The sequence below is a fragment of the Eumetopias jubatus genome, unplaced genomic scaffold (genome assembly GCF_037043125.1).
Source record: "Eumetopias jubatus isolate StellerSeaLion01/CBP00866 unplaced genomic scaffold, mEumJub1_p1.0 scaffold_10, whole genome shotgun sequence".
NCBI lineage: Eukaryota > Metazoa > Chordata > Mammalia > Carnivora > Otariidae > Eumetopias > Eumetopias jubatus.
Window position 1 is genome coordinate 120,523,424 of NW_028274816.1, and position 141,159 is coordinate 120,664,582.

General features: G+C 54.9%; 1 protein-coding gene across 1 annotated transcript; it reads right to left on the bottom strand.

Annotated features, from left to right (window-relative positions):
* Positions 1-25,067: 25,067 nt before the first annotated feature.
* Positions 25,068-76,982, bottom strand: TMEM132E (transmembrane protein 132E). The gene is made up of 11 exons (XM_028109205.2): positions 76,690-76,982; positions 76,382-76,553; positions 41,041-41,125; positions 35,835-36,765; positions 34,265-34,411; positions 33,804-33,996; positions 32,776-32,919; positions 30,265-30,470; positions 28,123-28,411; positions 26,985-27,176; positions 25,068-26,123 (listed from the first exon to the last, which is right to left on the bottom strand). Exons 1-11 carry the CDS (start codon positions 76,980-76,982, stop codon positions 25,068-25,070), a joined length of 3,708 nt encoding a protein of 1,235 aa, XP_027965006.2.
* Positions 76,983-141,159: the final 64,177 nt, after the last annotated feature.

Consider the following 141,159-nt stretch of genomic DNA (forward strand, 5'->3'; position numbering starts at 1 on the left):
GCAGCCAGGGGCCTCCCACATGTGCCCGGCATCCTACCCCCGGCACGGTGAATGTGTTGGGTGAACAGCAAAGGGGAAATAAGGTTGCAGATGGAATCGTTTGTTAACCGGCTAAGCTTATGAAGAGGCAGAACGTGACCCGTTATGCACGTGGGCCCAGAGTAATCACAAGGGTCTTTCGATACAGAAGGGGAGGGCAGAAGAGTCGGGGGGGGGTGTGATGGCAAAGGCAGGAGTGAAATGATTCAACGGGAGGGTTCCGCAGGCCCTCACCACCCAAGCTGGGGATCTCCGGGGGGCTTCTAGAAGCTGGGAAAGGCAAGGAAGCAGATTCATTCTCAGAGCCTCCAGAAGGAACCCAGACCTGCTGACACCCCGATTTCCACCCAGTGAGACCCGTTTCAGACTTCTGACCTCCAGAACTGTAGGATATTAAATCTGTATTGGTTAATACACATCATGTCCAGAAGGTGCCCGGTCTAAGGGGGCGCAGGAGCCTGAGCAGAGGAGGTGGCTGGGCCTGGGGACAGCACAGGGCACAGGCCCTCAGTGAACCCGAGCCCCTCAGGACTGGGGGGTGGCCCCCCCGGGGAAAGGGGCAGCCCTGTGGGCTGGGGGGAGGCAGTCAGGAGGAGGACTCAAGCCTGTACCCTTGGCCTGGTGGCTGTGGTGGGGCTGGGGTGGAGAGGTTTTTCCAGAGCACCGTGGAGCCATGCCCCGGACCCACAGTCCCTCAGTCATTGCAGGGCGCTCTGTCCGGATCCCGTGTTTGCCTTTGGCTCGCCATTACGCACACACATACCCCAGTGGGTGCCACGCGCGGTGGACCTCAGCCCCTGGCCTGAGTGAGGCTGGGGGAGGGTTGGAAAGACAGGCCAGCCAGGCAGGGAGGCGGGGAGCAGCAAGGACAAACTGCGTCACTCCCCGGTCTGGGGCAGACATTAAAACCTGTCCCAGGCTGCTCCTCAGAGGCTGACAGGATAGAAGGGAAATCCTGACCTGAAGGCACCGGGTAAGAGGCACAAGGCCTAATCACATACTGACACACGGCCCAGTGTGCAGGGGCCAGGGAAGGGCTCAGGCCCCGGATGTGGCCAGGCCGGAACCCCACGTGTGGCCCTGCTCACACTCACCCGGTGTCCCTGGGCACGTTTGTTGCCGGAGCCCTCTTGGCTTCTGGCTTCAGTTGCCACATCCATAAAATGGGGGACAGTGACTCAGGTCCACATTCCTTACCTGGCATTCAGGAAGCCAACAATCCCTGAAAACTGAGCTGGTTTTCGAAACTCATCTGGTGACGGACTTGATTTGAATTGACATGAGGCTGTAAACACGGAGTTTACTTACTTTGCTTGATGTGAAGAGTCACATGTCTCACTGCAGATACGTTAATGTATTTGATGATGGGATGCACCCCCGGAGGCTTTATCAAATAAACATTTTATGCACTGAATTACTTTTAAAACATCTGGTTCCCAGGGTTTTTGAAGACGATTTGGATCCATTGCATCCACCCTATGGGGCTGAAAGGAAGCAGTCTTCTTGGGGCCCCTGGGACGCTGTGGACACTCAACAGATGCTCAGATGACCCCTGTAAGGAGGAGGTAGTGTTCTCATTCTACACATCAGAAAACAGAGCCTCAGAGAGGTTAAATAACTTTCCCAGGGGCATCTAAGAAGCAGAGCTGCAAGCAAACACAAAATTCCTGGGCTTAGTCACTCTACAAGTCCCTGAATTAGAATGTCCACCATCAGGTGACTCGTTCTTCCGAGAGTCAATCCAGGCTGAATTCTATCCCATGACTTCTGCCCTGTGCACCCCCACCTTGGTCCTACTGGACACAGGACTTAGAGAAAGGCTGGCTGGAGTTCCCGGCTCTTCCTTTCTCACCAGGTAGAGGTTGGGAACCCATAACTTCCACATTCCCGGATGACCTGTGTGCAGAGAGCTCTTGAATGCCAGTCCTGGGAAAGTGCTCTGTCATCCATGACCCTTCCCTCCTGGCTGCTTTTACCAAGGTCTCTGGGCGTTGGAGGTGCAGGCTCTTGCTTACTCATGGCTGTAGCTGGGAGTAGGGGTGGGGTGCGGGGGTGGCATTGAGGCCCCTCTTTGCTATCTGAAGTCTGTGTGACTTCTAAGTTCATAGAGTCAGGGAACTGTGGGGTGCTTGGGGGTCAGGGAGGGCTGGCTGGAGGTGCCTTGGCACCAATGGACCACCTGGGGCCACGCGGGGGCATGTCTCGTGAGGCCAGGGTCCCCAGCGAGGCTCTCCGGCGTGTCTAGGCAACAACATGCAGTATGAATGGAAGGCCTGACGGCAGTGGGCGGTTCAGGGAGCCAGAACAGCCCACGTATGGATCACCCCCCAGAGAGTCAGGGGAGATACGGGTGCCTTGTGCCCGACAACACCCAGAGTGTCCCCAGCGATGCTCAGGAGCCCAGCCGCCAGAGGTGGAATAGAGGCCAGAGAATAAAATGGATGGTAGAATCAGAGTCCATGAGAATCTCGGTTGATTGGAGCAAACACCAGAACTGGACAAGATGAAGCTTAACAGGGGCCAAGGGGACATCCTGCTGTGGGTGTCCCAAGAGCCAAGGCAGGGCCCAGTAGCAGGAGGGACGATGACCTGGGGGCTTTAGCAAATAGTCAGACAGCAGACCCCAGGCAGCAATGATTCTTTTGCGGGGGGAGGTATGGATGCGCAGGCAGGAGATGTTCTCCTGGGCTCTGTTCACACAAGAGCTGCAGCCAAAATAAGGGGCGAGATGGTTCTTCTGGGGCCAAGTCCAGTTCCTAGTATAAGATTCAGGAAGGGTATTGACAAAGTGGGACGTCCACATCCAGGGGTGGCCCCGGGGGTCTGGAGCCTGACTCTATACATCAGGGTTTAGAGTTAGGGATAAGAAAATTCCTAAGGGGCACCTGGGTGGCTCAGTAGGTGGAGCGTCTGCCTTCAGCTCAGGTCATGATCCCAGGGTCCTGGGATCGAGTCCCTCATTGGTGTGGTGGGGGGGGGGGTCCCTGCTCAGCGGGGAGCCTGCTTCTCTCTCTGCCTCCCCCCACCCCAGCCTCCCCTGGCTTGTGCTCTCTCTCTAGCTTACTCTCTATCTCTCAAATATATAAATAAAATCTTACAAAAAAGAAAAGAAACTCCCTATCTGAGAGGCCCTGTCCCCCGTCCGGTTTTAGACAGCTGTGACCAAGAAAGCCTCAGGTCTAAAGGCTGTAGGGCATCATGGAAAAACAGGAGGGACAGGGCCAGAGACAAAGCACTTTGTGAACCGTTAGGAATGCCAGGCTCAGTCAGGCGTCTGTTGGGACGAAGATGCGCTCTGTGGGTGGGCGGGCGGACTCAGGGCAGGGCAATGGCCCAGGTGCCCACGGGGTGTCCCTCCCAGTCCCTCAGCATGGCTGTGAGCCACCCCGGAGCCAGGAAGAGAGGAGCAGGGTGGGGAGTGGGGCCCCGGGGACCCGCTCTGTCTGAGACCGACTGGCAGCCTTAGCTAGCTCCGAGGCCCTGGGAGGGAAGGAGGCGGGCAGGGGCCTGGCGCAGCGCACTCTCCCTTTTAATTACCCCCTCGGCCTAATTGGGCTCCCAGCCTCCCCTCCTGCTGTGAGGAAGAGGCCTTTGTTTGCCGCCTGCATGTTTACCAAGCAAATGGTTTTTAAAAGCTTCCATAGACACAGAGAACCCATTTAGGAGGCTCTGCAGATGAAATTATTTATAGAGATGAATGGTTATCATTCCCATGCCTTTAGGAAATCAGGAGCCATATGCCCAGGCGGGGCGGGGTGGGGGGGGGGCGCGCCTCTGCTCGGCTCCCCGCCTCCCCTGCGCTCCTGGACAGTCCCTGGTCCCGGTCCTTTCTGTGTCCTCCGCGTCTTGTCTGTTTCCCCTTCGGAGTTCCCTGTAGCTTCCTGCGCCTCTGCTCTCCCCCGGCCCACCGTCCTGCTCTTCCCTGGTCCTCTAGCCCCTGCTTCTCTTGGCAGGCTTCCTCAGCTCTCCGTTTGCTTTTGTCCAGGTGTCTCTGCCCCGCTCTGTGTTCTCCGTCTCCCTGAACCTCTGGCCCTCCTTTCTCTGCTTCTGTCTTTGTAAGCCTGTGGCGCTATCTCTCTCTCTCTGTCCTCCATCTTTGTGTGTGTCTCTCTCTCTCCCCCATCTCTGTCTCTCTCTCTCCTCTATCTCTGTCTCTCTCTATCTCTCCAACCTTTCTGTCTCTATCTCTCCTCCATCTCTCTGTCTCTGTCTCTCCGACATCTCTGTCTCTCTCCTCTATCTCTCTGTCCCCCCTCCATCTCTCTGTCCATTTTGCTCTGTCTCTCTGTCATTTCTCTCTCCTCCATGTCTTGGTCTCGGCCCCTCTTTTTCCCTCTCTCTCTCCCTCTCTCTGGCTGTACCTGTGTGTTTTGTCTGGCCCACCACACTGGGCTACAGGCAGTGGGGGTGAGTCCCTCTCTCCAAGGGTCTCCTAGGCCATTGTGAAGCCCTGTGAGTGGCTGGTGGGGGGGTGGGTTCCTGAATGATCTGGGCCTGGCTGCCTCGGCTGGGGTGAGTACATCATGGCTCCATGTGTGCGGGGTCTTGAGGGTGGGGCCCTCTGCTTCCCCTGCAGAAACAAGGCCGAGGAGGGGAGCAGAGAGAGACGAAGCTGGGAGCCAGAGCACCCCTCAAGCCCTTGCTTGTCCTCAGGCTCAGACTCCGCGGGATAGGGGGGAAGTCCTAAGAGGGTATGGGAGGCTCCAGGGGTCAAGGATTCCAGGAGAGCTCTTGGGAACTGGGCAGCCTTTGTGAAATTTCTCTGAGATCGGGTCCACTGAGGCCTGCCCCAAACAGTGCCTGCTGTCCACCAACTAAGCCTACCAAATGCACCCTAGTCCTTCCCTCCATTCTGATGGGGACCCTCAGGGATGGGAAACCCTACTGTAAGCCCGCTAGTCTGCCTTCAGACAGCTGTGCCTGAGGAAGCATCAGCTCTACACTGAGACACTCCCAGCTGGGGACTCTGTGTCTGGAAATAGAGGGTCAAGCAAGCCCCTGCCTTTGGGAGGGCCTGGTCCAATGCGGAAGACGTCCACCTGTGTGGCCGTACTGTGGTATCCCAGAAAACAGTGGTGCTTGGAGAGTGGGGAGAGGCTGGGCTCCAGTGCTGATTAACATGTCACTAGCCCTGTGCCCTGGACTAGTCACTTGGCCCTTGAAAGCCTGGTTTCTTCCTCTAGAATATGATTTGGTGATAATACATCTCAGGGTTGATGGCAATATGACATGGTGATTAAAGCCCAAACTCAGGGTGGGCGATCACTAAAAACCCAGGTCCTAAGTCATATTCCCCCTCTTCTGAGCTGTGTGGTGTTAGGCAAGTTACTTAAGCTCTCTGAGCCACGGTTTCTTTCTCTATAAAATGGTGATAAAAATAGTCCTTTTCACCATAGAGCTGTTGTGAGCACAGTTCAATAGGATCGTGCATGCACAGTCTTGGCTTGGACAAGTTACTTAACCTCTTGGTGCCTCAGTTTCCTAGTGTGTGCAATGGGGATAATAATGGGACTCACCTCCCATGGTGGTGAGGGGGCTAAGTGAAATAGCACATGGAAAGCACTACTGCTTGGTAAGGAGTAGGCACCGCCTGAGGCTCACCTGTTGTTACCAGCACAATGCCTGGCCTGCAGTAGGATGTGGTCCCATCCACACCCCACCCCCCACGGACACTAACCCGCTTCCTCGGACGCAGGGAGCTCCCCTTTATCCCTGCCCTGTCCACTCTGACTGGAAAGAGGGGAAGCAGGGGGCTGTGGTCTCCTGGGAAGATCTCTGTCCACATTCCTGCTCATCCATCCATCCACCTGCAGACTTGCAGCTGGAGCCTCCAAAAAGCTCTTTAATAAGCCCCCATGGGGGCTTTCAGATCACCTGCTTCCCAGGAGGCCCACGTGTTGTTCCCAGTGGGCTCGTGCAGCCCAGAGGAGGTGGGGAGGGAATGGGGTAGAGCATCCTGAGCGGACGCCCCTAGGTGGAGGAACCTCTTGCCCCCCACGCTTCCCGGCAGGGGTACCTGGCGTTCCAAGCCAGCATCGGGAGCGGTGTGCTACCCGCGTGGTTCCTTCACTATACGGGGGTGGACACACCAAACTGGGCACGGGACTCCTGAGATTTGGGTGGCTGGGCCTCTCTGGTCATCCTTATTGTCCTGCCTGATCTGCTCATTAGATGGTCCTGCCCTTCTCCCTCCCTGGGCAATCGATGAGGGGAATACAAATCGGGGCTGTGGGGGGCCCGCGATTCTGGTTTTCTGACTTTGTACTTGAACTTACGTTGAGACATTTTGAATCTCCTCATCATCTGGACCTCAATTTGCCGGTTTATAGGATGGAATTAACAACTCTGACCCCACTTAGCCTTTTATGGGGGGGTGGATTAATAATTAATAACCATACTGATGCCAGCCAGCGTTTATTCAGAGTTTAGTGCGTGCTGGGCATCGTGCTAAGGTCTTTTTGCATGGTCCTATTTACTGCTCGCAACCTTCTGGGGTAGGGGCCATTAGGGTCCCCGTCCTCCATGTGTGAAAGCAGACAGGTGAAGCCCTTGGCCCAAGGTCACACAGCGAGTAATTTGTGGAGGAGCTGGGGCTCCAGCCTCGCTCTATCTGATGCACTTTCCACTGAACCACACTGGGGGTTCTAAAGACCCAGGAACTTTGGTGGGGAAGGGTGATCATTCCCAATCTGGGGAAGGAGGCCCCAGTGTAAGGAGGTCTTCCCAGGGGACGCTGTGGCATGGAGGCAGGCCAGCTGCCCTGGAGTCTGGAGAGCCCTGCTGGGGCCTCTCTTCGGGAGGGAGCCGTGACGTCTTTCCATGTTTCTGTTAGCAACCACGTGGTGCAACAGCCATTGGGAGAGCTCACTAGAAGTCCCCCGCTGCCTTGGTCATGCCCCATGAGCGGTACTGGGACTCGTCAGACAAGTGGGGTGCACCGTGCCCCTAACCCCTGCCATCCCAGTTTCCAGATGAGAAACTGCCAACCATCTTGGGAGTATTAAAGGATAATTTATTTTGAAATAGTACCATCATGATTCCCATAAAAAAATAAAGTGAACATGTGCCAAGATTGTACTTAACTCATTAATTAGTGAGGGACCCCAAGAGATGTCACAACCTGTTCAAAGGAGAATTCAAAGTACCTCTCATATATAGTCAAATAAGGTGTGCTGGAATGAATTTATGAATAGATGCAAAAACTGGCAAATCTAGTCTGTACCCACACAACAGCAAACAATTGCATGCCTCCGAAAGCAATTTGCATTTCTATGGGCAAGAATTATTTGCGTTATCATCACTTGGGATGTGAATGACAGCAGGGCAGGGGTCCAGGGAAGGAGATCAGAAGGGCCCCACGTTTTCGCATTTGCCTCCCTGCACTTGGCTGGCCCGCTCCAGGTGGGCGGGCATCACCTGCAGGTGCTGTGCATGGCGCACCTGTGCACAACCTGGAAGCAGGCTGAGCTGAGCAGCCCCTCCGAGACCTGCGTTTTTACCTGCTGGTGAGCAGCTTGTGACCTTAGCGCTCCACCCAGAATAGTCAAAGGGTGCCTGTGACCCCCAGCCCTGGAGGTGCCCTCTGCATTATGGACAAGAGGCCATGGGGGGCAGATCTAGGAGGAGGTGGAGAAAGGAGGAGGAGCCCTGGCTGGGATGGCAGGTTGGGGAGGGAAAGTTTGCAGGGAGAGAGGGCGAAAAGCTGAGAGGTGGTTTGATAAGGAAACAGAAGTGGCAGCCCAGAAATCTGGGGCTGAGGTCCCACACTCAGCCCTGGCTGCCTGGCCTTGGTGGGTGGAGCCTTGGTTGAGGGGGTGACCTAAGATCTGCAGGGCCCCATTAATTCTGACTTCTCTGTGGGTCTGGCGGTACCCAGGAGGGCGCTGTTTCCCAGACCTGCCACTCCCTTCCACGCCTCTGAGCCTTTGTCCATGCTGTTCCCTTTGCTTGGAATGCTTCTCTTCCTTGTCCGCCTGACAGAGTCCTATTCCCTGGCAAGGCCCGTCCTTGTCAGAAAGGCATCTTTCTTTACCGTTCCAGACTCTTCCACGCACCATCAGCTCCTCGTCCCTCGGCTGTGCTGGGTTATGAGGTGGTAGGTAAAGAACAAGGGACTTGAGATCGGACAGACTGGGTCTCAACTCTGGCTCTGCCACTTACACGTGCTACCTCGAGCGAGGCTAGACTCTCTGAGCCTCAGTGTTCCTGGGTCTGAAAACGGGACCATTTCATTCCAGTAATGGCACCCACCTCCAAGTGTGGTGATGTTTCCGGGGATCATGCTTCGTAATCCCCCCGCCCTGTCCCTGGAGCCCGTGAGATGTTAACACACACCTGTAAGATGGCGCATGGCTCTCCGGTCACCGCGGTCAGTTGTGACCATACGCCCCACCGAGCCGGGCTGTGTCTCATTTACTTGTGTGCCCCCATGCTGTGTCCAGTGCCTGGACCTTCTCAGGCTCACAGTGAATCCCAGTAGGATGCAGTGATTTTGGAAATAAACGGCAGAAGCGGAGCAACGGGGAAGGACTGATAGGAGGAGAGGCCCAGGGGGCAAGGTGTGGAGGTCTGAGCTGCCAAGAGGAGCTGCCGGGGACAGCGTTAATTAGCTTGGGAGGGAGGGGACGGGCCCAGCCAAGACAGGCTGCTGGTAGGAGAGCTGGCATCTGGTTAGGGACTTATCTCTCAGGGCAGGAGCCCTCTGGATTTTCTCTAGGACACGGGAACTCCCTTCTGGACATTCCCAAGGATGATGTAGACGGGGGTGTGTGTGAGACTCAATCCTTGGCTTTCTTGAAGGGAAAGAAAAGAAAACTTGATGCTCATTCCAGGCGGCTCCAGCTAGGAAATGCTCTCACCCTTCTCCCTGAGATGGGGACCAGGGCAGGAAGGAGCGACGCACTTACTAGCTTCTTTCCTAGGGCTGCCTCAGAGAAAGGCAGCTACTTGCTTAAAGTCACACAGCAAGTCGATCCATTCGACTTGCATGAGCTCATTTTACAACCACAGAGTTGCAGGAGGTAGGGAGGACAGAGCAGGTTCTTTGCATTTGACAGATGAGAAAATGGGCGCTTGGAGGAGGCAGGCACAAGCCCAGGACCAAGAATGAGTCAGCAGCGGAGCAGTGAGCTCGAGCTCGGGATCTCTGTCTCCTGTGTGGAGCCGGAGGCTGTCCCTGGGCCTGGGCGGGGTTGTTCCAGAACAGCTTATAATCAAGCTTGGTGACGGGAGCCGTCCTGTCAGGGCTCATGCAGGGTTAGCTCACCCCACTGGCAACTAGCGTGGCAGAGTCCCAGGCTCCCAGGCTGCTCTGGAAATGGAGGGGCCAGGGGCTGCCAGGTTTGTTGGCAATGTGGCAGCCCCACCCTGGGAATGGGGAGAAGATGGCATTTGGGAAGCGGCGTTGGGCAGGCCTCCGGCATCCTGAGCCCGCTCCTGGCAGTGCCCTCTTGGGTCCCAGCTGCTCTGGGCCTGTCCTGCTGCCACACAGGGTCCATCCTGGCAGCTGATCCCAAGCCTGGATGCTGTTTAGAGGAGCCACCTCTTCCCTACCCTTCGCTACATTACAGCGAGGAACCAATTCACCCCATCCCTCAGGGGGCGGGGCAGGGAACCCAGGGGCCCTGAGCTTCCAGCCTGCCTCTGCCCCGCTCACTCCCTGTTCTAGCTGCCCGTCTGCTAGGCCAGGCTATGCAGAGGCTCTAAGGGCAGGTGAGGGGGGTCAACTCCCCTCCCGCGGGGGTCCTGGATCTCCCAAGCAAAGGTGGGAGGATGGGGGGCAGATGAACACTAACATTTACTCAGAGTCTGTATGTGCCTGTAGACATCATTAATCCTCCAGAAGACCCTATGAAGTAACTGTCCTTGTTCCCATTGTACAGACCGGGAAATAGGCGCAGAGACACTAATTCACCTGGACAAAGTCATAGCTTGTAGGCGGTGGAACCAGGACTCAAATGCAGCCCTCAAGCTCATCCCTCCCCCATCTCCTGGCCCCCAACAGAGAACTCTCAGTGGGGGGAGGTATAGATGCAGTGACCAATGACCCATCTAACCTGATGCAGAAGATAACAGAAGGGAGAGTAAGGTGCCCCGGGAGCTCAGGGGAAGGGGCCCAAACTTCAGATGGGGCCAGCAGGGAAGCTTTCTCACAGGGCAGGCCTTTGGAGCTGGGCCTGGCTGAACAGGTAGGGACATCTTCAGGCAGAAGAAAGAGCCAGAAGGCTCTGCTCTGGCAGAGAAGGCAGCAGCAAGAGGGCTTGAATGTCCACCTAGAAAGTTTGGGCTGGATCCTGTAGGCTTTATCCCTTATGGATGTGACTATTTGATTAAGATCTGTCTCTCTTCCCAGTTTGTAAGCTCCCTGAGTGTAGAGGGCATGTCTTTTATTTATATCTCCTTCCCAAACTTGGCACACGGTGGGCGCACAATAGATGCTCAGTACATCTTTGTCAGTCGAATGAGAAGGGCCTGTTTGAGCTTAGAACTCAGGACCCCTCGCTCTGCCCCTCCCTTCACTTCTATCCCACCCACCCTGAGCTTTCCAGCCCTTCCTCCTTTGTAAGGGATTTCTCCTCTGGGGCTGAGTCACACCACCCAGCTGGGCTCCTGAGCTACGGGGTAGAGGCTCATGCTTCGGCCCCTCTTCTCTCCCTCCTCGGCCCACCCATGCCTGCCATCTGTGGAGCCCTGGGCAACAGTGCAAAGGGAGGCCCACATACCACACGTCTAAATACCTAAATGTCATCGAGACAGCCATCCAACTGGCAAACAGACCTTCGTAATGACAAAACTGCAAAGAATGTATGAGGCTACGGTGGTAAAATATCAAACAATTTAATGATGACTATGCATGTCCCGGAGTCCTGTTGGTGGGTTGCTGTCTGGATGAGTAATAAAATAAAAACATATAGAAGAAGCTGGACACCAAAAAGTAGATGATACAGGATTCTGTTCATGTGAGGTTCAAGAACAGTCAGAATGCACCTGTGGTGACGGAAATCAGAACATCAATTGCTTCTGGGAGGCGGGTTTCAGGGAGAAGGAATATGAGAGACCTGTCTGGGGTCTGGGGTTGTCTTCTATCTAGATGCGGGCGTTGGGAGAATGGGAATATACACCGACCCAAACTCATCCAACTGGACACTTAAAATGAGGGCGTGGCACCATAGGTCAATTATACCTCAAACACAGTAACAAAACCCAGTAACATCAGACTCATGAGAAAGTTAGAACAACTCAGGATTAAAAATCACACAAAAATAGCTGTGCACAATGCTTAAACTGTCACGTAGTTACTCCACAAAATTTATTTCTCCTGCCATCATGTCAGCAAATCACCAATTTTGCAATCAGGATTTTTATATAATTTGTGTTCTGTTTACAGGAATGGTCTAAGGCAAACTTTTCTGGTAGAAATAACATGAGTCAAAGATGCGAGTCACATTTATAATTTTCTAGCAGCCACATTTTAAAAAAAGAAAATAAACTGGTGAAATTCATTTTAATAATGTATGTTATTCAATCCAAGGAATCCAAAATGTTTATTTCAACAAGTAATCGATATAAAAACTTATTGACATAGTTTGTGTTCTTCTTTTTCTTACTGGTCTCTCTCCAGAATTTGGTGTGTATTTTACACTTAAAGTACATCTCAATTCAAACTGGTCACAGTTTAGGGGTGCCCGGGAGGCTCAGTGGGTTAAGTATCTGCCTTCCGGTCAGATTGTGATCTCCCAACCCTGGGACGCTCAGCAGGGAATCTTCCCTCTCTCCCTCTGCCCCTCCCCACCACTCATTCTCTTGCTCTCAAATAAATAAATAAAATCTTAAAAAAAAAAAACTGGCCACATTTCAAGTGTTCAGTTATTATATATGGAGTGGCTACTGTCTAGGACAGCTCAGCTAAAGGATGAAAAAAATAGCAATCTTACTCCAATCTTACTCAAATGTACAAAATTCGAATATATTTTCATTAAACTCTTAAGTTCAACTGATAGAAAAAAATTCAAAAATTAAATTTTTTCATGTTTTTTAAAAAGCATGCAAAATGATTGATTAAAACCAAAAGATGTAATTACCTATTGTAATTATATATTACAATTAATGAATATCAAAAATTTAAATAAAAATTACATAATAAGGAAATTTTATTTTAATTTTTTGGAAAAGATATTTATCATTCAATATTTTTGTAAAAAATTTTATAAGAAAATAGCATTAACTGTTCACTTTTTTGTTATTGTAATGAATCAGTATCATGCTTTTTACATCTCGACCTGCCTATAGACCGTATGATTAATGTGAATTGCTCAGCGTAACAAACTGTTCCTTAGTTGCTGTTCAACTGTAGCAAATACTACACGTAACAACTGTAGCAAATACTACAGGTAATAACTTGGTAATTGTGAGTACTTCCAGAACCATTGATTGGAGCAGTCAAATATAGCTAGAAAAGGACACTTGGCGTTACTTGGAAGCGATATTTGTTTTTCAAGAATCTATTGCATTCATGCCATCTAAGAGCAAGGATATTTGAAAAGCTAATGAATTCTTTTTCTTGGTTTCCTAAGGGCTTCCACGGCTCTATGCTTTTCCACGTTCCCCATTCCATCAAGTGGAGCATGATGTCAGCGGCAGCAGGTCCCAGAAAGCTTCTCAGATATCTGACTGTTGTTGTTTATTTTGCAAACCTGGAGCAAACGATGTGGGTGGGGAGATGCATGTTCCTGGGGCCCTCACTGGGCAATCACGAGGGCGGGTTTTAGGATTATGGGCCATCTGATGCCGGCACTGAGCATAATGTTCCTGAGTGACAAAAGGTGCCCTTGTGTTCTTTATGGGGGTGTGTATGTAGTGAGTTCCAGCAGCTAGCGGCCTGGTTTTATAAATAAAATTGTACCACAGTCACCCCAATTTGCTCAGGGATTGTCTGGGGCCGCTTTCTAGCTATAAGGGAGAGACCACACTGTGTGGCTTGCAGCCCTGAAATAGTTGCCATCTGGGGCTTTAAGATAATTTGTTGACCCAGGGCACGGTCTTGCCTGGGTCTGAGTGGTTCTTCTCCTTGGGGCTTCTTGAGCTGAGACCTCACATGCAGTCCAGATTCATACCAGCCTTCCGCTGTGATTGTGAGCCTCTTAAAGGAGGCGATCTAGGGGACCAGGGAGGTCACCCAAAGCAGGTCCTCCAAATTCAATTCTGAGGGCCTCAGGTCTTTTCTACAGTGAATTTGCTCCCTGCATGGCATTTGGGATCATATTCTCTCCTTAGTGAGGCCAAAGTAAGCAAGGGGTTGGGGCTGACCAAGATAATGGTTCTTTTCCTTCCCCGCTTCTGTCAGCCCCTCTCCATCCCTTATAAGAAGAGCCGTGATGGAATTTCCCACAATTCTCCACTCTCCTCTGAATGAGCCGAGCTGATACTAAGCTCTGTCTCCTGGCCCCAGTGTCCTGGACAAGGGATGCTGGTGAGCTGCACCCTTGCCTGCCTGGGGAAGCCCGATTCAGCTCCAGAGGATGTGCCAGTGTGGCCAGAGATGCGGGGTGAGTAGATAAATGGCAAAGTGTTGGAGTGGGGGCTGCTCACCCCTATTGCAGCAATGGTCACAGTAGCATTTTGTTTGATTCCATACCCATCTCCTCTAGTAGATGCATCGTTCTTGGTCAGCCCCGTTGGGCCCACACAGCACCCGGCACGTGGCGGGTCCCCAGTCAGTGCCCGCGGTCAGCCATCTTGGCATGTTGTTCAATGCCAGGCTTATAGGTATGGGTTACAAAGATGAATCCAATGGGGTTGTGCCCTCAAGTAGCTCACTGTCCAGTGGGGGAGACAGAGAGACTAGCAGCTTGGGTCCTCAGTTTGAGGGCAGAAGCCTCAAGGAAGAACTCGCTCTGAGAGCTCCAAGTAGGACGCCATAATTCAGCTTGCAGGGATGGGAAGCCTTGGGCAAAAGGTGACAAATTAGATGACTTTTTGAATGAATGCGTGAGCAAATGAGAGATGAGGGCCTAATGCTAGGTCTGTGAACTTCAAAAACGTGGGAGGGGATTGTTTCTGAAGTTTTTTAAGTTGAATCCGTTTAAAATGTTCCTGGGCTGAAAGAGGGGAAGGGAGGCGAGGCCTGGAGGGAGGGGCTGAACTGGGAGTGGCTGCCGGAAGCAGGACGACCAAGGCCAAGGGGATGGGCTCCTGGGCCTCCTGCCCAGACTCACCGGGCAATCCCCACAGAGCCGCCAGCCCAGGAAAGTTGTCGCTGCGGGTCGGGGAGAGAGATGAGCTGTCGCAGCGGCTGGAGAACAAATCTCTTTTAATTTTGTTCTTTGGAAGTAGGGGTGGGGTAAGGCCAGTGTCGGAGTGAGAGATTGGCTGCGTGAGTAATGGCCATGCCATCTCCACTAACACCCCTGCTGAGGGATGAGGAGAGAGAGAGGCCCCCTCCCCTCGCCTTTCCCGGGGCTTTCCACCAGGGCACAGGGAGGGACTTCTGTCCTCCTGGCCTCCACCTGGGCAGGCAGAGGCTGGCCATCTCAGAGAGCTGAAACTGGAAAGGTCCTTAGGAACCATTTTCCAAGAGCTTCTGAAGTGGCCTCCGTGGAGTTTTAAGGAGGAGTCCATGGGAGCGTCCTCTGGGGTCCTCCACTCCCACTGAGAAGCAGGTGAAATTTTGTATGTGTAGGAATTTGTTTTAGAAAAGTGGTGGGGGTACATTCGTAGTTTTCCTTGGCTTCTCTGAAGTGTTCATACTTCTCACCCCAAGTTAAGATTCTGCCCTCTTGCTTAGCAGATGGGGAAGGAGAGCGGCTTGTTCCGTGTCCCACGGCAGATGTGTGGATCCTGGGGGCTGGGGCTGTATTCATCTTCATCTCCCCATGATCTCTGCTAAAGGGAGGTACCGAATGAGAGAATCCCGGTCTCCCCATCTTCCCTTCACGGCCTTTCTCCTTGTGAACCACGGGGTGGAAGGGCTGGGGGGGTGAGAGGCAGGGGTGAGACCAGGGGGTGCTAGCAAAGCCTGTTAAGGTGTGGTGTGTGCATGAGCTGCCCCACCTGCTTCCGCAGAGGTTAAGAGGGGTGGCGAGGGGGCTTTGGTGCTCCAGGAGGCAGACTGAAAGCACCTGCAAGGACCCCTCAGCTGGGGCAGCCTATCTCTGTACCCCCCCAAAAGACACCTGTGTGGGGCAGGGGGAGGGGCGTAGGGCAGCCTCACTGAGGGGTGAGGCGACCACAGGTTGCGGTGGAGGCCAGGTAGGAGGATGTTGTAGAGGTCCTGGTGAGAAGTAGGAGGAGGGAGGACAGAGAGAAAGAGCAATGGAGTGGTCGCCGTCCCCGGGGGTGACAGAGGGGGGTAGGGGCGACTTCATGCTGGTGCTGGGAAATTTGAAAATGTGGAAAGGGATTGCTCCTGAGGGTTCAGACTATATCTAGCCCTAGTCCCTGCTTTGGCTTCTTGTCACTCTAGGCAAGACTGGTCTATGGGTTGGCCTCAGTTTTCTCGTCTGTCAAATGGGAAATAACCATAGTAGCCTCCCTTCTGAGCAAACAGGGCCAGAAGGCAGGCGGCGGGGCATGAAAGCACTTTGAGGCCTACGGAGAACAGATGTGGGGTTGTTGACAAGCCTTCCAGAAAGGCTGCGTGGGAAGAAGCGATAGGGCTGGGGGGGACGGGTCAGGGCAGGGCGGGCCAGAGGAGGAAGCACCCAGCTCCGCGCACGGTGTCTACTCTACCTGCCTCGCCCAGAGCACAGGCTACTTGACAAGAGCATCTGGCAGAGCCTGACAAGAGGCGGCCTTCGACCGGGGAGGGAAATGGTGAACTCTGATTTTCTGCATGTTCTAGCCCAGTCCCCGACTGCCCTGGAATACAGATAACTCACCACAGGGGAAGATGGGAGGAACGAAGTCCAGAAATAATAACGGCTGCGGGAAGCAGAAGCGGGATAAGAATTATTCCAATGTTGAAAGCCAAATTGCTCGTTAAGATCCATACTCAGAGCAGTGGGAGAAAGGGAAATAAAGCTGGGAGGATCTGGGAAGGCTCCCCGGAGGAAGTGGCTTGTGTGCTAGCTCTAGGTAGGATCCCGGGAGGGACAAGGGCAGAGGCACAGCCCAATGCAGGGGACCACACAGGCAAAAGCAGGGCATCAGGAACAAGGGGGGGGGGGGCCCAGCCGTTTTTTTTTTTTTTTTTCCTGGATCCATCTCGGAGGCGAGAGAGGTCACGAGGTGGGCTCATGGTTCAGCTGACTTCCTAACTTTTGCTTCTTGAGGGTGTGTGTGACTCCACCGAGGGTCCCACCCCGTGGGCGCCCACGACTGGGAAACGCATCCCAGTGCTTTCTGTCAGCCTACCAGCCCCTGCGGGAGGCCCGCTGAGCTGGGCTCCGCTCCAGGCTGTTCTCCGAGAAGCTCGCCTGTTTACCACTTCGCTGCAGAGCAGATGGATGACGCGGAGGCCACATTTTTCTCCCCGAGCAGCGGGGAAAATGAATCTCACCAAGTGCTGCCGACACCATCCTACCAGGTTCCACATCCATCTCGGACCGGGGCCGCTGACGGAGCACCGGCCTGTCCCCCAGCCGTGTTCTGGGGCCCAGGAGAGAGAGTAAGACAGAGGAACATTCCTCCCTGCGGCTCCTTCTCTCCCCACGCTGGGCCTCCGACCTGGATGGCCCTTGGAAGCAGACGCGGCTCCAGGACAGAGGGAAGACGGGCTGTGGTCGGGGGAGAGGAGATGGAAGGCTTTGCATTCAGGCCTGATAGCCTTACACAGTCTTAAAGCGTGACGCAGGGCTGTCAGTTCACTGAAACCCCAAAGGTTAAGGCCTCCGGGGATGAGGCAGCTGGCTAGATGGGACAGTGGTCTGCAGACCCCGATCTGAATCCCGGCCCCTTCCGTGAAGTTCTGGGACTTGGGGCAAACCACTCTACTGCTCTGGGTCTCGTTTTCTTCCCAGATTGGAAGGGATTCCTCCCAGTGTTTGTGAGTGATGACGCACTGGGGATTGAAAGATATGATACGGATTGTCCTACCATTTATCGAGCACTTACTGTGTGCTTTAGACTCTATGGAAAAAGAGGGCTGATCTTCACAGGAACCTTGGGTCGAGGCCAACTTCAGCCCCATTTTACACTTGGTGTAACTGAGATGCTGATTCGAAGTGACTTTCGAGAAGGAAACGGCAGCCCCAAGACTCAAACCCAGCCCTGTCATCTCCACAGTCTTTTCTTCTTACTCGATGTTGTGCCCATCCCAGGGCGCAGGGACTCTTGGGGGCCTGGAACTTGGGGAATCTCACGGAGAAATACATAATTGAAAGGAGGGATTTGAGAGTCTTGAGAGAGCCCTTGGGGAAAGCATTCCCATTCCGGGACTCAGGTAGCACCTCGCGTAGCTCTCTCTCTCAGTGGGCCCCAGGCCCCCGCCGCCCTCTTTCCAAGAGCTGATCTTCTGGGGCCACTCTCTCAGTCCCCATGGGTGCACACTGGCCCCAGGAGAGAGCCCACACTCCTAGTTCGGCCCCGCCTGCCTCCCCAGTTTGCCTGCTGAGTTCCGGGGTGGGGAGAAGCCTTATGCCGTCTCCCCAATCCCCGGGCCCTTCTCTTACTTCTCGGTCTCTCTGGAGTCGGGGTTTCCTTCCTTATGCTGTTTCTAGAAGAAAGTTTGACCTTCCTGGGGCCTTTTCTATTTGGCCATTGGACTTTGTTCGACCTCCTTCCCTAGCCCTCGGGAAACCCTCCAGGCAAAAAGGTAGAGCCTATTTTTACAGGAGACTGAGGCACAGGCAGGGGTGAGCCTGAGCACTCGAGGGTAAGGCTTCTTCCAGTCTGGTCTTTGAGCGCAGCTCTGGCCATGCCTGCCTAGGGCCTATGGGTTGTGGGTGGGCCAGGGAAGGCAGGCACCGCCCACCGTGTCACTGGGGACCGGCTGGGGCAGCCTCTCTGCCTGTGGGCCCTGGTGGGTGAGAAACAAGGTCGATGCACATTCATTGCCTTCCAGCAGAGGGGCCTGGAGGACAGAGTAGCCCAAATAGAATCACACACCCTATCCCGGTGCACAGTCTCATGGGGGGACCGAGCTTCAGGCCTCGGAAGGGGAGGGGAATGGGGAATGGAGTGGGGAGCCCTGGCGGCAGGCCCCCCAGCCTGTGAGCACAGTCCAGAGAAAGGCCAGTGTGAGATAAGCTCCCTGCCATTAGGCTGGGCCTTATCTCCAACCTGCAGATCTCTATCTCTGCCCGGCTGCATGCTTATGGCCCACAGTGGTCCTCTGAGCCCTGTACCAGGTTGAGGAGTGGGAGCAGGGTCTGTGTGGCCTGGCAGGCTGCTCCCTGGCCTGCCTTAGCTGAGGGCCTGCTTCTCCGAGCTGAGTGTCCCTGGCCTTGGTTCCAGGGGCCCGCTCTCTCCAAGCATTCCTATCCCTTATGATGTCACCTGGACCAAGATTAAGTCACTCCACCCCTCTCCTCCTTGCACACACAAAAGAGTCAGTTCAGACCTCCTAGTTTTAGAATAGCTCCAAGGAATATCAGTAAAGGGTCTGTCCTGAAGATGATTTTAAATGTAGGTATTATGACACCAGCCTGTATTCAGATCTCTTTTGGGTTGTCAGACCAATTGATTGAACCCTTCCTGCCCCCAGATTAGCAAAACATCAATATCTTTCTTTTAGGGACTCCAAGCTTCTCCTCCAAATTGTTGAAATACCCCAGAGAGGTGGCTCAGTCTAAGAGGGAAGTCCCACATCTAAACACCAAGCTGAAAAAAAAATGGGAGTATCATATGGAGAGTCAGATCATGTGTCATATCACTTTAGAAAATTCATCTTTCCCTGGAAAATGATAAAATAATAGCTAGCATTTACTAAGGTGAACCGCGGGCCGGACACTTTCTGTTCTTCACATGCAAGAACTCATTTCATCTTCTCCAGAACCCTGTGAGGTGAGTGCTGTCTTGTCCCCATTTCACAGACAGGGAACTGAGCTCAGGGAGGAATCGATTTTGCTGCTTTCCATGGCAAAGCCAGATTGGCTGGGGTAACCCCCAAGTCACTTGGGGTCCCTTCCTGTCCAGCCAGCCTCAGCGGGACTCCTTCCATCCACAGGAGAGGTCTTAATCTCTCCAAATCTCTGTCCCCTTTTCCCACAGGAGTCTTCATGACTTCTGTGCAAAGAATATCAGCCCAGAGAACCAGGGAGCACCCCACCCCCCATGAGGCTTCTGGTCCTAGGTTCTACCTCACTAGGCACCAGTCCAAAATAAATCATTTCATTAGAGTTAATAACATAGTCCCTTTAACTGCAAAGTGTTTCCAAATAGAGGGCCCTCCAGTCTGCTTTAATGAACAGATAAGAATCTTTGTAATTAACTCAGTGATGGCTTGCGTGTAAATGGGAATGCTTCTGAGTGCCAGGAGACTATTTACTCATTGTTTTAAGTATGGGGTAAATATGGCAGGGCAAAATATGCTCCTGACCAGCCCTCCCTCCAACAAGGTCCTATGCAGTCAACCAACACCACCTCCACCTCCCCACCCCCCCGCCAAGGTTATTTCTGCGGATGGGCAGCAACGCCTCTTTGCAGAGACCCCCTGGGTACACGAGAGCCCAGAGTGCTGCCTGTCTTCATTCCAGCCCCTCTTCATTAGGCCCACCGTCCTTCCCTCTGCAACTCTGGGCCTCCTTTTCCTCCCTGAGGGGCAGAAAGGGTTGGGGCCTCTCCCACGCCTGGACAGCGGCGCTTTCCCCAGCAGCCTGGGGCTTCTCCAGGGTCACCTGAGGGAGGGTCACTTCCTCCCCTCCTCACACCCGTTCCTCTTCGTTGGGTTCCCGTAGAGCTCCCTCCGTTCAGCCAGGAGAAATCCATCCCACCTCCCAAGCCCCTGAGCGCTGGGTCCTGACTTCCCAGCCATCTGGTAGAAACTACCTCATGCCTCCCCTCAGAGCCACCGACAACCCTGCTCCAGGCTGCCTCTCTGGATTCGTGCCTGCCTTCCACGTGTACTTCATTCCCTCTGCTCTGTGGGCTAAGTGCATGCATCAAGTACTTTGGGCTTACTTGCACCTGTTTGTATGTCTCTCTGAATACACGATGTCTTTTCTTCAGGGTGTGACCAGTCTCCCTCATCAGACGGGGTGTTTGTCAAGGGCAGGTGGCTTGTTCTCCCCCTCAGATTGGGAGCTGCTGTAGGACAGGGCGTGTTCCTCTTCTCTAAGACTGGGAGCTCCCATGGAACAGAATCTGGTCTCTCCCCTCAGACTGGGAGCTCCCTGAGGGCAGGGGACAATTCAAGCTCTGTCCTAGCCCCGCGACTCACTGCCCCTCTGGCACGCGCAGGATAGTCACCATTCCCACCCCCGCTTTGCTCCTCCACTATGCTCTTCCCACCCCAACACGGCAAATGCAAACCCATAGTGGCATCAGGTAGAGGATGGCAGAGCTGACAAAGCTTTGAGGATAGCCGAAGACCACGGAAGCCTGTGACCCTCCCTCCTTCCCCACAGTAGCTCTATCTCTATGGAGGGGGAGGTGTGACGTGGCAGGGCTGGGTGGTGCCCAGGGCTTCACACCTAAAGACACACAAACCATCAAGATTGAAGGCACTCGAGGGGCCATCTGGCCCCTGGATTTTAGCTGAGGGTCCTGGCTTATTCCACACATGGGGCTCAGTCCGTGGCTGAGGGAGAACCCGCACCAAACCCCTGGGCTCCCAGCCCGGTGTTCTTACCTCTGCATCGGAATGATCCTCTGAACTCCAGGTCCCCGAGAGGTGGGCATTGTGGGGCAGTGGGAAGATCTGGAACTTGGAGCCATGTAATCCGGGTTTGAATCCTGCCTGACGCTGTCTGCTATTTATGTGTTCGGTGCCATGAGACAGGTCGTATAATGCTCTCGGTAGGGGAGGGACTATTGTCCCGCTAACAGTGACAGCGAGGCCATGGTGCTCACAATGTTCTGTCTGTCCCCCCACACTACCCATGATCTATGCCTTCAGCAGTGGCCCCACAGGCTGCCCCCATCACTGAGCACATCGAATCTTTAGAGACCCCTCTTTAACCCCTCCCAACCTCCAAAGCTCTGCAACCTCATTCCCCTCCAACTGCCAATGTTGCCTAAAGATGTAGCAGAAAGAGCGTAGATTTGTGGGTGCCCGCCAGGTCACTTCTGAGCTGGAGGCCATCGGAAAGTCACTCGCCCCCTCTGTGTTCCTATCTCTTTAACATGGCAGTTATAATTCCTATCTATCTGGACTCTTGTTGGCGATATAGGTGTTGAAACCGTGGGGCCTCGTGAGGGAGGTCACTGGACACTGCCTAGCGGTAGTGATTTCCATGTTTGTCCAGTTGGGGAAACGAAGGCCCAGAACTGGCGACAGACTGGCTGAAGGTCACACAGCAAATGTGCTGTCAGACTCCGGGAGTCCTTGCCGACTTGTCGTAGGAAGTATCCTCCCTTCGAGTGAGGGTTTCCTTTCTCTGGCCCATTTATTGCATTTTCAGCGTTCTCAGTTTGGCTCCAAGACCTCTCCCTCTCCTCCCGAAGCCTTCTCTTAAGGGGAGCATCGTGCCTGGCACTTAGTAGGTGCCTGTGAAGATTTGTTGAAGACAGGCATGGAAGCACATGCAGGGCTGGGGTGGGCAGGGAGCTGGCAGGGGGGTGGGGGGTGGGCAGGGAGCTGAGCACTGGGGTGGGCACAGGCTGGAGGCCATTTTTCCATCCCTCCGGCTCTGCCTTTGCCGGGCCTGGCTGTCTGAGAAATCTCATTTTGCCAGCAAGCTGATTCATGGGCCTGGGGTCCCGGTGTTCCCTGAGCAGCTCTCTGTCAGTAACTATTCTTTACAAGGTCCCTCGATTCGTTTTTGGGGTTGCAGACAAATTTTTAAAGGGAAGTTCAGTGCCAGGGCCATTCCAGAGGGGCTGTTAACTTAATGTCCTGCCTTGTTCCCTCCAAGCCTGCTCCCTCTTGAACTACACGAGGGTCAAGACTTGCCATTTCTAGCAACTGCTTCTGAGTTCTCGCATTTGGACAGGGGGTGAGGAATGGAGAGGAAGGGGCACGGATTACAGGACAGGGAGGCAGGCAGGGCTCCGGCTCCATTATGAAGTTTGCTGGGTGACTCTGGGCCAACGGTCCCCTTCTGTGGGGTTCCCTGTGTGTGAAAGCGTGGGTGCTGACAGACACAATTACGGTAGCATCCACTTTGTCTCCCGGAGTGGCCTTGGTCTCCGAGGTTCATTTGGGCAGGAGGTCTCGGTGTCCAGCAGTGGCTCATATCCCCTCCCCCTGTTCCCCATGCGGGACAAGGCGGTGGGCAATTCCACAGCCGAATGCCACGGTGTCCACCCAGCTCTGTTCCCGCTGCCCTGGTTCTTGTCCCTTCTGCGGCAGCATCCTCCGAACTGGTTCCCCTGCCCCCCCAAATCTTCCTTCCATCACCAGGTCAGAGGGAAACAGTCTGAACCTCAAGTCTGAGCCTGACCCCCCAGTCCATGCTGAACCCACCACACTGCCTCTGGCCTCTGCAACTTTGCATGTGTGTTTCGTGTTTCTCCCACCACTGGGGACTCATATTCCGGAAATATGTGCATAGAGAAACAAAGGAAACATGCACAGAGATATGGCAGCAAAAAAAAAAAAAAAAAAAGCACGGGGCATGGGGTATGCGGCCTCCGGGCCTTCATGCCCACTGGCTTCCCCTCCTGGAATGCCCTTGGCTCCGTCCTCAGCAAACCCAGTATGAGAATGTCTCCTCCCTCCTTCTTTGTGTCCCACCAACCCACGGTGAAGCTATCACCCATGGCATCAATCATTCCAGATAACCGTGGCCAGCTGACACGTCCATCTTCCGAGCAGGGCTGGGGCTCCTAGGGGGGCAGACCCCTGGTTTTGCCTCCATGCTCCCCGGGAGGGCCCGGTGCACAGTAGGAGCTTAGTGTGCTGAGTAAACCAATGGATCCTGAACATTAAGGTCTGAGAAACTCCATTTGCTGAGAGCCTCTCCGAGCAGGGGCTGTGCTAGGAGCTTTGGTCCTCACAGCACTCCGAAGGCTGCCATGATCCGTTGAGCAGATGACTATGGACGGCAGGCTTCCTTCCATGGTGGGCAACAGCATGTTGGGGTGGGTGCCAATGCAGCCCTAGGCCTGTCCCTGGTCCCTTGTGGGACAGATGTTGGTGGCTGTAGCCCCCTGCCTGGGGCCCTGGAGGCTGGCCAGGCAGCCTGTCCCCACCTCCACTCCTCGGGCTACTGCCCGTTCTGGGGAGTGGCGACCCAGGGCCATGGGAGGCCCCATGCATACACACAGGCCAGATGTGCCCTGACAGGCTGTGGGCTAGCCCTTGGCCTGCTGAGAGGGAGAGGCCTACCCAACGGCCTTTGCTCTCTCTTGCCTGGCTCTCTGCCATAGAGACCCCCAGGCTTTCCTCCATGGAGACGGGAGGCCTCCCTGAGCAGTGACAGTGACAGTGAGCAGGAGGGACCTGCTCTGGAGGATGGGCTGAAGGTGGAGAAGGAGTCCAGCGTGAGCTCAGGTGTGCACACCAATCCCTTCCTGCCCCTCTCCTTATTCTTCTGTGCCCCTCACCCTGCCCAGCCTTTTCTCTGGAGGCCCTGAGCCTTGCCCCACCCTCCCAAGTCAATCAGGGCAACTCCTAGAGGAGTGCCTCTTTGTTTTTTTTTTTTTTAATTTTTTATTGTTATGTTAATCACCTTGAGGAGTGCCTCTTTGTAAGGGCACTTTCTGGGTCAGTGAATCCTTCATCTCCTGAGGCAGGCAGCCCCTAAGCCCCAGAGGGTCCAAAGGGACGTGGATGTTGGAGGAGCAGAAGGACTGTAGCCCGGTTCCGCTGCGTTTTGATCTCATGTCATTTAGCGTGTCCACCGTGTGCGGGTGCATGTGCGTGTGCACACACGCCCAAGGACGAGACACAGAGCCAGGCACTATGCACTTTCTGTTCTCCGGGAGCTATTGCTCTGGTCCAGTCTGGTCACCCCCATTTATTTAAGAAAATCTGACACAGTGGTGGGTAGAACCCAAGAGAGAAGGGGCGGTGGGCTGGGAGGGGTAGGGGAGATGCCCAGCTCCCTGCTGCCTTTGCCCGTCCCAAGGTCCTCCACAGCATCCCCTGGTACCCTCTCCCCCTCTCACCAGATTCCGCTTCCTGGGGGGATGGGTGGCTGCCCCTGCAGAGAGGAAGGAGTGGTCAGCAGAGCGGGAGGGGCAGGGCTAAGGCGCAGTGTTGACCTCGCTCTGGGCTCAGCAGGGGGACCCAGCCTCCCTGGGCCACCCAGACCACAGTGCTGGGGTGTGGCTTACTAGGGGCAGGCCCGGGGCTCCTCCCCATTTAGGACCCTGCCCACAGCTGGTGGGGACAGAGGAGGGAGTCCTGAGATCTCAGGAAGGTGCCCGGCTTGGCCCAAGACCCCTCTGTAGGGTCAGCTCCCAGGTCCTGGGAAGGGGCTGGGGAGCACCTGGAAGCCAACAGATGCTACAAGTGTCCCCCCATCCCCCCGATAGTTTGTCCACAGCAAGATCCTTGGCAGGGCAGGCAGCCGCCGCCTCCCCACCCTGCAGGACAGAAATCCCTGAATAGTGGTTTGAGAAAAGTCTTTGTGCAGCTTGTGACACAAGACCCCCCAAAGCCCCCCCCGGCACAGGGGGAAGACAGGGGACGTGGGGGGGGGCAGGGGCACAGTGTGGGCCCGCCTCACCCCAAGCTTGGCCTCCATGCCTCACTTTTGGGGCAGGGGGTTGTGTAAGATGGGAGGAGGTCTGGAAAGGGTAGAATGAGGGCTGGGATTGCTTTCCTCCTAGCAAGCTCCTGAGGAAGGAGCCCTCCACCTTCGGTGGCAGAATCGGGTACGGGGTGAGGTGGCGGGAAGGACCACGGGGGGTAGGCTGGCCGCCCAGCACAGAGCAAAGCTGCAGGGGCAGGGAGTACAAAATCCACTTCAGCCGGCCTGCATCGGTGTGAGCAGGGCTCCCGGCCGTGGCCCACGCAGAGCGCACCCCCTGGGCGGACGGCGCCTCTATGCCACCTCTTTGATTCTGCGCATGTAATTGTGCAGGTCTGGGGGCGCGGTGGGCCGCGTGGCGCCCGCCACGTCTGGGCAGCCCCAACCCAGGTCCTCTTCGTCGTCCTCCTCCCCCTCGCCGGCGGGCACTGAGTCATAGCCGAGCTCCTCCGTGGGCAGTGCGGTGAAGGTGGTGAACTTGACCCGCTTGCGCTTGGAGGTGGGCGAGCTGGCAGCGTCCTCGGCCTGGTCCCGGGCCGAGCCGCCCGAGGAGCCGTCGCCCCGCCCGTGCCCCTGGCTCTGCACGCTGCTCTGCGAGCTGCCGCTGCTGGGGTGGTCGCCGTGGCAGCAGGCGGGCACGGTCTCCAGCGGGTTGCCCGTGGGCGGGGACAGCTCCCCCTGCCCCCGCAGCGGCTGCCCGTTGCCCAGGAACACCCAGTGGTGAGAGTGGTCCATGCTGGTCTGGCCCTCGGGCGGGATGCGCTTGTGCCGGTAACGCAGCACGAAGACGATGCAGTTGATGAGGAAGACGAGGATGGCGAGGCAGAAGACGCCCAGCAGCGCGTACATGCCGATCTCCAGGTCCGTCAGCCCGCGCGGCATCTGCAGGAAGCCGGTGGGCAGCGGCAGGAAGTCTTCCGTGGGCGGCACGGCGGGGCTGGCGGTGCCCGGGCCCGGGGCCTCGGCTGCCGGCACCGCCGTGCCGGGTGGGCCGGCTCCCCGGGCCTCGTCCCCGCCCCCACCGGGGCCCGGCTGGCTGGGCCCCGGGTAGTCGTAAGTGGGGTCCTCCTCGTCCCGCCCAAAGTGCACCCGCAGACCCACGGGGGTCGTGGCCAGCACACTCTTGCGCTTGGTTTTCTGGCAGCTCTCCGCGATGGTGAGCTCGGCCCGCAGCAGTTCCCCTGCCCCCTCGGCCTCCGCCACCACCAGCGGGAAGGCCCGGTCCTGGGTCACCGTGGCCACCCGCTCGTCCAGGCTGCTCACCAGCAGCCCGTAGTCCCGGGGGCTGTAGAGGGAGAGGGGGGCGGTGGTGCCATCACTGTAGGAGAGCCAGAGGCTCAGGAGGGCTTCCTGGAGGAAGAGGAGGAGGAGGAGAAGGGGGCAGGAGTCAGAGAGCTAGTCCTGGCTGGCTTCACCGCTAGGTGCTGAGCAGATGCCGAGCTCTGTGAGGACAGGGACCGCAGTACTCTGGCTCCCGGCTGTATTCCCGGCACTGCAACTGTGCCTGGCAAGTGGCAGGGGCTCAGGAACAATTGTGGGAGCAGGAAGTCCTCCTCTGGAGGTTGTGGGCAGGGTAAGGGGTATGTTGTGGCCTCATACCGCCCGAAGAATTTCCCTGTCCACTCATCCTTCTCCCCCTGATGAGCTGAACATATGTTCTGCCTTGGGTCTACCTCAAGTCCCTTTTGCTGCAGGAGGAACCCCGTATCTCCATGCCTGACCTTAGGATCATCCCCATTAGACATGTGGAGATTGACAACACATACCCCACCCCAGCATTCTCCTCTGTTAAAACATCCTGAGAAATGCCTTCCCTACAGGTGAGGAAGCAGGGCTCTCAGAGAAGGGATTGGCCTGTGGTCATGGAGCAAGTTAGGGGCAGGGAGACTCTTGGGTCAGTGCTCAACACCTGCCTTCTTGCTCCCTGTGCTCCTGCCTGTCACCTTTCCACCTCTGTCTTGTGCCCCCGGGTGTGGGGCTGCAGCTGGGGCTCCAGAGATGGGTGGGGGTAATTCCTAGGGGTGGAGGCGGCCAGACTCCCTGTGCAGATGGCAGGGGAATGGGGTGGGCCAGGTGTGTTGGGCACCAAGGGTAGACAGACCTTCCATTAAAGCCTGAATTGGGGGGACTGATGGCACAAGGACAAACTGGAGTTTCCTTCTTCCTTCCATACCCCAAGCCCCCAGGTTGGCAGGCTGGGCATCCGGTTACCTGCTTGAGGAAGCTGAGGGTCTGCTGGGCGGCTGTGGTGGCCAGGATGGTGTGGCTGCTCCCTGGGCTGGGCCGCAGGGAGAGGGCGAGGCTGGCCACCACCTGGGCCTGCAGCTGTGTGATGCTGACCTTCTCCTCCGTCACTGTTAGCAGCGTCTCCCCAAGCACAGACTCTGTCAGTGGGGACACCACCTGAGGCAGAGTGGGGCAGGGGTGAGCGAAGGCCAGGAAAGCAGCACCCCCAGGATTCCCAGCCGCGGAGGAGTCCCAGCGCTGCTGGAAGAGAGGCCCGGAGCACAGGGTGGGGGGGTGGGGTGGCGGGGTGGCAGGGTGGGGGGGTGGCAGGCTGGGAGGCTGGACTCTTAGGCTCTGCCTTAGGGCTGCAGCTGGAAATCAGGGTCCAAGGGCTCACAGGAGCCAGGCAGGAACACAGATGAGAAGAGTTAGGCAGAATTTAAGGTAAACAATAGCCCCACACGGTGATGAATAGCAACTGGGGTTTGGCCTCAATGAGAGACAAAAGGGAGTGGTGGGGACTGTGGCAAATAGGAGGACTCGTGCTCATGTAGGGGGGGCACCAGTATTGACTCCAGCCAGTTACTGCCAGGTGGGAATGTAGGCCCAGGGTTGCCAGATTCATATTTTGTAAAACCGGAAGTCTAGATTTTTAAAAATGAGAGAGCTGCCAATTGTTTCAATGTTGGATCAGTTGCTTTACACATAAATACATCTGCAGGCAGATTCTAGCCAGTGGGTCACACTATTCACCATCTCTTAGAGGGATGATTTCTACCCAGGCACCCAGGTGTACAGGAGAAGGGTCAGCTTTGAGTTCCTAGGTCCCTGAATTCCCATTCCTGAGCCCCCCCCGCCTCACCCACACCTGCTCTCCGGGACCACACCGAGCCTTACAGGGTTGGTAAAGGTCGACAGGGCTTGCGGGGAGATCCTTTGCCAAGGGGAAGTGAAAGGAGCTTACCACTGATGGTGGGGTTTCAGGCAGGGGGGGTGGGGGCGGGCTGAGGGGCAGAGAGTGTGTTGTGGGGGCCTGCCGGGGTTGATCCCAGAGGCCGAGGCCCTAGAAACCCTGTCCCAGGGACATCTGTGTTCTCTGCCCACGCAGTGCCCCTGTGCCTACCTTGAAGGGGGTAGTGCCCGGCTCCAGGCCAGCCAGCGTGCTGCTGTCCACCATGCGTGCCACTCGGGGGTCCCCCACCCGCATGAAGTCGCTGACCAGGTCGGTGACCTCCACCAGCCAGTCTGGGCCCAGCATGGGGACCACCTGGTCGGCGCCCTCGGACGACGTCGTGTGGAACTGGGTGAAGACCTGCAGGGTGGCGTGCTGGTACTGCAGGGTGCAGCCTCGACTGGCGCTCTGCCGCCGCTCCTCCTCCTCCTCCTCCTCGTCCTCACTCTCCCGGGCCGACCTGGGGTGGGGAGGCCGGGGCTCAGGGCTCCTCCGCCTGCCTCCGACCTGCACAAGTCACCTCCCTCACCCGTGTGGGCTACGGGCTCCTCCCTGCCTCCCGTGGGTGGGCGCTGGGCACACGGCAAGCCTCCCCCCTCCCCCCAGTCCCATTCCTTCTGTCTCTGACCAGCTCGGAGCCAGGAGTCCCCAGCCTTTTCGCTCCTAGAAAGGTGCCTTCTTGCCCCCCACCCCCACCCCTTGGCCCTCTCGGCCTCTGCGGGGTTTCACCCATGCCTGACAATAGCCGGGGTTGGATCCTGACAAGCGCGGTCTCTTTTTCAGCGCTAAGCCGGCGCCTGGCCCTGTTCTCCGCTCTAAACTGGAGCAAAGGCATTCCTCATTCAGAGGGCCAGACCGCTTGGCTGGGGGGTGCCCTTACAGCTGGGGGCGAGCAGAACTTGGAAGCGATGCACTTGGATATTTGGCTGAGGCGATTTCCAGGCACTGCGTGGAATGTGTGGCCTGGTACCTCTTGCTGCTTATAGGAAAACCCAAGAGGAGAGAGGTAAACTGAGGAAAGCACCAGTAAGCAAAAGGGAGCCAGGACTGGATGATTCGGGAAATTCAGCCTATCCAGGTTGCCGAAGATGCTAAAACCAGGAGATCCACGGTCAGGAGAGCATGCTCTGGAGAGAGCGAGCCAAGGACACGGCTCATGGTTTGCTACTGCTGTGGATGAATCAAACAACCACAATACCCATTCACAGAGGGCTCTTTTACCTGGGTTAACCCATCCTCACAACCACGCTGAGGTAAGTGTCAACGTGCCCATTTGCAGATGAAGAAACGGGGCGCACGGAAAGGTTAAGTAGTCCAAGGTTGCCCAGCTAAGGAAACAGCAGTCAGGATTTAAACCCAGCCTGTCTCCCTTCAGAGTTCACCACGCCCTCATGACTCAAAGCTGGCCTGGGAGCTGGGCCCAGGGCAGAATCACAGGCCCCCTCCCAGACCCACGGGATCAGAATGTGCACTTTAATAGGCTCCTCGGGAGCTCATGTGCACGTTCAAGTTTGAGAGGCTCTGATCCACACGGTCTGGCTTTTCCTCATCTCTGCAGAATTGAACTGAGCCCAGCTCTCCCTTGGCCACAGGCTTCTCCCCCAGCCCAGCCCCTCTCCTGTCAGTTGCCCGCCCCTCTTCCTTCCTCTGCCCTGCCGGCTCCCCTCTCCAGCAGCAGAGTGAGGGGCGAGTGGAGCGCATGCCCCAGAGATGTGCACTCAGGTGCGTGAGGCGCCCCCGCCAAGGGAGCCTGGTGTGAGTCGCTGTATGCCTGGGCTGAGGCACTCACGAGTGTGCCCCTGCTGTGCACAGGCTGAGGTACATGTATGTAGGTGTATGTGCTTCTGTGTTGCGCGTCTGCTCCATTTTGTCTGTGGCCTGGCTACTCTCTCACCCTGTCTTCCCAGCCAACTCCCTTCCACTCATTCTTTAAGACTTAGCCAAGAGTCACCTCTTCCAGGAAGCCTGCCTCGACTTGTTCTAGAGGAACAGGCGGTTCTCTCCTTTGTGTCACTTGATTCCCCACACAGAGGGCTTCCTGTGTCTACTGTGTCCTGTGGCACATACAGGACAACCTCCCTGATAGACCCAGAGCTTGGCTGGATCAGGCACTGGCCACACTCACCCCATGTCTCAAGCACCCACCTGTGCTTGGCAACACAGTAGCTGCTCAATAAAAGTTTGTTGATTGCCTAACCGACCTGCAGCCTGTGTACACCTAGGGCCTTATACACATACGTGGATCAGACCCTGTGCCAGGGCTGTGTCCACCTGTGAGTCTGTCGAGTATCCACTGTGTGTGTAAGGCTGTACCTCCGGTCGGGGAGGATGGGTACCCTCCAGCCCTTCACTTGGCTGAGGCGTGCATCCGAGAGTTCAATGTGCAGGGGCAGCTTGGGGACCCAGACTGTCATTTCCAGGGGGGCATTGAGGATGTCATAGCGGAAGGTGACCCTGGCATTCATGGACCCGCGTGACTCCTTTCCACTCACAAACACGTAGTCGCAGCTGCTGGATACCTGGGGAAGGGAAAGGAGGTTGGTTGGCACGGCTTGCCCTACAGGGCCTCCTGTGGGCCGAAAGGGAGGACCGGGGGTGGGGGGAAGCACCAGATTTATTTCCCCTGGGAGGTGTCAGCTTCGGGTGTCCCTGCTCCCATTATTTCTTCACAGATCATCTCTCAGCGCTTCTATGGGAGGTGTTTGCTCCCTGGCAAGGAGCCAACATGCACCTGACTTTATAGGAGACTGTTTCTTATGGGGCAGACCACACCTCAGAGGAGCCTTCAGGCTGAGGGGCCCCTAGGCTGGTGCTCTGGCAGAGGTGTCTTTTGGTGGCATCCTCCACAGTACAGAGGGGCATGTCCTGAACCCATGATTCCTCCACGGCCCATGCGGCCCTGCGGCTGCAGGAAAATAAGCAGCTGGTTCATTTCAGGTGCGGGGACGGTTCTAGCCAGGGGTGGAGCTGGGGATGGGGAGAGGAAAAATTAGGACAGACAGGTGGATGGCTGCTACCAGCAGGTGCCGCTTTTACAAATGCATGGCCACCAGGACCGCAGCTCATATTCCTAGAGGTTCCTTGGATGAGCACGTGCCTGCTGAACACATCTCGGGGGACACCTGTGCCAGTACTCAGGACAGATGTAGGTGGGTTGTGTATATGTCAAGTGTGCCCAGTATGTACCTGGCACACTCTGGAGTGAATCTCATGTGCAGTGCATTGAGGTGTTCCTGCTGGTACACGCCCATGGGTGCACACCCTCGCATTTGGGGAGGGTCTAATCATGCGGCTGGTGGGGCTCGTGACATTCTGAAGGCTCTGGTGGGGGGCAGGGAGGGTGCTGGCACGGTGGCTCATCTCTGATGAGCCCCTGGCTATTCCCAAACTCCTGCTAGCTCCCTTAACCATCTCGGATGGGGGGTGGTAGGACGTGGGAGAGGAGCCCTGCCAGAAATGCTCATTTCCCACTTTAGAAGGCAGAGAATTCCATCTGAAGGCTGGTAAATTCCATTCCGAGTGTTTGCAAACTCCATAAAGAACCTGAGTGTATTTCACTGAGAGTGGAAACAAATTCCATTTAGAATCTTTGTGAATTCCCTTTGGTATCTAAGCAGTCAAGACTTTGTTCTGGTCCACTTTGTGGCCGGAGCAGGGGAGTGGGGGAGTCTGGGGGGCAGAAGCAGGTGCTGGATGAGGGCCTTTGAGAGCAGGTCCGTTGTTTTTTTTCCTGTCCCAGCCTGCCAGCCCTGGAAAGCCCCACGGGCCTGGGCAAGGCTTCTACTCTGCTCTGGCTCAATTGGGGGGCATTCTTCCTGGGTGGGGGAGGGATGAGGTGAGGCTCCAGCTCCCCAGACCTGAGGGATCTGGGGCGGAATGTGGAGAGAGAGAGTGCACACACCCCAGGCTAGCCCCAGTTAGCCTGAGGGAGAAGGACACCCACGGCCCACTCCTCCTGCTCTCCTTCAGACTGAGCTATTTACAGGCTCAGGGAACAGACTCCCTTGTCTGATCATCTGATTTGGGCACCTGCTGGAGGCTGGCCTGATAAACAGCTCACCCACCACACCGACACCAGGACTGCCACTCCCCTGCGTCACTGTCTGTCCCACTGCCTGAGATGGCTGTCTGAAGGGGCAAATCTGGAGGCCCTCCTGGGGAGGTGGCAAAGTAGGTCATTTGAGTCAGACGGCTGTCCCGTTTGTTGGGCCGTGGAGACCTGGGGCCCGGAGTGGGTCTCTGGGGAGGGAGCTCTGGGAGGGGCCCGCAGGAGTTGGGGGATTTGGGGTGTGTGTGCCCTGAGTGGGTTCTTCCTTACACAGCCTTCACTCCTGGCTTAACTTCTTATACAACCTTCACTCCATGCTTCCGGGGCTTCCACTCTGAGCTGAATCTCCTCCATTTGGGCACCAGCGCCTGGGTTCAGGGCGTCAGGGTGTGTCCTTGAGGCCCCCCCTCCCCCGCCCCGGTTGCCTTGCCCCGTGTCTGTCCAGGCAGGGGCTCCATCATCACTTGCTATACTGGGTTGAGCTCGGGCTGTCAACACTGCCTTCTCCCCTCTGCCTGACAAACGGTCTCTTTCATATTCCTGCAGGAAGCCCTCCAGGACCAGTAGTACCCGGGGCTTTTCCTCACCCCCACCAGGCACGGATGCCTGAAGCTATTCCCACTGGCACCTTCCCCCCACCCCCACCCCCGCGTTTCTCCTCCTTTTGCCTGCAACAGGAAGCTGCCTGGGATGCCAGTTCCTCTCTGGCTTGGAGTTCCACTCCCCCTGAAGGTCTGAGGCCTTCTTCCCAGGGTCCCCACCTCCAGGAAGCCCACCTTGATGATGTCCTCATTGTCAGATTTGCATTCCACCAAGGCAGAGACATCTAGGACAAGGCCAGTCACCTCGATGGCGATGACCTTGACCGGGATGGCCACTGTCCTGCCAGTCAGGATAGCCGTGTTGATGATCTCGGTGTCCTGCAGGGAGGGTGGGGCTCTGCTGAGTGGGGACACTTGTGGTCCTCCGCTCTCCTAGGACACGCCAGCCAAGGCCCAGGCGCCTGGCTGCCCCAGTCCTCAGATGCACAGCCTTCCCCTGGGGACACCTGCACACGTGCGGAGAGGTGCAGCCGCTCAGTCTCACGAGTCTTCTCAGACACTCTGCTCACTTGGCCTCCTGCAGTAGCCTTCTGGTCTACCTCAGCCCGCTGCCAGGAAACAGTCCTTCCCCAGTCCCCCATCATCTTCTATTGACGCCTTACATGCTCCTCCACATTCATGGAGTCACATCCAACACATCTGCCCAGCCATTCCAGGCACCCCTGGGCTGTTTGCAGACGATTCCTCCAGCCTTACCACCCCATGGCACCCTTCCCCAACCACCGCGCCTTAGAACAAACTACTCACATTCCCATCACCACACCTTTGTCCGCGTGATCCCCTGCCTAGAGCACCCTCCTCACCGTCTCTGGTTGTATGAGCCCTTCCTTCCACGTGTCCTTCAAAGCTCAACTGCACGGCCACCTCCTCCAGGAAGCCTCCCCTGAATGGCCTCTCCACGGGTGACTTCTTCCACCTCTGTCCCCCCGAGCATCTGCTGTCCTACTCCAGCACGAGGCACAGAGCACTGCCTGCCTCCAGTGAGTGTGTGTGCACACACACACACACACACACACACACACACACACACACCCCTATACTCACAGGCACACCTGGGTGCAGGAGGCAGTCACACACTCAGGCACAGGCCCACACGTACACACGCATTGATCCACACGTATGCTCAGCGGGGCACATGCTGGTCGTGCACATGCACCCGCAACAGACGCACGCATCCACTGGCCAGTCACCACCCTGCTCACCATGGCTAGGGGCAGGATTGCTTGGACATCCCGCTGGATGACTGTCAACTCAGTGACCGCCCGCTCCAGGTCAGGCCGGGCGCTGGGGCCGCGGTAGTCGATGTGCCACATGATCCTCCGCTTGACCGACTGGCTGGTGAAGTTCTCCATCTCAAAGTCCAGCTGCAGGATCTCCAGAGGCCCCTGGCCTTCCCTGCAGGGTCGGGGCAGGAAGCAGAGCCCAGGAGGAAGGGCTGGGAGCAGCCCAGGATCTCTGAAATCCCTGGTGGGGCCCCCAGCCCTCCTCGGCAGCCTGCCTGCTGGGGACTTCTGAGCCTTCTCCAGCCACCCGAGGTGCCCCAGCCTGGACCTCAGAGTCCCCACCACCTGAGCGCCTGCCCTTCTGCCAGCCTGGCTTCCTCCATCAAGAATGCCCCCACCCCTTCCAGGTGCTGTCCTGCAGAGAGGACAGAGGTGCTTACCAGGGGGGCAGTGGGGTGCCCTGGGCCCAGGCCACATCCACGGTGGCTGTTGAGTGCTTTGCCCCAGTCAGCAGCTCCGAGGTCACGTGCCACTGACCACTCCGTGACTTGGTGCCCAGAAGGGTTACACCCTTCTTGGCCTTCACCCTGGGACAAAGAGGGAAGAAAGAGAGGGAGACGGTCAGCCTAGGGCCCAGTGGCTGCCCACCTGGCCACTCCCCCCGCCCCCGGCTGGGTGAGTAAATTACCCCAGTAAATTATCTTGGACTCAACACTGGAGATGAACCTGGGGAGTCTGGTATCATGTAGCTGAAACCTCTGACCCTCCGTGGAGGCTACAGTTGCTTCTACCATATCTCTCTGCCAAGTTCTTACCAAATCTCTACTTGCATACCTCAGTGACAGAGTAGTCACTGCTGCACACATCTAATTCCATTCTCAGAAAGCCGCTAAGGACTAGAAATCCCTTTCCTATATTTAGCTGAAGTCTTAACAGTCATGGGTTCTGCTGGGGCAAGAGAGAACAACTCTCCTTCATCTCAACTGGAACAGTTCTTTGGACAGCAAGAGGGAAGCAAGTGTTCCCTGAGTCTTCTTTTCTCCAGGCCTAAAATCTCTAGTTCCTCCAATTACTGCTTTCTGCCATAGTTTCAAGTCAATCTTTGCAACTAGGGTTCAACCCTTGCAACCCTCTTCTGGACACTGAACACACAGGCGTTGAGGCCTATACTAAATACAACACTTCAGCTGTGCTCTGATTAATACTGACTAAAGCAGAACGGTGACCACCTCCTTGATTCTACATGCTCTACTCCTATTAATGCGGCCCAAAATCTGTGATGAGTGATTTAAGTCATATTCACATTCAGGTATTAATCATTGAATCAGGTCTATCCCTCCAGGAATATCTGAACTTTAAGGTGGTACACTCAGGAAAGAGGGCGATACGTCACTCAAAGAAGCTGGAGGTTAATGGTGATGTTTTGGGTCCTAAGCATAATGTCTGGGGTGGGGGGAATATTTTGGTGGGGCCTTGATACGACTTAAGGTATTTCTGAATTCGTAAACTGTAATCCCGTTCAGGGTGTAGAAAAGGCTGGGACTCCTGAAATGTTTTCTCCCATCTCCAGGATTGGGCAAATGGCCTGACACATGGACAGACTCCTGCTCATCTTCTGGCTCCCAGCCAATGGGCTGCTCTCTGGTCTCCATTTCTTCTCTTTGGCCTGGGTCTCCTCATCTGTAAAATGGGAGAGTTGCACCAGCTAACATCTAAGGGCCCTTCCAACTCCATTCTATCATTTTTGATACCTATGCTTGTGGGAACTGACATTTCTCCTCGACTATTTCTGTGAGCTACAGAGGTCGGGCAGAAAATTTTGTTGTCATCAAGCTGATGAGAATACAGGCTTAAGTAAATAAGGTGTCTTCCTGAGGTTTCTCAAGCGATAAATGGAAGAGGTAGGATTAGGGTGCTGGCCAGGCAGGCGTGGGCACACCCCTAAAGGGGGCGAGCTATGCATTTGACCTCGGAAGGGAAGGTAGACCCCTCTACCCACAAGCCCCCTACCTGAGTGTGAAATGCTCCACACTGGGGCTGGAGGGAGAGGAGGAGTTGGGGGCGAGGTAGAGGAGGATGCTGAGCACCTCCCCAGGCTTGAGGGGCCGATCTGGCAGGCGGATCATCAGGTTGCTGTCCAGCCTGTGCTCCTGCAGGGTCCTCCTGGGGGGCGGGCGGAACAGGCTGATGCTCCCGATGCGCAGCAGTGGGTGCTGGGTGGGGCTCTCGGCGCGGGCGCTCGGCCCCGGCCCCGCCCCCCGACGGGCGCCCCCGCAGCCCCCCGACGCGTCCGGGGGGTGGAGGGTGTAGTAGAGCTCAGCCTGCTGACTCTCCCCCGCGGCCTCGGGGTCCAGCCCGTCCGGAGACTTGCGGCGGGCGGCGGGCGGCGCGGCGGGGGCCGGGGGCCCGAACCAGGCCAAGGGCAGCTCGGCCCGCACCAGGCAGGTGGCCAGGCCCCCGCTGAGGCGGCAGGAGCTCTTGACCTCCCGGGCGTCCCGGAAGGCGTGCAGGCGGACACAGGGCAGCCGCTCGGTGACGCCGAAGTCGTCCCAGTCGCGGCCGGCCACGTAGAACAGCACCTGGGCCACGGGCTGCGAGGCGGGCACGCGGGCGCGGACGATGAAGGCCCGCACCTTCCAGTTGACGGTCAGGCGCTCGGGGATGTCCAGGGTGCTGGACGGCTGCAGCAGCTCCCGGGCCACCACCTGGCTGGTGCTGAAGGGCCCCAGGGAGACGTTGAGGACGGGCAGCTCCTTGGTCTGGAACACGACGAAGGGCTCGGAGCGCTGCAGGGAGCCGTTGGCGAATGCAGGAGGTGGGGGCCGCGCGTCCCGCAGGAAGAAGGCCAGCCGCGTCCGCGACAGGCGGTAGCTGACCGGCAGCACTGGGCTGGCCTGCGGCCCCGGGGGGCTGGGGCTGGCCGGGTGGGAGCGGCCGGAGGCTGGGGACAGACAGAGGCAAGAGCCCGGAGGGGTCAGCAGAGGCTGTGCTGGGGCCGCAGGGCACCCCAGCCTCCCACCCCGCAGAGGGCATCAGCTCCGAGCCCGCCCTGCCTGTGCTGGCAGGACAACCGTCCCCTCGCCATTGCCTCTTTTGCCCCAGCGTGGGGGTGGACCTAATACCAGTGCAAAGCACTGTGAGGCTTTAGAGAGGTTTTATTCCCCGGGCATCCTCGTCTGAAAAATGAAGATAAAATGGGTTTCTGCCTCGAAGTGCGGTTGTGAAGATTTACCAAGTAGTGTGCAGAAAGGGCGGAGGGCAGAGTGTGGCGTTGGGAAAGCGGGGACTCTTGCCGTTACAACCTGCTCAGCGCTCTGCAGGCATTAGTTTGCTTGATCCTCAGATGGATCCTCCCAGCTAGGTATTCTACCATCTCCCTGGATTCAATCCGTTTTCTATCAATAATTTCTCTTTTTTGAGAGCCTATTCTTGTATCTTATAGGTCAAGGTGAAGAGTGCTTAAGTAACTTACCCAAGTCACGTGAGGGACAGGGGCCAGAACTAAGATTCGAACCCTGGGGCCACCTGACTCTCAAAGCCAAGCCCGTTCCTGTACCAGCTGCCTCAGATGGTGCAGGGCCCCCGGAGATCCCTTATTTCCCCCTACTTCCTCCCCCGACGCCATTATACATGCAGGGAACTTAACCCCAGTCTCCCAAACCCAACATGGGCCTTGGATCTGATGTCTCTGGTCCCCTCCCCACATCCGTGCAGGACCCTGCCACATTCTAGCAATTCCACCTGTTGACTCTGTAGTGTGTCCCGAGCTACCCCCGTCCTCCATCCCCAGAACCCTGCTCCGGTTCTGGCCTGGATCCTGTTGCTCTGACAACGTAACATGGCACGACTGGGTCTCCCTTCTCCCCCTAACTGCCTCCTTGGCATCTCCTCCCCTCCACAGCAGCAGAGTGATGTGTTTGTCCTGGACACAAATGGGACCTTGCTGGCTCCTCACTGCCTGCTCAACTCCTGTTGGACACTGTCAAGGAATAGGAAGGAACAAGATGTGGGGGTTCGAGGTTTGAGAAGCAGTTCTGGATCTTTCCATGGACCCCTGAGTCACTTTCCTCACCTTTAAAAATCAGGGTAATAATAATGTGCTGATCTTGCAGGATGTGGTGCTGTCATTGTTCTGTTTTCGAGAATCAAGTAAGAAAGCACTCAATTGTGCAACACAATGCCAACGTCTGTAAGTATTATGAAAGAATCGCTCCCTTCTGCTTACAAAACAAAATCCAAACTCACCTTGAGCCTGAGTGTGGCCCTCAGGGTCCTCTACAGTGGGGTTTCAGGCTCCCCTTTCCCCAGGACTGCTCCCTCCAAGTCCCCGCTGCCAGCATAACTGGATAACTTTTGGCTTTAGCACTCGCTGATGCCACCTTATCTCCCCTCCTTTGCTCATGCTGTGCCCTCTGAGTCAAATCCTCTTCTTTCCTAACTGTACACATCCAGATGGGAATCCTTCTCCGAGGGCCAGCTCCAATGCCACCTCCTCCATGAAGCCCTCCAGGATATGACCTCAATTCCTGCGATTTTCCTTCTTGGAGGGAACCTCTCATCCTGTCTTGTATGGAAGCTAGTTATCTGTGCGTCTGTGCACTGAGCAAGCCTTCAACAAATCATGGCTGATTTACGCTGAGTGATTTGTGGGGACCTGTGTCCCAAGGAGGAGACTCCTAATCAACGCTATAGTGGTTACTTGCAGTTGATGCACATTTATCATTTTATCACCATCAATGAAACCTTGACAGTTCTACAAACCTTCACAGCCAATTCCTCATAAAGGCAATGAACTAAAAATTCCCAGCTCTGGAGACTCTGGTGGCTCTGGTGTCTATGTCCTTTTTTTTTTTTTTTTAAACCTGTGGTTTAATTTCCTCATTCAAAGAGGTATTTGGCTTGGGGCAGGGCATTGGCCCTTTGGGTCAGGTGATCTAAGAGGAGTGGCACCTGGTCTCATGTACCTACTTAGGGCTCTCTCTGAGCGGCCCTTAGGACCAGCTGGGGAGACCACCCATGGGGGCGCAGGCCATGCTCTGACCCCCAGACTGCTTCTTCCATTCCCGGGAGAACGCTGTTCCTGGGCCACCCTCCCCCCCTGGATGCTCTGCACCCTGCAAGGTACACCGGCTGCCAGTGGTGGCGTACAGGAGGGCAGCCAAGTTCAAGAGGAGGACAGGAAGATGTCTGGAGAGATGGGGAGAGCCTTCCAGGCTGGAATCCCCACCCCACAGTTACCCCAGGAGTCTCCGAGGTATCCCCTGCCATCGGGGTTGGGGGGGGAAGGCTGGCCCGAGTCACACATGTTGGGGTCCAGGGTAACAATCTGAGCCAGGGCACAAGGAGCCAGCCAACTGCTTTGGAAGCAGCAGGAAGCAGGCAAAGATTTCAAGACTCAAGTTCAAGGTTCTCCCTGTGACACTCGCTGGCAAGTTACTTCCCACGTTGGGCCTTGGTTCCCACATCAGAAACTGAGATGGTGACACTGGCCCCCTCACAGGGATGTTGGCTAAGAGGCCAAGGGGGAGGAGGGGGGCACTGGTCTGTGTGGGGGGATGGCCAGGGCTGAGATGGGGAGGGCCACCGTGCGTGTCCCGCTGGGCCTGGAGAAGGGCAGCTGCTGCAGCTGGAAGTGTTCACCACCCCCCAGGCTGGGGTGTGCAGGATGGGGCTGCCCAAATCATAACCACTGGCCCTGCCTTGCCTACCGTCCCCAGGACATCCCAGAGGCTGCTGAGTGGCGCTTAGTCCCCTCGGACTCTCTCGGTGGGCCAACCCCACGGTGGGCCATCTGGACCCCTGGGAGGCCCAGTGGGGGCAGGAACCACCAGGCGGGCAGCAGATCGGGGCACGGAGGAAGGGACTGGACACCACGTTGGCATGCACCCCTCTGCCCTCAGTAGATTTTTGTGGAATGAGTGGGGCTCTCGGAATGAGCTGCCCACCACTGACTGGGGTGCCGTGTGGGGTAGGAGTGCCTCCTCCTACAGCAGAGGAGATTGAGTGGCCGCTCAGGGGGAGGGGTCCTGGCGCAGGGTCGGTAGCCTCGCAGATAAGGAGTCTGAGTTTCTGAAAGGGGGAGCTACTTGTGTTAAGAAAACAGCTTGCTTTCAGAAAGGGGAGCCAGAAAAGACAGTATTGGGGTGCTACGGTTTTTGTATTTATGTCGTCGTGACACACGACACCCCCTCCAGTCACCACCATGAGTCATTCTCTCCTCCGGGGCCCTGAGGCCTCCTCTGTGGGGGAGGCGAGTGTTTCTGAGATTGCAGCACTAAAGCCCTGTTCTCCTGTGCTCACTTACTCTGGAGCCTGAGTAAGGAGTTGCTTGATCTCTCTGGGCCTCGGTTTCCCCAGGGACGTGGGAGAGGACCTGGAAGTGTTCTGGGGTGGTGGGGGCTGGAGGGGAGGAAGGTGAGACCTGCGGAGCTGTCGACAGACGGGTCAGGTTTTCAGGGACGCTCTGTGGGAAGGTGTGTGCACGCTTGTGTGTGTGTGCAAGCGTGCACACTAGCCTGCACCTTGGCATGGAGCAGGGCCCGGCCCGGGGAAGGAAGGACCACAGATGGGGGAGGGGAAGATCTACACAGATCCGAGGTTGGGCAGGTCCAGGGGTGGGGGAGAGGTGCTGTAGGGGTGTGACGTGGGGACGTGGTAGCCCGGACCCCCAACAGAGGGAGAGCTGCTAACCCGGGCTGGGGCACACCTGCCCCTCAGGCCGCACACCAGGCGGCCCACACGCAGCGGGTCTTCAGGCTTGGCTCTGAACCCCGGCCACGCTTGGGCCCTCACCCTGCTCCCCTTGTTCCGCAGCGCACTTGCCCTCCAGGCCCCCACCTCCCGCTCTCGTGTCCTGGGCCCCGCTCGCCCTGCACACCGGGCTTGGCACTGTGTTCCTGTCAGCGGCCTCGGCTCCCCCCCCCCCCCCGGAGCGGCTCCCCACAGAGGAGCAGCCAGGCTCCCCTCTGTGTACACAGCCTTGGGCCTCCTGAGGCGTTTGAGCCCAGCCCTGGGATCCTCTCCTTCTAGAAACGGCTTCTCTGCATCCTCTCGGGTGCGTGAGGGGTGTTACGAGTTGATTTGTGACCCCCACGCTGACTCATTCATGCAAGGCCTGACCCCCAGGACCTTGGAATGCGGCTGTGTTTGGAGACAGGGCCTGCAAAGAGGTGATTAGAGTAAAACGAGGTCCCTAGGGTGGGCCCCAATCCAATACGACTGGTGTCCTTGCAAGTAGAGGGGATCAACACTCGGACGCGCAGCGGGAAGGCCATGGGAAGACGCAGGGAGAAGGCGGCCATCTGCAGGGCAAGGAGAGAGGCCCAGAGCAACCCGGCCCGCTGACCCTCTCGCCTCGGACTTCCAGCCTCAGTGCTTCTAGCACTGAGAAGCAAGTGTCTCTTGTTTTAGCCCTCCAGCCTGTGGTGCTTTGGGAGGGCCGCCCAAGCAGACTCACGCAGGGGGTTGGCTATGTGTGCCCCCTCGCAGCCTCAGTTTCCCCAATGAGAGGAGACACCGTACCAGGGGAAAAAGATGGGCTGGGGTCGCGCGGGTCTTGCACACAGGGATAATGATGGTGGCCGAGGCACTCCCGGCCCCTTCCTGACACCATACCTCGCACGGGACCCTTCCCAGCTGATCCGAGCAAGTTCCTTCCCACAACCCCGGAAGGCACACCCAGCTCTTTACATGGTGGTAACCGAGAATGGGGTGTCTGTGCACTCCACAGGGTGGGAGGATGCACTCCCGTCCTCCTGGAATCCACCCCCCACGACCGCCCTGGGCCTGAATCTGCCCAGCCCCTTGGGGAGCACCAACCCAGGGCCGCTCCGGGGTTATGCTCAGCTGAGAGGCGGCAGCCTTCGTTCTCTCTTGTTCCAGAAAGAGATGGTGGCGTGAATAGAGGCTTCACTGGCCCTGTGTACAAGGGCATTGGACTGGACCCACGAGCACCCAAGAGAAGAAGACAGGAGATGGGGTGTGGGGTCCCCTCATCCTTCCATGCCTGGTCCTGGCACTGCCTCCCCCCACAGCCACCTGGGTGGTACTTTGCTACTCCTTGGCTCTGTCCAGCCCCGGCCCCGACTGACCTGGAGCGTGGCCCTGGTGTGAGTGTGACCTGCAAATGACCATCTAACTGTTTCCTCCGTCACTTCTGTGAATGCCCCCTGCAGGCAGGATGCCGGCCCACGCACCCCTTCCCCTGTGCAGAGACCTCTCAGGCCACCCCCAACACCAGAAGGCACCTACTTACTTACGCTTTTGCCTTTCCAGCTGGACTGGGATATGGGCAGACACTGGGTTCACGAATCTCCCTTCTACCCTCTTATAAGGCCTGGGGCACCTGTGCAGGGCAGAGGCCCTCCCTTCTCGTCTCAGGCCGGCTGTTGGTGTCTGGGAGCACAGCAGGGACCTCTGGCCACCCCCACAAAACCTTCCCACTTTCTCTCCAGGCACACAGGCCAGCCCCCGCACCCGCCCCCCAAACCAATTGAAAATATAAATTAATCTACATGGAGGCTAGAGCCAGGCAGCCTGGGAATGGGGGTGCCTCTGGCCATCTCCCTGCTTCTAATCAAGATCAGATACCTCCTGCTTCTACCTCTAATTGTCCCCAAATTAAAACTAATCGCTGGCAAATCAGAAAAAAAAAGATTGTCATTAGCTTTGGTGAGTTTGAGGCTGAGGGACACGGCAGGGTGTGCTAGTAGGTAGGGCCTGAGGGCGCTGGGCTGTGCTGGGAGCGGGCTTGGTTACTCCTGTGTGTGTGTGTGTGTGTGTGTGTGTGTGTGCGTGTGCGCGCGCGCACGCGCACGAGCAAGGGCCACACCAGATGTCAGTGTCGGGGGACCCTTCAGCTGAACTTGCCTGAATGTAAGATTCAGCAGGAGCAAACAAAACAAGAGCAAACTGACTCTAGGGCTGGACCCAGGCTTAACACAATCCGAATTGCCAGAGGAGAGACCTGACCGTCTGTATGTTTATCAAGCATCCCAGGCCTTGTTATCACAGGCTTTGGAAAACAACAGTGCTAAGCAGGAAGGGTTGGGAGACACTGAAGACTGTGACTTGTATGGCATAATTTGGTGCTGCTGACAGTGGATGATGAAGGACCCAGAGTCTAGAACAGTGCCTGGCATATACAAGCGCCAACTCTATGAATGGATGAAGGAATGAATGAGAGGCCTCAAGAGACATGGTTGCTGCAGGTGGCAAGGATCCTGGGGTCCATTTGTCCACTGTCAAGAGGTCAGGAATGGCCTTTGTGCAGTGACCCCCACCCCCCACCCCCAGCTCAAACCTCTAGGCCCACAGCAGGGGTGGGACTTCGGGGAAAACATCTCTGGCCCAGGAGAGCTTCAGGGAAGGAAGCTCCCCCTTGAGGGTGCCTAGAAGAGGGCTCTGGCCAGGAGGAGAGGTGCCTGGATTCCAGTCCTGCTCTTCCTTGGCTAATGGGTTAGATCTCACCAGGGCAAGCATGCCATTTCTGAGGCCCCATTTCCCCATCAGCAAAACGGGGAATCATCAACCAATATACCAGGTACACGGAGCCTGGTGCCAAAGTTGGAAAAACCTGTCTTGAGGGAGGTTTTTTGTTTTTGTGTTTTAAATTAGTGATATCAGTATTAGCAACGGTTTTAAGGAATGGGACATCCGCACACCCTACTTACTGTCAGAGGGTACACTAGACAATTTTCCAGACAGCACTTTCAAAATATGCTTTAAAGGCCTTGACACTGTTCATGCTCCTTGTCCCAGGGACTCCCCTTTGGGAATCCGTGCGTAGACATCAGTTCAAAGATTTATGTAAAAAGATATTCACTGTGATGTTACATTTATTAGTAAAAAATTAGAAACACCTAAATGACCAAAAGCAGGGTATGGTTAAGTAAAAGCAAATGCTTAAGAATGGATGTGTGCAGCCATTATAGGTCTAGTTTTCAAAAAAAATCATTGACTCCAATGGGAAAATGCTCACAAAATAGTTTGAACTAAACAAAGAAGGGTGTAAAACTGGCTAAACGGTGTGATACCAATTTTACATAAAAAGATGTAGACACTGGGAGGAAAGACATCAAAATGCTAATGGTGGTTATATCTGGGGGGGTGGGGATTATGGATGATTGTTATTTTTTACTTTGGGCTTTGATGTATTTTGCAGTTGTCTGCAATGAACGTGTATTGCTTGTAAAATTAGAAAGGAAACAATAAATGTCATTAAAAATGAAGGAAAGTGTTTGAAGTTATTCCAAGATTTTTTTTTTTAAAGCAAATTGGGAGAAAAAAAAAAGAAAAGAAAGAAAGAACCTGTGTGGTTGGGGGGGCACACAAACCCCCGCTCAGATCCCAGCTTTGACACTTCCTCGCTGTGTGAATTTAGGTAAGTTACTTAACCTCTCTGGGCCTCAATTTCCACACCTGTAAAATGAGGATCCTAGAACCTATTTCATAATGTTGTCATGATTAAATAAGCAAACTGCTGGTACAGAGTCAGTGCTCGGTGTTCATTCGTTTATTCATTCAACACTTACTGGTTATTTCATTCTGAGGAGAGAAGTGCTGACCTGCTTTTCTCTAGCACTTGATGCATTGTTTAGCTCACAGCAGGTCTTCTGTCAGTGTCTGTTAAGTTAAAAAGGAGAAGTACGGAGATCATAGGTGCGTGGAGCAGAGCGTCCCAGGGAGCTCAAAAGTGGCACAAGGCTGGAAGGAGGACTAATTTTGGGGGGCCCTGAAATACAGCTCCGGCAAATCTGCTGTGTGACCTCAGGCGGTGTCCTCCCTTCTCTGGGCCTCACCGGGGAGAGGCGGATAGTCCCTGCCCTGCCTGCTGCATGGGTGACCTAGGTGTGGACAGGTGCCATGTGTGCAGGGAGTCTGGTGGGTTCCAGACCAAGCCGGGGTCAGCTGGATAAAGGGGAGCTGACAGCTGGGCCCGGTGGGCCCCGAACACTGCCCTCCCCTATCTGCTAGGACAGGGCTTCCACATCCTGGGAAATAGTTTGGGTCTTGCACAAAGATGCTGGGCCCAGGGAGCCAGCAGGGGATTAAACCCAGCCCCAGGCTCTGCTCATCAAGCCCAGCACCTAGTGCAGAAATGCTTCTGTCTTTCTCCGAGTTGACAAAGATGCCGTATAGGCTGGTCTATAGAGGTATGTCCCCACCCAAGGCTGGGGCTGCCCTAAACCGCCTCTGTGAGGAGGAGCCCAGCACAGGCATGGGGGCTTCCCTGAGGTCTGGGGCCTGAGCTGGGCACCCTCCCCCTGAGTCCCACTGTCCCTCCCTCCCCCACTTTGCTATGCCCCTTCCCAAGGCAGCTCTGTCAGGGTGGGGCTGTCTCCCTCTCAACTCCCACACTGAGGCCCCGTGTGCCTGGGAGCCCTGGCTGGGCTGGGAGCACCCGGTGTGTGTAAGGACTAACCGCTCCCGTCGTGGGTCGTGGAGGGCGGGCTGGAAGCAATCGAAGCTTCCAGAAGCCGATAGCCCCCAGGTGGCTCTTGCTCTCTTCCTTGGAGGCTGTAAATGCTGGGGCGGCGGCTTCCCTGTACTGTCACACCCCCTGCGACACCTGGCTGGAAGAAGCTTGGGGAGGGGCCAGTGGGAGGCGCACCCGTCCCCCACTCTGCCTCAATTCCCCGCGGCCTGCTCACTGCAGGCGCACCGGTGATGGGCCACCAGGTCACCTCCTGCGTCTACCCGGGAACTCCCTGTCTCTTAGCTGCAGGGACGGCAGCGTCCCTACCCCAAAACGGAGGGTCAGGAAGGCTCTCCTCAGTTGGGCTCTGCCACTTATCAGCTGTGTAAACTTGGGCGAGCAGCAGCTGAGCATGCCTCTTCCTCAGTTTCCTAAACTGTCCCAGGGGGTGAAAAGGAAACGCACGTGTTGTAAGATGACCCATAAAGCCCTTCAGCCAGGCCTGGCACACAGTCAGCCTTTTTAAATGTCAGCTTTTGTTTGGGAGTTACTGTCCGCGTCACGGAACGGAACCCACACAGCCTCCTGAGTCAGGGCCCAGGGATCCCCCGAAACCCAGCGACCGGCTCCCCTCCTCGCTGTGTCCGAGCCTTCTGCTGCTTTGACTGGGGGTGACCGGCCTGCTGTGAGGTGGCTTCCTTTATCTCCGGCCCCCAGCACAGAGCCATGAACCAATGAATGACCGGGGGGGTGGTGGTCCCGGGAGGTCGTGCCTACTGGTGCACGTGTGCGCGCACACGCGCGCGCGCGCACGCACACGCACACAGGATCCGTACCCGTCTTTCCCTTGCAGGCACCCCGCCCTACCCCTATCCTGAGAGGGCTGTCCCAACCGGGACACTCCTGTTGCTCCCTCAGCCCAAAATCCTTCCCTCCACCAGCTGTGACCCATCATCTTTGAGAATAAGGAAGGAAATCAGAGAGACGCAGGAGGAAGAAGGGAGGGGAGGAGGACCCACTGGTGGAGGAGAGAAAGAACCAAGCTCCGCTAAGGCAGGGGCTAGGAGCTCAGGTAAGTCGGGGGCTTCCCAGGGGCCCAAAGGAGGGCCAGGGCCCCAGGGGTTCAGGCGGCCACCACCCCCAAGGAGCTGCCGCTGGGAGGGCCCTCCTTGCTGGCCCTGACCACCTGGTCCTTCTCCAGGGTACCTGAAGCCCGGAAGGAAAGAGCTGCTCAGTCGGAGACCCCCTGGAGCCAGGGCTCTTGTGTCCTGGCTCCCTGCTGGCCCCAGGGCCACCTTCCTGCCAGCCCCGGAGCCTCGGAGCCAGAAGGAAGCGACTAATGGTTTCCTGGTCCTGAGAGCCTGGCTGGGCCCGCTCCCTCCCTCCCCCTTCAACCTCTGCTCTCTCTGTGGGATGCCATAAGCTACACCGGGGAGGCCAGAGGGTATGGAGTCTCTGGGCCCATGAAGAGAGGGAGGGGGAGAAAGGAAAGTCCAGGAGGGGGCAAGACAGACCTCCTGGGGGAGTCAGGATGGTGACCCTGGGGCTGGAGGAACCTGAGCGCAGAGGCAGCGTTCCTGGGCTGGGTGAGTCCAGGAGAGGAGGGGTTATCAGCTTCAGAGACAGAAGCTCGGTCCCTTCCAGAATGCGCAGTGGCCCTGGCCCCCGTCCGAGTGCCTGCTCTGGGGGCCTGCCCTTCGGAGCTGTGAGTGTGTGTCTGTCAGTCTGTCTGCATCTGTGAACTCAGGACGGGGACCAGAGGCTCAGACAGGCTGGTGAAGACAAGGAGGCTTTGTATTTCCAGGAAAGCATCCCTCACCCCCGGGGAACAGCTCTTTTATTGATTTCTGAAGATCCGGAGGGGACGCCATCCTCACCTCTGCCCCCTGCCACAACTCAGGGCGAGGGCAAACCTCAGTCTGCCCAGCTGTAATGGGCCTGATGAGAGGTCCCCTTTGTGGGAGAAAGGGCTGGGAGGGGGGCTCCGGGGTGGAGGAAGAGGGGTGGGGGGATCACATGTGGTCAGGTCTGGAGATTCCTAGTGGCCGTGGGGCTCAGAACAAAAGGCAACTGCTGAAGTAGCCCCTGGTACGCGGCTGCCCTGTCCACCTCGGGCCGTGTGAGATGGAGGAGCTCCCCACCTACACCACCCAGAACCCCAACTCGCTCCAAACACCCCTGTTTCTGGGATTTCAGGAAGACCACAGGTGCATGGGGGAATAGGGCAATGGAGTCCCACTGCTGTGCTCATGGGAGGGGGCTTTTGCCGACAGAGCCCTGCTCTGCCAGTCCGGTCCTCGGGCCTCGAGCAGGGAGGGGAGGGCCGCTAGAAGCAGGGTGCCCTCCAGGGAAGCAGGCCTGAGGGAGGCGGCCCCCCACGAGGTCACACCCTACACTAGAACTGCCCCTGCCCAGGGCCTGGAAACCCACGCTTGACCTCCTTGGCTGGCCAATCTGCCCAGACCTCTGGTTCTGGCTCCCAGGAGGGCTGGGGAGGGGGGACAGCGGAAATGAGGCAAGGGTGAGGAAGCCCTGGCGGGGGGGGGGGGGGCAGTGGTTGGGAAAAGGAGAGAGAGAGCTAGAGTCAGGAGAAAAGAGGGGAGGTAGAGGAAGAAACCAGGAGAGGGAGAAGGGGCGGGGGAGGGAGGCACACCTCAGCCTGGCGGGTGCTGGGGGGGGGGGTGGAATGGAAGGATGGGGCAGGGGGGTGGGCAGGGGGCAGGGGTGGGGTACACGGGGCCGCCCGGCCTGGGAGCTGCAGCAGGAGCTGCGGGGGAGGGGCTGCTCTCTGAGTTACACTAAATGACTAATGTGCATTATCCTAATTATAGCGGAGCAAGCTGAGCCTTCCCACTGGCGCAACCGCCCGCATCTCCTAATAAACAATTAGCCGCAAACAACAGAAAAAGAAAGTGTGTGTGTGTGTGTGTGTGTGTGTGTGTGTGTGTGTGTGTGTGTGTGTGTGTGTGTGTCCAGCACGTGTCTCCCTGCCCTGGGTGGGGGGGAGTTTGGAGCTGGGCCTTGGGAGGGGGGAGGCTCAGGGACAGCTGGGGAACTTCATCACCCCCGCAGCCCACTCCATCCCAGTCTGGGGGTCACGGCTGCAGAGCACAGAAGGGCCACAAAGGGCAGGGCAAGCTCCTGGGGGGCCCCGGCCCATCCTTAGAGGCTGCCTATGGAGTGCAAGCACGGGGCTAAGTGTGTCACTCATGTCCCCACAATAAATCCAGGAAATAATAGCTCTCTTTCTGCCAATGAAGGAACCACAGCTCAGAGAGGCTCAGAGGCTTGCCCCAGGCCCCCATCAGGCCTCCTGATTTCCCTGGCCCCGGCCTCACTTCCTGGGAGCACTGGGACCTGGAAGTTGAGGACCCGGCGTATGGACTGACTGAGCTGTGTTTCCAGAGCCGCTCTGGTGGCGGGTGCTATTATGAACGCAGGACTTGCGGCTCATCCGCAGCGCATGTGTACGAGAACCATTTCTGATGTTCTGACAACAGTCCCGAGAGGTAGACTTTCCTCTGATCCCGTTTTCAGGGACGCCTAGTGACAGGAAGGTAATCTGTTCACAGGCCCAGAGATTTCATGGCAGAACAGGGGTCAGAAGTCAGACTCCAGGGTGGGGCGTCTGTTGGGGCAGCATGGCTGGGCCCTGGGAGCCAAAGTCCAGAGTTTCCAACTGGGGAGGAGAGAGCCACCCACAGAGGGGCAGAGCACATTCCAAGCCAGTCTGGGCATCCGGACCTGGAGGAGGAGCCCAAGATGGTCCTAAGGCTGAGCCTTGGCTGGGTTTCCCCGACTCAGTTACAGACTGTCTAGGGCCTTCCCTAGGGAGCCTTCGGTGGCCCCCAACTTGGGGCCTTGGGAACTGGGAGGTTGGGGAGGGAGGCCCCTTCTTGAGCTGGCCCCTGGGCTGGAATATATGTGTGTACTGGATGTGGGGCAAATTTGGGGACCAGGGCATTTGCCACCTGCAAGGAGTGACTTGGGCCTCAGTTTACCACCTGCAGATGAGTAGTCTGGCCCATCTGTCTTGGTTTGCTTGGTGTCATGGGTTTCATACGGACAGTCCCTCAGTCCTGGGCAAACTGACAGAGCTGGTCACCTTAAGAACTCCTTCTAACCCTCTAACCTTCTAACCATCTAACCATCCCTTCCTGCTCTGCCCCATAGGGTGCTGATAGGGCCGAGACAGAAGAACAACAAAGTGTGCAGGGTGACTGCGGGGCCTGGGCCAGTTTCCCATGGGTGGGTGGGGTGGAAGGTGGGAGCCTTGGGTGACCGGATCTGCCTGCCAGTTGGGGGGAGATCAAGCCACTTAATCTTTGGGCCTCAAATCCCTCACCCACGAAATGGGGCCAACAAAACCCACCTATATACGGGTGTGGTGAAGAGTAGATATGGGAATCCATACTGAGTGTTCTCACGGACCCCAGCTCTCAGGTGCCCCCCATCACCCCTGTGGAGCCCTCCTGATCTGCTCTGCCCCACCCTAACTGCCCCTCAAAGCCTAGGCCCTCTTGTACCTGGTTTCTCTTGGCGCCACACTGACTGACTGATGGGCAGTCATCTAGCTGAGGCTCCATGGGCATTTCTAATCCAGGGCAAGTCGGGGGTCTTCAAGACTCTCTGATTGGAACCACCCACTTTACAGGTGAGAAGACTGAGGTTCAGAGAAGACAAAAACCCTGCCCCAGGTCTCAGGGCTCCCGCCTCCCCCAGGGACCACGCAGCCTCATTGCAGCCCATTCCTCCTCCTTCTGGGTGGGATGCTTTCTATCTTGCTCCCCGGGCCGACATCCCCAGGAGTGTTTCATTCCCACAGTCCCCTGCGTTGTGCGTCTCTACGTGCTCTTGAATCATCTCCCACTCCCCACCTCATACACTTGGGTCTGGGCCACTCCAGCCATGCTCTCTGCCTCTGTGCCTTTGCAATTCTGTTCCCCCTGCCTGCGATGCTGTTCCCCACACACTCTGCTTGGTAGGTGTCGCTTGCCCTTTGACTTCTCCCTAGTGTCACCTCCTCTATGATGCCCTCCTTGACCACCCCCAAGGGAGGGGGCTGGGAGACGAACCCCAAGGCTGGGTTAGGCACTTCTGAGCTGCTTGCCTCCAACATTCTGCGTTTTTCTTTGTATGGCGACTGTCATTTTCCAGGTTTTGCCTTCTCTCAGACCGAAGCCTCGCGGAGGGCAGGGCCTTTCACCTTGAAACCTGACTGCCCAATACAAAAAGAGTACTCAGAGATACTCAACACGTAAATATTTACTCAGCCCCTTCTCTGCTCAAGACCCTGCTGGGAATTGCCAGGGAGACAGAGATAAAGAAGATAGTTTCTGCCTGTAAGGAATTTACCAGCTCACAGGGAGGCCAGACAGGTATATAAATAACCATGCTAAAAGGTAGGAAGTGCTGTGAGGCTCAGGGGGAACCAGATGCCCTGGGGGGAGGAGGAGGGACAGAGTGGCAGGGCGTCCTAGAAGAATGGGAGAAATGGATCAACTAAGGAGTGTGATGGGATCCAGCAGGGTGGGGGGCTTCCAGGCAGAGCGAGCAGGGTGGCAAATGGGGCCAGGGATCAAGGTAGCTCTGGGCTGGGTGGTATGAAACAGGGAGCTGGGGAGGATGGCAGGGTGACAGTGGCGGGGGGTGGGGCAGGGAAGGGGAAGGGCTTTGGGCGCCAGATGGAGGAATCTGGGGATTTTATCCCAGGGGTTTTCTAGCTGTATTCCCTGGAGCCCTGGGGCACTGCAGATGGTCTGAGGCCCTACAAGGCCCAGGGTGGCCCAAGGAGGGGGTTGCTACAGGGGTCCTCAGTGGCTTTTGTAGTCAGGGATTTTCACAGAGGCTTTCACAGGCGTCATAGCTTTTAAGAAGTTCGCCCATCATGCCGAGGGTGATGGGGAGACACTAGGGTTCTGGAGCAGGGCAGTGATGCCATGAGGTGGTGCCTGGCCTTATCTCTCAGCCCCCTCCCATACACCCTGCCCCCAACATAGGCTCAGGACAGCAGGGCAAAAGCAGGGGACCTGGATGAAGCTGCAGCTCTGAGGGGCTGATACATGGCATGAGAAGCAAGCCGCTGCAGTTGTAAAGAATTTCCGGAGCTTATGTTATTGCAACAACCTTTTAGGTGAGCCTGAGCTCCAGGCATCCTCAGGCAAAGGGTCCAGACTCCTGGCAGGCACCTGCCCTGGCCCCCAGCTCACCCAACAGCCCCCCGCTGCTCCCAATGGCCTTTTTCTTCCTCCTCTCCCGCCCCGTCCCTGTCCCCAGTCTACTCGACACCAGCCCTGCCTGCTCTGTCTCTTGAGCCCCTGATGGGAGGGCAGGAGGACTGAGCACAGGGCCTTCCCCATCCACACCTGGAACGTGCTCTCCCCTCGACTCCGTCAGGAAGTCTGCGTGGGCTGCTGTAAACCAAGACTGGTTGAGGGATTCCTATTGCTCATGCGGAAGAGCCCGAGTTGAGGGTGCCTGTGAATCTGAGTCGTAAGAAGAGAGCCGTAAATGCTGAACTATGTCTGCTGTGAGGGCAGGATGGGGACACAGTGGCCCCTGCATCCGTCTTTAGTGTCCTGACCCTCCCGACTCCAAGCACTGAGATGGGGTATTCAATGAGACATTTTGAGCTTCCCTACAACCCTCAGATTCCAGAAGAGGCCACACAAGAGTAGATGACATCTCTTCCGTGCAAAGGCCACCTGCTCCCCGATCTCTGTGGAAGAGATGCGCTCTAAGGCCTCTACGGTCCTAATTCTGCAGGTGGTTCTCCGGGCGCAGCGACTCCGGTCCTCCTTTCCGAGAGGAAGCCACAAGAAGGCAGATAACAAACTCCCACTCTCAAAAGTCCTTTGCTCACTCCAACTTGGGGGCGACTGTGAAGTCCCGCTCTGAAGGTCAAAGTTTGAACTTGCTGAGTGCAGATGTGCTCACCGCTGACTCCATCTCGGGGTGTGGGATTAACAACAATGGCAACAGTGCCGTTCACGGACCCCTTCTGTGTGCCAAGAGCTTTAGGCACTCTTTCTTCCATTCTCCCACGGGGGCACGCGTCCATTATCCCAGGGTTATACAGGAGGACACTACGGCCTAGCCATGTCCAAGTTCATGGCTAATAGATGATGAGTCCGGAATTCAAACCCAGGTCTGACTAGCACCAGAGCATCCCAAGATGTCCTGGGGAAGAGATCTGTCTGTTGCCCCAGGAGGCAGGAAGGTTAGGACACCTCCCAGGAACAACTATGATTCCCTGACCCAAACACCTGTCACCTCGTGCCCCTGTCTGCCTCCCCTGTGGTCGGCGGTCCCTTGGGCGTGAGGACAGACTCTCATCTCATCTCTGTATCCCCAGGCTCCAGTGGACATGTAAGTGTTCCTAAATATTGGACTAAGATTAATGAGTGGAATTTTGGGGCAGGCAGACTTGGAACTAAAAATGAGTTGCTAATTTCTTGGGGTCTGAGCTGCCTAGCAACAGAAGGAACGGCCTTGTGGGGGAAGTGAGCTCCCCATTCCTGGAAGGATCCCGGCCACCTGAGGCTGACGATCTCCCACAGGGGCTTCTGTGCAGGCAGAGGGTTGGCCTGGAGGACCTCCCAACCATGAGATTTTGTGAGGCTACTGTTCTTAGGAACTGCGTCTGCTGTGTAGAGCTGGAGGAAGAGAGGAAGGAGTAAGGGAGAGGAGGAGAGAGGGAAGGGCTGACTGGGAGAGGCAGAGTGGGGAGCTGTCCTTCAGGCAGGGCAGGTACAGCCAGGCAGGGCAGCTGGGAGGGCAGCTGGAGAAATTCAAGCAGTCACGTCTCTGCTCTTTAGGGGAGGTCATGGGGTTGGGGTGGCACACTGCCCCCAACCCCAGGTGGTCCAGTCCCTCCCTCTCTCCAGGGAACACAAGCACAAATGCAGAGTATGAGCCTGGGTCCCATGCCTCCCTGGGCACGGCCTGTCCCGTCCCTGGGCTCCAGTTTCTATGCCTGTGATCTCTGGGGCCCTTTCCGGCTCTGAGCCCAGCTCACTTTCTCCCTGGGTGGCAGACGGAACGGTTGGTCTCGGTTCTTCACTGCCCTGTACCCAGCCATGGCCTTGTGTAGGTGGGGTCGACTTCCCCACCTTCTGATTTGGAGTTTGGTCATGGCACTTGCTTTGGCTAGTGAGATTCTAGCTAATGAAACACACACGGAGGCTTGAAACGTGCTTGCACTGTTGGGTCTTTTCACCACGAGAAGAATATGCCTCAAGTAGCACCTGGTCCAAAGAGGATGCGAGAAACGTGGAGGGACCAGAGCCCAAACAGCAGCTTGGGAGTCCAGGCGGCCAAGCCCAGTGCAGAACAGCCAAACCCCAGATACCCCGGCAGACTCACGAGAAAGAGGCACCCCTCGACACAGAGGCCTGTGTGCGGCCTGATCGTGGCTGGAGCTGACTGATAATCGTCCCTAGCTGCATGGAGTCCTGGTGCTGACAAGGAGCTTTGAAAGGTCGTCTCAGCCCTTCTTCTGCCAGTTGACAAGCCCACAGCTTACCGGAGGCACAGGGCAGTCCCCTATCTGTCTGCAGCCTGGGTGGAACAGCAGGATGGGGTCAGGCTGCCCTGAGGCTAGGGGTGTATTTGGGGGAGGCTGGCACCTCATCCAGGCTGGCTCTGGAGGACAAGGGAAGGGCCTCCATAGGAGCCTGCCTGGAAGGGGCAACCCCTCCTGTCCCATGTGACCATTGAGCTGGGGCTGCCGAGCTCACCTGACCCCCTTATTCTAAAAAGAGATACCTTCGCTGGGCCCAGCGGTGAAGAGCCATGTAGTTCTGGCGCTGGGCTGAACCTCACTCATCATATGGTTCATGCTCAGAGGGCCCCAATTGCCCGTGTGACAGTCAGGAAAGAGGGACCTGAGTCTGCTCACTTAGGACTTCGTGGCTGATTACATACAGAAATGCAAGCAGCTCGTCAGGCAGCGAGGACAGGCACATCCCTCTCAGCGCTGCCCATGCACGCACGACCCCTTCAGCCTCGCCCCACTTTTCTGGGCAGTTCTGGGCAGCGGGGTTGCCAACAGTGGGGGTCTGCAGCTCAAGTTTGGAAGAAACCTGGCTTTGAATCCCAGCCCCGCTTTTCTCCAGCTGTGTGACCTCAAGCAAGCTGCTCAACCTCGCTGAGCCTCAGCCACCTGTCCGTTAAAGGGCTGACAATAGTAATGGATGCTTCACGGGGCTGCCGTGAAGATGGGAGGGTACGATGCCGGCTCTGTGCGCGCCCGGCAGATACGTGCTCAGTAATAAATGCTAGCAATTGCTATTAATAATAAATCACTCTCGTCAGACTTAGGACTTTATCTTCCCGAAAATGCATTTGTTCCTTTATTCAGTCCTTCAAAGGCTTTCCGCGTGCCAGGTGGGGGAGAGAGAGGTCACCATTGGACTCTGAGGGGGACAGACCCACAGGTAGCTAACTTGGCTGCTAAGGGTATATAGGGCAGGGAATCACGGGGTCTGCCTGGGAGGCTCAGCAGGCCCCTCCGCTGGGGCGCGTGAGCAGGATTTTGCCCGGAAGAGCCTTGGCTGGGTGGGTGAGCACGGTGACATGGGGCACTTGGGATGTGGTGAGTTCAGGCACCAACAGCCATCTGGGTGGGGGGAGCACCCCGAGAGCATGTGTTTAGCAGGAGAGGGCAGAGGGCAGAGCGGTGGGTAAAGGCACAGGAGAATGGGCGAGGCCAGATCAGGGCTCCGGATGCCACCGTGAGGAGCTTGGAGGATTCCATCCTATACCTGGGCAACGGGAGAAGGAGGCTGGTAAAGGCAGGAGCGCGGTGGTGACATGGGCAGATTTTCATGTTGAAAACAGACCCCCTGGACACAGGATGCAGTTGTGGTGGCCCGGGGGAGAGACGTGGGACCCGAGTGGGGTGGTGACAGTGAGGAAGCAGAGGACCCTTCCTGAGAAGCCACTGTGAAGCCCAGACTCATGGGCCCATCTGTCGGAGCCTGGCCCCAGCTTCACAGCCCAGCTGCTGTGTGGCCTTGGGCAAATTACCACCCTCTCTGGGCCTGCTTCCTTGTCGGCAAAGTGGAGACAGTACTGGTACCCACCAGAGTTGTTGGGAGGATTCAATGGGTTAATATGTGCAAACCCCTTAGAAAAAAATGCCAGGTCATGAGTAAGCACCAGCAGGTGGCAACTGTCTCTCTGTCACTTTATAGCAGCATTGCCAACCAGACCCCAGGCCGGGTGAGGGAGGAAGGAGGCAGGAGAGGGAGAGGTCTAGATGGTGGGCACTTTGCCCATTTTGGCCTCCGGGTGGAAGGAGGGCAGCTCCACTGAGGGAGGCAAGGCTCAGGGGGGTGACCGGGCCCGGTGGGTGACCGGAGTGAGGAAGCCGTGCCATATCCCGAGCAGACGTGGCTGGGTGGCTGGGTCTGGCGCCCAGGGCTCCGAGCATGGCTGAGACGGCCGAGGGGGAGGACGGCCCCCCAGGCATACGGCTGAGAAGGCAGGGTTGGGGGGGGGCGGTGCATGGGGACGTCCAGGGGAGAGAGCTGGCCAGAAGAGCACAAGGCCACAGATCACACCCAGGGAAGGAATGGCCCCTGCGGGCTCCCTCCAAGGTCGGGGCCAAAGTCCACTCAGCATCACCACCCACCTCGCCCTGTGTCCCCCATCCAACGGATGCCTATGCAGGAGCAGGCACGGCACACACCCTCCCTGCCCATGGCACCTCCCACAGCGTGGCAGTTTAGTTAATATGACCAGGAAGGCACCACTTGGCTAAGCCTGGGAGTCCTCAGCTGGCTTCCATGGAGCACATGTGCATGGTGTGCTGGCCACTGAGCCGTCTCCTCCTTTGTGACCTCTCTGGGCCTCGGTCTCTCTCCCAGGAGTGATAGCAAGGGGCTAAGCTGGCCCCTCCCCGGGCCCCTTCCAGCCCTGACAACCTCTGCCCCAAGGCCACAGGTGGTCTGTGGGTCTGTCACTCCAGCTGCCTGCCCTGGGGGCCCCCGAGACCCACAGACTGGACAATCTGAGGTCCCTCACATCCGAGAGGCCACCCTGGCTTATCATCGAAGGGAGTGTCCCAGGAGAGGACACCTGGGAGGTGAGGGTCTCCTGCATTCGTCACTGTCCTGCACCCTGACCCTCACCCACCCTACTTCCTGTCAGCCAAGATGCAGCCCCAAAGAGCACTTCACGGAAGAGCTTAGCACCAAGAAACTACCTCTGGGCCCCGCAGAGGCCAGCTGGTCTACCTCCATCCTTGGTAAGCCAGGCCTAGGCTAGGGGACAGGTCTCACAGGAAGACCTCCTCCGGAGGCCATGTCCCCACGTGGCCTTGCACAGCTGCCTCTGGTGGTCTGCACCAGCACTTCTGGGGACGTGTCCCGAGAGGTGATTCTCTTCTCTCTGCAGATGGTTCACTTACTTCAGCCCACTTGGACCTGCTTCCCCATCTTCTGCCCTTGGCATAAGTGATTCTGGTCATGAGGTGGGTGAAGAAAGCCATGTGGTAGGGTCTCCAAGGGAAGCTCAACTCATTCCATGGTGGACACTGACCCTGTGTGTGGCCTGCTTCCAGATTCTCTTCTCCTGCCCACCTCCCCCAGAAACCAGTGCCCTGGGCGATGCCCTCCCTCTGCCCTGAGTGTTAGGCCCAGATTGAGTCCAGGGGGAGGAAATCTGAGCCGTAGTGGCTTTCAGGAGATATGTGAAGGCATGGAAGAGAGAAGGGCTCCTTCCCCTCCACCCCCCCACCCCTTCTAGGATGACTTGTCAAATATTTGTGAGAGCTGTAGGGCCCTAGCCCAACTTCCTCTCCAGGTCCGGAGTTGGGTAAACTGAGGCCCAGAGGAGTGAAGGGGCCTGTCTCAGCTCCCACAACTCATGGTAGATGGAGCTACGTGTTGGTCTAGGGACCTGGCCTCCGACCCTGTGCTCGCCTCAAGTGCTGCTACCCCCACTCCTCTTGTGGGCGAGGCCAAGCCCGGGTACTCACAGGGCCCAGCTTCCGGGCAGCACTGTTGTCCCTTCCAGAAGATGGCTGTTCTCTCCGTGACTGGGCGGCGAAGCAGAGGCAGCTGGCTTTTCTCTAGAGACACTGATTTTTGTCTCCACCTCCCTTTTCTGGTGGAAGGTGGAGCCTGATAGAGTGGTGAAGTGGTTTCCAAACTGTGTTCCTTGGCACCTCTTAGGGGCACAGACCGAGTGCCTTAGGGAAACTGTAGGGTCCAAATGGTGTGGGGAGAGGGGCACAGGACCAGGCTCCGAATGCCAGGCGCAGGTCCTTCTATGCCGCTAACTTGGAGCCATCTCCTCCCTGGAGGACCCCTAATTGCTCACCTGTGGAGCAGGGATTAACCCTGCCTGACCTACCTTATGGGGCAATTGCAGGGGTGACAGCTGTGGAGGCCCTCGGGAAACGCACTGGGAGGGGTCACAAAGTTCAGGACTGTCCCTGAGCCTGGGGCTTTGGGATGGGGGTAGGAGAAAGAGGCCAGGGCCCTGCGTCCTCCTTCCCTCTGCACTGCTTCCTCCCTTGGAAGCCCCAGAGGGACCACAGCCAGTACAGAGAAGGGACTTCAAGTCGACAAAGACAAATTGGCTTAATTGACCCAAATTAGCAGCAGGGAGGGCCCTGATGGCCCAGCTGCTGGTACATTAAATCACTGTCACCCTGTGTGGTCAGGGACGGGCCCCCTCCCCCAAGGCCATCAGGGTCACCTCCCCTGTGAATGGCCGCTTCTCTGGAGTCCTCTGGCAGCAGGAAGTAGGGCTGGGACTTTGGGAACAAAGACAGCCTTCGGCCAGAGGTCGGAACACCCTGCAGAGCTGAGCCCGGCACGCAGGAGAGACACCCTGGTCTGGGATGGGGCCGCCTCAGGAGCTGAGTTCTGTGGCTGCCCTTTGCGGCTGACTGGCCCACAGACGGACCATCATCCCTCCCCTGAGATGCTGCCCCGCTCCTGCACTCTAGAGGCTCAGCGGAGGGAGGGCGCTGGCCAGGCCTCTGGACCGGCCTCTTCCTCTCTGTCAGTTGTCCCCCTCATTCCTTCATGACTCTGGGATGATGATCAAGTCGGGGTCTCCTGCAAACCTCCAGAAGGTTGTGAGCCAGAGCCCTTCTTGGTGTCTGGTGACACCCTTCCCAGGACTCTGGTCAGCTGTTACCGCCCACATCCTGTCTCCTGAGAAGGCAGTAAGGACACTCCTCCCCACCCCAGCCCCCTTCTGGTTTCTGCCTGCTCCCTGGTGGGGACCGTCCCCTCTCTCTTCCCACAGCAAACACTGTTAGACACCCACCGTGAGCTGGGCCTGGGCTGGGCCTCCAGGTCAGGGGCCTCCCGTGACCCCACGGCCTCCCTGTCCCAGCTCCCCAGCTCCAGCTGCACCTTTTTTTCTGCTTGGGATCTCCAATCTGCCAGAGCTGTCCTTGCATGCCCTGTGGAGGCCGTGTGTGCAAAGGACCCTGACGTCTGTGTCCTTCACAGCTGCGTCCCGGGCCCCAGCTCTGCCCTGGCCACTCTAACCCCTGGCCCTCTGCCTGCCCCGGACACCTCAGCCCTTCTCTGGCTTCTCTCCTCAACCACCACTCAGCCCCCCTCCCTCTGACTCCTCTCTGCCATCTCCACAGACGCCCCACGGAGTTCAATCCGGGTACTCAGGTTCCATCTCAGCACAGGCCCCAAGGGTGGGGCCCGTGCTAGGCTCACTGGGAGCGGAACATTCTCTCCCTCTCTCTCTCTCTCTCTCTCTCTCTCACACACACACACACACACACACACTCCAACTGATAGACGGGCTGCTTATCAAAAGTTCCCTGAAAATTGGGTATTAGGACCTGGAAGCACATTTCAACGCCTTCCTCCACAGAGCCAGTGTTATCAACAGCAGTTCTGTTCCCAGGCTAGCCCACCAAACGGAGGTTGCCTATAATGTGTCCAAAAAATATTTATTGGGCACCTACTAGGTGTCTCATGAAACTGAACAGTGGTTCTAACAGTGTCCCCTTGAGTTCTGCACCCTGAAACAGAGGACTACGTGAGAGAAGGAGGAGACAAAAAACAAAACCAAGTCTCTCTCTTCAAATCACTTAAAAATAGGAGATGCCTGTCCTTCCTATCACCTTCTCTCTCCCCTTCCTCCTTCCCAGGGCCTCCAAGCCCCCTCTGCACAGGACCAGGCATGGCAGCAGCCCCCCCACCCCGGGCTCATCCCGGTTCTAGAAGCTTTATAAGATGCAGGTTCCTGGGCCCCCTCCCCAGCCACACAGGTCAGCAGTTCTGGGCGGGTCCTGGAAGGGGACACCTGCCTACTGCCAGCCCTCCCGTCTTGGTCTAGTACTGCGTCTCAGGGATCACCTGGGAGCCCATGCTGCACCCCAGACCAGTGGCTTCAGAATCACGAGGGCTGGGACCCAAGGCACAAGCATTTTTTTTTTTTTTAAAACTCCTGAATGTGTGGCCAAGATTCAGAAGTGCTGTCTGAATTGTTCTATTTCTCTTTGTCTCTCCTTTCCCTACACCTGAACCGCCAGACACCATAACTCACACCTGCCCCCTCCCCCTTCTCACTCCCACGTCTTCTGGGGACCCACGTCCCTGCCTTGATGATGACACCTAATTCCATACACCTGGAGTCAGACCAAGCAAGTGTCTGCGGGACCTGGGACGAGGAGTCCACATCTTGGGTCAATCAAGTTTGGCTGAATGGGATCCCGGAGGCTGGAGGCCAAAGGCTGTGTTCGGGCCTGGACAGGATTGCCCTGCATCTCTCCCAGCTGGGGGGCCCGGGGTCCTGTGGGTTACCACTTCCCCAGCCCCGGAAACCCTGCACTGCTGGGCCAGCGCCGGGGGACCCAGCCTGGGTCCCACGAGCTCATGCCGAGTGCAGGCTCACAAACCCAAACCGGTGGAAGGTGATTTCACATTTGTAACAATTACTCACTTAATTGGGTTCCAATTAAATTGGAGAGGAAGCTAAGGGTGGTGTCTGTGCTTACTCCCCTCCTCCCTCCTTCTGTGCATCAACGAGAGCGCAGGACGGTGACAAACGGGCTTTATTCCATCTGGAACAATCCGCCTCCTGTCAGGGGCGGGCAGGGCTGTCCTGGGGCCCCACCTGCCGCCTTCTGAGCAGCTCTCATGCCTGCATTTCTAATCAGAAGCTGGACCCATTCAAGGGTCCTAGGGGGGGCTGGGTGCCCAGGCGGGAGCCAAGTCTTCTCATGGGCTTCACCCACACCAGGGAGGCTGAATGTGGACCCAGGGGATCAGGGGCAGGGAGGTGGAGGGACTGCCCCCAGTTGAGCAGCACCCATCCAGGCAGAGTGGATGGGGCCGCAGGGATGGATTAAGGAGACCCCGGGCTTGCCAGTTGGGCTCACTAGGGTGTCTCCAGGGCCATCCCCCGGTGACAGGGGAAGGTGGGGCAGATAAGCCCTCAGGGAGACACCCTACTCTCCATTTAACCCATGGCTCTTTGACCTACATCATCTATTAACTGTATTATATATGATTTATGTAATATATATTATATATTATGTATTTCCCTGGCCAGAAAAGAAAATTACTGATTGAGTCCAATTCTGTCACATCTGAGAAAGGGAAACTGAGGCCCAGAAGGGGAAAGAGACTTGTTCAAGTCCGTGCCACCATTTTAGGGCCTAGTTTGTTAGGATCAAGGTCTTCTGGTCCTGATCTCAGCCCTCTGTGGCCAAGAGATGGTCAGGGCAGTGGGTGGGGGGCGGGGGGGAACTTGCAGAGAGGTTGTGGAGTGAAGGATGGGCCAGGCCAGTGTCTCCGTGGAAGCACCTCCCTCCTGCCTCTGACCTCTGCTCCCCAAGAGGGCCCCCTCTCTGGTCCACACTGCAAAGAGGCCAGGAGGTCATGATGGTGACCAGGGGCTGAGGCTGGGCTCATGTCCCCAGGGGATGCTAGCTCATCCCCTCTGGCTGGATACCCTACCCCCAGGAGAACCAGGCTTGTGCCTGGGGGCCCTGGTCACAGGAGTACCTCAAAGGGGCCAAATCTGTGGAAATACACCCACCTCGTCAGTGTCTGGTGCACAGGAGATATTTAGGAAAGCTTTGTACAATGAATAAATGAATGAATGCTTGACTGAGTCATGGAAATGGAGCCCAGTCTAGGAATCAGGCAGGGCCTAAGCTCCTAATGTGGGGTGAAGGAAATGAGGCTCTACAAAGAAGTGGTTGCAGAACAAAGGAAGTTAGCCCTGCCCAGAGAGAAGCCCCTGCTTGATGGGGCAGGCACAGTCTCTCCTGGGAAAGCCTCTCATCTGATGAGAGAGGCACTGTCTTCTCTGGAGGAGCCCCAGACTGATGAGGGAGGCACAACTTCACCCTAGGAGAGTCCCCAGCCTGGTGGAGGAAGGAAGAATGTGTCTGTCCTGGGGAGCTCCCTGTCTGATGGGGGATGCATCTGACTTGGGCGGCCTCCTGCCTGAGGGAGGAGGCAAAGCCTGGTCTACGAGGCCGTGCTCCCCCTTCCTGGGTTAAGGGGCAGAGAGAGGGCTCTGTGTCCGGGCAGGAAGGAGCTGGGAGCGGGGACCAGGCAGGAGGAGAGCCATCCACATTCTGGTCAGGCAGCCACTCGCTGAGTTATTATTATTTCTTTCTTTTTTTTTTTTTTTTGAGCTACTTAGAGCAATTTACAGAAATCATTTAGGGGCCGTTTAGGGAGAAGAGAAAAGATGAAGACTTTTAAAGGCAGGGCTCGGGGATGGTTTTATGCAGATCAGCTTTGCAGGGCTGCCAAGGAGAATCTGGATTCTGAGGGGTGTGGAGAAAGGGGAGGGGGCCTGCAGGGTTTCTGCTCTGACAAATCTCCTGCTGGGGTCCCAAGGCAGCAGCCCGGGACCGAGGAAAGGGATGGGTGGGGAGCATATGTTGGGCAGATGGCTGAGACACATGAGGATAGAGGCCAGCACCAGTGGATGAACCAGTCACTTTGTGCCTTGGTTTCCCCTTTGGTAACTGGGACATCTGCATGGGTGAGTTGACGGCCCTGGGACCATGCTGAACGGGGTTGACACTTCCTCTATGATATCGGGGTGATATCATAGGGGGCCCTTGGACCTGGAGCTGCAGACTCAGGAGCTAGGGCCCAGCAGGAGTGGAAGGCACAGTGTCCAGAGAAGAGGCAAACTTCCCCATCTGTGACCTGGGCCCGTCACTTCTCCTTTCTGATCCCCTCCTCATCCGTGTAGTGCGGATCAGGATCGCCCATGTCACAGGCTGGGCTTACGTGTGATAAGGTGATAGAGTGTGTGCTAGCCATTTTTGAGCTGCCCAGGGCACCACGCTCCTTGGTCTTGGTGGGGAACAGTGGCGAACATCAGGGGTGAGAGCCTGACCTTCGAATACCCCCTCCTCCTGCCCACCCTCCAGACAGGAGAAATTGTTCTTTGAGGGCTGAACAGGGACCTAAGTGACCTACGCTGGGCTGGGACCAAAGGCCTGAACCCGATGCCTGGGGGATGCAGGTCACTTGCGTGTGTATCCACGTGTGGGCGTGTGATGTGGCAACAAGAGAAGGGGGGAGGGCGGATGGAAGGAAAATAAGAAAACAGGTCGCACATTTAGCACAGCCTTCCCCACAGTTCACATTTCACGCTGTTTGTGATGTGATTATTGGAGATGAAATCTGGTTACTCTGTGTAAACCCTGTGCCTGCTGGGACAGATCCCCCAGATACAGCCGCTGGGGAAGCTGGACGTGGCAGGGGTACCCAGATCCGTGACCAACTGGCTTCCTCCAGTGATGGTTGGCCTTGCTGCCTACCCGCTCCCCACCCCCCCGCCACCTCCAACACCCTCATGCAAGACCTCTGAAGACATATGACAAGCCCACTGGGCCGGGCATCAGGAACCTGGGTCTTAGGTGTGGCTTTGCCCCATCGCTGCGTGATCTGTCCCTTTCTGGACCTTCGTGTTCTTATCTTTCAAAATAGGGATGGCTCAAGGATGAGAGGGGGGCCTGAAGCTCCCATCTAGCTCCCCTGACCCAAGGCGCTCTGACTTTAAGTATCTCGCTGCACTGAGCGGCCCCTGTGTGCCACGGTGCAGGAAGGATTTTAGACAGCACCAGCCTTCAGTACGCTCATCAAGCACGGATGGAGCGCCAGCGGCAGGTAGGGCGCTATGCACGGGGGTCCCCACTGTCTGCCTTCCCTCCGGCCAGAACTTCAGTAGCGAGGGTAATAATCTATCTAGTATGTCTTGTCTGCCCGGCATCCAGACAGAGCCGGGGCTGTCATGCACCAGATCCTGGAACCCCCGTGACCTCAGGTGTAGGTGCTGTTTGCAAGGAGGTTCCCTCGCCGCTCAGCTGGACTCTCTCCAGCACTCGGCAGGAGCCAGGTGGGCGCGGCTTGGGGCAGAATGGCCACCCCTGCTGCCACTGGGGCTCAGCTCACCAGTTCACAGAGACTTGGCCACTGATTGTTGCAAAATGACAGGACACTGCAGCCGCCCCTCTGCCACCCTGGCATGGATCCTACTGCACAACAAGTGTTTGTATCCTTGTCCCACATCCGTCGGTGACCGTGTGGTCACTGCTGCATGACCACTGTTCGTCACAGCACTTGGCGCGGAGTAGGTATTCAAAACCATGTGCTGAACAAAAGTATCGTTACCGTTTCCTGAGCATTTAACTACCATCCAGGCGCTGCTCCAAGCACATTATGCGCATTTATTGATTCATTGCAACAACCCTATGAGCCAGGTACTCTTGGTCTCCCATTTTATAGATGTGGAAACTGAGCCACAGAGCAGTGACGTAATTTTCCCAAGACCACAAAGTTAGGATACGGCAGATGAGTGTGGGAAGGAAGGAAGGAAGGAAGGAAGGAAAGAAGGAAGAAGGAAGGAAGGAAGGAAGGAAGGAAGGAAGGAAGGAAGGAAGGGAAGAAATTATTTCTCTCTGGCCTCTGTCACCCATTTAACTCCCAGATCTCTTGTCCCAGTGGCTCTCTGGGGAGAAAGGCGAGAGGAGGGGAAGGAGCAATGTTTTTATTCTTTCATTCCACACATGTGTACTGAGCATCTCTTGTGTGCCGGGCACGGATCCAGGCTCTGGGAATGAATATAGCAGCGAACAAGACAGCCAGGGTCCCAGCTCTCAGGAGCTTCCATCCCAAAGGGGGTGTCAGTCCCTGATCCGGGAGACACATAACTACATACCATGTCAGGTGAAGGGAGACAGTGGGGGGCAGAGTGAGGTGTGGGCAGGGCTAGCGTGGATAGGGGATGGCCAGGGAGGGCCACTCTGGGACATGCATTTGAGGGGAGGCCTGAAGAGGGTGGAGGCATGAGTCACGCTTATTGGGGGGAAGAGGCCAGATGAGGGGCAACAAGAGACAAGTCGCTAAGGCTCGGTACCTGGCGTGTGTGAGGACAGCGAAGGACAGGGCTGGGGGGCCCAAGCGGTAGAGAAGGAAGATCCGGCCAGGAAAAGGGACAGATCATGCCAGCCTTGTCACCCACCGTGAAGACTCTGGCTTTCCCTCTTAGTGAGGTAGAGGGTTCTGAGCAGGAGAGTGACTTGATCTGATGCATGGTTTACAGGATCTCAGGGCAGAGACGGAAGGAAGGTGGCCTCTGGGAGGCGGCTGGCAGCCCCTGCATGGATGGGTCACCGCGGCCAGCATGAGTCACGCCAGGGCTGGGGAGGAGCTGAGTAGGCTCGCGTGGGCAGGGAATCTCCAAGGACTGCATTTGAAAGGCCAGTGGCCCAGCTCACCAATCCCAGGGCCCCTGAAGGAAGCTCCCGGGGAGACTGTGGTAGCGTCCTTGGGGCGCACCTGGCCCTGCCCTGTCCAGGACTGCAGCTACCCTCTCGACCTTGCTACTGAGCAACTGAAATGGGGCTAGCTGGAATTGTGATGTGCTTCTATAGGAGTTAACCACAAGAGACTTCGAAGATTTAATACAGAATTAAAAAAGAAACAATGTAAAATAGCTCCTTACTAATTTTTATGCTGATTACATGTTGAAATGATAACCTTTTGTATATATTGGTTAAAATATATTAAAATTCATTTCACCTGTTTCTTTTTACTTCTTCTCTGTGATAACTAGGAAAATGTAACTTATATAGGTGGCTCCAGGTCTATCTCCATTGGATTTCAGAGACCCAGAGACCCACCTCCAGCAGGAGGAAGGCTCTGTCTGAGGCAGGTGGCTGGCGGAGCCCAGAGGAAGGACACGGTGGGAGGCTGGGGAGACAGGGGCTCTGTGGGTGGGTCGGGTCATTTGACGTGACTCCTAGGGGCTCACAATGAATAAGAAATGGTTACAGTGACCTGTACCAAATTGTGACTCCCCAGCAGGGTGAATGACCTCGGTTACCCTGCCCCCAACTGCCCTACAGGACGGGTTTGCTTTTTTCCCTCCTATCTGCAGATGAAGAATCTGAGACCCAAGAGGGAGACGAGGCAGCTCTGGGACCAGGATCTGCACGGGCTTTGGGCTGCAGGATGCATCAGAGCAAGTGTTTCAGGAGCACCCCGGACTCCGCATCTATAACCCCAGACCTATTTTTGGCAACGGTGCAGAACTACCGTGCAGGCAATGCAAATATCCACAAGCCAAAGCCTCACCAGCCCGGTATGACCCAGGCATTGCGGTGGGGCCAGATGTGGGACCCAGGAATGCCTCCCCCACCCCAGGACGGGAAGAGGAATGGAGGGAGGGAGAGGGGCTGGCTACTGGCCACTGCTGTGTTTAAAACAGGCAGCATGTTGCTAGGAGGCATCAAGGGTAAGAAAAATAAGACCCCAAACAAAACAAGACAGAAAAACCCAACCACCAGAAAAGTGATCTCCGGAAAGTCTTTGGCACCGTCTTAACCGTGCTTCCCAGCAGTGAGGCCTGGCTCCAGGCAAGAAAGGAAGGACACAAACCGAGCCTACCATGTTTACGGAGCCCTCCAGCAGGCCCACAGCTTTTGTTCTGGGCACTTCCATCCTTGCACCCTTGCAGCAGCCCCGCCCCAGAGAGGTGACGCCATTACTCCCATTCTGCAGATGGGGAAGCCAAGGCTCAGGGAGACAGGCAGGCAAATGCTTCTGGGTCACCCAGCTGCACTGCAGCGGGGCTGAGATTCAAACCTACATTTGTGTGACTCGAAAAACCTACACCATTCTCTGAGCTGAAATGGCTTCTTCTGAGGCTTTCCTGGGGTCCAAGCGCTGGCTGTGACCCCTGGGGATCTGACCCCTTGGCTTCTGGCTGCCAGTTGGGCTGGGGAACGAGGAGAGAGGCTGGGCATTTGTTGAAAAAACTGAGGGCGATCTCGTCTCTCTCACTTCTGCTACCAGGCCACGTTCCCCAGGACTCCTGACATTCATGGACCCCCAGGGGGTCAGAAATGGTTGTGGGCCTTAGGTGAGTCCCTTTGGCTCTCTGGGCCTTAGCTGCTGGGATAATCAAGACAGCTCCAAACAATGAGCCTTAGACTGCAGGCTCTGGACCTCACATCTGCCATCAGATCTCAACAGAGGCGGGAACCAAGGAGTAGAAAGAAGTCAGGCCATGGGCAAGCGGCCTAAGTCAGCACTCAGATCTGTCTCTCTGGTTCTAAGGGTGGGCTCTTTGCCATATGGTGGTACCTCTTATGACAGCTAGTGGTCACTTCCCATCCCCAGAGTCCTCACTCAACAGCGTCCTTCAGCATTGCTCCAATCTGCAAATTGTCCCCAACCAAGTCATTGCAGAGAACCCGGCTTTGATCACGTCACTCCCTCACTCCAGAACACTCAGTAGCTCCCCAGCACTCCAACGGAACATAGGGTCAAAGTTATGAGGGGTCTCAAAAGAGCATCCAGGTAAAGAATTACCAACCATATACCCTGCATTTAGCCCCCTGTGCTGCTACTCCTTCCTAGGCAGCCGTGGTTCTCCCTTGTTGGACTGAATTTGTAGGCCAAGAGCCATTTTTGTCCTGTGTTTCTGTCCCCCCCAGGGTATCAGACACACAGTAGATGCTGACTGATTAGTCTTCGGAGGCAGAGCTCTCAAACCTTGTTAAGGCCTCCTGAAGTGGTACCTCCTCTGGGAAGCCTCCCCTGATCTCTGGACTAGTTATGAGATTTCTCCCTCCATGGCCCTCTTCATCCCTCCCGACACACCTATGACTGCCTTGTACCACAGTCTGTGCAGACACAGCTCATCTGCCTGGGGCAGCCCCCTTAGAAGCCCCTCCTGGGACGGGCACCGTATTTTCTTCATTTTTACATTTAACACAGTGCCTAGCATGCACTAGCAATATTAATAACAACAACATTGACAGCCATCATTTTGGGGCACTTAGTATGTGCCAGGCACTATCCTCAGTGTCTGACATGAAACACGGACTCATGTATGTAATCGTAACAATCCCGGAAGCTGGGTACTTTCATAATCATTTGTAGATGAGTAAACTGAGGCACAGAGTCACACAGTGACAAAGCCAGGCCGGTTGGTTTTCGAGTCCAGGGCAGGGAAAAAGTGAGGGTAGAGGAGGAGAGCTATGAGCATCAGGACTAAAACAAAATGGAACAAAGTCTACTCCTGGCCCCATGGGAAAGATGCCTGGTGCTCAGCACAGGGTGGGGCACATAGTAGGTGCTCAGTTAACTGAAGTGATGACTGAGGTAATCAGATAATTCAACAGATGCTCTGACACAGGCTTGTGGTCAGTGGGGGCTAGGCTGGAGGAGGGCTGCAGGGCCTGAGTGCGGAGCCCAGCCCCCTGCACGATGCAAGTCCCCCCACTGCTCACTCCACCACCTCCCCCAGCTCCAGCCTCCCTTCTCCAGCATTTCAGACCTCTCATGCATGGGGCAGGCGGCTGGCAGTTTTTCTCCTGCCGAGAACAGCCACAGAAAATTGAGATCATTTCTCTGCTGTGTTGGCAGCTGAGAAATGGTAATTTTTCCTATTTTCAATCCGAGAGTTCCTTCCTATTGGACAAAGGCCCCATACCACCTCGCTCTCCCCAGGAGGGACAGGGCTGGGGAGGGTGTGGTTCACCACCCGCCCCCACCTCCCCTCCCCCCGCCACCCCGGGACAGGTCACCTCCCGGCCTAACGGGCGTGGGCTGCAGTGGTCCGGCAGTGGCAGGGGCTGGTGGTGGAAGGAGGGGCCCCCAACCGAGCACTTGCAGACATAAAACAGGGACAGGTAGAGAGGTCAAAGCAACAGGTAATCCCGAGTCTCTGCAGGCCACTCAGGGATCCAGGGAAATGGGGTTTTGCTTTCCCTGCACACAGAGCCTGCACACATCCTGGCTGTCATCCTTCCCAAATCAGAGTGGTGTAAGATCGCCATCCAAACAAGTGCTTATAATCCCCCTTGCCTTTGGAGTGAATTTTTTGCAAAAGGAGACAATTAGTTAAAAAATCAGAATCTGTGAAACAAACTGAGGCTAGCTCAGCCTCCCAAATGTCCCAGCTGAGATGAAGGCGCTGGGGTCTGGCTTCTGCCACGGAGGCGACAGTGGGGGTTTGAGCAAGAAGAGGCCGGGGAAGCACCCAGTGCTGCAGCCCCATTTTAAAGACAAGCGGTCCAAGCCCGTCGGAAGAGGCCAGGACAGCCACACAGTTCCTTCGGCTGGGCAGGGCTGGACATCAGCTTGGCCACTCCTTGGATGGTCTCTGCTGCAGCCGGTCCCCGGCACACCCTGCTCCTGCCCCCCTAGCATGGGGTGGTGGTGGAGCAGCAGAGAAGGCTGCCACAGCCAGGATTGTGAAGGTCAGTGGGCTAAAGGGAGTAGACAGAGGTCCCCTCCCTGCGGCACTGAGTGTGTGGGGGGCAGTCCCTGACCCTGTAGTTTCTGGAGCTCTGCAAGCCTGCAGCTGTGGGTCAGCTCAGGTCGCCCCTGCCCTAAACTCTGCTATGGCTCCCCCTTTCACTGAGCCTACAAGTCAATGTTCTTACAAGAGCCTCCCTCGCCCCGACCCATTCCCCGCCCCCATCCTCTCGCAGTGTCCAGACCCTCTGGCCTCCACCCCTCGGGCCTCCTTGCTGTATCTGAATGGTTAAGCCCACTCCTGCCCGAGGGCTGCCATCTGCAATATTCGCATACTCAGTGTGCTTCCTCACCTCCTGCAAGTGTGCTTAATGACAGTCTATTAGACAAGCATTCATTCTAAACTGCACAACCCCTCCCAACACATACACGCATCCCCAATGCCCTTACCCTATCTTTTGTACTTTCCTTAGCCCCCTTTTGCCTTCTAACAGATGCTATAATCCACTTATTTAACATATGTATTACTTGCTGTCTGCCTTTCTCCCTGCCTTCCACAAGGATACAGGCCCCAATGAATACAGAGATTTGTGCTATACTCCCTGATCGCGACAAGTGCCTAGAACAGTGCCTGGCCCACAGGAAGCACCAACTGAATACTCACTGAGGGACAGGGAAGATGTCTGTCTATGTGTGCAAGTATGTGCACAAGGGTACATTCATTGACTCATCTGACAAATCATTAAATGCCTATTTTATTCCAGACATCCCAGTAGACCCCAGGAATACAGCGGCAGGGAAGAAGCCACACACCGTCCAGGTCCACTCAGGCTACGGCCAGCAGGGAGGCCATGCAGTACGGGTATACACAGGGCAAATCGGCAATGAGTTGCAGAAGGCAGTGGGTCTTTGTCCATCTGAGAATCAGGGTGGGCTTCCAAGAGGAGGTGTGGTTACATTCTGACCTGAAGGCCGAGTAGGAGACAGGTATGGGAAAATGTTCTGGTCAGAGGCCACAGCACGTACAGAGGCTCTGACATGGAAAGGAGCACCATTCATTCAAGGCACTGAAAGAAGCCTAGAGAGCAAAGGGGGAAGAGGGGCGTGAGATGAGGGGGACCCACTGGGGTGTATGGGTCCACATGTCTGTCTGTCCATGTCTGTGCTTCTTCCCTGTATGTGTGAGATGGGGAGGTACGGCAAGAAGACTTCCGTATTCAGGGTCAGAACGTGGGACCTCAAGAGCTGCTGTGGCGAGGACTCTGTGGAGCCTCAGTTTTGCTCTCTGTAAAATGGGGATCTACTGTGGAGATCCAATGAGAGGGTGGATCTGAACTCCAAGGAGCTGTTCGAGCTCTCAAGTGTGTCCGGGTGTGCCCATGACTGAGTGGGCGTGCATACGAGCGTGCGCCTGTGCCTCGAGCTCCCAGCGACACTGTTCTCCTGCCGTGACAAGTCTGCTGTATCATCTGTACCAAGCCACCAAAAATATACTTGCTCCTGGCCCAGAGCCATGCTCTCCAAGAGCCCCCGGGGGCAGAGGAGAGTGGAGGAGGAGGCCTGCAAGGTGGAGCCCTACACTTCTGGGCAGAGGTGACCCTCTTGTCTCTCACCGACAGGCCGTCACCAAGCAAGAGGACAGAGGCTACCTCTGAGGGCTGGGGCTGTGCCTCCTCCATCAGACTGGGGCCTCTCTGGCATGAGACTGTGTCTCCCTTGTCATACTGGGCACTCCTGGGGGGCAGAAACCATTTTCCCTTCTCTCCGTTTCTCCCTCAGAAAAATAGAGAGGCTGTCACTCAGTGTAGCTGTGGCTCATTCTGTTTGAGGGTTGGCCACCTCTGGGGCTGTGTCCCTGGGCAGGGCTTCAGGGTTCAGGGTGTCCTGGCTGCCAGGGGGCCTGCCCTGTAAGGTCCGACGCCGTTCAGAACTGGATTCTTGGGTGGAGATGCCTCTGAAAACCTCGACTATCATGAGTGTCATCCCGATTATCTAGGTGACCCTGGGCATATCACTCTCCCAGCTCTGAGGGCCCCAAGGTATGGGCCTAGGACGTGGAGACAAGCTGCAGAATCCACCAGCACACGTGCACCCTGCGCCCTGTGTCCAGCGTGGACAGAAAAGGAAGAGTCCCTCAAGAGAAGCAAGCAACCAGTTGTCCATCCTCACAAGCCAAAAAGGTGTGGGCAAGAATGCAGGAAAGGAATGCACGAGGGATTCAAGGTTGATAAAAAGCAGAACTTTCCAAAGGCAGATAATCCTCTAGACAATTTAGGCAAAAGGGATTTTATTCAATTACCTTTTTCACCTTTTTCTGCACTGAGTTATTTGTTCTCGCATTCATTCCCTCCTGCAACAAGCCTTGAGTACCGGGCAATCGCTTCCATCATCTACTTCATCCTGTTGGGCTGTGTGCCAGACCACAGGGGTGGATGTGTGGGCGGGGGGGGGGGGGGGGGGGGAGGGGGGCTGGGGAAGGAGGGGCCGAAAGGGGCAAACACCACAGAAGAAAGGAGAAAATGACTTCTGGCCTCTCCCGCCTGTGTCCCCAGAGGGGCTTGCCCCTCTCTGTTACTGCACTGGCCTCACCTGGCTCGGTGTTTCCCTCCCCGGGGCGGGCTGTTTGTCCAGCAGTAGCCAGCCCAGCGCTGGTGCTCCCTGATACACTGCCCCATCCTTGGGCACAGCTGGAGTATGGCAGAGCTGGCCGAATTGATGGTCAGGAGGCCCACTTTTCATGTCAAAAGACAGAAAAGGAAAAGAGAAAAAGAAATTCATTTTCTTAAAAAAAACAAACAACGCACCACAACTGGTTCGTTAATCTCTTATTAGAATTCTGTGCTGAGTACTGGCAAAGAAGAAGTAAGGAGGACCCTGGGGAGGGAATGGGGAGAAAGAAAGTGACCCCTTGTTAGCATCTGCTGGGGCCATCAGTGGAGGGAGGCCCCTCGGGGGGCGGAGAAACATAAGGGACGAAACAGCAGGCTTGTCCATCACAAGAAGAGACGCGGAAGGGGGCGTGCCGGGCACTGTACCCTCCTTGGCACAGGAGGAAAAAACTCAGAGAGGGAGATGGCTTTACTGTGGTTGCACAGCAAGTGGATGACAAAGTCAGGTTTTGAATCCTTGTTTCCTGTCTCCTGGGGACTCTGATTTCAAACTGCCTTGAATCTCAGAATCTGGCCCTTTTTCTAGTCTCCTCAACTGGACTTCGAGCTCATGAAAGAGAGCTGAAGATCAAGTTCCGGAACCCCTCCAAGCTCCCCTGTAGTGCTCGCCGAGGCCTATTACCACCATTGTGATTGGCTATCCTGACTGGTTGGGACTCCAGGTGGGCCTGAGGCCAGAAGTGTATCTTTGGACAAAAAGCCTCTGGGAGATGGGATAGCAGAGGTGGCAGGATCTCTGCAGAGTGGCCCGGAGCAGACCACCCAATCCAGGAACCCCCTTTAGGCTCTGGTGTTGGTTCTGATTCCAGAACACACCCGCAGGGTGACCTTGGCCAGGCCCCTTCCCTCTCTGAGCACCCAAGTCCTCATCTGCATGAAGGTGGGGGTGGTGGCTCTGTGTGGGTCTTTCAGTTCCAGGTTGTGGATGGACATCACCATGGGTAAGGGCAGCAAAGCCAGCCCTTCCACTATCCCCACCATGCAAGCCCCCTGCCCCGCCCCGTGCCCCCGGCGCCAGCTGGTCAGGCAGACCCTGGTGGTTGGAGTTGGTGCCTCTAAGGGTCTCGATTTCTGACTTCTGCAGCCTCACGAGCACTCACTGCCCATCTCAGGCCTGGGGGCCATCAGTTCCAGACAGGCCCCCAGCAAGGGTCTAGGAGATGCCCCAGGTCCTCCCCTCATGTTCCAACGTGGCCTTACCTCCTCCAGCCAAGCACTGAGTTATCCTCAGGATTCTAATAAAGCTCATTTCTGCCACCAAGTTTATAACACATCCCCACCTACTGGTCTTAAACATAACAAGGCTGCGTTGTGGTGTAGGGCTCCATGTGGCCAGGATGAAGATGGGTGTGTGTGCTTGCAGGGGGAGGGGGGGAGCACCACTCCCCACTCCCAGCAGTGACGGAGCATCCCAAAGGTCAGTGCTGACCCTGTTCTGTGGTCCCTCCTGCCTCTCCAAAGGAGCCCAGAGCTTGGGTCATCAGTGGGGTGGGGAGAGCGTGGACCCAACCCACCGGGGAAACTCGAGGTTGCCAGGTTGCATGTAAGGACACATGCATTTGAGGTCATGTAGTCAGAATGCCATGGGACACTACACTCATAACCTCTGGAGTGATGTTATAACATGTCACTTTAGATATGTGTACCCTTTATGTGCCTCTCAAGAGGGTGTCGTATGGCTCTACCCCATTCCTTTGCTCTCTTCCTGGTGTCTCTGCCTAGCCCCTCCTTGTCCCGGCTTCTGCCCCACGCCCCAGAGCTCCCTTTCCAATTGTCACTGGGCAATTGAAACAACTCTCCATACAGAGTTGTCTTCCCAGCCCATGCATTTCTTCTGAGCACCTACTATGTGTCAAACGCTGGAGAAAGGGGCAAAAATGAAGAATTTTAGAGCAGCACCTGCTCTAAATGCAAGGATGTGGAGACCAGGATGGGTGCACACATAGATATGCCCATGCCCCCCCCCACACACACACGTGCACACACGCACGCACACTGTGGCCCCGGAGGAGTGCTGGGAAGGTGGCACGAAGAGCTGAGGCTGCACTGGAAAGAGCACTCGCCTCTGTTACAGGGTGGGGGCCGCTGGTGGGAAGCCAAGGGGGAAGTGAGGCAGCCTCCCTGGAGGAGATGAGGTTGGAATTGGGTTTCGATGTGTGGGTAAGGACTTCTGGAGGCTGGTATTCCAGAGGGAGGAGCTGCTGGGCACAAAAGCAGAGAGGCAGGGAGGTGAGTAGGGTGATACCTCCTAAGATGCATGGAGGATGCCGGGCAGGCAGTGCCTGCCCCCGAGGTGAAGATGCGGAACGAGACAAGATCATATAGGGCCTTTGATTCTGGGGGCCAAAGAGAGGGGATCCTTGATCCTATAGGCAGCAATGAAGGTTACTGAGTAGGAGGCTGACATTATCAGCTCTACCACAGACTTCACCAGCACCCTACCCCCCTAAACTCCCATTCAAACTAAAAATGGAGCAGAAAGCCTCCCCAAAGGCCAGATGCGGGAAAGTGGCCTTCTCAGATGTTCTCTGGCAGAAGCCTGGAGACCAAGAGCAGACTCTGGGCTGCCACCCCACAGGCTGAGCTGGGCCCTGAAAGATAGTGGGGCTCCGTTCACACATGGTATCTGCCCAGTGGTCCTGGCAGAAAGGGAGAAAGGAGAGGGAGGGGAGGCCACACTGCTTGTGGAAGATGGGGAACATGAGGGAGACAGCCCAAGGTCACCCTGCTCGATGGCGCCAGAGTCAGACAGCAACCCAGGCTATTTGGCTCCCAGTCTGGCTGTGTGGTCAGAAGTCTGTGGGCTCAGTAGCCTGCCAGGCACCAAAACCTGCAACTCCCCCCTCCCGAACCCCAGCATCTTTGAAGAGCCCAGAGATCCCAACCAAGAGCGAGCTTGAAGTGAGATGAAGTCCATGTACCCTTTTCTTGATAGAGGAACGGTTTGGGTGGGTGGGTGGGTGTCAGGCAGCCTTGAAGGAAGAAGGTCCAGGGAAGATGGGTTTTTTTGGGGGGGTGGATCTTCTGTGATTCTGGCCTTATCTATCTTTGGGGGGTGTTTCTCTAAGATTTGAGCATCTGCTGGCACCCTTCCTCGAGGAAGGGGAGGTTGAGGCACGGGATGGGGACTCAGGGAAGGAGCTCAGAAAGGGAGCCAGATAATCAGGAAGGGAAAATGCCTGCTCAGTGGGGGGGACTCCCGCCCCACCTCTGCCAACAGCTTCTTTCAGCTCACCAGCCAGCCAGCCCTGGGTCCTGTGTGTACTGGCACCGGGCTAAGCACTGGTTGTGCAGAGGGACAGTGGAGAATAAGCCCACGGGTTGGCCTCCACCACTCCAGTACTAACAGGGCACAGGGAAGACAGGGACATCTAAGGAGAAAATGAAGCAGATTGCTAATGCTCCAGAGAAGCAGCACCAGGAGGGAAGGCCCTACTGGGGCTGGATCTTAGGAAGCAGGCAGGATTCTGGCACATGAGGAAAGAGAAGGGGTCTTTAATGCCAGGCTTGAGGGGTTGGGAAGCTGGGCAGTGAGAACCTAATAAGAGCGTCAGAGCTGCCCCCAGGTGGGGCCACGGCTGGGTTTTAGAAAGGGAACTCAGGCGACAAGACACAAGGCGCAGAGTGGGGCAGAACCATGCCTAGACCCAGGCCTGAGCTCAGTTTCCTCCTAGGCGCTCAGACCCCCTGCTCACCAGGGCCGGGTCCCCAGCGCAGCCCCTACAGCTCCAGCGCGCAGACCCGCAGAGCCCACCGCCCCACCCCCTCCCCGCCCTCAGTCTTGCACACCGAGCAGAGATTTCTGGTTCCCAGCTGCATTCCCCCTGCCCCCACCCCCTCCCGCTGCCCTGCCCATCCTTCTGATAAAGAACTGAGCTTGGCTGTGTCTGGTGAACTGAACTCCAAACAGCTCTCATCCCACGGTCACCCCCAGCCGGGAAGAACCAATCCACCCTGGAGGGAGGTCAGCCTGTTCCCCACCCCCTCCTAACCCCAGGACCCTAGATTCCTGGAGCCGATTCCTTTCCTTATTCTTCCAACCTTGAGAACGCGCCTTGGTCGGGATGAGAGGCAGCTAGTTAGAGGCCGTGGGCGCGCTCAAGGAGCTCGGGCAGGCTCCTCAGGACTGGGCAGATGCGGGCAAAAGCTGAGCACGACATAGCGAGGGTCTTGCATCAAAACGGAGAGCCTACTGGTCTCTCCATCTAAGTCCCTCTCCAGCCTGTCCAGGCTGGGTGCACCCCTCAGCAGGGGGCAACAAAGCCCCCCCACCCCCACCCCCGTTGGGGAAATGTGTCCCAGGTCTTCTGGCTTCACGTTGGGAGGGGGCAGAGGGCCTCTCTTTTCCATTCTCCTCCTCCTCCCCAGCTTTCTCCCTCCCCACTCGGTCAGCGCCCCTCGCCTCCTGGAGCGCCTCCAGCTTGCAGAAGGCCCGCTGCAGCCTCCTCCCGTCGGATCGGAGTTTCCACTCTGGGGGGCTGTTCAGAGACCCTCTCTGTCCCCTACCCGTACCCCTGCTGTCCCACTGCCAGAGCGCACCAACCCCGGCCCCTCCCTCTCTCACCCCCTTTACCGCGGAGCCCCGGGCGAGCCTAGGGAGCAGACGCAACAGATTGCAGAACGCGAGAGCGCGGAGCCCGCTCCCTCCGCGCGCCGCCCGCCGCCCCGGCCTTGCGCCCGTGGCCCAGACCCCCGCCCTCCGGGCTCGGCTAAGCCGGCCATTTAGATGCAGCTCACAGGACGGCGGGCGGCGAGGAGCCGCGGCTCCCCGGGCCCCCCGTCAGTCCACTTCCCTTCCCGAGGACCGCCGCAGGAAGCGAGGCGGCGGGCGGCGCGGCCCCGCACCGGCCTGCGCACCAGGGGCGAAGACACGATCCCCGCGGACCCAGCCGGCCCCCAGCCCCGCCGGCTGCGGGGGTGCGAGTGGAAGGAGGGGCGGCCCGGACACGATCTAGCGGATCCCTTGGATCCCCGCAGATTTCCGTGGGCGGACACGCCCCCAGACTCTCGGGTTTGTGCCCTTCTTCTGGAGTGCCCCCCCCCGCCCTTTTCTGGGGCCGGGTTCGGTCCCCAGGGCGGGGCTCGCAGCCTCCGCTCCCGCCAAAGGGCTGGGGAAGCTGGAGGTAACTCGAGCTGCAGCCCGAGATGCCCGGCTGGGAGCGGCGGCTGCGAGTCCGGGGGGTGGGTGCTCGTCTTTCTCCAGTCTCCTCTGTGCCCCCTCCAGCGGCGCCCGCCGCATCTTCACTCCCGAGTCCGCGCCGCGACACTTACCGTGGGCGAGCAGCGCCGAGAGGCAGAGCAGGGCGGCGCCGCCGCGGCCCGACATCCTTGGGGCCATGGCCGAGGTGGGAGTGGGAAGGGGCCGAGGGGGCAACAGTCGTCGACGACTTGGCCCCAGGCTGGGCTCGGTCACATCCAACTCAGGGTGGCCGCGGCGCCCGAATGTCTCTGCGCCCGAATGTCTCTGGGGGCCAGGGAGTGCAATTCGGGGACACTTTGAGGGGAGGGGGCGTCCCAGGCGCGGCCGGCTACACCCTCGGAGCTGGTAGGGGCGCAGCTCCGGGCGGGAGGAGCCTCCACCTCCTGGGGCTGGTGCCCCCTGCAGGATCTGTGCGGCGAGGGGGGAGCCGCACGTGCGGTCCCGGAGCCCAGTGGCCACCGGCGTCTCGGGGACTGCCTAGAGCCAAGTGCTGGATCCCCCAGCCCCGAGGCCCAGCTCGAATCCGAACTCGCTCGAGGGTGCAGATTTCCGACGCAAGCCCCAGTTTCTTCGGTTTCGGTAGTAACCCCACATAGATAGCGCGGCTTCCTTCCTCCAAGCGCCCTGCAGCAGCCCCAGCATAAAAATCCCAGGTTAGGTGCAAATGAATGATTTCTTTCGCAAAGAAAGAGAAAATCCAGGCAACTTTAATCCATCTGGAGCAGGAAAAGTTTCCGTGCAGTGCTGAGACCGGCGACGCGGGTCGCCACCACCCTAGGCGACGCCGGGACAAAATGCTCGAGGCGGGCGGCCAGCGGCTCGTCCCCTCGCAGAGCTCGCTGCTCGGCTCCAGCGCGCTCTCTCCAGTCTCGACCAGGGCCCGGGCTTCACGCAGGCTGGCTCAGCGCCGCCTGCCCGGGCAGCGGCTCCGCGGCTGGGGCGAGGGTGGTGCGGCCGGAACGGGCTGCCCCATGGAGACCCGGCTTGAAGAAGCGGGGGAGCGGGACAGCCGGCTAATGCGCCGGACCCGCGCCCTCCCTGCCCGGGGCGCCGACTCCAGCCTCCCGGCCGTCAGCCGTAATACGATGGAGAGGGGCTCGGCCAGCCCGCGGCGGCTCCGGGCCGTCCCCCTCTCCTCCCAGGTCTCGCTGTTTCAGCAGACGGGCGCGCAGCTCCGCCTCGCTCGTCGCCTTCCCTGGGGGGACCTGCACAAACCTTGAACTTTTCCGGGGTTCAGGGTCTCCGACGTCTCCGTCTCCCCGCCGCCCCCGGCCTGTCCCCGGACGCCCGCTCGGCCGCTGTCTTGGTGCAGCTGGGCATTGGCTCCCTCTCTCTCCGAGTCAGTTTGGGCGAGCGGAGCGCCGCGCCAGCCCGGGCTGCGGGCGGCGAGACCCGGGCGCCACGCCAGGGGCCGGGGCACCCGGCGCCCGCGCAGCCCGCGGCCAGGAAGACGGCAGCTGGTATCTAGGGGGCCGAGCGGAGAGGAGGTGCCGGCAGGGGGGCCGGCTCCCCATGGACGTGTGTGTGTGGGGGGAGAAGAATCAAGGAGCAAAAAGCGAGAGGAGGTGGGGGGGGAGCCACAGTTGCACGAAGCCGGCGCCGCCGCCGCCGCCGCTGCCTCCTCGGCGCTCGCGCCGGCTGCTCCGCCGTAAATGACTCGAGAGAGACACACACACTCGCGCCCGCCCGCCCTCCTCCCCCGTCCGGGATTCAGCGCCCACCCCGGCAGGAGCGGGCGCCGAGCCTGGCGCGCCCGCTCCCTCCCCCTCCCCTCCCAGATTCCCTGTGGTCACGTGGGCCCGAAGCGCGCGGCCCACGACTCGCGCGCCTCGGAGACCCCCCCCCCGCCACACACCGCTCCCCGCCTCCCCGGGTCCACGTGTCCATTCCGCATTCCCAGCCTGGGGGCGCGCGCGGCTCCTTAATGAGACTCGGGCCGCGGCAGACCTCGCGATTCCGTTCGCCTCTCTTTTATGTTTTATTTTTCCTCCCCACTGTAGGCTAGCGCTGGGGCCCGAGTGGGGCCGGCCGGCTGCGGCGGCTGCATTTCCCCCGGGGTAGACGCCACCGCAGCCACCGGTGTCCCTTTTGAAAGGAAGCACGCTCCTCGCCAGGCGCCCGCCGTGCTTTACAGCCGCTCTGCCGGAGGCGCGGGGAGGGGGCACCCTACCCCCAACCCCCAGAGTCTGTGCGGGGCTCTCGGGGCCACTGGGTGGGAACCGACCGAGCTGCCGCGCCCCAGCCCCTCCGCCGCGCGGGAGCTCGCCGGCTCAGCTCCGTTTGGGATGGATCCGGGGCGCAGCTGGGGGAAAAACCCGTCCGCTGCTGGGGGTGGGGGGGCGGAGCGGAGGGGACGTGCCTTCCTACAGGTTGTTTTGCAAGCCTTTAAAGGGACCTGGGGTGGGGGTGGGGAACTGCCCCTCCTGCACACTCACCCAGGCACCTGGTGACGAGGGGGAGGGGAGGCTGGGGTGGCGTCTTTCCCGCCGTCAGGCCGGTTCCATTAGAGCGCAACCCAGATCAGACCCGACAAGTCAACCGTCAACCGTCAGCCTGGCGTTCGATCAATGGCAATGATTTTATAGCATCCTTGGGTATCGTGCCCCAACCCCCAGGGGTCGCATCTCAATCCCACTCAGCTAGGGACGGACAGGGTCTTCAATCCTATGGACATAGCTCTTATGGGCCGGGGTGGGGGGCAGCACGGTGGCTATGGATCTTGAGGGTCACTCCCTCATACTTCTGCTCTCAACCTGTCTGAGAGTGTGAGGTGAGGTAGGTCGGAGCAAGGCCAGCTGGGGTGCTCAGTCTCTGCCCCCCATGTACCTGACTCTGCCCCAGACGTCTTGACCCTGTGAGTTTCCTTTTCATCCCGGAAAGTGACATCTTCTTTTTGGAAAATAGGCTTGGAGCCTCCCTCCTCCCTGGCTGCTGGCTGTTGTGCCTCAGAACTGGGGCCTGCGGAGAGCCGCTGGTGCCCCTCCCCCACGCCCACATCTGTCTGGAGCTCTGAGGTGCAGCTAGGGAGGGCTGGTCCGGCTCGGGGAGGCCCTCGGGATGGAAGGTGCTGGAGTCATCAAGGAAGATGATTCTCATTAGGCCCCTAATGCCTGATGGCAATTAATGTCACCCAAGGGCTTATTAACCATCCCACTGAGAGGCAAGCCAGCAATCAGGCTCCGTGTGCGGGAGAAAGGGGGAAAGAAGCCATCTTCAGAGATGGGGGCTCCAGGAAGAGGAGGAAGGAAGCAGGAAGGTCTTCCACTCCTTCCCACCTCCCCAGCTGGAAGGGGCACAGGGCCTGTAAAGAGTAAGTCTAGGGGAGGGACACAATTGCTTTTCTGAGCTGAGGGCACACTGCCCCCAGTGAGGTGGTCCAAGCTGTCTTCCACAGGTGTTTGCGGCTGACATGGGTCAGCAGTTTCAGCCCATTCTCCCGGACTTCTCTGGAAACTGAACCCTGTGTTCTGGTTCTTCTCTCTACCCCCTCCCCCCCCAGCTCTTAGGTGAAGGGAAGATAAGCCTCCCTTCACCCACTCCGTTTGCCCCCCCTCCTTTCACCACACTTTGGTGAATATCTCCAACATCACAGGGCCACCAGCCCTGCTCATGACAGAGAGCAAGGTAGATCTAGCCGGTCCTCATGGAATTTACATTCTAGAGGGGAAGACAGGCATTAAGCTTACGGATTGATCACCACTGTTATAAGTTACAGGGTAGCATGCATTTTTGCTCTTATGGCAGAGACTGAGGCCCAGGGTCAGGAAGGGGGGGCGGCCTGCTATGTCATTTGAGTCCCAGGTTTTTCTGGTACCCCCTCGGTGGATCTACCCTTCACGGACCAGGAGCCTCCTGCCCGGGCAGCCGGTCAGATTACCGTCTGTTGCTCCAAATGGCAATGTATCCTCCCTGCCCTAGGGAAGCAGAGGGCTGCTGACAGCCCACCCGGGGCATAAAATGCCCAAATTACTGCAACCCCTGTGCCCCATGGGCCTGTTACTCTTGGCCCTAGTCCTACCTAGTCCTTCTTTCTAGGACTCAGGGAGAAAGCGGGTGACAATGAGGTAGACAGCCTGCTCACCCAACTATTCCAATCCCATGTGTCATTTACCTGGAAAGGGGGCTCATGGCTACCTGCAGTCCTTTTCTACCAGCCCCACAGCCTGCCCTGCCCTCCCCTGTGAAGTCTACTTGTGGAGCCCACCTGGAACCCGGGTAGGAGGTCAGAGGAGCAAACCCAGGGGGAGCCCAGCCTGGAGGAAGGGTCTGGCGTATGTGAACTCTTCTGCCCCAAACCTTATTCATCCTGGTGGTGGCATCTCCTTTCCGCTGTTCCCATTTTGTTCGGGGCCAAGTATCTTTCCAGCCAGAGGACTGGCAATCGTTGGGGTTTTCCTAGATCCCCAGCTCCTGGGTGGCGCATGGAACAGCCCCACTCTCTGGCCAGGCAGCCAAACAGCAAGTGGAGGCGGGGGTGGGGGGGTGGGGGGGGTGGGGGCTCTGTGTCAGGTCCCTGTGCCCGCATGGGTGTTTCTGAAGGACCCAGGCTGAAACTGGCACCCACTTCCCCCACTGCTGGACCTGCCACCATGAGGGACCTGTGTTTCAGGATGCCTGCCAACAGGGATAGGACAGGCCAGTGTGGGACTTCACCAAGGGGAGCTCACCATTTGTGGGGAGTTCCCGGGATTCCCCTAGAATCCTAGTCTGGCCCTGCTGGCGAGGGGCTCGGTGATGTCCTAATCTAGGCCTCTCGTTTTCCAGCTGCCAAACTAGAGGTCGTTCAATTCATTCATTTTCTTAAATTAATTCATTAATTCAGTAATTTTATTAAATACTTTGACCTTTTTTGTTGAGCTCTAATTCTGTGTGAAGCATTGTGCTAGGTCCGGGAACACAGAGGTTGGATAAGACAGATGAGAGCCAGATGGGGAAGTTCAAGAGCTTAGTTCTACAAACCCATATTGAGTGCCTGGTCACATTAATAGCTAACATTTGCTGAATGTTTTTGATATGCCAGGCATCGTGCTGGGCATTTTGCATGCATTATCTGGATGCTCACCACAACCCTGTTCAGTAGATACTGTTCTTATTGCTATTTTCCAGAGGAGGAACCCGAGGCTCAGAGAAGGTAAGTGTCTTGCCTAGGCTCACACAGCTAGAGAGTAGTTGAGCCCCAGCTCAGTAACCCGTGTAACCACTTTTACTGTGAGATGTTAAGTTCTCACGCTTCCGTGTGTCAAAGCTTTTGCCTCTGGCTGGAGAAGCTCATGGTCCATGGGGGCACCAGACACAAACAGGCCATTCAGTGCTGGGAGGGTAGTGCTGGGGGGGCAGTGCTGCGGAGGCTAGCTCAGGGGCTCTGGGGGCCCAGGAGCCTCTGATGCGATGCTTGGGTAGTGTTCTCTCCACAGCACCATGCTACGACTAATTCCCCAGCGTGAATCCCCTGCCCCAGTCAGGCCAGGCCAGCCAGCACCCTCACCAGACATGTCCCTCCGCATGCAGGCTCATTCCTCTCCCCACACCTTGGCTCCTGCTAACCCCCTGCCTCCTTACCACTCTTCTTCACCAGTTAAAATCCTGCCCATCTTAATGTGTCCGCTCAGGGGCCTCCAATATGAAGTATTCCCAGATTCAGTGTGATATGGATACATGGCCTCATGAGAAAAAGGTAAGGAATCAGCCAGGGTCCAAATCCTGACTGCATTACCCTCTTCTCAGTTTCTCTCTCTGTCCTGAGCAACCAGTCTTTACTATACAGTTAATCCCCCGCAGTGATGGGGTCATATTCTCATCATGAGGATTATGATCAGAATCCACTCCCTTCCTATTCTATAGATAAGAAACCCAAGGTCCAGAGAGGGCTAGTGACTGGCCCAAGGTCACACAGCCAATTATTGACAGATAGGAAGATAACCTTGTGTAAGGATAGGCCCGGCTCCCTGCCCCACAGTGTGGCCATCCCCAAAGTTTAACCACCTGTCCCAGTCCTGCTGTGGCTTGGGAACCAAGCTTCTCTTTTATGGAGGGAATGAAGCTCCCCACGTCACTATTTTGGGGGTTCAGCCCTGATTCGGTTCAGCTCAGACCTTGAGTTCGTTTTGTAACTGCATTTACATACTCATTCACTCATTCACTCATTCCATTTCACCTTAGACACCTGTTCCCCTCTGAAGCCTTCCCCAATGCTGCCCATACCCATCCTTATTCTGTGCCCCTTAGAGGGCCTTGTTTCCCAAATCTAAGCATGCATGGCATTGTGTCGATGTGTCTTCTGTTCTCTATAAGGGGGAGACCCAGGAAGGCAGGTACCACATATCCGTTGTCCCCACTGTATGCCCCTGGAGTGGCATCTGTTGGGTGTTCCATTAGTGGCTATTGAATAAAGGAATTATTGACCACCTACTATGTGTCTGGAGCTAAGCTAGTTGAATAAAATGGTCTCTGCCCTCAGAGAGCTCGCCATTGTTGGAAGAGGTAAGTGGGCAGACATAGGGATTATGAGGCAGGATAGCTGGGGTGCTTCCAGAGAGGGAGGCACAGGTGCTGTGGGGGCTGGAACGAAGGGCATCTAGCTCAGGCTAGGTCTTGGGTATTGCAGGAAAAGGGAGGTCTTCCTGGAGGAGGTGAGCTTTGAGCTGCTCTGAAGAAAGACAAGCTAGGCTATGCTAAGAAAGTGTGTGTGTGTGTGGGGGGGTGAGAAACAGAAGAGGCTGATGCAGGAGGAGGGTGCAGCTTTCCTAAGGGCCTGGAGCTGGAGGAGTAGGAGGGCGGATAGGGTGTGATCGGAAAACAACAGGGCTGGGGCATGGAGAGCTGGAGTGGCGCAGGAGAGGGAGGCTGGAGGGGCAAGCCGACACACAAAGATATATGCCTGTGATGACACACACTCTCACGTTATATTCAGTTACACACAACTTCACACATACACGAGCAAAGACACTGAGATGCTTATAAAGCACCTTAACGGTGCATGCGTGTGCACAGCCCCACATGCATGCACACCCCCCCAACTCTCTTCAAAATGAGTTTGCCCCCCGAAACCATCTGTTTACAGTCTTTCTAGTTTCATTTCCCGAGAGCACTCCACCATCGGTTCCTCGTCAGGCAGCACACTCTTGCAACCCCCACCGTCTGCCGGCCTTACCTCTAGCTGGCCCCCTTCCCTTCCTCCCCAGGGCACACACTGACAGTAAGCTGGGCCCACCCCTGGGCTCCTGGCCAAGGGTGGATTTGGACTCCGGCCATGAGGGCTGGGCTCTGCTCTTCCATCTTTTCCTCCCCACCCCCCACATGGCTTCACTTAATTCCAGGGCAAAGCTCTGATCAAATGTGAAGCAGAGAAACAGAGAGCCAGAACCAGAGAGAGAGAGAAGGAAATGCAGAGTGAGCAAGCACAGTCTCTTTGCCACGGCCCAGCAGCTAAATGGCAGTAAACTCTTGGTTTTCCTACAACTCACTCAACTTCTCTTTTGTTAGCCAACTTGGCTACCAGGTGTAGGTAGAAGAGGAAGAGCCAGGGGCCCAGCTCCTCCGCAGACCCTCCCAAACTGCCGTGATGCCACAGAGGTATCGAGCCAGCTCTGCCAGGCTCCTGGGCTTGGCTATGCCCGGGACTCCTGCTTTGGGTGGAGAACGCCAGGCTGGGCTGCTGGGGAAGCTGAGAGGGGGAGCCAAGTGTACTGAGGACTGGCAAGGAAGCCCTGACCCCTTAGGCCTGTGAGGCCGTTCCGGGTCACCTGGGAGGTCTGTGCGTGTTACAAGTGGGGACAGGAGACCCCGCGCCATGGGCAAAGCACCTGACTTCGCACAGGGAGCTCATTCAGAGTTGGGATCCAAACTGAGGTTCTCCTTCCTGTGCCCTTGGGAGGGGAACCCTTGGTTTAGTTTCCCACCCCACCCCCAAATCATTCTCAGCTTCCTTAGGTCTCATTCTTGCCAGGGGGCCAGCTCCCCGTGTCCCACTGCCTGCAGGATCAATTCTGAATTTCCCAGGTTTGCATTTAGTGCTTGGCACCCACTTGCTCCTCAACTTTTAGCCACTCTCCCTCTAACGTGAGCTGTATACTTCCCTGCCTTGGGGCCCTTGGCCTGTTCTTCTCTCTGCTTGGATTTTTCCTCCTTCCCCATTGCCTCATGGAGCCTTTTCTGCAAAGCCTTATTCCTCACTCCAAATGGAATCAGTCACTGTCTGCCTTGCAGTTAGGATTCACCTGATCTCTTAGTTTCCCCTATTCACTTATAAAATCCTTAAGGACGAAGATGATATCTTAGTCATCGTTAAGTCTCCCACAACACCGAGCACAGTTCCATATATGCATTAAATGTTCAGTAAATGTTTCGTGAACAAATGAATGAATGAATACATGAAGGGCAGAGGGGCAATGGCTCAGGTACTTCCTATCCATCACCTCTTTGAAACTTCACTGTGATGCTGAGTGGTACATAAATATCCTCCCCATTGGGTGATGAGGAAGCCGAAGCCCAGAGAGGCAAAGTAACTTGCTCACAGTTGCACAGCTTAAAAAGCAGAGGAGCTGGGGTTCGATTCAAGTCTGTCTTCCTCTAACATTTGTGTTCTTTTCACCTGCTTGGAGCACATGGATGATAAATGTCCTCTGAGGCTGATCTCCCCAGGACTTCTCGTGCTTATCGTCAAAATCCATCAGCAGGGGACACTCGAAGAGAGTCTAGGGTGACTGCAGTGTCTTCTTCCCTTGGAGACCGCCCCCCTCGGGCTAAGTGAGGGCATCCTTGTTTCCAGCTCACCATTGGTCTTTCAGATCCTCACGGACAGCTACCAGGGGCCGTCTAGTGGGTGGTTCGGAACCTAATCCCTGGAGCCAGACTGCTTGAGATCAAATCCTAGCTCTGCTGTCTACTAGCTCTGTGACCTTGGGCAACTTACTGAACCTCTCTGTGCCCAGTTCCCCATATCTAAAATGAGATTATTGATAGTACCTACCTTGCAGTGTTACAAAGCGCTTCGGAGCAGTGACTGGCTCATGGTAAATCGTGTATTTGCTATCATTACTATCCACACCATGTTCCTTCTCTGGGATGTAAGCCCCAAAGGGCTTGCCTTCTTCCTTCTCTTTCTGAGAAGAGTGGTCTCCATTTTTCCCTGTGTGTTCTTGACGGGGCCTCTAAACTCTCTAGGCCTCCTATGTGAGATAAGGAAGCAAAATTGGGCAGGGAGAACAGCTCCAAGGAAAAGCCAAATCAAAGTGACTTTTGTGGTGACAAATGCTTAATAATAACTTTACAAATCCAGTCGAATTACTATGAATAACAACGCTCCTTTTTTTTTTCTTGTATGGATACCGCTCCCATCTCCCAGAGAGCACGCAGCTACAACCCTGAAATCCACCCAAAAGAATCATTACCGGGAAAACAAGCTAAAAATAACCCCAAAGGAAGCAGTGTGAGCTCAGAAGCAGTTCTTTGGAGGTGGAGGGGGGGTGTCCAAGGAACTCTTCTATTGCTTCTGGGGTAATAGAATAGAATTCTTAAATCTGGAATTGCTTTGGGAGGTCGGGCCTGTCTCCCTGCCCCCACACAGTCCGGGCCCCTAGGTTATCTTTGGGATGGCCCCTGGGCCTCTGGCCTCCTGCCATCTTCGAGTGACCCAAGGAGGGCTGTGGCATGTTGGGGCTCTGCTTCTGGTCCCGCTGCTCGCTTGGTTACTGCCTTGTGGGACCTGGCCTCCCTTTTCCCTCCAGGGCCAGGATCCCTGAGCTGGCTGGGCTGCCTCTCTGCCCCATCCTGTGAGTTGGCCTGACCCAGAGGCTGCTCCCCACCACTGAGGTTCTCCCTGTGCCAGACAGCCTCACCGTTTGCTCCTCAAAGCAGGTCCCATTTTCCAGGTAAAGAAAAGAGGCTCAGAGAGGCTGAGTCACTGGTTCAAGGACACATGGGAAGGAAAGCACAGAGTTGGAATTCAAACACAGGCAAGTCTTCCTAATGCCAAAGATGAGAAGCGTTCCTTTAGGAAGTCCTGAATTGAGGAGCTCTTCCTCTCCAGGGCCCACATGGGGTGGGGCACAGGGGGGCACTCAGGATGTGGCAGAGACCATGTCTGCCATTCAGATGGAGTTTCCCAAGGCAGGTGCTCTGTCTCTGCCATCAGGAAGGATCTATGTTCCCCTTTAGGCCTGGGGCATCCCCTTGGCAGGGCCTGTGTCTCTCAGACAGGGCTTTCCACAAGTAAGGCGATGTCTCCTTTACCAGGAAGAGGGTTCCCAAGGGCAGGGCTCCCCACTCAGCCTGGCACTTCCCCCAAACAAGACCATCTCCTGTCCGCCTGGAAGAGGCCTGGGGGCAGGGGTCTCCCAGATTAAGGGCTGCCTCAGGGAAGGGCTGGAGCTGCCCCATCAGGCAAGGGCTGCCCTCACCAGGGGCCCCACCCTCCTCAAACCAAGTCCCTCAGACCTTTTCCCTTTCCCCTTGCTTGCCACTTCCTTGGGATTCCAGAGTTCCTGGCTGGCTGGTTACAGCCCAACTAATGGGAAGAGCAGAGGCATAAACATGGGGCTCCCCTTGGTGGGGCCCAGGACTGTTTTTCTCCTCCCAGGGAGATGGATGCTTGTCCCTGGGAAGGCTGACGGCTTCTCTTCCTCAGAGTGCTGCAGTCCTCTTGATTGAAATGTGTCCCTGTGGTGATGAGGCCGGCTCTGGGCATGGGGGCTGCTGGTATCCCCTGCCTGGCCTGCAGGCTCCGTCCGTCTGGGGAAGATAGATGACGTTATTCCAAGCCGAGATGATGCAACCAAGGTCAGAGTGAAGTGTTTAATTGGAATGTCAGGGGCCGGGGCCTGGCTCTGCCGAGGTGATTGATTCCCTGGCGGTGCCTGTCAGAAGCGCAGCCGCGGCACAGGGGAGGAGGTGCGGGCAGCCTGTGAGTGACCCTGGGGAGGCCAGGGTGGTGGGAAGCTGCCAGCCCCTGTCCGCTCTGCAGTGAGGGCCACCAGTGCGCCTCCGCATCTGTCAGTGGCTATGCCTCCTGCAGAGGGGAAACTGAGGCACCAGGAGAGACGGTGACATAATGGGAAGTATTACATGAGAATGCTGGAGCTCCAAACCTCAGCCTTCAATCCTGGCTGACAGCTCTCTGTCTCCCTTCTGCTCTCAGTCCTTCCTTGGTTTGGGTCCTGAACCCTCCCTGTGCTAAGAGGAGGGCCCTGGAAGAGGGTGTGGTTGCCCCAGGACGCGGACAGGAACCGGCTCATCCTACAGCTTCCCCTCACCCCTCTGGCTCCAGCCTGCCGAGGATTGGTCGTGTGGCAACAGAGTTTAGAAGCCACTGACCTTCATCCGCAACGGCAGGAAACTCTTTCATAGTCTCCAGAGACTAAGTGGTCACTCCCATGTGGCAGAAACAAGCAGAAGGCTGGGTTTGGGGCCACCCCACGAGCAGCCCTCTCGCATCCCACGGTGGTCCTGTTCCAGGAGTCGAGGAAGAGCCTTGGGTAGGAAGCAGGCAGCCCTGTCCATCCTGCCTGCCATCTTAGAAAGCCGACTGCAGGGCAGTGCGGATGGAAGGAGGCCAAGGCGGGGGAAACATGAAGTGTTCTTGGGTATAAAGAGCCATAGGGAGTGCGCTCATGCTCCTTGCCTGGGTTTAGCCGTGAGTCCAGGGAAAGCACTGGCTGCGGAGGTGGTCAGGGAAGGGTTGCTGAGGCTACAGAGAGAGAGGGGACACTTGTGCTCGGGATGGAGTGGCATCTGCAAAGGAGGGGCTGGAGGAGATGGGAAAGCTGAAGGTCTGGAGCTTGGATCTGCAGTTTGGGGTAATTTGAAGGGGAAGTTGGGATTGGAGGACTGGGCTTGCAGAGGGTGGAGAGAAGTCCCTGGGTGTGAGGTGGGGGGGCTGCTATCTCCGAAGCATACCCACTGTTTTACATCTCAGTCTCAGAAGGCTGGATCCAGGGCATTACACTGTGTTACTGTGAACATGATCACCACGGTCACCATCACAGATCACAGTGGTCACCCTCATCACAGCTCTCATGACCACCATCACCATTGTTCCTGTCATTCTACCACCACCATCGCCACCATCGCCATCACCATCATTTATAACCATCATCATCATCACCACCACTATCATCATCATCACCACCACTATCATCACCATCACCACCGCCACCATCACTACCACTGCCATCATCACCATCACCATGATCACCACCACCACCATCACTACCAGTACCATTACCAGCACCATCATCACCATCACCATGACCATCACCAGGGTTATCATTATCACCGATCATCAACCATTGCCCTTGTCCTGCCTTCCATTACTGCCCGATGCCTTACAATTTATTCCAGAGCACTTCCATATCCTTGTTCTAATGAGAAATTAATCAGAAGCTTGTGAAGCAGGCAGGGTTGCTCTGATTATCTCCATTTCTTAGCAGAGGAAACTGAGGCTGTAAGTGACATGAGCAAGGTCCATGCTCATGGACCAGCTATTGCTAAAACTGAGTTCTTGTCCACTGGCCCAGAGCTCTTCTCACTCCACCTTGCTGCTGTAGGGTCACAATTGCCCTCTCTCTCCTGCACATCCTGCTCCTACTCGGCATCAGCATGAATTGGCGACGAAGACTCTGGCTTTGGTAAAACAAGAGAGGCTTTAGCCACAGTAGTACAAGCTTAGGTGTATACCCAGGGGCAGGCCTCTTCCCCTTGGGCCCCAATTCCCTCATTTCCACAAGTACATTTGGGGTCTGATGAAGTCTAAAGCCTCTCTCCACCTGTTAGTCTGTGATGGTGCCACAGAAAAAGTCCTAGAAAAAGAGAAAGAGATAGAAAAGGACAGTGACGTGGAGACGTAGACACACGTAGACCAAGACAGAGCCAGAGAGACCTAGGGAGAGGTAGCTGGAAGACTCATTAAGATCCAGGAAGATATGGGAACAGAGACAGAGACAGGAAGCAGCATCGGGGCTGAGACCCCATCAGAGGAGATCAGGAAGCCAGAGCCTAGGAGGAAAAGCCCAATGAAGCAGCCACTGCTCTGTGTGGCGCTCTCTGTGCTGCGCCCCTGCCCGATTTCAGAGCGAGAGGTGCCTGAAGAAGGGGCGGCCCGTGCGGCTCACCTCGGAAGGGCTGTGGCTGTGTCTGCAACTCCCCCCGCTTCTGTGCCTGCATGTCTCTCCGCGGGTGGGGTTGCTGCTTTGGAATTCTTCCATCCGGACACCAGGAGGGGTGTTGGGACTCCTCTCACAGCTTTCTACCTCCCTGTAGCCTGGGCCCCCGTGGCCGGGAGGTTGCTGACTCAGCTACCTCTGGCCGTGTCACTGCAAGTCCTGAAAAATGGGATGTGGTGGCAATGGGGCTCGAGGTGTAGGCTGTGTCCATATGGGAGCTGGGGTGGGGGCCTGTGGGGGCTCCCCACTCTCGTACACAGAGATGTGGATGGCTTCGTCCCTCTTGCCAGGCTCCCGTGTCAGCTTACAGCTACAGAGCCTCTGCAACACCGGACTCAAGCTCAGCGTGGGCACCAACTCACACAGTGATCCTGAGCAAGACTCTTGCCCCTTATGTACTTGGAGAGGCGGGGAGGGATGAGCTCTACCTCCCACCAGTGGGGGGAATGCTCTTCTTTAGCAACTAGCTCCCATCACTCTGCTCCATGCCCCAAAGCCCCTGCTTTATGGGAAGACGGGCCAGGGCTGCCTCCCTGCCGAGCGTTCCAGCAGGCCCTACATGGCCAGGCACTCGGCGGGGTAATCGCTTGCATCTATCTATCATCTGTTTAATTCACAAATCCAGCATTATCACATCCCCCCCTTTAGGACCTCTCTATGACTTCCCATTGCTCTCAGAACGGAACCCGAGTGTTTCCATCAAGGCCCCCTGGGAACTGCTGTAGCGCTAGACCTGGAGGTGACGGGCCACTCCCACCTCACCCCTGCCCATGCTAGCCTCCTCTCTGCAGAGCCCTTACTGCAGGGGCAGCCGCAGGGCCCCCTCCAGGTTTTAGCTGGCTGGACCTGGGGTAGGCCTCCCTCCAGGGCAGGCAACCCAAGGCTGCAGGAGAGTCCAGGAAAAGGAGGTGTCCTGGAGAATGAGCACAAGCGGAGAGGGGGGCACGAAGCTAGGAGGATGCACATGCTCCAGGCGAGAGGCTCGGTTGGACCCGGGCTCTGCTAGGGGATGGCCAGCAGTCTCCAGCTCCCAGGTGTCCCAGCAGAAACACCGCCAGCAGCAGAGGGAGGGACCCAGCAAAGCAACACAGATATGTATTCCCTGCTTGCTTTGCACTCTTGTTTCCCCCACTCACTCCTTTCCTCTGGTTTCCCACTGTATGTGTTAGCCACAGAGGACCGTGTTCTCGGAACACATCATGCTGTTTAGCTGTTTTGCACACGCTGTGCCCTTTGCCTGGAATGCCCTCTCCCAGCTGTGCCCAGGACACTCAGCCCTCAGACTGCCTCCTCTGGGAAGTTTTCCTGACCCACCCCCTGCCTCGCCTGCAAAGTTGAGCACTCCCTCCTCTCCCCATAGGCCCCTGCAGTTGCCCAGCGGTGCTTGGTCTCCGTCTTCCCTGTTAGACTGAGAACTTGCCAAGGGCTAGGACCATGGCTTTCATCTCAGCATCCCCAGGTGCTGGCACAGGGCCTGGTATGCAGGCAGCATTTGAAGTTGTGTTGGACAAATGAATGGCTTCAGAAGTTCCCGCACTGACAGTGGGAATGTGGGAGGAAGGTCAGGTTGGGGTGGGCTGGGGATGGAGGGTGAGTGGGGTCTGGCAGGCTAAATTTGGGCTGTCTGAGGCTTTGGACACGAAGGTGCCCAGGACGAAAGGGGCATTTGGGTCTGGAGCTGGGGAGCAGGTCTGGACTGGGGAGAGATGTGGGAGCTGCACATTTATGGGTGGTAGCTGGAGCAATGGGGTACCTGCACGTGCTCAGGGAGAAAGAATAGAGGAGATAAGGCAGCTGAGCAAGGATGGGCTGGAGGACAGACTTCCCCCTTTCTCCAGCTACCTGAGCTGGGTCTGCCCACCAGTCGTTCTGGGACCAAAAGCAGCCAGCTACATTTTGTGGTGGAGGGAGGTGCTCCGGATGAGGGGGTCTCAGCTGTTCGGGACAGCTATGTCCCTCCCCCCAGTCCCTAGGTTGCAGTGGATGACAATTTTCCTCCATTAATGAGCATGCAGACAAGCCACTGAGATTTTTGTTGGCTCACTCTCTACCGGGGAGCCAGCATCCCCCCTTCTCCTTCCCTGGCTGGGCCCTACCAGTGAGGGTGGATCTGCCTCACTACAAGGTATGATGGGACTGCAAAAATCCAGTGACAGCAGTGGGAAGCCAGGGGGAAATAGACTGGGGAGGGCAAGGCCAGGCTCGGAGGCTGGGACCAGGGTGGAGGACAGGTCTCTTCAGTGCCTTAGCCCTTGGGAGAAATAGCTACCATGTCTGTAGTGCCCTCTATGTGCCAGGCCTGGTGGCAGGCACAAAGAAGTGCTATCTCTACGACATCCTTTCTGGCAGGGAGCTTGCTACTTTATAGATGAGGAAACAGGCTCAGAGAGGCTATGACCCTCCCATAGTCACACAGCAGGAAGTTGCAGACCAAGTGCTCAAATTTAGGCCTCTGGGACTCCGTAGTCCAGATCCTTCTGGAAATTCACACCAAGAAGGAACATTTCACAGGACCGGGCACCCTTGTCACAGAGGCTGGATCCACCCCAGGAGTTGTGGCCTTGGGACCGCGTGCACCTGGTGTCCTGGCTCTCCTCTTTGGAGTCATCATTAGCATTGCTATGTAGTTACTACTAGCTGCTCCCCGCCCCTCCTACGTAGTAGGATTGCACTGCCTGGTCACCTCGAGTGGGGCTCTGTGTTAGTTCTGACTCCCGACTTGTGAGCAGAATTGACACCTCTCACTTCCAGGCCAAGCACAATTGTCAAAGTGAGACCCTCCATGGTAGATGACTGGCGACAGGAAAGATGTTAGCTGCTCCATCAGTCTGGGGCCCAGTGATGCCTGGAATCAGAGTCCCTTGTTGACTAGTGATGGATATCAGTGTGAGCAAGAAATAACGTGGCTTTCAGACACTGAGATTTGGGGGTTACTTGTGGTGTGGTGTAGCCGATTATGACCCAGACGCACTTTTTCCTCATTGCTGTAAAGAGGCAGGTAGGCTTCCAAAGCTCTGCCCTTGCGGGCCCCGGGGCCATCGTTCCCTGAGCACTTCTTCAGAAGGACTGCGGGATGTGTGGATGTTCTCACCAATGTTAGATTTGGATCCTGATGCTGCCCTGAGTGTAGAATCTGAGAGCCAGGATTTCTGGGAGCTTCCCAGCTCTCGGATGCTGCCATCAATGTCGGTAGATAGCTCCGGAGCTTACCAGGACTTCTCATGCTCATGTGTATGCCCAATCTCTCTGAAGGAGACACAGCCATTCCCATTTCCCACACAGGCTGACTGGGAGCCAGAGGGAGTAAGGAACTTAGCCAGGCCACCACTCCTGGGGTGGATCCAGCCTCTGTGGCAAGCGTGCCTAGTCCTGTGAAGCATTCCTTTCTAGTGTGACTTTCTGGAAGGATATGGACCGTTTGAGTTGACAGACCAGGAAGCAGAATTCAGATTCTTGGCTCCATTGCCCTTGGGTTTCCCATACCATAGACCAAGAGGAAAGCCTAGGTTCCTAGGAAAGAATGCAAACCAGTGAGGAGGTCCTGACAGCCAGTGAGAAAATCTCCTGCAGGTGGAGACAGTAGGAGTCAAAGGGGAAAACCCAGTACCATTCAAAGGGCCTGGAGTTCACGTTGAGGGTGGCTGGGGGGTAAGCAGGCTGAGCTGGCAGGGACTCCGCAGGGACTCTGGAGCTGCCTCCTGCTTTGCCTTACTCTATCTCTTTGTGCCTCATTTTTCCTCAACCGTGAACTGGAGCTAATGACAGATCCTCTTTCCTATGGTTGTTATGAAGATAAAATAAGATAACATATAATGAAAATTCAGCAGTAGCTGGATCTCATAAGTGCAAAATAAGCATCTGCTCTTGTGTCGTCATCATCATCATCCCTCTCCACCCAACCACCATTGTTCTTATGACCTTGGATAAGTCACTTCTGCCCCCTGGGCCTCAGCTTCCTTACTTATGAAATGGGGGCAGGAAGTGTGCGTAAGCTCTGTGATAATTACAGAGTGTATTGCTTGTTCCCCCATGTGCTTGGTACCATTTCTAAGTTCACGACCTCGGTTAATTTTCACTCACCCCCTCCAACATCAGCTGGTAAATAGAACTGGGTTCCACCCCAAACGGCCTGACTCCAAGGGAGTCTATTAACCACTACCCTACAAGCTTTACACTTACTGTGTAAAGCCTCCTGGGGGGTGGCGGGTTGCTTGTGCAAGACAGCGTGTGATGCTGCTGGGTGGGTTTAGGGCCTCTGATAGGTAAACTGTATTTGTAATGATGTGCAATCTGTTACGGCCGTGTGTGCTTGTGTGCGCATGTACTTGTGTGTGTGTGTCCCTGGGACAGATCATGCATATGTTCTGCGAAGGTGTTGGTCCACCTGTGATACAGTTTAACTTATGATTATTGGTCTCTGTGTGTTTAAGTCACAGGTACATTTGTGGGTGTGATGCCTTGTGAATGGCGTGTGTATAGGTGTTACTGTGTGGGCTGTATGTATTCGTGATGATATGTGAGTTATGTGGTCTGGTTGTGTATGTGATAGAGCATTGGGTGTGTGTGTGTGTGCATGGGTGAGAAAGAGAGAGTTGGCATGCGCTCTGGATATGAGTGTGTGGTGTGTATCTGGGTGCCATGAGTGTGTGTTCACATGTGCATCTGTGTGAGAACCAATAGGCTCTGTGTGTGTGTGTGTGTGTGTGTGTGTGTGTGTGTGTGTGTGGCTAATTATGTCCTATATGCAGGGTGCTGGGTGTACTAGCATGTGTGCCAGTGGGCTGAGGGCCCTGTGTGTGTCTCTGAGAGCCAGAAGGCCGGTGCTACGTGGGTTGGGGAAGCTGTGAGTGAGAGGGGTTTGAACAGGCTTCCTGGTTGGCCTAGCTCCAGCGCTCCCCTCCCAGCCTCTGCAAACACTGCCTGGCAGACGGGCTGAGTTTTTATACATGTGGAAACAGCCCTCTAAATATTTACCCGCCAGCCTGGTGCAATGGCCTGCTTCCCTTCTCTGCCTGCCCTCTGCAAGCAGAGCCCCAAGTGGGAGCTCAGCTTTCCCGCCACTCTGCCCTCTGCCCTCCCTGGGGCTTAGCCCAGGTCCCTGCTTCTTCCCAGGAGCAATGAGAAGGGGAGCGGAAAGCCTGAGAGCAGCCCAGCTCTAGCCCTGGGTTGATCTCGTTTGCACATCTCTCATGCCTGCCACCACATCCACTCAAATGAACAGACATACTCTTACACGCGCATGGACATCCCATTTCTGTTGACCTCACTCTCATGCTCGCGTACACCTGAACTCATAACCTTAGCCTTGACATTCACTCCCACCCCCTTTCATGTGCCTGCCCTTCACCCTCACTCTGCTCTCAGCCCTGCCCATGCCCGTAGATTCAGGCTCCTCCTTTTCCACCCTCTCCGGTTCTAGAAACTTCTTCCCATACTGCTCAGCCTCCTCCCACCCTGTTCACCAGGACAGAGAGCCTGTAGGCAGCACCTGCATCCTCAGAGCCAGGAGATCCTAGCCTGGCCAAGGCAAAACTCTATCCATGGTTCTGAACCATCCTATTGCCAACGCACTTTACTCCTCAATCTTGGGATAGCGGTGGGAACTCTTATGTAAAAGTTTTCAGGGATTCTGAACGAGTCAGTAGTAGGAGAAAAAAGATTGCATATGCATGCACATGCACACAAAGACTGAGAGACAAAAGAGAGGGGAAGAGATAAAGGGAGACAAAGAGGGAGAGACAGAAAAGGACACAGAGACAGAGGAACACACACACACACACACACACACACACACACACACACACACACAGAGGCAGACAGATAGGAGAAGCCACTGGAAAGTCAGAAATGCCGAGAGATTTCCATAGGGCGAAAAATGGTTTTTGTTTTGACACCACTTTCAAATCATCCTATTTACTAAGAAGTCATATTATTTTCCTCTGGGAAGTTGGGGGAATACATGCCCCCTGATTCTATCTGCTGGAACAACAACTAATTAAGGGCAACCCTCAGATGTATGTTGCAATTCCCTGCAAGGGCTGGGATTCATTTAAAAGGGGAGGCTGGTGTAATCCTGTACACAGACTTAGGATCCGTAATAGGGCCGTAATGCCCTCCTTAATCCAGGGCTGGCATCCTGGCAGGGTCCTGTCTTCCCATGCCACCCAGGTCTGCTAATCCCTCACCTCCCCCACCTGCCCTGGTTGATTAGGATTTTTAAGGTCAGACATCATCTGGGGGAAACAGCTCAAAACAGACAGACCCCCTGCTTGCTGCCTGACCATATTTGACATCAAGGCATGTGCTTGGCTCACATCCCTCCCCAACTTCCCAGTCAAGCTGGCTTCTCCCACCCTTGCAGGTGACTCCCACGGGTCACTTTCCTCCTGCCTCGATTGTCAGGCATCTTTCATGTGCTGGGCACTCTGCTAGCCACAGTGAACACATTTAAGCCTTGCAATTACATTGGGAGGTAGTGGTTATTCCCAGTTGACAGATGAGACAGCTGAGACACAGAGAGGTTAAGTAACTTGCCTGAGGTCCCACAGCTAGTAAGTGGTTCAGCTCGGGGTCTAACATCCTCTTTGAATGGGTTTTTTTCTTGAAGGTTGGGTGTGTAACATCTTCTGCTGGCAGCTCTCCAAGGGTCACACTGTGTGGTTGTGAGACAGCATGGGTTTCAAAGTTAGGAGTCCTGGAGGTGACATGGAGTTTCCACATGTTCTGATGGGATCCAGCTGGGGCCGCTCGGGAGTACCTGAGGAAGTCAGGGGAGGGGAGGTGGCCGCAGCAGCCCAATCTGGGCAGGCTGAGTGCATTCAGCCAACCTCGAAATGCCACGGCCTCTGGCTGTAGGCGCGGGTGCCCCTGTCCACAGCAGCAGAGCCCGGGTGGCAGGGCGGAAGCCCGGCTAATGGCCATGTTTATAGCTCAAAGCATTATTAGCTCTTAGGAGCGCTCAGCTCTCGCTTGTTGTCAACAGCTGAGCTTATTGATTGAGTGACTTGATGTTTTTGCTTATTAAGTGCCCGGGAGTGTCGGCAGCTTTGGGCCAGCCTTCCCTGTAGGGAGGACTATGTGAACAGGGGGGAGGCTGTCTGTCTGCAAACACATTCCAGCCTTGCTCATTTGTTTGGGCGCATGTGTTGGGATGATGGTCCCATGTGTGTTCCCGCATGGTTTCTGAGTGCAGCTTTAGGAGGAGAAACCTTGTTTTCTGTACACAGCAATCAGGGCGGCCCTGAGGAAGGGGGCGCTGGGATTTGGATTTGGAAGGCCTGGCTTTGAGTCCTGGCCTTATCTTTCCAAGCTGCAAGCTTGGACAAATCCCTTACCGTCTCTGAGCCTTGGCTTCCTTATCTGGAAAATGGGGATTAAAATAATACCAGCTTTGCCTACCTTTGAGATGGAGAGTTAATGAGGTATGCAGTTTGTAAACTGTAAAGTGCTGCACACATGCCAGAGAGTATAACTATTATAACTACTGGGAGCTGAACTGTGAGGCTGTAATTAGGTTTATGTTTAGGCAACAGGTTGGCAGAGTGGAAAATGAACAAGGGGAGTCCTAGGAACCCCAGCTCTGAGGGACCTGGGCGAGGCTTTGCAGCTCGTAATTTAAGAAACCACTAAAACTGGGCACCTGGAGACCTGGGTTCCAGGCCTGGCTCTGGCATCCCGGCGCTGTGCAGCCTCAGGAAAGTTGCTTTCCTTCTCTGGGCTTTTCCCTTCCCATCAAAAGAAGGGCTCTAAGCTCAATGGTCCCTAGGGCCCTTTTCAGCTTTGCCTTTTCACGCCTATAGGAATCACTGAGTCTTTTCCATCCATATGTGTGGACATTGGTGGGAGTCACGATATTCTATGTCCAAAATATCCCGTGTAAGTTGCACTGTGCATGTGCGCAGGGTTCGGATGCCCCCGAGCTAGTGTGTATTGGCACTTTGACAGCCCCCCCATGCCCCCCCACTGCCCGAACACATATGCGCCAGCGCATTTGCTCCTTGTTAAGGCAGAGGGGCTGGAAAGCTAGCTGACCGCCTGGACTCCGGCGGCTAATGACGAAAGCCCGTTTTAATAGCTGATAACAAGATGGATCCATTAAAAGAACAAATTAACTGCAAACCAAAAGATTACTTCTATTCTGCTGGTGAAGGGCTATGGAATGCCAGCTCCACTTGTTAAATGAGCCCCCCAGCCCCCTGCTTCCCCAAGGGTGGCTGCTATCTGGATGAGCCTGCCAGGTTGTCCCTACCTTCTTTTCTTATGAAAGTGCTTCTTGCTCCTGTTCAAAGCCCTGCATGGCTACCTCCTCTGTGATGACTCCCCGTTCTTCTGCCCTGGTTGGAGGGAGCTGCCTCCCTCCTTGCTCAAGCACCCCAGGTCTCGGCTGAATGAGGTGGAAGCTGACCTTCCTTGACTTACAGATTAGTTCTGTAGGTTTCCCACCTTTGATTCTGCTCTCCATCAGGGCGGTACCTGTTTTTTTGTTTTTTTTTTTTTCCTTTTGGATGGCTTGGTGGTTCATCCGTTCACACATTTAGCCAGTGTTTTGAAGACCTCCTGTGTGCCAGACGGTGTGCTAGGCCCAGTCTCTGCCCTGGAAGAAGGGCACACTGAGAGGCAAACCTCTTGTGCTGTGCAGAGGGCCCTGCAGAGGGGAGGGAAGCAGAGGAGGGCATGACAGGTCCCGCTTGGGGAGGTCACCGAAGTGGCATCTGAGCAGCATCGTGAAGCATCTGTGTTCTTCAGGGGGTGAAGGACTCTATGTCAGGGGACCAGCATGGGTCTGACATGTGTAGAGCTGATTTAAGAGTAGGACCTGGTAGAGGGTCTTGCATACAGTTGGTGCTCAATTAATGTTTATGGGGAAACGAAATGTTTATGAAGTGTCCCTTATAGGCCAGGCATTAGCAGGTGCTGGAATGGCAGCCTCCATTTCCTCATCTGTGAAATGGGGATAACAGTGTGACTTCCCTCAGAAGGAGAGAAGATATGGATATGATATGCCTGGTGCATGGTGCCATTAGGAGGCAGGCAGCCTAGAGCCCTGGCTTCTCCCACCCGGGGAAGGCTAGCTCTTCCTTTCCAGAGCAGGAGGGAAATCAATCTGTCTGAGGCCAGAAGGCCATCCTAGGTGGGCAGAGGAGGCACTGTTCCAGGCCTCTGGGCCTTTGCATGTGCTGTTTCCCCTGCCTGGAGTGCCCTTTCTACCATCTCATTGTGGAAAATGCTCACTCATTCCTTAAAGCTCTGCTAAATATGCGCTGCTTGGGGATGTTTCTACCAAGTCTCCTTGGGGTGGATGAATCCCTGCTTCTCTGGGTTCTTGTGCATTTCCTCAATTGTAAGATGCCATCAATTGTGAGATGCACCATCGATTTAATAATAGCTTTAGGGAGAAAAGAAACCCTGCTTTAAATGTACATATCTGCATTTCAGTAATGTGCAAATGTTTTTGCGAAGTGCCTTTTAGAAACAGGGAAATGCAGTAGATGCTTCTTTTGTGGTACAAGGGCCGCAAGCACTGATTTCATTCATTCATTCATTTATTCAATCAATATTTATGGAGCTCGGTTCCAGGCACTGAGATGGAGCAGTGAACAAAACCAAGTCTCTAACCTCATGTGGCTTATGTTCCATTGGGAAAAACAAGTAATAACCAAATAAAAATCTAATGTAAATAATTTAAAAGGAAGGTCACAGTAAGAGCTTTGGGAAACATAAGGCAGGGTAGGAGGATGGGGAGGGATCAGGGATTGTTCCTTTTTTTTAAGATTTTATTTATGTATTTGAGAGAGAGAGAGAGGAGAGAACAAGCTGGGAGGAGGGGCAGAGGGAGACGGAGAAGGAGACTCCCTGCTGAGCAGGGAACCCCACATGGGGCTCCATCCCAGGACCCCAGGATCATGACCTGAGCAGAAAGCAGATGCTCAACCGACTGAGCCACCCAGGTGCCCCAGGGATTGTTCTTTTAACAAGGGTGATCAGGGAAGCCCTCTCTGGGGAGGGGACATTTGTGCAGAGACTTGAACGAAGGGAGGGAGGGACCCACATGGGGATTTGGGAAGGAGCGTTCCAGGCAGAGGGTATGGAAGGGCAAAGACCTGGCGGTGGGACTGTTCCTGGTCTGTTTGAAGAAAAGGTGGTGTGTGTGTGGCTGGAGAGGTAGGAGTGAAGGGTGGTCCTGGCATATGAGGTCAGTGTGGCCAAAAGGGACCCGAGACAAGGGAAGGTTTGGGCTTTTTATCCTGTGTGATGAGAAACATTATCTCTTTGCAGAGGGAACCCCTATGCACCTCAGGCCTATCAGACTGTAAATTCTCTGAGTGCAGACAGGCCGGCCCTTAGCATGGTGCCTGGCATATGATACAGAATTGTTGAATGAGTATCAGTGGCCTTCACCAGCAGCCCCTCCCTGGGATGATAGGCTGGGGGAGATCCCAGGGTCCTGGAGGGAGTGTGGGTAAGGCTTGAGGCAGCAAGGGGGGCCCTGGCAGGAAGGACCCACCTGCTGAAATACACCAGCCGCCAATGCCCAGAGTCGAGGGGGAAGGGGGTGGTTTCCACTGAGGCCCCTGTGTTAGTCATGTCTACGTGCCCCATGGTACACAGAGGCTTCTCTGGAATGGAGCAAGCACGGGCCAAAAATCCTTTAAAGGAGTAAGGATGAAACTAGGAAGCCGTTATCCATCTGCGGTGCTTTCCAGTTCAAAAAGCCTTTCACATGTGTGTTCCTATCCAATCCACACTTCCAGCCCCTCTGGTTCTCTTTTTACAGTTGGGGAAACAGGCTCTGGGAGGGTCAGGAAGTTGCACAGTAACACGAACAATCACTGTACAAGGTCTCTGCTCTGAGTCAGGACCCCTGGACTCTGTTCCCAGCTCTGCCACCTGCTCACGGGGTGACCTTGGGCAAGTCACCACCCTCCTGGGGCCTCCATTTCCAAGACTGTCAAACGAGAGGGTTGATCTAGATGTTTCTCAAAGGCCCACTCTAGCTTGGACATTCACAGCTGTGTCTTTCAGGGGGAGGCACGAGGGCAAGTCACCGCACAGGCTGGACTTGAGGCTGACATCCTCCTTGAGGGGCTGCAGGCATGGGGATGAGTGGCCCCTTCCTCTGTAAGAGGCTTTTGCCCCAGACCCAGCATCTCCGCCAGGCCAGTAAGCCCCTGCTTCTGTCCTCAGAGGCACTGCCATCTGCCCACCCAGCCAAGATGCCTGGAGTTGCCCCTCTGCCTCCCTCCCACATTCCGCCACCGTGGCCCTTTGCCTGCCCTTGGTGACTCTTCCCAGGGGTTGCTGGCCCTTCTCTCTTCCTGCTCCCTCCTGAGCCAGGCCATGAGCCTCCTCACCGCTCCGCCTGGCCCCGGGCCCCCTCACCTCTAATCTATTCTCCACACATCAGCCAGAGCCGTCTCTCCAAACTGCAATTCTGGTCATGTCATCCCCCAGCTTAAAACCCTTCAATAACTTCCCTTTGCCCTCGGAACAAAGTCCAAACTCTTTAGCATGCTCACAGAGGACTTTGTGGCCTGGCCACTGCCAGCATCCACCCTCCACCATCCCTCTCTCCCTCCCTCCTCCCCTTCCAGCCCCAGTTCTGCTCCCACTGAGCTTTCCTTAGCTCTCTGAACATGCCACGTCCATCCCCTCTCACCTCCCCCACCTTCGCACATGCTGTTCCTTCTGCGGGAACACTCTTCTCAGGTCAGTATGGCCCCCGACCCCGACCCCCGCTCCTGCCCTTCACATTTCATTGCTCTTCAAGACTCCGCTTCAAGAAACCTCCTCCTGGAAGCCCCTGTCAATCCTGCTCTTCGCCTGGCCAAGCCCCCTTGGGTGCACGCATCGTGCAGACTACAATCATCTGTCGCCTGGCCTGTGAGCTTGTAGGTAGGGATCTCATTCAGCTCTGCATCTCCAGGTACTATAGGTGCTCAACAGATATTTGAAGTGGGGGGAAGCCCCGAATGAATGAATAAATGGATGTGGAAGAGTCCACTTACATTCATTCATTCATTTATTTCTTCAACAAATATTTGCTGATTACCTATTAGATGCAGGGGCTGGGGATGCAACCCTGAGTCTGACAAGCAGGGCCCTTGCCTTATGGAGCCTGTGTGTCTGCAGGCAGGGGAATGGATATGTCTCTCTTCTATCTCGGAGGCTTGGGAACTTCTGCCTGAACCACTGAAGAAATCCTTTTGAGTTAAGAAAGCAAGACAGGTGCCCAGGCTGGGTGGAGGCTGGGGCCAGGCCCAGCCTTGCCTGCTTCCTCTCTGCCCCTCCTGAGGCCGTCCTAGCCTTGAAAGAAGATCGCTCCCCTTCTCCAGGCCCCGCCCTCCCTCTTCCTCCCTCTCCTTTCCCTTGGCTGTTCCGTTTCCAACCAGGCAGCTTAACTTAGGCCTCCCGGTTGGGCTTTTAATTTGGATTTATTGCCAGCCGTGATTGTATGTTAAACAAACTCCAGGCGATTATTAAAAACATGATTATCACAGTTTATTGTCTTGCTAGGTCCTCGGTGGGTGTTCTCATGCTGAGAGCCGGTCCGGCCTCCTGATGCTGAGGGATGAGGTCCTCATCCTTTTGGGTGAGGACCCCCAGAAAGGATCTGCCCTCCTTCCTGGCCTTGTCACACCTCTGAAGGAGGCCGGAGGCCTTGGGGACGTGCAGTGATGTGGCAGGGAGAGCCCTAACCTGGCCCCTGGGAGGCCTCGTGCCAACTCACCCCAGGACTTCTTTGGGCTTTAGTTTCCTCTTCTGCAAACTGGAGAGCTGGCCCAGATGACCCAGCGCTCTGAGGGCTGGAGTCCAAGTGTCCCTGGGGCTGGAGGGACTGCTCTGTGCTCCACAGGAAGGCTCAAGCCAGGGACACTTACAAGGCATCCAGGACATTTCATTAAGCGTGTCGGGTGAGATCTACCCAACCTAATTATGCCGACCCCGGAAACATCCTCCTGAGATCAGGCAAGCTGGCTGCTGTTGGCAAAGTCACCTCTGGTTTGGGGGTCCAAGGGACACATCCAGACTGTGGCATTGGCAAGATGAGGCGGGTGGAGAAGAGAGAAGGGCTCCTGGCTTGGGAGCCACGACCCTGGCTTCTAGTCCCAGCTCTGCCACTGACCGACCGACCGAATGGCCTTGGGCAAGTCATATGTCCACTTAAGCCCTCAGTTTCCTCTTCTGTAAAATGAAGGGGTAGACGGGTCAATGATTTGCAAACTTTAAAAAATTAATGGTGGGTCTTTTTTTTTTTTTTTTCTTTCCCCAAACAGACTTTCCTATAGCAGCCAAAGATACAAGGCAGAGGTGGGAAGGAGCTGCTTGGAAGCCTAGAGCCGAGAACCTGGCCCACCGATCTCTCCCTTGGTCCTTGCATCTGCCCAGTCTGGAATGCTGGTCTACCCCGCCAGCTCTCGATGCCTTACTTTAAAGACAGTCGGGATGCCGCTCAGTCTGCTTCCCGGTGTGCCCCCTTGACCCTCCCCACCTCCCATTAAATGGGGAGGGCAGACAGGCTATACTCCCACTTGGGGGAAGGTGAGGCCCAGACTGCTGAAGGGGGGGATGGTCTCTCAGAGCTGAAATCAAACCTCCTGACTCCTTTGTCTCCAGTCCCTCCACCAAGCACACAGGGCAGAGGTGGGCAGAGCACCCGTGTAGCTCCGGATGCCCACATGCCCGCACAGCCCGCCGGCCTCCTGCCTTCCTCCCCCATTCCACCTCCACTTGGCTCCTCAGGCAAATGCTTGGGCCAATCCCAAGCCTGATGAATCTTTGATGAATTCTGAGTAAAGGCACTTTTAAAAATTCAGAAAGGTAGGGAGGTGTCAGGACCAAGGGAGGCGAGATGCTTCTGCTCTCCTCCCATCCTTCTCCCCACGTTGGTCAGCTAGCTTAACCCCGGGAGTGTGGGGCTAGGGGAGAAGGGCAGGATGCAGCTGAGCCACCCAGACCAAGAGTGCCTGCAAAACAAGGCCACCTCCCTCGAGAAGGCTTCCTGCTAGCCCTTCTGACTGAAGCAGAGGCAAATTCTAGAACTGGTGGCCATTAGAGATAGAAACCACTTAGAAATACGATCTAAGTCAACCTCCCTGCTCTGTAAGGAGGTAAGGAAAGTAAGTCTCAGACAGAGGAGGTACATGCCCCAAGTCAGGCCCCAGGTGGCCGTGGCAGGCCTGGATCTCAGACCCTTGTCTCCCAGGGCAGTGCTGAACTCAGAGGCTACCTCTGGACCCACGTGCCTGAGAGAGGCTTCCTGCTCCACATTCAGAGCTTTGCATTTCAGTTCATCCCTGACCCAGCAGAGCCATGTCCATGATGTACAGGACCCAGGGGACAGCTTGGCTATCTCTCAGTGAGAGCTGGAAGGGCAGAGACTCTGGGAGGTGGGAGCAGAATGAGGCATCTCCCCCCTGCTGCTGGTTTTCACTGATGCTCAACAATGCCCTCCAGCCCTCGTCCCCCCAGTCCTCAAGACTTAGCGGAACTGGGTCCCTTTCCCCCTCTGTTTATCCCCAAAACCCTCAAGTTGACTTTCTGTGGCTTAATTTCCTCTTCGCATCTGCTCCCGATGGCTCTTTCAGCCCAGTTTGGCCTCGATGAATCCATGCCCAGATGGGTGCAGTCTTCCCAGCTGACAGCTGGATGTAGAGGGGTCACTATTCCAGGTTCCAGTCCTGCCTCGACCACTCCCTAGCTGTGTGACTGTGGGAGGTCACAGACCTCTCTGAGCATCTTTCCTTCTCATTAAAATGGGAGATGCTGAGGATGACATAGGATGAAATAGGGGAGACCGAGCCTGATGATATTCCCATCACCTTCCAAAATCTGGTCTCCAAGTCCTAAGAAAGTCAGGACATTTCTCACAACTTTGTTCATGATCTTCCTTGAATCCCCACCACGTGTGATGTCCTTAGGAATCCTCCTAACCCAAAGAAACTGAGTGTTACTGGAGTGGTGGGGGGGTGGGAGGGATGGGGTGGCTGGGTGATAGACATTGGGGAGGGTATGTGCTACGGTGAGCGCTGTGAATTGTGCAAGACTGTTGAATCACAGTTCTGTACTTCTGAAACAAATAACGCAACATATTTTAAGAAAAAAGAAAAAGAAGAAGATAACAGGAGAGGAAGAAAAGGGGAGTATGTCAGAGGGGGTTAGGAACCATGAGAGATGATGGACTCTGAAAAACAAACTGAGGGTTCTAGAGGGGAGGGGGGTAGGGGAATGGGTTAGCCTGGTGATGGGTATTGAGGAGGGCACGTTCTGCATGGAGCACTGGGTGTTATGAACAGACAATGAATCATGGAACACTGCACCAAAAACTAATGATGTAATATATGGTGATTAACATAACAATAAAAAATTAAAAAAAAAAGGAATCCTCCTAACCCGGGGGCAGGGAGAGCTGCCCCACTGCACAACTCAAGGGGGCACCGTTCATACTACTGAACATGCAAATGGTGCCCCCTGGTGTTGTGCGCAATCTTCATGGCTCTATGTGGTGCTGCCCTCGGCGAGAGGCAGGTGTGGAAAATCTCAATCCTTCATTTCTCAGAGGGAAAACTCTATCAGGTTTGTTTTTCTCCTGCTGACGTTCCATTCCCTTCTCTTGGCAGTGATACCTCCTATCTTGTCTGGTTCTCTGTGTTTTGAACTTGACTCCCAGAGCCGAGATTTCGACTTGATTCCTATAATTTGGACTTCAGCTTTGGAAACAACTTCTCCCTTCACCAACGTGTCCTGCTTTGATTTCCAAGCATGTAAGATTCTAGAGACACATTTTTTGGCCTATTTCAATTGCACATTCGTAGGACTTGTAAATATAAAAGGGGCCCATAAACTGAGAGATGCTAGGTAATGGCTCAAAACAATACGTTTTATATCAGAACCTGAAGAGTGGGCCCTCAATCGGGCCCCTGGTTTCGCATCCTCCAAGTCTTCGGATCCAAGGTGAGATTCTGCACGTGCTTCTGGGGGAGAGGGGGGCGTCTATGTGCCTGGAGCCCAGATCCACATTTGTATTTATATTTGGAACCCTACCACTTCCCCCCGCCCAGCTGTATGACCTTGGACGTATCATACAACCTCTCTGAGTCTCAACTTCCTCTCAACAAAATGAGGCTAATATTACCCACCCACCTCACGGGGTTGTGGGACAGTAAAATGACCGCCATCGTAAACTCCCTGAGACGTTAGGTCTTGCCCCCCGTCCCCATATCACAAAGGAGAAAGTGGAAGCTCAGAGAGGTCAAGTCAGGTTTCCCAGAGACAGCGGGGATTCACCCTAGACCTGCCTGACTCTGAAATTCATGGTTCACCCGCTAGTCTAGCTTGACGGTACGCACGTGTTTTCCGCGTATGTGTGTGCTAAAAATACACACAATCCAAAACCTAGCATGTTAGCTGTGTTAAGCGTACAGGTCAGTGTAGGGACCTATACTGTACATTCACACTGTTGTGCATGGATGTACCACCGTCCATCTCTAGAACTTTTTCGTCTTCCCAGACAGAAACTCCATACCCCAAAACACTAACGCTCCGTTCCCTTCTGCCTCCAGCCCCTGGCATCCACCATTCTACCTCGTGTCTCTGTCAGTTTGACCACTCTAAGATCCTCATATAAGTGGAATCATCCAGAATTTACCTTAATTTACTATTAAGGCTGAGCACTCTTCCCCCGCATTTGGGTGTGTAAGGATAGGCTCTAATGCATGTAATGGACCCAGTACATGGTGGGTACAAGTCCTGCGGTATTATCACCGTTGGTCCTTATTATCTAATTATGTGACTGTTTGAAGCACCTGCTGCAAAACTCAATTCTTCAATAATTTACTAATGGCAATGACAATAATGAATACCCACCAAAAAGAGAAATCCTTTCCTTTATCCCGTTTCAGGATTTCCCTGGTCTGGTGGGCTCAAACTCTTGTGTCTCAGGAGTCACCAGGGGAGCTCGTTAACTATCTCAGTGTCTGGTGTCAGAAAGCTCCCCGAGGTCTGAGGTGCACCAAAGTCTGAGCGCTCTTATCCTGGTCTTTGAAAATTTCCCTGGCAGTATCTGGCAAGCTGCCTCAAGACCAAGGTCAGCAGGATGTGAGGACAGAGGAGGGGAAGCCCGGAGCTTCTGAGCAGCTTCTCCGAGACCGCAGGCTCTGGCTTTGTGACTGACCCCATTCTGACTTGCCTGTGTTGGACAAGCCTACCCTTTCTGGGGGAAATGTCGGACACAAGAAATGACCTATTCAGACCTGCAGTTGGAACTCAGGCAAACAGCTGTGTTCCTCTCACCTCTGGCCACCCTGTGGGTCAGGAGGGGATTTTCAGGTGGAGGCTGGCATAATTAAGAGCTTTGCTGAACACGCAGGATGGGGCTTTTTGTTTATAACTCACTCATATGGACTGAATGTTTGTGTGTCCCACCCCCTCCTCCAAGAGTCATCTGCTGGAGCTCTAATCCCCAGGGTGGTGGTACGAGGAGGTGGGGCTCTTGAGAGGTAATCAGGTCATGGGGTGGAGCCCTTATGGTGGGATTAGTGCCCTTAAAAAAGAGTCCCTCGAAGTGATCTGACTCTCTTTCTGGATCATGTGAGGACACCAGGAGAAGTTCAGGCAGGAAGTCAATCCTGGCTGAGATAGGGAATGTGCTAGCATCTTCAGCATCCCCTTGCCCAAACCAGGACAGCCAGGGGCCCAGAGCAGGGTGGAGAGAGAGAGAGCACTGAAGGGGCAAATGGAAGGCATCTGGCGCACTGGCTTCTGCCTTTCCATTTGCCTGGATATCCTTCTACTCGCTCTCCCTCGTGGGACTGGCAACCTTATACTGATCCTTCAGGACTCAGCCCAAAGCCACCTTCTCTGGGAAGGCTTCCCTAATCTCTGCAGGCAGAGCTGGATCCTTCTGCCCCAGGAAGCTTGCTGTTGTAGCCTTGTATCCACTGCACAGTTGTGATTGAGACCTCTGTTCGTTCATCCCGTTGCCCAGGGTCTTTTTGGGGTGGAGGGAGAAGGCTGAAAGGCTCAGATTTACTCATATAACAAAGATAGAGTTAAACAGCACATTGTGGCATTTTTATAAAATGATCGCATTTTCCTTCTAAGAATCACATTCTGATTAACAATCCTGTCAGTTACTGTGAAGCACAGTCCCAGATTTAGGCTTCGGTTTGTTGAATTGGTCTGGAGATCAGCTAGAGATTTTGAATGTAATAAGATTTTGAGTTACGAAAATAAGGCAGTCAGAATGTTATACAATTCAGGATTCAGCAGACAGTCTTTCCCAAGCCCTCCACCACTTCCTTCCCATTGTCTTGTTTTCCCTGTAGCCTTCAGGTTAGATGTCCTGGGTAATGTCCTGGCCTCGAGAAGCTATATTCTTACTGGAAAAAAGAATTACTGTGTTACTTTAAAATCAATAGTTTTGAAAAAGAAAAAAAAAAAAAGAAGTATGAAGTCCACTTGCTTATTCAAAATGATGGTTCTCCCAAATCGTGCTGTGTTCTGCAATTCCGACTCGGGATTCTGTCCTGTGACTTTGTCACTTCCCACGGACATGACATCGATAGAAACCAATACACATAAATGAAAATGGCAAATTATTGACCACTGTGGATGTGGCTTAAAACGCCCCTAAAACACCTGGGATTATCTGTTAGGTATTCCCTGATTTCAGGGTCCACATCCTTTGCATATGACAGATAATCACTTCTAGATGCCCTCCAAATGGTCCGTTTGGACCACTCAAGATTGTTTCAGCGGGCATGGATGGAGAACCTACTGGGTGTCCGGAACTGCGTCCATGTGAGTGGCGCCCCTTGGAGTGTCAAATAGGAACAGCACAACCTGCCGAGTGGAGGGAAGAGTTAGGTTCTACCTGTGGACTTTTTTTTTTTTAAATAATTCTTTAATTTTGGAATACGTTTAGATTTATTGGAAAGTTGCAAATATAGTACAGTATAGTACAGATTGTTCCCATATACTCCCCACCTGGTTTTCGGGGCTCTTCTTGAGAACGACCTGGAGAGGAAATTCTCACCGGTCCCAGCACCAGAATTGCTTATGCCTCTCCAGAGTTATTCTCATGCTTTAAGGAACACTGTGAATTGCACAACATTGAGGCTTTCTCCTCTTGCACTGACTGCTTGGAAGCTCAGAGACAAGCATGCGGCTCCATTCCAGCAAGGGTGTGGAACTCCCGGCAGATGTCTTGGGTATTAGCTTTGTCCTTGCTTTCACCCTGTTCTTCCGATAGCATTTTTCTTTCCCCGTTTACTTAATTTTCACATAGTTTTTCTGTGTTGAGCTTTGCTGGCCTCTTCAAATCATTTTTGGAACACGGTGAAGGCACATATAGCTGGAAAAACAGACCATTTTCTCTGAGTTCCCCAGGTGCCTGATGCAGGCTTCTAGTTTAGCATTTATCATGTTTTATTATAATTGCTTGTTTACGTGTTTGACTCCCCCACTGGGCTGTGACTGCCACCTGGCTTCCCCATAGCTGGACTCCTCTGCAGAATGGAATATGTCAGGATGGGCTGTTGCCTGAAGCACATTTTTCAGACCCTGAGTCTACCACTGCCATCCTACGCCTGTCCTACACAGGACACCCCCACCCCCCCGCGCATGCATGCACGTGGGCTCAGAGGCAGGCTTAGCATTTCTCAGCATCTCTCCTGCCCTGATGGCTATTCTATATGTGCCACTTTGAGGCATGGGCAGACAAAGCTGGTCAATACCCAGAGGGAAAGAGAATCAAGAACCAGGGCCCGAGAAGATGGAGAGGGAAAGTAAGGGTGCGGACTCTTTTCTCCTCCTGCTCAGCCCCTGGGTGGCACCTCTCCCCTTCTTCCCTCCCTCGCCCTTGGTCATCCAGGTGATGGGGTAGGGAGACCACCATGACCAATGGAATCACAGGATCCCACGGTTGTAGGCTCAAGATTATTCCCGTCTCATCCAGGAACTCAATTTGGGCCATTCTCTTACCCAACTATCCCCTTCCACTAACCCCTCCTCATTGTGTCGAAGGAGCAACTGAGGCCCAGAAAGGGAGAATGATTTCTTCAAGGTCACACAGTGAATTCAAGGTAGACCTACCTGGGGAGTGAACTTTGTGCTCCATGAGCATCATGCACAAGACTGAGCTGGTGGGGGGAGCAGTTCAGGGATCAGGGAGCTTTCCTAGGGCCCTGGAGGCAGCCACCCAAGGGGCTTGAAGGCTGGTCGGTCATTCTGGAGAAACTCTCTTCTCTGCCCTGCCCCCACCGTGTGATTCTTCCTGGAACTGTGCAGATTCTGGAGGTTTGTTTTGAAGGAGGGAAAAGAATGACAAAGGGGCAATGTGGAGGGGGGGGTGGATGGAGGGAAAGTTGGCCCAAGTGAGTTCCTGTGTGAGGTGGGAGAGAGAGACTTGAACCATCTAGAGCAGACCTCCAGGGGTCCTGCTGCCCCGGTGAGGCGAGGCGGTGGGGAAGGGGAGGGCGGGTCCTTCTCCCGAGAGCGTGCTGTTGCTTGGTACTGCTGCCAAGTCCCAATCTTTCAGTTGTTCTTTTTTTTTCCAAGAGAAGCTGAAAATCTGATGTTGATGTGAACCCCAGAGTTTCACATTTGACAACCGATTCAAAAATTTAAAAGCTCTGTGTGAATACAACATGTGGACCTTATTTGGATCCCGATTCAAACAAACCACCTGTGAAAAGACATTTTTGAGGCAATTAGGGAAATTTAAATATAAATGAGGTATAGGTGCTAATAAGGAATTATTTTTCATTTTGTTAGGGGGATAATGCTTGTGTGGCTCTGTTTTTAAAAAGTCCTTATCTGCTAGAGAGATGTGCTGAAGTATTTATGGGTGAAATAACGTGATGTCTGAATTTGTCTTAAAATACTTCAGAAAATACAATGTGTGTGGGGGGACAGATGACACGGGATTGGCTAAGTGGTGATAGTTGCTGAAGCTGGGTGATGAGTTCATGTGGCTTCATTGTTCTAGTCTCTGCTTTGGGGGTATGTTTAAAATGTCCCTCAAAACAAACTATTGGTGGGCTGGTTGGGGCTGAGACCACCATTTTTCAACCTCTAGTCTGGGACTTTCCCACATAAGGCACAGAGTACCAGGGTGTGAAAAAACCCCAGAGATCGCACTGGTCAGAGGTTGGCAAACAATAGCCCTGGGGACCAACTCTGGCTTGCCGCCCATTTTGGGGAGGGTCAATAAAGTTTTATTGGGACACATCCATGTCTGTTTGTTTTTATACTGTCTCTGATTGCTTTGGTGCTGGGACAGCTGAGAGGAGTAAATGAGATGGAAAGCCCTGTATTTTGGAGAGCCTGAGATACTTACCATCTCACACTTTACAGAAGATGGGGTGTGGAGACCCCCAATGCAGATCAACAGCCATCCATCCTTAGCAGACCCTTGTGCCACATCTTCCAAGCCCAGGGCTACTACTGTGGGGCTGGAGCGAAAGTGGACCCTGCTGGTGGAGGGGAGGGGACCCAGGAAAACTGGTCTCGGGGATGGAATGAGGTCAGTCGCACATAATTAGAGCTTTGAACACCCGTGCCAGAGCCCGTTGACATTCCAGCATGAACCAAGGGCCACTCTGACTATGAGGTTGCATGAGGCAGGCAGGGAACTTGGGCTTTGGAGCCAGGCAGGGCTCATGTCCAATCCTGACCCTGTCACTTAGTGCCATGGCCAAGTTTATGCCTTAGTTTCTTCTTCTGGAAAATATAAATAAGGTATAAGCTTGTGTGGCAGATTAGAGGTACTGATATTTGCATATTGCAAACAGTAGGTGTTTAATAAACGGTAGATATTATTCCTACTATATTCCTGTGCTGTAATCATTGAGCTTTTGGACCATAAAGACTCAATGTTACTCAATTTTATTGTTAACCTGAGATATATCCTCTAATAAAAGGAAATAAATGTGGATTATAGAGCATTTGCATCACTACTGTTGAAGGCAAAACAAGACGTTTATTGATCTTTTAAGAGAAAACAAAAGAGAAAGTTGTATTCGTGCATATAAAAATGCCATGGCTCTATGTGAGTGAGATATGTGAAGTTAACGTCTGATGCCAACTGCAAATAAGTTTTCACATGTGAGCGTACATATGAAACTGTATTCCTTATGTAATCTAGTTCAGAAAGTTGTAGGAAGATTCTGGAAAGCTTCCAGATATATGGTAGGGAGACCATGGTTTGGCTTGGTCTCTCTAGATGTTGCCCAGGCATCTAGGATACACCTAGGGATGTTGTGGAAAGAGGAGACAAAGTATCTAGTATGAAGTACCCAGCATGGTGCCTGGCTTTGTTAGATGTTCACCAGATTTTAACTCCACCAGTCCATCCGTCCTTCCACCATCCACAGTTCATCTGTCTTCTGTTCGGCCCCATCCCAAACGCCCCACATTTGGCCAATGGGGCAAATAGTTTGGTTTGCTGGAGATGTATCCTGTGTTCATGTTTTTTCAGATCACATTTTCCAAACATTACTCTAAACACAGATTCTTATTTGGTAGCCCTGAGAAACAAGCTCTCGGGTGATGCCACATCTTTGTCACACATTCAATGTCAAGGGTGTAGATGTTGAGCAGGGTCTCGACCTTGACGCTACTGACTTTTTGAGCCAGATAACTCCTTGTTATGGGCCTGTCCTGTGCTTCTTAAGACCTTTGATAACCTCTCTGGCCTTTGCTTCTTAGTGAAGTGACAACTCCCCAGGTTGTGACAACCCAAGTGTCTCTGTGTCTCTAGACATTGCCAAAAGTTCCTGGGGGTGGGGGGAGCAAGCTCAGCCCCCTCCCCCAAGTTGAGAACCATTGGTGCAGAGAATAACGTATCCCCAGGCAACGGCAGGGCTCACGCCACTCTCTACAAACAGCCCCCCCCCCCATTACGGTGTGCAATTGGACATTGAGTGCCAGTGTTCGGATGACAGTGACAATAATAGGGATGATGGTGTCAATGACGGTGGCTCCCACAGAGCCCCACGCCCAGGACCTGGTCTTAGTTTTCCCACTTCCTTAAGGCCCCCAAAGTCCTGCTGACTTTGATTACGCTGCTTCGCCCCAGGTGTACCTGCCAATGCATCCCTGATGCTCACTGTCATTTTGACCGTATGTGAGGCTGTCGTTGCCATTACCCACACAGCAGAAGGGCAGGTGTTATTACTTTTGCTCTATAGATAAGAGAACTCTTCAGTGTGAAGTGAACAGTCCAGGGTCACAAGACATCTTGGAGCCAGAGCTGGGGAGCTTCTAAGATGTCACAGCTGTCCCCGGAGGAGGTCAGTTTAACCATTTTTCCCCAGAGGGTGAAAGGTTGCCATCCTTCCCTCTTTTCCTCCTCGTCCTCTCGGCCAAGGGTCACTGGAATAGTAATGCCTGGCCATTACGAAAGATCATTTAAAGCATTTTGCAAGTAATTACTCTGCTGGTCCTTCATGGCAACACCTCAGTGGTTATAGAGATGAGGACCTAGGCATAGAGAGAGTTAAATAACTTCCCCGATGTTGTAGAGCTGGGAAGTGAGAGAGGCAGGACTCAAACTAGGGCGGTGTGCCTCCAGAGCCCACGTGCTCTGTTGCCCGTGGGTGCCTGAGGCTGACCACATGCCTCCTGTCTGGATGGAAGGCTCCATACCTCCAAGGTGGGTGTTGGAAAGAGGAGGCAGCAGGGAAATGGGCCTGCCTGGGACTCCATTTCACCTCATTTCAAAGGTCCCCTTTCTGATTTTGGCTGCTGTCCCCTGCTGGCCTCATGGGGATGCAGAGCCTTTGGGGACGCACCGGCCCTGCCCTGGACCAATGGCCCTTCTCTTTACGCTCCACAGCAGAGCCAAAGAGAGAGTAGATGAGCTTTAATAAAGGCTGTAGAGGGTCTTGACTTGAGAGGGAGGAAATAGGGACGATAAGGAGGCAGACTCAGCTGCTGGAACTTGAGCAAGTCATTCCACCGTTCTGGGTCTCAGTTTTCTCACCTGTATAAGGGGGATAAGAATGCTCAGGTTTTAGGATCAGGAAGACTTACTTAACGAAGAGCTCGGGTAAAGCACCTGTGTGGTTGTGGGCACCTGATTTCCTTAGGTCCTTATGCCTGTGGAGCTGGATCCTGGGGGCTGGGGGGATCAGGGCATTTCCACATTTGGGTCCCTGAGTTTGTCCTCTTCGCATGTCTGACACCACTCTTGGAGGAGTAGCTCTTGCATATCATTTCCCAGAAATAGTTTAGATTCCATCTTGCCCGGGGGTCGAGTGAGGGCCCTCGGGAGCTGCAGGCTCCTGCCACTAAGTACTCACATTTAGGGCGGACACCGTGCATGGCTGCATCTTCCGCACCCCGAGATGGAGGTCCTGAGGTGCAGGGCGCGGTCTTGCTCCCCAGTCCGTTCCCTACTAGCCAGGATGGCTCCTACCTTGCAGGAAGCACTCAAGAAATAGATTCAAGGATGGGAAGTAGAATGTCAAAGCTGAAAGAAATCTCAGAGGACGTCCAATCCAGTAATTCTCGGTTTATTTTTAACCTCAAAACCCTTTCTTTAAAGGGAAAGTTTATGCAGAAGTCCTGGTCTATATATAGATAAAAGCTGCGCTGTTCTGACCACCGTGGTGTGGGCCGGTTCTCTCCCTGCTTCTGTCTCTCCTTTCCAGCCATCTTTCTGGAACCCTCGCTGCTGTAGGGAGCCGAGTTTGATGCCCACCGATAACCCGTCAACTGTCCATTTAACAGATGGGGAACCTAAGGCTCAGGAAGGAGGGGAGGCGTGGGACTTGCTTAGTGTCACGGAAGGCACAGTGTGGCTTTGTGGCTGGATTCTAGCTCTCTGCCCCGTCCCCCTTGAATGTAAATCTCCCAGAACCCCGGGCTTCGAGTGTGGTTGGAGAGCTGCAGGTGTCTCTAAATGCCTTTTTCTCTCCAGCAGTGCTGACTGCTCTGGATTCGCACAGAACAGCGTTGCTATCATGATCATGTTAATCATTAACTGGGGGAGGCATTGGGGTGGAGGAGAAATGCAGAGGTTTGGGAACCTGCCAGAGTAAGTCAGGCTTTATTATTATCATAATAAACTGACACACTCCCACCTCCTCAAAGGAGCAATTTCTCCCAGGTGGAAGGGATCTGTTCCTCTCCCATTGTCTTTAAGCCTTTCCTCTTTTCTGCCTGCCTCCTTACCTTTCCCCCTTACTCAACCATTCACCAACGCAAGATGCAATGGGCTTTTGGTTATTTCATTGTTTCTCGATTTAGAAAGCGGCCGCTGCGTCCCAGGCCCTAGACACAGAGTCGCCAGTGATAAAAAGACTCAGGCCTAGCATCCAACGTAGACCCACGGAGAGACAGGTAAGCAGTCGGTTATGCTGGACTGTGCTAGGTGCTCCAAACCAAGACAGTGGGAGTGCTTGATTACCCATTATTGTTATGGTGACCCCATCTTCCCAGGCCCCCACAGGACACCTGCTCTGGCAAGAACTCATATACCTAAGGGGACAACAGTAGATAGAACATAGGAAGTTGTGACAGTCACCAAGAACGGGTGCCTTAATGATAGCATGGGTCTAAATTTACTCGACATCAGAGTTACGTGCTTGGCGAGTGTATTCCCAGGGGCATGCTCAGAATATGTCTGCTGCCTTGGCCTTTTGATCAGACACCACTAAGAGTCTCTGTGTTTGTTTTCTTCCTTAATGAAAATTTGGGAAAATGTCGCCCTTTTCTAAAGCAAATAGAATTGGATTTTGGTCTTTACAGCACCCACAGTTAATGTCATGTACTTGTGACAGTGTTTCTGTGTTTCTGACGGCTGGATACAGCTGTCCCCCCCGGGGAGGAGGTTTCTGTATGGGTGTCTACCTCCCTCACTGCTGAGACAGGAAGTTCCCTGAGAGCAGGAAAGGTGTCTTAATTTGTCTTCATTCTTCTATCCTCTCCAGTGCCCAGTACAGCCCTTAGAAGGAGGTAGGGCTTAACCAGGGCTTGTTGAATTGAATTATTGAGGAGACAGGCTTGCAAAGGGATCTAAACAAACAGAAGAACCAACCCCTGTGATTCAGTACTGCTCAACCTGTCACTTGGAGGCAAAAATCCCCAACTCCCTCAGACGGATGGATGGGAAGGAGCGCATAGACAGACGTGGGGAGAGAAGGATGTGCCAAGCACCCTGCTGGGCACACATAATCTCACTCACTCCTCCCCGCATTGCAGGAAGTGCTCTTACTGTCACAGATGAGGAACCAGGCTCATTGAGGTCCAGGCTCCCCAGCAGGGAAGTGGAGAGTTGGGACAGGGGGCCGTGGCCTGCCGGTCCCCAGTAAGTCCCCAGTGTGTGGGGACTGGCGCTGATTGGGTCAATGTTGCCATGACTCGTCTTGTCCCCTTACCGCTTGCAGTTCCTGGAAACAGCCTGCGACCCCCTGACCTCCCGAATCGGGTAAAAACAGTGGCTATGGAAACCAAAGCTAAGACGCCCTCTGAAGTGGCATTTACTTCCTTACTAGTCGCAAGTTTCTGAAAGAGGGCAACGTGCAGATCTGACGGAAAGCCTTTGAGCCATGGAAACCTCTTTTCCTGGAAAAATGCTTTTGGTTACAGGAGGGGATCTTGTTCCTGTGGCCTGCTCTCTGTGTGTAGCTTCTGGCCCACAGTCTGTCCTTGGTTCCTGTCTTGTTGAATGACGAAGGAAGGAGGCTAGGCTTGAATGACTGAATTGTTCTAGCTGAGGCCTTTCTCAGCTCTTCTCTGTGAACGCCTGATCTCAGAGCAACCCCGAAGGCCAAAAAGAATGAGAAAAAGAAGGAAAATAGGAAGAAAGGAAGGACGATGGAAGAAAAGGAGGGGGGGAAGCAGAGAACAAAGACGAGCACCCCTCTTTCCTCTGCCCTCCCTCCCACGTACATTTTCTAGGAATAAACTGCCATCCTGTGGACTCCCCTTTGTTACTCGGAGTGTGGTCCATGGACCAGCAGCATCAGCATCCCTGAGGATTGTGTTAGAAATGCAGAGTCTCAGGCCCCACCCCACACCTCCTGAAAATCAGAGCGTGCACTTAGCAAGGTCTTCAGGAGATCCTCAAGCACCTTAATGGCTGAGAAGCGCTGGGCTGCTGGGACCTTGTCTATTCCTTTATGAGGGCAGGAGGGTGTCTTCCACATCACGGGAAAGGCATTGGAGAGGGTTTGAATGCAAGGACTTTAGGAATGGAGAGAGAAAGCAGCTTGGTAGGAGACCGATAGTGATTATTGGCCTCAAGACCAAAGTTGATTGAGCGTTTACTACGTGTCGGACACTTGGATACTCACGAGCTCATTTTATCCCCACGTCAACCCTATCAAGGATCTACCATCCTTATTCCCATTTCAGAGATGAGCATAGGCAGGGGGCTGGTGAGCAGCCTGGCAAAATCACACGGGGGGATTTGAGATCCCACGGTGACTCTGGTTTCCCTTTGTTCTGTGAACGCCCAAATGACCTTGATCTCCAGGCCAGCCTGTTCCCTGCTTTCAGACCTGAGGGAACAATGCCCAGAGCCTCCTAGGAAAGCAGGCAAGGGGAGGAATAGCAAATATACAAGCCTGCAAGGTCCTTTGGAGCTGTGATGCTCTATTTCCAACGCAACAGAATCATTTAACTGATAAACATGGAAGCAATGTCAAGATGGCAATAAATTGCCCCGCTATCCAGCCAGGCCTTTGTGTGGTGTTCAAAAGAAACTAATTAAAAGAATTTTTCTTTAAAGTATGTTTGACCCAGACATTTCCCACATCAGCCTAGGAAGCCAATCCAGTTTGAAAACTTGGTGTGAAGCTTGAATTATTAACACACGCATGGAAAATGGTGTTGCATATTTGCCTTAGAATGTTTTGGGAATGGGGGAGGATTAAATGCATCTCTTGAGGATTCGAGCTAGGGGAGGCACGTGGGGGTGAGGTAAAGCCGAGAAGCCTGTGAGTGTGTGTATGCTTGTAAAACATACATCATAAAACTCGGCACTTTATCAGAACTCCCGCGTTCAGATGACTGAGACAAATTTTAAAGAGAATTTTTCACAGCTAATACATAAAACATGATCCCCACAGTCTCCATCTTTAAACAGCTTTGTTAAATAGTCAGTTGAATGACATCCCCCTTGCTGCCAGGAATCCAGTAGAGAATTGTATTTACATAGGGAATTTCACCTGATCATTTAGAACCGCTTGGAAAACATCTGTCTGTTGAGCCTCTCGGCACCCTTGTGAGAGCTCTGCGAGCACTCCTGGCTGATTTCTGCCCCCTCAATGCCGTGACAGTGACTCCATGAGAAGTGGACTTGGCAGAGCCAGCTTCCCAGCTCGTGCCTTCCAGGAGAGCTGGCCCAAGGCCACTCTGACTCCCGCTGGCCAGGCTGCTGGGATGCAGGGGACCCGTGCAGAAACGGGGCTGCTGCGGCTCCTGCCACCACCCATGCTCACCGCTCCAGGGTTCATGGAGCTGACGAGCTGATGTGGAAACTCCAACAAGCTGGCGTCTAAATAATGATGGTAATAATATGAGTAGCTAATGTGTCTTGCTTAAATGTGCCACCAGCACCATGGGAAACACGTAGCAGGGGCTGGTCCAGCCTAGCCTAGCAAACCTTCTGGGTCCTTCTAGGGTTATCGCTACAGCACGGCTGAAGACATTGGGGTCTAGAGAAGTGAAATGACAGGCTTAAACCCACCTTTGTCTGCTTTAGTCCATACTCGGATCCATCATTGTGATAGACCAAAGGACGCCACAGGTACAGGGGGCTTTGACAGAGGGAGGAGACGGAGCATGATTTTTTTTTTTTTTTGATGTGTAGATATCTGTATATTTTCAACGTGTGCATTCAGTAAATGCCTCCAGTCTCGCTTCCTCTCATTCAGCCTTGAAGCAGAAATAATGCCCCTTTTCCCCCTTAAAATAATCAGTAGCTGGTTACGTGAGGCAGCTAACATGGTGGCCAAAACACCATGGGTGATCAATGGTGTTCCTTCTCGTTTCTATTTACAGTCCGCACACACATGCTGACACTCTCTGATTTCATGAATCAATACATTTCTTGAAATCATGCTGGAAGAAGAATCCTGAAAACATGGATTGGGCAGGACCATTGCAGTCATCAGTTTAAACAAGGCTAGCCATATCAGCAGAAGCCATGAAAAGCTGAGGTAGCTAGGATATAAAGGTAGTAGAGGGGCCTCTTAGGTGGGGTGCCACAAACAGAGTGGTGGCTGGGGAGCCAAGTGGAGAAAGTGAGGACCCATCTCATATTTTGCTGTGGGAATGGTGGCCAGGCTGACACTGAGAAGAAAAATCACTCATGGCCCCAGGGCTTCCATGTACTGTTGGGCAGGCTTCGCACTTCGACCTCCAGGGGGTGCTATTCTCACCCACCATCTGGGGAGCGGCCGTCCTGATCACTGCACAGTCAGGATGGCTATGGGCCTTGCAAGGACCATTTACAGAGCTCTAATAAGAATAAAACCATGTGATATGGGGACGTGGAGAAAACACAGGGCAAAAATTGGGATTGGTTTGGGTTAAGGGTATCAAGGAGGGATATTAAAGCTATGCCCTGTTAGTGAAGCAGAATCTCAACAAGTGGAAAATAGGGAGGGGGAAAGTCCAGGTGGCTCCCTCCTCTTCATCCCTTAAGACTGATCTCACACCTCTCTGCTCTTGGATGACTTCGGACACCCCCCCTTTTTCTCCTACAGCACTGGGCTTACTGGATCCTAACCTTTACCACACCTTTCTGAAACAGTTCATTCACAAGTCTCCCATGGGACCCCTACTACCCAGTGCACTCCTCAAGCATGAACTACGCCTTTCACAATGGGGTACAAGTCCTAGCACGAGTGTTTGGGTGCATAGTAGGTCCTGGCACATAGTAGGTGCTGAGTGGACCAAGTAACTCATTTTTGAATGAGTGACGCTGGTACATTAGGGATGCCAACAGAGGCAGGGTGGCCGGTTTGCAGCTAAGAGATGCCAGTGTCCTTAGGAAGGGCTGCAGACCAGGGCGAGAAAGGGCAGACCTTCGGGACCACTCAGCCGTGAGCAGTGGGGAGAGAGGAGAGGACGCTGAGTGATGTCAGCCACCCCATGTGGACCTGGGGCCTGCGCTCATGAACCTGACGCACAGCCCGGGGCTCCGAGCCAGGTGATGGGCTCCTCCTGCCCTGTGCCCTGAGCTTCATTTGAAGCCTGATGATTTTTTAACAGCATGCGTTCCCCCGAGGATCAGGATCCAGGATGTGCCTCTCTCCAACAGGGCAGAGAAGTGGCTGCGAGACAAACAGCTTTTATCAGATTGAAAAATTAATATGTGAAGCAAAGCCAATGCTGCTGGGCATTGCTGGACATAGAGAGGCCAGAGACCCAGTGATGTTTGATGATTGACTGGCAGACAAAGCGGGCAGTCCTCCAGGGCCAAAGGCAGGGCCTCTCTGTTCTCCAGTCTCGGCTTGGAGCGGCTTGGAGCGCCCTTTCCCGAGCCTCGGGCCAGGTTTGTTCCTCAAGGCCTGAGAGGCACTGACCGCCTGCTCTCCTCTTCTCACTGGGGGAAATCAGACCCTCAGGGCGATGCTCCTCCTATGGCCCCCACCCACCCCGAACCTAAATCCCATTGACCCATCCTTAGCAGAATCTTAAGTAGGTACTTTGAGAGGTAGTGTAGACAGTGGGAAAAGCAGGCATTGGGAGGGAGACACGTCTTTGTCCCAATCTTGGCTTGCCAATTCCGGGCTGTGTGACCAGAGGCAAGTCATTTAACCTCTCTGAGTGTCTGTCACCGAGGGACAATGAGTCTTTCCCAGAGAGTTGTGGGGATTCAGTGAGATAGCGTCCATCAGTCAAATGCCTGGCACCTGGTGAGTTCCCAAGAAATTACAGCTGTTATAAATGGTTATAGCCTCTCATCTACTCTGGACCTAGCTTCGCCCTGCTGACTGCTGCCTGAGATGCCCTCTGCACCCCAGCCTCCTCATCCTTCTAGGCCTAGGCAGAGGGCCGCCCGCTCCAGGAGCCCCTGCAATGCCTCTCCCTGTGAGGAGGACGCCCTCCCGAGGTCTGAACGCTCCAGTCTCTCTCTTTTGGCCTCAGCGATCTTTCCAGAGTAACTAGTGGCTGGGAGCGTGCCTCATGGATGCCCCCGGCGGATCTGTGCTCACAGCATGCAGGAGGAGGTAGAGAGCTGCAGGGCCGGGAACGGGGTGGGGGCAGCCCCTCACGAGCACTTTCCAAGGGCCCTCCTTTCTCTGAGGGGCCGGGCCGGTCCCTGGGTGGGTCTGCCTGGGGTCCAGCTGTGGTCTCTGGCCCCCCACCCCCACTCCTGGTCCACAGAGGGGCAGGAACCAGTTCGAGATGCCCTGCTGGTCTCAGCTTCCCCTCTGCTTTTCGCACACCCTACAGGTATCTCCCGGGGAAGGCCTGCTTTCCAGCTCAGAGGCCCTCTCCGGGGGCATCAGGAGCAGCTTGCTCCCCTCCTGGCTCAGTAAAAACCCTCCAGATGCTCTCTATCCTCCTTTGCTGGCATTATCGCTCTCGCTCTTATCTCTCTCCCCGGAAGGCTGAGTCTCGCTTCCCCTGCATGGGAGCCGCATAATCCTCACGTTAATCCTGTGCGCCCCTCCGAGGGGCCTTGGGCGCTTGGTGGGCTTTATCTCAGCCATCCTCCCTCACTGGGATGCGCCTGGGAGGAAGCAAGGGCAGGAGGAGCATCTTCCCATTTCACAAATGGGGAAACTGAGGCACAAGTCACCTGGGCTTTCCTCCTCTGCCAGGCGCCCAGAGCTTACCCCAGGAGGGACCCATATGCCCGCTGCCCACCCCGGGCCCCCCCCCCTCAGCCTCACTGGCCTCTCTTCCCCTCTCCATGGCTTCACCCTCCAACCCAGAAACCCCTAACTCCTTGCACTGGCTTCCGCCCTGCCTTCAGGCCAATTTTGGGAAGTTCCCCTTACCCTGTGCCCAGCCCCTCATGTCTGTCAACCATTTTTTTGGTGCCCTGCCATCTGCCTCACCTCATTTTAGCAACCCTGGAGTCAGGGGATCGCACGCATTGTCCAAGGGGCTGCTTCATACTTTTGTACTTAACCGGGGGTGTGATCCTGGGAGCTTCGGAAATTATAGGTCAGTGTGGCAGAGCCGGTGCATGGGGGATGCTTCGAAGGGAGCGTCTGTGCCTCTAACAGAGTCTCAGAGGGGTCTGTGGCTGCAAAAAGATTAGGAGCCATGGCACCAGCCTGCGAGGGATGGAGGTTGCCTGGGCCCACTAAAGAGCTGTTGTCTTGTAAGCCAGTGCAGGCAGGGGGAGCCCCGTCTGGTCGGGGTGCGGCCTCTGGGGAGGCTGCTCTGTCTGGCTCTTCTCTCTCTCTCCGACTTCAGCTCCAGACCCACCTCTGCTCCTCATCCCTTGCTTTCTCTCCGGGACCAGATGCTGGCACACAGGTTGGCTTCTCCCTTGTGAAGTCAGCTTCTCCTCATCTAGATGCCCGGGCACTGAGCCACTTCTGGGCCTTGGTCTCTCTGAAAGCAGTACTACTTAGAGTGTGGTCCCTAGACCGGCTTGCTGAGCAGCACTTAACCTTTATCCATCCAGACAGTTCCTTTTGTCTCCCCGATTGTCCCTTTCCCCTCCATGTCCACCTGCTGGGATCCTGTCCATCCTTCAGGGCCCAGCTCCAAGGCCACTTCCCCCAGGAGTCTCCCTGGCTGGGAGCTGTCCTTCTGATGGCCCCAGGACCAGCTTCCTCCCTCCCTCCCTCTTTGACGGCAGTGCCAGACTTCTGAGCACTGGAGGCAGAGGGGTGTTTTCTGCACCCAGCAGGGCTTGGCACAGAGGAGGGGCTCAGCAAATGCCTGGAGTGTGCTCGGTCACTCTGAGAAGAACTCACTTGTACACGCTCACTTGTACATGCATTTCTTCAACAGGTGTATCAGGCATTGGGCTGGAGACAAAACAGGGAGACAGAAGGAGTTGTTGCCCTCAGAAGCTCCCAGTCCAGGGAGGGGAATGGACAGCAGGGTGGGCCCTGGCCACGGAGTGAGTGATCACTGCCGGGTTGGGGATGGTGGGCTGGGGGGCGGTCAGGGGGCAGGTAGAGGGTATCCTGAAGGCACATTGTGGACGTCAGGGAAGACCGCCCAAAGGACGCAGGGTCTAGGTGAGCCAGAGGTGGAGTGGGCGGGGGGTTGGGTGCTGTGGGCATTAGGAGCAATGAATGTGCTGGCCACCAGGGAGGGCATGTGTGCAAGGTGGGAGCGAGCGAGTTCCGGAAGTCATTGTCATGGTTTCTGTGGGTCGGGAGTTGGGTCAGGGCACAGCAGGGAGAACTTTTCTCTGCTCCAACGACGTCTGGGGACTTGGCTGCAGAACACAAAGGCCAGGGCTGGATTCTGTCTGGTGCTGAATGCTGGCGGTCACCCTGGGGGCCTCAGTTTCTCTGCATGTGGGAATTCTTCACGTGCGCTCCTGGCTGAAAGTGCCTGCCAGGGTGGACTTGAGCCCAGGGCTTGGTCCTTGTGCGTGGCCTCAGGTCTATGCCTGGAGTCCCCCTACTGTGTGTTGTGGCCTGTCCTAACTCCCTCCTGCTGTAGATGCTGGCTGATAGCCACCTCCCCTGGGAAGCCCTCCCTGATCTCCCTTCATAGGGCTGTCCACTGGCTGTCTGCGTCCAAAGTCATTTGTCTCCCCTGTCTCTCCCGCTAGCCTGGGACCACCTCGAGGATTACATCTTAATCCTGTCTGATTCCCCACTGTCTGGTATACAGAAGGTACTTGATAAATGTTTGCTGATTTGTAAATGAAGCACGAGAAGGCTGGGCTAGCCACTTCCTGGCCGGGTTGGAGTGGAATTGGCTCTTCGGCTTATCTTTGTTGAGTCTGCCTTTTAAAGCCACATTCTGCTGGCCTCTAAGCTCACTTGGGTCAAATATTCATACCTATTATGGTGGCTCCTTCCTTCCCACGTGCTTCCACTCCCGTCCCCTTCAACTTATTCTCTGCAAAACAATTGGAGGGACTATATCAGATTTATGTCACATGAGGGCCCTCCCCAGCTCCGAACCTTCCAGTGGCTCCCACGGTAAGTAAAGCGCACACTTGTTACCACAGTCTCCAGTCCACGAGGCCCTGTGGGGTCTGTCCTTTGCCTCCTGCTCTAACTGCATCCCCCCAACCCCCCCACCCCCACCAGTCCCACCCCCATATTCCGGAGATACGGACTTCCTTTCTACCTGAACATGCTAAACTCCTTCCCACCTCAGGACTTTGCATTTGCTGTTCCCTCTGCCTCGAATACCTTTCCTTCATGTCCTTACTTGGCTGTTCAGCCTTAACACTGAGACCTCAGCTCAGATACCACTTCTTCAGACTTCCTTGAAACACTTAGCTTAAGTGGTGTCCTCACCCTGGTCACTCTCTCTTCTGGCACGCTTTCAATTTTCTTCAGTCATTATTCTCTGAAAGAATCTAACTTCTCCACGGGTTTACCTGGACGTTGCTGGTCTCCTTCACCAGAGTGCTGGCTTGCTCGGGGCGGGGTCTGGTCTTACTGATGGCTCGACATAGCATTCAGAACAGGACGGACATGTAAATAATCGTTGGAAAAAAACAAATGCAGACCCATTGTACAGATGGGAACATCTAGGCAAAAGCAGCCTGCTGGCTGAGGAGTCTGTGGCCCTGGGCCTCTAGCCCTGCTCGCCTCTCCCTGCTGGGGCACCCCTCCTTCCCTTCCCACCCACCCGTCCTTCCTGGCAGTGCCAGGAGCACTCGTGCCCCATGCCGGGAGCACACCTTCCTCTCCTCTGCAGCCTGGGCTGGGAAAGGTTGATGAGTGGGAGAACACAGGCAGGCAGCCGCAGAACCGTTCCAAGAAGTGAGAGAGATCCCGGTCCAGGGGGAGAATTAAACTCCCAGCTTCAGGGAGAGGTGAAAACCAGGCAGTTGTCTCAGCCAGCGTGGAGTGGGAGGGAGGATCCTCTCCCGGGGTTATTGATGGATCCGATGCAGACCTGCGGATTATGCTCTGTGCAGGCTTCCGTGCCAGCCCAGTGCAGAGCGGCTGGGCCCCAGGAGGAAAGATGCTCGCCAAGGAGGGGCTGGCTTGCTGGCGTACTCGCTCCCACCCCGGGATTTATGATGCTGCCCTTGAGCGGGAGTCTCTGACGGGAGATATATCGGCCTGCTTATCTGCCGGGAGTGGGCCCTCCCGATGAATCTGAGCAGCTACTGTGGCAGCCCCTGGGCGGGAGGCAGCGGGAGATCTACAGCCCTCTCTCCTGGCCTGAATCCCTCCACTCTGCCGCCCACGGACCGACAACCACTTAGCTGGGACAGGAAGGCCCCGACCTGCCTGGTCCCTGAGCAAGAATAACGGTTGGTGGCCAAGAAGGATGGCGCTGCTCGGCTCTGTCCCGCTGAGCCTCTGGGAGGACAGTGGCGTCCTGTTGTCTGTGGTGGGGCCCTGTGAGGCTGGACGCTCCCGACCGTAAATCCCGCCATGCTCCAAACACAGAAGTCCAGGCCCCGGGGAAGGGGCGGGCAGGGAGGACTTGTGTTTTGGGATCCTCTCCTCAGTGCCACATCGGCAGCCTGGAGGAGGGAGCCCCATGAGCCGGCTCCCAGAGATGCAGGAGCTGAGACTCCGAGCGGAGCCAGCGGCTCCACTTAGGAGCACCACGTGCATCGCACCGGCTATCCACTTTTTCTGTTCACCCAAAGGGGCGGACATCGGGCTGCATCTTAGAGGGTAGGACCCTGAGCCTTAACAAGGGGGCAGCAGGGAGAAGGAAGGACAGGCCGGCTACTGCTTGCATCCTCCTGGGTGCAGACTCATGCTTAAGTTCTGTGCATGGGCCCCACCAGCATCACTTCAAGTCCAGGACGTAGGTAGGTCCTACTCTCACAATGGGATTACTGACAAACTGGGGTCAGGGTGATCCGGTAACAGCAGGGGCCAGATAGAGCCCATCTCTCCTATCTCCCAGCCAGACAGAGGTGCTTCTTTGGGACCACACAGGAATGACTTTCTGGCTCAACATCAGAGATCAGTCAGTGGCTTGGAGCAAAGATCAGGGCTCCAGGGCCCCATCGCCATCTATACCCCAGCCAGTGCCAGAACGGAGCTGGCAGGACATCTCCCCGGGATTCCTGTCTGTCCCTCTCCTGGAGCCTGTCAGGCTGGCTCCTCCCCTCCTCCCAGCTGAGCCAGCCCTGGGAGACTTACGGTAAAGGCGCTTTGATCACTGAAACCCTGGGGAGCTGCGGGGAGTGGGAAAGAGAGAGTGTGTGAGAGCGATTTACATCCAAAGCCAGATCAGAGATTCCCCTTCTGCTTCGGTGATGCGGGGACTTGTCCCTGTCGGGTGGCAGTGACCAGGCAGATAAAGCAGGAGTGGCAAGGCATGAGCCTGTCATTAGGAGAGGTAATTGGGCCGATGGGCAGGTCTCCCACGGCCTGGCTGTCATCCCTCCAACAAAGCTATCACTTTTTGGGTGGAGAACCAAACCTCCCCTTTAGGCCAACTCATTAGAATCGGAGCACCTCAGAGCAAGCAGGTCCTTAGAGATCACCACCTGGTTACAGGAGGGGAAACTGAGGCTTGGGAGAGAGCAACGTGCTCCAGAGGATCTGGAGGTCTGGGCAGTGCTCTTCCCATGACAGCAGAGGAAGTTTGGGGAAGTAGTTAAGAGCACAAGCTCTGGAGCCAGGCAGGGCCCAACCCTAGGCTTGCTGCTGTGTGACCTGGGGCAAGTGTCTCAACATCTCTGTTCCCTCACAGGATATATGTGGATGGGGACCGCCGTTACCATGTTGTTGTTGGTGGTGGGGGGCTTCATACTCAAAAGCCGAGCAGACAGGGGAGGAGGTGTGGAGCGGGCGGAGGGCGGTGTGTGGAGGCAGAGTGTGGCACACGCAGCTTTATCCCAGAGCGGCGGGGCCCCAATTTAGGGACGGCTTGGCAGTGCTGAGCTCCTAGGGGGAATCGGATACTCAGATTTAAGCTGAGGGGAATTATCCCCATCTTGCAGAGGAAATGAGAAAACGAGGTTTCAGAAAGTTTACGCATCTTGCCCTGTTACTCAGCTGGTGAGAGGCAGGGCGGAATTCGAACCCTGGTCTCTCGGGTTCTTTCCATTTTGCTGGCGGCACCTGAGGCCAGCCTCACTTTCTAGGGGTGCAGGGCTTGCAGGGCCGGGGATGGGTAGCCTGACTGCATTTAGAACCTTCTAGGAGGCTGAACCCACCCTGCCCTTGCCTGGATGGGACCCCTGCCCCCCTGGGGCTCCCTCTTGGGCACGGCCCTGTCCTGCTTCACCCGAGAGGGAGCCAGTGGCCTGGCTCCCTGGCTGCCACTTGTTTCCCGGGAGACAGGTGGGGTTGCTGTGGCCCAGGCTGGTGCTGAGGGAGGACACAGTCTCCCTTCTTCCACTGCTCCTGCCCACGCTGTGGATGTTCTTGACTTAGGCCAGCCAGCTCTGCGCTTCTGACTGGAGAATAACACAAAACAGGATGGCGTTTCATAGTAAATTACTTTAATTTTTATGGTGCTGTGTGCTGTTTCCTGACAAAATAACTCTATTTAGTTTACAAGTGGAATTTTTTTCTTTGGGTGTTTTGGTTCTCCATCCCCCTGCACCCCTGCCTTACCCTTCATGCCCTCACCTCGTGCCTGCCTCACCCTCACAGAAGAGATGGAAACAACTGAATGCCCTTCAAGTGCTACTATGAGTGATCTGGGACCCCCAGAGGGGAGGTGCCTGGGCCCAGGTCATGGGGGGGTGTTGGCTGGACCTCCAGGGGCAGGGTGAATTCCATACGCCAGCCCTGCTTCCCACAGATGTGCAGGTGGGCAATGGGCTCAGCCCAAGTTGGGGTGCACTCATTCTGAGAACAAGCAAAGGCCTGAGGGCCAGCCTTCAGAGCAGCCCCCAAATGCCCTTCCCTAATGTCAAGGCAGAGTGGGGGTGCCCCGCCCTCCCCCCTTGCCCCTCAGGCTGCCCTTTGGGGATCCATCTAGTCTCTTTTATTCTCAAAGCTAGTATTTGTTGGGAAGGAGGTCCCTTTGAGGCCATCTTTGAGGTTCTTGGTAATTTGACTCGTATGTAAAGGCAGGGGTTGTGGGGGTACCTGGGTGGCTCAGTCGGTTGAGCGTCTGCCTTCGGCTCAGGTCATGATCCCGGGGTCCTAGGATCGAGTCTTGCATCGGGCTCCCTGCTCAGTGTGGAGTCTGCTTCTCCCTCTACCTCTGCTGCTCCCTCTGCTTGTGTGTCCCCCCATAAATAAATAAATACATAAAATCTAAAAAAAAAAAAAAGGCAGGGGTTGTGGAATTGTAACACCTCATAGAGTGCTAGCTCATTTAAAAATCAGCTAGGGTGGGTGGAAAAGAGGTGGAGCCTCAAAGCCCCTGGGGAAATCATGGGTCCCACGTCCATCTAGCCGCACCCCTCCATCCCCCATGATCAGGGAGCTAACGCAGTTTGATGGGCATTAGGTGAGGCGTTTTAAGCCCTCGTAACTCCAAGTGTGTGAGCAGAGGCAGGTGGCGGCCCCAGGGAGCTTGTTAGCAATGCAGACACTCAGGCCGCACCCCAGATTTGCTGAATCAGAATCTGCTGGATAACAAGATCTCCGGGTGATTGCACGCACACCAGAGTCTGAGAAGGCCTATTCGAAGCCATGCTTATAATCTTCACCAGCCCCACTTCACGGATGGAGACGCAGAAGCAGGAAGGGTGAGTGGCTAGGCCTGCAATGCTGTTGTTGAGTTCCTGGGCTGGGATTCAGACTCGGATCTCTCTTAACTCCAGAGGATTTCAACAGGATGGGATGGGAGAGAAGGGCGTTTGAGGACAAAGGATGGCTTGAGCGTGGAGGTAGAAGACTGCAGGAGGGAGCTCAGGAGCAGACTGGAGTTACTTGGAAAGAGGCGGTGGGAAACTATAGAAGATCTGGGAGCAGAGAGTGGTCACGAAATCTATTCACGGGTGGGCGGCTCATCACCCCAACAGGCCTTGCAATGCAGGCGAAGCCCCCAGGATAGGCTAAAGGCATTTGGGAGCTGTAAGACTGAAACCTGTCTGTGACCATTCCCCGAGGCTCCTGGCTACCGGTCAACTTCTGGCCTCAGACCTGGTTGCTGGTCTGAATTATCCAGCCCAGTGTGGAGCTGAGGGACAGGTGGGCAGGCTCCTGGGCGCTGGGACTGGAAGGAGTCAGCGGGGTCAGTGCATGGGGAGGTGGATTCATGTGCCCTGAGTCATCTCTTCTCCAGCAGAAACACCTGCTCTTCCATCTGGGCCTTGGGGGCTTCTTTTCCTGTGCCACCTTGAGTCTCCTCTGTGCCCCTCTGTGCCGCTGCTCTGACCAAGGTGCGGGGCTCGGAATGGACCGTGGGCAAGGATTCTGCCTCCCTGTGTTCTGGGCACCCTCTCTCTAGTAATGCAACCCAGTTATAGCGTGTTCAGCAGTGAGCTCATGATGGAGGGGAGTACTGGCCTCAAGCATGGTGGAAACATGGGAGCTCCAAACAGGAGCTCGAGGTGCTTGTCCCAAGGGTCAGCTCAGACACAGGGCCACTGTCCACCCGCCCACCTTTCCTAGTCATCTCACCCCCCCCCCCCCCACCATGAGTCAGCATCTGCATGGCTGACGGCAGCTCCTAAGCCACCAAGTGATTTCAGAGCCAGTGGCTCTTAGGACAGCCCAATGAGATGGGTGGGTTTGATCATCCCCATTTCACAGCTAAGAAGATGGGGGCCAGGAAAGCCCCAGTGACTTATCCAAGGTCACAGAGCACAGAACAAGGCCTGGAGCTGAGGCCAGAACCCGGCAGTCTTGACTTTGAATCCACAGCTCCTTCTACTTTAAAACCCTGACTGAGTTTCTAGTCTGAAAAAAATGGGGTGCTTTCTAGAACATGAGATGCTGGACTGAGGATATGTGCTTGGGGAGCCTTGTGTGTCTGGTGCGGAGCCCCGGGTCTGGCATGTCCTGGGTATTCTAGAGTGGTTTGTAGACCCGCTTGTACCTTACTAGGCCGGGAGGTCCCCGAGGGAAAGGGGGACTTTAAGCGCCTCCACTCCTGGCCCCTCCTCTCGAGCCCAGCACCGTGCCCAAGAGAGGAGGCATGCTGAGCAGGTGTACGGACGCCTGAGTGCCGACACAGAGCAGCTCCGGCTCTGTCCTTGTCACCCGCCTGCCACCACCCTCTCAAGGGCCGCTCTTCTGCCCCCATCTTCTGAGGAGCTCATTTTCTACTCTCTCACTTCTCCCTGATTCTAGAAGCCCTTTGTCCTCTTCCCATGCCTTGTACCCTTCCCTCAAGGCTTCCTTTCCCCCCACATCTCCTCTTTCTGACCCAGAGCCATAAATCCTTAAGCGGCTAGGTATGGAGGTGACGGTGGGTGTCATGGGACGGGGCCACTCGGAGCTGCTCTCTGGGCCCCATCGGGGTTCAGTGGCCAGTCCACCTCTCAGTGTGGGCCAGCCTGGAGTGAAAGGAGCCTTGGCCTGCAGCCTCTGCTCCCAACACACGGGGCGAGCTTGCCCGGTGGCGAAGGGTGTGCACTCTGGAAAAAGCCTGTTGCAGGAGTTCTGGCTTTGTTCCTCTTAGCTGTATGACCTGGGGCGGGGGGCGCGGGGGACGCTGGGTGGCAGAGAAATAAAAATGGGGGAGAGGAAAAAAGTATTTGCCAAACAGAGCCTTGGAGTTTCTCCTCCTGCTTTGGGGCTCCTCAAATATCTGACTTCTGGGGGATTTTCTTCCCTAACTACATCTAGGTCAGTGGCTGGGACAGAGTGAATGTTGGGCTGCCTTCATAAAAGTATGGACAAGTTACTCTACTTCCCTGGGCCTCAGTTTCCCCATCCATAAAATAAAGGGGGGTGTGCTCTCTGCTCCCCGAAGGCCCCTCCGGCTCTGGCATTCCAGGATTCCAGCTCTGGGCATTAACGAGCTCTGCTTGTCTCTCTCCCTTTGTGGCATCTCAGCAGAGGGTCATGTGCAAGATTCATAAATAAATGGGTAGATAAATAAATAATGCCTTTTATTTGTGCAGCGTTGAATAGTTTTCAAAGTGCTTTCTCATCCATTAATTATCTCAATCGAGGCTTGTGCAGGCCCTGGGAAGTAAGCAGCCCGGGGATTATGACTTCCATGTTCAGAGCAGGAACGGGAGATTCGGAGAGGCAAAGTGACTTGCCCAAGGTCACACTATTATTTGATGTCAGGATGAGAAGAGGTGGAAAAGAGAAGCTGAAAGAGAAAAGAAGGTTGGTGGGGGTAGGGGTGTGGCTGGTCTGGGTGGCAGAGAGCAGAAATAAAAACATGAGAGAAAGAAGGATTTGCCAAAGGCAACCTCAGAGCTTTGGAGTTTCTCTCCTGCTTCGGGGCTCCTCAAATATCTGACCTCTGGGGCACTTTCATCTCTTACTGTGACTCGATCAGTGGCTGCCTCGGTCCAACCTTTGGCTAGGAATTAGCAAAATCTTAGGCAGCATTAATAGGGTATGAGGCTCACAGTAAAGGAGGTGAAAATCTCTGTGTGAGAGCCTGGTATCCACTCCTAGCCACCACGCTTTGAGGTGGACTTTGACAAACTGGAGGTGGGAGGTGAAGGGTGAACCCTGAACCATCTGGAGCAGAGTCAGAGGAACTGGGCTTGAGGAGGAAAAGGCTGGGGAGTTCTAGCCTTGTCTTCATCCCTTAGAAGGAATGTGGATTTGGCTCCAGGAGGCCCCAGAGGGCAGAGACTGGACTGGTGGGTGGGTGGAACCAGGGCCAGTTTTAATTGCAACAGGGAAAGAAGTGGCTAATGTCTGCTGTGCAACAGTCCTGACCACCCCCACCCCACCCCCAGACACCTTGGCTACCCCGTTTCCCAGCTCTCCCCTCCGTCTCCGCCAAGCTCTTCCCAGGCTGCAGGTGGGGGTGGGCCCTTTCCCTTGTCACTCTTTCCAGGGACTGGACTCCCTGAGGGCTGGGCAGGGCACAGGAGTCCCTGCCCTGGGTGAAGGCTGACAGCTGAGGGGCTTGCAGCTTTGGACAGGAGTCATTCAAGGCTCAGTGCCTGGAAGGCTGACGGGAGCCCCACAGGGCTTGCTTCTGATAACAGCCCTGGGGCAATGCAGGATTGAAACACTCTCTCGGGGCCTGGTGCAGCTGGTTGTCTCTGAGACCAGGGCCACTGTGTGGTGGGGGGCGGCAGGGGTCAGGGTGGGGTAGGCGGGTGGGGGTGCTGGGACCCTGAGAGGAGATAGGGAACGGGAGCTCCAGGTCTGGGGGGCCCGGCACCACCTGTCCAGGCTCAGTCTGGAGCCCGCTGCCCTCTGAGCCAGGTGCGCATCCTCAGATGGCATGAAAACAGGGCACTTCTCGTGGGTGTTTGGAAATCCTGAGCTCCCCCTTGAAGACCACCCTGAAGGGTGGCAGGGCTGGATCTTTGAGAAAGTGGGAACCAGAGGTCTAAAGAAGTCGCAGCTTGTCAGCGCTAATCAGCTTCTGCTCTCTCTCTGCTGGGGTCTGGGCTGCCTCACAGGGAGAAAATTTACCCCTAAGAAGCTTTCTCGCTCCTGCTGCCTCTGTCTCAGGGGCTGGAACACAGGGCCCACCTCCTTAACTTGGCGCTCTGTGGCGCCTCCATCCAGCCCCATGGTCCCACTTCTGCAAGGGCAAGTAGCTTCCAGAAGGGTCCTGTCTCTCTCTGATCCGGTTTTTCCTCTCTCTTTGTCTTCTTCTCTTATTTTTTCACAGCCATCGCTCTGGGGGCCCCCCAACTTCTTTCCTGCTCTCAGCCCCATGGCTGTGAGGACCACAGAAGGCAGGGATAGGACTGAGCGGGAAGGAGTGGGAAGATGGGGTACAGCGAGGTGTTGGGCCTGGTGTCTTGCTCCCCCTCACCTAGGGGCCTTGCTCAGATTTAGCAAATAAAAACACCGGACGGCCAGTTGATTTGAATTTCATATAAACAACAAATAAAAAATGTTTAGTATAAGTGTATCACATACAGAATTCAGGATATACTTATAGTAAAATTGTAATTGGTGTTTATCTGAAATTCAGACCAACCGGGGTTCTGTGTTTTCTCTGGCAGCCCAAGTCTTGACTCCTTCTTCCTTCTGCCTCTGGGAATGCCTTTGAGCATCTCCCTGGCTGGGAGGGAAGGGTCCTAAATCCCAGTCCTAACCACTGATAATTAGGAACCAAGGCCCCATCGCCCAACAATGGATAGTCAATGAAAACTGATGGCCTTTGGGAAGCTTCAGGGTAGCCTCCGACCGTCAGGGGATTGTAGTCATCATTGTCTGAGAAAAATACATGTGTGTGAAACTGTAGGCATCAGGCTTAGTGATGCAAGGTTGGCCCAGAGAGGCGGACCCGGTGGGAAGCAGCGCAGCAGGCCTGGGCGGAGGCTTCCAGACTCCTCTCGGTGCTCTTCTCACCCTGTACATGTCTCGAAGCAGGGTCAGTGCCCTTTCTTATTTTGCTACACAATGAACTCAGCTTTGGTTTGACCCTCAGGCTGGGTACATGTCGGGGTGGCTGATGAGGCCCACGTGCCCGCTAGCAGGAAGCTCCAACCTTCTCCAAACCTGCCTGATCTTTACCTTGTGCTCATTCTCCTCGCCTGTCATTCTCTTTCTGTTATTTGCGTCTTACCTTGTATCTTACTCGTCCTGTAAGACTCTGCTCAGATGTCTTTGCGGCCCCTTCTAAGCCCTCTCCACGCTCACCCTCCCCACGTGCACCAGCGGACTTGGTGACTTCCCTCCTGATGCCCGAGGGAGGGATCGCGCCTGCACTGGGCAGAGCACTCAGTGCTCTGAGGCTGCCTGTCTCTCCCTCCAGCCGCAGGCTCCTCAAGGACCCGGACTACGGTGGGTACAGCCCCCCAGTGTGCACAGGGGACGCACCATGGTCCTCAGCCTGCGCGGCTCAGCTTTACTGTCATCTCTGCACTGAGACCTCCCCACCCACCTGTTTCAAGAAGATTCTCTGATTCTCCTACAGCACCCTGTGTATTTGCTTCATGGGAAATCAGGATCTGTAATTTAAATACAAATGTGTTCTCCATGCGTCTGTTTTCTATTTCCACTTCTAGAGGACCAGCCCCAGGGCCTATCTGTCTTGACCCGTGCTGTATGTCCAGCACCTAGAACAGAGTCTGGAACACAGCACGAGCTCAGTGGAAATGTACTGAGTGAGTGAGTGAGTGACTGTAGGTGCCTAAGGGACATCTTATGGCTTCCCTGGGCCAGTACCCCTCCTCCCTTCTCCTGGTGGCCACACTGGGATTACCGTTTGGGGAGGCTTCTTCTCTCTCAGTCTGTGTGGCTCAGCAGCTCTGACCTCTTCCCCATGGAGCCAGGCCCACAACCCACTCCTGGCCCAGCAGAGCATTCCTCTCCCCGACTGGGGCTGGGCATTGGGCCAGGCCGTTCCAGGGACACCCAATCCTGGGACACTTGCCGCCAACATAGTAGGGTGTAAACCTGTTGCTGCCAGTGGGGAAAGTCTGTCTGGGAATGATGCCCACAGAGGGAAGCAGATCCACGGGATGGAGAGACGAGGATTTCTGGCAACACTGTTGGAGCGCCTGGATCTAGACGTGCCTGAAGCTACCCCTAGCCTTTCCAGCTACCTGCCAATAAATTGTCTTTTCTGCTTAAGCTGATTTGAATTGTAATTTATTATTCCAACCAGAATAGTCGTCGTTAACGCAGACTGGAGAAGTATCTTAAATCATCCTTTTTATTCTCATCCAGCATCTAACAGGGCCTGGCATGCAGTAGGCACTCAATAAACATTCTGAGCGAATAAATGACTGCAAGCACTTTAAAGGGATGAATAGTGTCTAATTTACTTTAACCGTTTTTCCTTTTTCTATGCAGGCAAATGTTCAGTATACATTACGCATGCTATGAATGTTACTTGATCCCAGTTAGATAAGATTCATCTCCTCTTCTCTTCCTCTTCCTCTACGAACGTCCTGTTAATAGAGTTCCTGCCCGTCACCCCCACCTCCCTGATGGCTCCTGAGTTCTCATTCTCTTGTTCTTCTTTCAGTTAATAATCATGATGATTTGCAATCTATCAACCAGAATAGGTCCATGTCCGTGGGCCCCAAATAACCTGGGGGGAAAAGTGAATACTAATAACTAGTCATAGATGTTTCCTACGTAACGGGCTGATGGAGGTATTCACCCGCCACGTTGCCGATACAGGCGGTTCTGTTTCACACTCCCGTCCTGGAAGCGACAGGAACCAGAGCACCCAGAGAAGTTCCCCTGGTGTTGCTGCACTCCTCATTTCCTTGGGAAGCGGGACATGATCTCTTGAAGCGGTAATGATGCTGAGGATCCTCTTGTCTTCCTTGGATTCTAGTGTTAGAAGAAGACCAGCCATTAAAAAGAGAACTTGATTTCATCAAAAATTTCAAACACGTGGAAAAGTAGAGACAATAATATAATAAGCCACCATCTTCTCATCAACCAGCCTCAGTAAACTCCTGGAAAAATCTTATTTCCTCTCTACACCCACTCCCGCCCGCCCGCCCTCCCACCCCCAATTACTTTGAAGCAAATCATTTTTATGGAAATATTTTGATACCCATTTCTAGATGATAAACATAGATTAATTAATCTATTTATTTATTTTTAAAGATTGATTTATTTATTTTAGGGGGGAGGGGCAGAGGGAAAGAATCTTTCAAGTGGACTGCCCGATGAGTGGGGAATCCTAACATGGGGCTCAATCCCACGACCCATGAGATCATGACCAGAACTGAAACCGAGAATCAGATGCTTAATTGACTGAGCCACCTAGGTGCCCCAATAAACAGTTTTTTAAAACCATAATACCACTATTCCCTGGTGGTAGGTCGTTATACTGTAGCATAATCCCCAATGAAGTGTGTCTGTCAGTGATAATACCTTAGTGTAGACTCCTTCTACATTGACTCTGGGCTTGACAATGTGAAACTCTTGGTCAATGGGACAATGACAAACATCATACAAGGCAGAAGCCCAGAAAGCACTTGTCCTTTGGGCTTTCCCTTTCTTGCCTCTTGCTGCAAATGCTTCTGCCACCATGTGAAGAGCCCAAAGCCTCCTTCAGAATGAGAGACCCTGTGAGGTGAGAGAGTGGGCACAACGGTTCTTATTGAGTCCACACATGAGTGGTCCAACCACACTGCATGGGACAGACTTGAGCCATCCCCATTGGCATCTTACCCAAACCAGTGACTCACAGAATCACGAGCAAACAAGACAGTTGTTGATCTAAGCCACTAAGTGTTGGGGTGGCTTGTTACGTGGCAAGAGCTAATTGATGCACACCCAAGACGCTGAACATTAATTTCTTTTTTTTTTTAAAGATTTTATTTATTTATTTAATTGACAGAGAGAGAGAGAAACAGCGAGAGAGGGAACACAAGCAGGGGGAGGGTCAGAGGGAGAAGCAGGCTTCCTGCCGAGCAGGGAGCCCGATGCGGGGCTCGATCCCAGGACCCTGAGATCATGACCTGAGCTGAAGGCAGTCGCTTAATCAACTGAGCCACCCAGGCGCCCTGAACATTAATTTCTTAATTTCATCAAATACCCAATTAATCTTGAAATCTCTTTGATTGTCTCATAAAGTTATTGTTCGCCCTTTGTTTATTTTTTATTGGGATCCAAGAAGGTCAATATACTTTGATTGATTGATACGTCCTCTTGCGTCTCAAAGTCTATAATTTCCACTTATCCAATATATATATATATATATATATTTTCTCTTGGAATATGTTTTTCAAAGAAACTGGGTCCTCTCTCCTCTCTCCCATAGATTTCCAAAATCCAAATTTGCTGGATGCTATGGTGCCATTTAATGGGTTCGGCTGTCCCTAAATTTCCTGTAAACTGGCAGTGAGTTAGATAGGGAAGCTTGATCAGATTAGGCTTGATTTATTTTGGTGTCGTGTTCCTCCGCAAGAGGGGTCAATACCCAGGTGTCTTTTGGTCATGTGACCCTCTCCCAGATCGACGTTCCTATTAGTTTTTCTAGGACAGTACCCCAGTCACTCACTCTTTGTCAGCCATGATACTTCTATAAAGATATATTTCTCCTTATAAAGTATTCGGTTACCAGTGGTACCACTTGTGTGAGGAAAAGCAGGGTAAATGCTTGATTCTTTCCCTTTATTTCAGTTTTCTGAAGAATGAGTTTGTTTCCTTGGATCCTCCAGGGGTTTATTTTATTTTTTTGAGTATCATTATGAACTCATGGATTTAAACATTCTGCTGTATTTTAATATAGTGCATTGTCCTTATTGGTGCTTAAATTGCATCAGCTTTGACCAGGGGGAGTCTATTCAAGTTGGCTCCCAAGTCATTTGATATAAATCCCATAATCTTTGATAATGTTTGATAGTTTCCTTGTTTCTGGTATAAAGATGTTCTGGCTTAACTTGTACTTCTTCCTGTGCCAGTCTTAGAATTAGCCTTTTCTCCAAGGATATTCGGTTTCCTTTTGACAAAGTGATGCATACTATTTCACAAGTAGGAAATCTTTGATGATGTTTTTTTTTTCCCCCTCCCTTTAGAACAGAAAAGCCAGAAATCTTCAAGGAGGTCAAGTTACTTGGCCCACGTAGGTGGCTTTCCCTGAGAGAAGTCTGGAAAATTCTACCAGGTAAGAGTGTATCATTCTTGTGTTTGCAAAAAGCAGTAGTCAAGAGAGATGACACTTTTTGCTGATCCACTGATTGCCATAATGAAGAAGAAATCTTATCTTTGTAAATGAAGGAACAAAAAGAGTGATTTCAGAGCTGGTTGATTCTCAGAAGGGGAGACGCTCAGAAGCATGACTTGAGGTCTGAGTCCCAACTGGGGGCCTGGAACAGAATGTACACAACCATCATGGGGAGGCTGAGCGGTGCCCTGGGAGGCACTTACAAAGCCGGGCAGTTTGCTTTGTGAAGGCCTGCTTTCTCATCTGAGCACCGGAGATTAACTACTTCTGAACCCACTTTGAGGATGCAGTGAGGTGATCATACAGAGACGTGTACTGCCCAGCCTGCAGACTCTCTTGCTTTCCCCATTCTCACATCCCTCTATGCCCCCAGGCTCTTTCCATCAGGTTCTGCCCCCGAAACTAAAGGAGTGTCCAAAAGCCCTGCTTTCTCTCTCAGGAACAGATTGAGAGAGAGAGACCGAAGGACTGTGGGACGTCTTTGCCCAGAGGCTCTGGGTCCACCAGCTCATACAGTCCTGGGTGGGGTCCAGGAGGGTCTAGCGTTTGATCCTGCTGGGACATGGGCTGTTTCGGGGCCTCCCTGACCTCCTCCTCCTGATGACTATAAAGAAGTTGATGGTGCTAGCAATGGTAATTATAGATAACATTGACTGAGCACTTTGCATGGGCCAGGTTCTGTTCTAAGGATTATATATGTGTTTCTCTCTGTTCGAGCCGCCATCAACTCTCCTCTGGCAATAGCTTCTAACTGGTCTCCCTGCCTTCACCCCTGCTGCTCTACCGTCCATTCCTCACGGACTGTCCAGGAGGAACCTTGAAAACATGAGTCAGATCATGTCACTCCTCAAAGGCTTTCCATGTCTTCCTGTCTTACTCTGAATAAAAGATAAAGCGCACATGATGCAATACCGGCCTCTCATCATCTGGTCCCTTGCTACTTCTCGAGCTCATTGTCACCCTTTCCCCATCCACTGGAGACACACTGGCCCCCTCAACTAGTCCTCAACTCTGCCTAGCACACTCCGTCCTCAGAGTCTTCATCCGTGCTGTTCCCTCTGTGTGCAATGCTCCCTGCCCCGCCCCATTCTCTCGTTTTTCCTGGTCTCTGCTCACACGCTAGCTCCTCAGCGAACACCCTCCACCGCGCCCTTTCCCTGGTCATTCTGAATAAAATAGCCCCTTTGTGCAGTCAGCTTGCAGCTCCTTTTCTTCATAGCATTCCCACCACCTACCGGATTATGTACTTACTCTCTCTTACTGTCTCTGTGCCTACCTTGCGAACCTCACGAAACTATGAATTTTTATGCACATAAGTCAGTGACAGGTACATAATAGATGAGCAAAAAATATTTGGTCAGCGAACAAATAAATATTAACTCACTTAATAATCCCAATAACTGTCTGAGGTTTGGTAGGTACTATTATTTTTCCATTTTTACAGATGAAGAAGCCAGGCTGAAGCTATAACTGACGGTAACCAGCAACGGGCAACGTGCGTCAGATCACATAGCAAGTAAGTGGAAAGATGGAATTGGCTGATCGGGCTGGCAGGTGGACACCAATGCCGAGAATCTCCCTTACTTCTTTCCTCTCCTCCTCCTCCACCATGGGAGTTTAGAGGGGATTCCCTTTTCCTCTATACCCCTCTGTGCTTCTGCCCTAAACCCATGTGTGCCTCTCTGCCCTGGATGTCAGGTGGGACAAAGTAGATGGAAACCTGAACCCTTGCCCTCCGTGCCTGGGCAGTCAGCTCCGTGTATGCTCTGCTGTCCCAGCAGGATTCTCCATCCCTGCAGAGACCCACCTGCTTCAGCCTGACCCCCAAAGACCGCATCCATGGAAGATGAAAGTAGCTGAAGGGGCAAGGAGGCAGACTTGATCACTTCTTTGCTCACCCTGAAAAATCTCCCATCTCCATCCTGGAGACCGGAGATGCGCAGGGATGTAGGGAAGGGGGCGGGGGTACCGTCTTGCAGCAGGATGGTTTGACTGGGTCAACTTGGTGTCACTATTTTAACAGAACTCTGTCAACATGGCCATGTTAACAATTTCTTTTTGGCTTTTTGTTTTCATTTTCTAAAATATATTTTTAAATTCACACACAGAAAATTTTGCTCTTTGTAGCGTTTGGTTCTACGGGTTTTGACAAATGCAAAGTGTCATGTCTCCACTACCACAATCATGACACAGAAGAGTTCAGTCACTCCCCAGATTCCCATGTGTTGGCCTCCTGTATTCAGCCTCTCCCCATGAGCCTCTGCTTGGCAATCATTGATATGTGATCCATCCCCCGTAAGTCCAGAAAGTCATAGAAATGGAAGCATATAGCACACAGCCTTTTGGTCTAGGTTTTTCTCACTCAGCGAAATGCATTTGAGATTCATCTGTGGCCTCCTTGCCTGTATCAGTAGGCTCATTTTTATTGTTGAGTAGTATTCCATTGACAGGGATACACCACACTTTGTTTATCCATTCACCCAAGGAGGGACATTCACATTGTTTCCAGGTTTTGGCAATTAACTTACAAAGCTGCCCTATAAATTCATATGCAGGTTTCTGGGTGAACATAAGTTTTCTTTTTCTTGGGTAAATACCGAAAAGTGGGGTTCCTAGGTCATGTGATAATGTATGTTTAACTTGATACGAAACTGCCAGGATGTTCCCAGAGTGGCTGTATATTTCATAGGAATGTTCTAATCCTCATCAGCTTTTGCATTGTCAGTTTGAAACATTTTTTTAAGCCCTGCTAGGAGGCGTATTTTGGCACATGACCAATGATGCAGAACATCTTTTTATCTGCTTATTTGCCATCGCTAGATCTTCTTTAGTGAGGTGTCCAAATGCCCCTTTACCAAAGTTGTTGCCTCTTTTGTTTGTGTTAAATTGTCAGGCATCTGGAACAGCTTTGATCCTTTGCCTGAGGGGCCTGGCGGAGGGCATTGTTTTAAGATTGCTCCACCCAAAATCTTTGCCACAAGTTGAGAAGATGGGGGTGGGGGGAGTGGGTGTTATCCAGAACTAAGAAGGACAGCACCTCTATTCTATTTTTAGTAGCTGTGAAAATTCTTCAAGGCCATCTAGTCAATCTTCCTTCTCTGCTTTTTTCGAAATAAGAAAACAGAGGCCTAGAAAGAAGCTTTTGCCCAGATCCCACGGCTAGAAAGTTCTGGATGTACAAGACCTGAGCTCTCTGCACCATTGACCTGCGGTGCTGTGGGAGATGCTGAAGATATACATGTGGTCCCCTCCCTGGGAAGGTTCTGGGGGTAACACAAACAGTGCAGGACAATCCTGGGAAGACCCATGTGGACATGGCATTTCCAGGTTGCTGATAATATTGGAGAAAATGAAGAGAAAAGATGGAGTTAGTTGAGCAAGGCTTCCTGGAGAAAGGGAATTCTGGGGTCCAGTTT

Bases quoted from the DNA above. Each gene is read 5' to 3' on its own strand.
- TMEM132E (XM_028109205.2), bottom strand. From the start codon at position 76,982: ATGGCCCCAAGGATGTCGGGCCGCGGCGGCGCCGCCCTGCTCTGCCTC. The intron at 76,554-76,689 runs GCGGGGGGGGGC...GCACCCCCGCAG, and splicing joins GAACCCGGCCCCAGAAAAGG to CCGGCGGGGCTGGGGGCCGG. The intron at 32,920-33,803 runs GTGAGCAGGGTG...CCCTCCCTGCAG, and splicing joins CAATCCTGCCCCTAGCCATG to GACACCGAGATCATCAACAC.